At 42.8% G+C, this 144179-nt stretch overlaps 1 protein-coding gene across 1 annotated transcript; it reads right to left on the bottom strand.

The window, feature by feature from the left end:
• Positions 1 to 69556: 69556 nt before the first annotated feature.
• On the bottom strand, positions 69557 to 143553 carry LOC140191402 (myosin light chain kinase, smooth muscle-like). Its single transcript, XM_072248795.1, has 17 exons — positions 143070 to 143553; positions 118119 to 118235; positions 117125 to 117277; positions 115674 to 115877; positions 111923 to 111961; positions 109676 to 109800; positions 107913 to 108066; positions 105484 to 105783; positions 98351 to 98450; positions 97148 to 97351; positions 92297 to 92514; positions 88326 to 88449; positions 84999 to 85151; positions 83348 to 83468; positions 80201 to 80297; positions 77837 to 77974; positions 69557 to 73572 (listed from the first exon to the last, which is right to left on the bottom strand). The coding sequence occupies exons 1-17, from the start codon at positions 143212 to 143214 to the stop codon at positions 73346 to 73348; spliced, it is 2619 nt and encodes an 872-aa protein (XP_072104896.1). The 5' UTR covers positions 143215 to 143553; the 3' UTR covers positions 69557 to 73345.
• Between the last annotated feature and the right edge of the window lie 626 nt (positions 143554 to 144179).

Below are 144179 nucleotides of genomic sequence, written 5' to 3'. Positions count from 1 at the left end.
GCAATTCAAATGCGGTAAAGTATGACTCAGCATGTTATCGACATATAAATAGTGGTATTATACTGCTGCTCTTCTTTTGACTCAGTTTTCAATAGTTTGAAAAGTAACATTAACAACAATCTACAGTATATTCATATGGCATTGTTAACATAGTAACCACAATCAACTGTTAACAACAGTAACCACAATCAATGCCAACTATTGGTTTATTCAACATACACCACCCTGGCTGGCCTGATTGTCCTACAAAAAGTATTGGATACAGCCCAGTCCATCATGGGTAAACCCTCCCCACTATTGAGCACATCTATAAGGAAACCTGTTGCAGGAAAGCAGCATCCATCATCAGGGACCTCCACCACGCAGGCCATGCTCTCTTCTCACTGCTGCCATCAGGAAGAAGGTACAGGAGCCTCAAGACCCACTCCACCAGGTTCAGGAACAGTTATTACTGCTCAACCAACAAGCTCTTGAACCAGAGGGGATAACTTCACTCACCCTATCATTGAAATGTTCCCACAACCTATGGACTCACTTTCAAGGACTCTTCTTCACATGTTCTCAATATTTATTGCTTATTTATTATTATTACTTTCTTTTTGTGTCAGAACAGTTTGTTCTCTTTGCATACCGGTTGAAAGCCAAGTTGGTTTGGTCTTTCATTGACTCCATTAGGGTTATTATTCTATTCTGGATTTACTGAGTATGCCCACTGACTCTCATGGTTGTGTATGGTGACATCTGTACTTTGATAATAAAGTTACTTTGAACTTTGAAATATCACCTGTTTATTGTTATTGGATCTAAATGCTAGAACTTCTTACAGTTTTGAGGGAATAACCCCTCAGTTCAATCAGGGATGAGCAATAACTCTCCTTACCTGGAATGCTCATATCTCTCAAATGAATAAAATAAAAATGGCTGGAGGCATTTACTAAAACACTTTGAATGTTCTCATCCAGAAAGCAGAGTGAATTTGTTTGGCCTGTAATAGTCACATATTTTTAAAAAACTGATTAAATTGAGGTGAATCAGAGCAATAGCAATTGCGTGATGTTGAGTGTGTTCTAAAAGGTGATAGATAGAAGTAAAGACTGAAAGGTCTTAATTCATTAACGTACATGTTCCTTTGTTGATTGTAATCAAACTTAGAAGGAATAGAAAACCATCACAAACAAGAACACTGCTGTCTTTATTCTCCTTAACATTTCTCTCTGCCATGATAGTGAGAGGAGAGAACTAGTAGCTGCAGGGCTAAGCCTTCGAGACCAAGTTTGATCCCAGTCTCAGCTGAGTCAGCTGTTCATGTATTCCTCAGATTTATGTCTTTCTTTCAATTCAACCAGATAGTGCTGGAATAGAAAAAGCTATTTAAGCACCAGCCAAAAACAAGAGAAAATCTGCAGATGCTGGAAATCCAAGCAACACACACAAAATACTGGAGGAATTCAGTAGAGCAGACCAGACAGCATCTATGGAAAAGAGTACAGTCAATGTTTCAAGCTGAGACCCTTTGGCAGAACTGGAAAAAAAAAAGAGATGAGGAGTAGAGTTAAAAGGTGGGTAAGGGAGAGAGAAGCACAAGGTGACAAGCTGGCAGCAAAGACATGTTCCCAGGAAGGATACATGGCTGAGGTAGCAGGTCTGGGTAAGCATGTGGTCAAAGAGTTGGAAGGCTGCAGAGATCACAGGGGGAGCAGAGAGAGAGAGGGTTTCATTGAATTCCTGTCAAAGGGAAGATTTAAACCTCTTCAGGCTAGGCATCCCTCAAAGAGACACCACAAGATGCTGGAGCATCTCTGCAGCCTTCTGACTCCTCAAAACCTCTGTAGCCCTCTGACTCTTCAGCTACGTGCTTACCCAGATCCACCACCACAGCCATGTATTCTTCCTGGGAAGATGTAGTCACCATGTTCCTCTCTCCCTGCTGCCCACTTCTTAAATCTACTCATTTTTTTCCTCCAGTCCTGCTGAAAGGTCTTGGCCCGAAATGTCGACTGTACTCTTTTCCATAGATGCTGCCTGGCCTGCCGAGTTCCTCTAACATTGTGTGTGTGTGTGTTGCTTGCATTTAAGCATTGGGTCAGATTGAAAAGGTTGGGGTGTCAGGGCTGGAGGCAAGGCCTGGTTTCAGCTCACTGCTCCATGAGGTTTACTCGTCTTTGCATTTAACTGAGCTCGTGGCCTGCAACAGATGGGCTGAGTCAGCTGCACTGCCTTCGTGGCTGCAGCCTCACTTTCGTGAACTTCAGTTCTGAATGGTATTTGTTTACTTCTATTGCTTGCACAATGTTTTTTTTCCCCCTCTACACGTTTGGTGTTTGACAGTCTTTTGTTTTAATGGGCGTCTTTGTTTTTTGGCTGCCTGTAAGGAGACAAATCTCAAGGTTGTATAAAGTATACACACTTTGACAATAAATGTACTTTGAACTTTGAAAATGCAAAGCAGCTGAAATAAGTATGAATCAGGTCTCTGGTTGTTAGTCCAGTAAGTTTATTGGTGTGCCACTGCTATACTCTAATGCCCAGAGCAATGTAACACAGCCAAACTCAAATAATCCACTAGGGTTTCAGAAAACCTGATGGTTCAGTTGATGACCATGCTCTCCACAGTATATTGGGCCTGGTGTTCCCCTAGTGCCCCTAACATCGGGACTCTTTCCTGTGTTCTCCACAATACACCAGGACCAAAGCTACTTACATCGTGGCCTGGAGTTCAATGCTCTAATCTTGCAGGGACCCTGCTCCCGTTCTGTTTCCCCAAGAGAGAAAGTGTGAGGAAATGCAGGAGAAATCTGGATTGATGGAATCACCCTGAGACCCAGCATGGGCACAATTGGCCTCATTCTAATAAGAAAAAATGGCTGTCGCTTTTCAAATAATACTTCAATAAAAAGATTCTACTATGTGCCAAGGTTCTCTCTAATGTATTTCATTGTGCAGAAGTTTATAACTACCTTATTTACACATTGCAGAAAACCAGCCATTACAAGTTCCTGAGTTCACTAAATTTATATTTTGTATCCAAGAGATTTATTACAAATTAAACTTCAGCATGACTAAATGTAAGCAATTTCTTAATTATGGCAGCTGTTATTTGAACCAATGTCTTTTCACAGTCTTCACCTTAAAGTCTGAATTCAATTGGATATTCAATCAGAAGGAACTTTGCTTCCTGTAACTCCTTTGCTAATAATAGGAACCACACAGCATGTTCCAGGACACCTGTGTTAGAGTAAGATGAGAGTAAAGTTTCAGAATCATATGTACTATACAAGTTCAACTTTGTGTAGGTTTAGGCTTTGCACTTTTGTAAATTAATGATCCAGTCACTTAACTTATCATCCTAATTCTCATTAGAACCCAACCCAATGATCATTTCAAGCTCCACGTTCTTTCTCAACTTCCAGAGTGCATAAAATCTACTTTAAATTGATTAACTTATCATTTACTTTTGTATTTAAAAAAAAAATGCTAGGTTTTAAATCAACACTTAAAACCACACAGCTGATTTGATATTAATTTCTAGATCTTCTTTTGACAGGAAAAATCCCCAGAACTGTAACTGGTTACTCATTCTGAACAGCAAGTCACAAAGGACTGTAGTATGATTTTCAAAAGCCAGTTGTGCATGATTAACAAACTTGTCCGTAGAATAAAAACCTGAACTATCAAAATAATCAGAGGTATTGGAGAAAAAGATAAGGGATCTTTGGTCTGCTTCACTGCTTCAGACCCTTGTGTAGATATTGGGCTGGTTACTTATGTACATATAACCTCTAGAAGCATACGTGAGTTGAGAGAACTATCACCAATAGAGTCAGTAAAATGCTTACTAATCCCAAATCAGAAATATCATTGTAATTAATGTGATCAGCAGACTTAAAATTCTTTGTAAAATTAAATGCTTCTTAATCATATTCTATAGAATCATAATGTAGATGTTGGAGCCCAAGGAAGCCAGGTATAGAATGATAGCCACAGACAGATGCTTAACAATTAATGTAGTCAAGGTTGCCAACCACATTAAATCAATTCTGATGGGTTTTCAATAGACATATCTGTGTGATTACTTGGACCATTGCCAATGGAGATAACTACTGTGACTGTTGGTTGTGGGGAATGGTTCAAATTGTATTCAGGAGGAAGCCCACTCTGTGCTTGGGTTATGAGATGTGGGATTTGATTGGGTAACATTGAGCACAGATGAACTACTATAGTAAAGTCATTTATCTGTTGTATTCAACCTGCTTCTTTTAAATCCAGAGTGGATACACTTGATTTCTGTTCCAAAACTTTTGAAGTTTATCCTCCGACATGAACTTGTATCTAAAAGTTAAACTCTGTCTGTGAACAAAACTAAATTTGCATTATGTTATGGCTCTGAAGAGCATATAAGTAATTGAAACTTATGTATTCCACCAACAAGTGTGTGATGCAACCAGTATTGCACTTTGAGTTCTTTCTAATGAGGTACTTAACACCCATTTCAAAATTAATCTATTCCACTGGAAGCTATGGGTGGACTATATTTCTTGAGCAGCCTGGGAAACTTCTAAAATAAGGCTTCAAATGTACGTTTGTTTATTCAGAATGAACAGGAATCTTTCTCCTGAGCACACAAAACATCTGTAAGCTTTTGAGAATTTCCTAGTAGCTACCCTTTTAAATTCCTATTCCTGTTCTGACATGTTGGTCCATAGCCTTCTCTTCGACCACGATAAATGGAGGGGCAACACCTCATATTGCGTCCAGATAGCCTCCAATCTGATGACATGAACATCAATTTCTCCATCTGACAGTTCTTTTCTCTTTTTCCCCTCCCCTCCCTCTTCTTACTCCGGCCTCACCTCTTCTCCTCACCTCCCTATCACTTCCCCTGGTGCCCCTCCTTTTTCATTGTTTTGCATGGTCCACTCTCCTCTCCTATCAGATTCCTTCCTCTCCAGCCCTTTCTTTTCTACCTACCTGGCTTCACCTATCATCTTCTAGCAATCTTACTTCCCTTCCCCCCCACCCCCCACCTTTTTATTCTGGTGTCTTTTCCCTTCCTTTCCAGTCCTGAAGATGGATCACAGGCTGAAATGTCAACAGTTTATTCATTTTCATAGATGCTGCCTGACCTGCTGAGTTCTTCCAGTATTTTGTGTGTACAACTATAAGCTTTATCACTTCAGCTCAGCACATCCTCACCACTTATGGATGTTTACCTAACACATTCCACAGACTCGAGACCAAATTTACTTCATAGGTTTCTCAGTTCCTTTACACCATTGATGACAGAATCTACTGGTTAGTTACTTGGACAAATGAGATTGTCAGAGTGGAGACCATCTTAACCCATATGGTAACAGCTCAGATTCTGGAGGATTTGTGAATTCATATATCAGCTGCAGCATCAGGCATTGTTTATTTTATTCATTCATTGAGATACAGTACAGAATAGGCCCTTCCCACCCTTTGAGCTGTGCCATGCTGCAACCCCAATTTAATCCCAGCCTAACCACAGAACAATTTACAATGACCAATTAACCTACCAACCAGTACGTCTTTGGACTGAGGGAGGAAACCCGAGCACCCAGAGAAACCCTGCGTGGTCACAGGGAGAACGTACAAACTTCTTACAGGCAGCAGTGGGAATTGAAGCTGGGCCACCTGTACTGTAAAGTGTTGTGCTAACCATTACGCTATTGTGTCACCCCAGGACATCTTTGTAGGGCATCTTTTATTATAGTCTAATAGTACTTACATTTCCAAATTAAACAGAAGCCTGGTGATAGTGGACACTTGAAACTTTCTAAGTTTCAGTGCCAGCAGCAGGCTTGCCCGGGTCACCAACTGCAAAGTAAGGTTTTGTCCAGCCCTCTTGCTCTGATTCATCTTCACAAAGCACACTGTGACTTCAGTGAAAGAACAGGGTTCTGATAAACTTGGATTTCTCTCACAAAAAGTAATAGTTCAGGAGTACAAAAGATGTCCAAAACAAAGTTATTCAGAACGTTGCTGGACTGGATCACAGAAGTGAGGAAGTGCTGCTTGTGTTCCAGACCGCATTTGCACTGCTGCCTTCCGCTTTAGGCACTAACCCTCAAGGAGGATGTACTGGGTTTGGAGTGGTGGGTACACAGATTAAGTAATTCCATTAGCAGGACAGGTCACATCGATGTGTATCCTGGCATCTTCAAGAAGCTAATTTTCTCCAAGGTAATTAATTAAGGCCAGATGCCACATTTGCTGATGAAGGAATGCAAAACAAGAGCACATCAGCTGAAACTCACAGTTAGGTCAGTTAGAAGTGAAATCAGGAAGTAATTTTAAAGTTAATGAATTTCTGGAACCATCTCTCTCCCCTCCCCCCCCCAAAAAAAAAAAACCAGATGCTTTGATCATCTGAAACTTTCAACAGTGACCTCACTAGATTTTTCTCAGGTAGAGGCATTAAGAAATGTGGAGCAAAGGTCAGATGGCTTCAATCTTTCTGAATCATAGAAAAGCAGTGAGGGGCTGAATGGCTCTCTCCTCTACAGAGGCTGAGACTTGACAAAGTAATTTCATGACTGACCCCACAACAAAACCAACAAGTAAAATGTCATATTCGTCTGCTACATAATATCAACCCACAGATCTCTGTCTATCCATTTATGGTACACTGGAAGATCTCCAGAGTGAATTCAGGAGAGTGCTCAGTACTGTACCAGGATTATAAATATTGGTGATCAGCAATGTTTAACAATTGCACATTTTTGTGTACATGTATAAAAAATGTTCCATAGGTGGGCACATGGCCAAGTGGTTAAGGCATTGGACTAGCAACCTGAAGGACCTTGAGCAAGGAACCTAATCACACATTGCTCTACAACACTGGTACCAAGCTGTATGGGTCCTAATGCCCTTCCCTTGGACAACATCAGTGTCATGGAGAGGGGAGACTTGCAGCATGGGCAACTGCTGGTCTTCCATACAACCTTGCCCAGGCCTGTGCCCTGGAGAGTGAAGACTTTCCAGGCGCAGATCCATGGTCTCACAAAACTAACGGATGCCTTTATTTATCCATAGGTGAGGAGGTGCTGTAAAGCTAGATTAGCCATTTAACATTAATTTATTGAATTTAGATTATGAATTTAATGACCTTCTTAATTAATTCTTGAAGATTCAGTTGTTCAGGAAGATCAGTTTTTCTGTGATTATTTTTCCCTGGTAAGCACTCATAATCTATTAATGGGTGACAAAACACTTCAGCTCAAAACGACTTGTGCTGATCGTATAGTTTTATCCCCAGTCCATCTTGATGCTGTCATCTGGATATTCAGTATCACTGCCACTCTTTGTCAAGGTTTTTCCCCCCAGTGAGCAGTGGTCATGACATACTCTGTCATCTTCAGTTTGAGACGGAGAAACTTTGGTTTGAATCTAATCTCTTCAAATTAAATAAAGGCATTTACAAAGATTTGAAAACAGATTTGGTCATTATGGTCTGGGAAAATAGATTCAAAAGTAGATGAGCAATGCTGGGTACTTCATAATTCCCAAAAATGATATATTCTGTTGAGAAATGGAAAAGCAAAGGATGATCCCTCTATGCTTAATTACTGAAGTTGAGGCTGGTGTAAAATTGAATGGAAAGGCACATAACATTGCAATGGTTAGTGGTAGGCCAGAGGACTGGAAATATTTTAGAAACCTGTGAAGGGTGTCCAATATGTTAAAGGGGGCAGAGTCAGAGCAGAAATATAAAAACAAATAAAAAGATCTTCTCCATGTATATTATAAAGGAGGAAGGGAGCTAGCATATATTGTTAACAACAGGAATTCTGCAGACGCAGGAAATTCAAGCAACACACATCAAAGTTGCTGGTGAACGCAGCAGGCCAGGCAGCATCTCTAGGAAGAGGTACAGTCGACGTTTCAGGCACAGACCCTTCGTCAGGAATAACTGAAGGAAGAGTTGATAAGAGATTTGAAAGTGGGAGGGGTAGGGGGAGATCCAAAATGATAGAAGACAGGAGGGGGAGGGATGGAGCCAAGAGCTGGACAGGTGATTGGCAAAAGGGATATGAGAGGATCATGGGACAGGAGGCCCAGGGAGAAAGACAAGAGGGGGTGGGGGGGGGGGGGGGGGGGGGAGAAACCAGAGGATGGGGAAGGGGTATAGTCAGAGGGACAGAGGGAGAAAAAGGAGAGTGAGAGAAAGTGTATATAAATAACGGATGGGGTACGAGGGGGAGGTGGGGCATTAGCAGAAGTTAGAGAAGTTGATGTTCATGCCATCAGGTTGGAGGCTACCCAGACGGAATACTAGGTGTTGTTCCTCCAACCTGCGTGTGGCTTCATCTTTACAGTAGAGGAGGCCGTGGATAGACATGTCAGAATGGGAATGGGATGTGAAATTAAAATGTGTGGCCACTGGGAGATCCTGCTTTCTCTGGCAGACAGAGCGTAGGTGTTCAGCAAAGTGGTCTCCCAGTCTGCGTCGGATCTCGCCAATATATAGAAGGCGACATCGGGAGCACCGGACGCAGTATATCACCCCAGCCGACTCACAGGTGAAGTGTTGCCTCACCTGGAAGGACTGTCTGGGGCCCTGAATGGTGGTAAGGGAGGAAGTGTAAGGGCATGTGTAGCACTTGTTCTGCTTACAAGGATAAGCGCCAGGAGAGAGATCAGTGGGGAGGGGGAACGAATGGACAAGGGAGTCGCATAGGGAGCGATCCCTGCGGAAAGCAGAGGGGGGGGGGGAGGGAAAGATGTGCTTAGTGGTGGGATCCCATTGGAGGTGGCAGAAGTTACAGAATAATATGTTGGACCTGGAGGCTGGTGGGGTGGTAGGTGAGGACCAGGGGAACCCTATTCCTAGTGGGGTGGCGGGAGGATGGAGTGAGAGCAGATGTGCGTGAAATGGGGGAGATGCGTTTGAGAGCAGAGTTGATGGTGGAGGAAGGGAAGCCCCTTTCTTTAAAAAAAGGACATCTCCCTCGCCCTGGAATGAAAAGCCTCATCCTGAGAGCAGATGCGGTGGAGACGGAGGAATTGTGAGAAGGGGATGGCGTTTTTGCAAGAGACAGGGTGAGAAGAGGAATAGTCCAGATAGCTGTGAGAGTCAGTAGGCTTATAGTAGACATCAGTGGATAGGCTGTCTCCAGAGACAGAGACAGAAAGATCTAGAAAGGGGAAGGAGGTGTCGGAAATGGACCAGGTAAACTTGAGGGCAGGGTGAAAGTTGGAGGCAAAGTTAATAAAGTCAACGAACTTAGCATGCGCGCAGGAAGCAGCGCCAATGCAGTCATCGATGTAGTGAAGGAAAAGTGGGGGACAGATACCAGAATAGGCACAGAACATAGATTGTTCCACAAAGCCAACAAAAAGGCAGGCATAGCTAGGACCCATACAGGTGCCCATAGCTACACCTTTAGTTTGGAGGAAGTGGAAGGAGCCAAAGGAGAAATTATTAAGAGTAAGGACTAATTCCGCTAGACGGAGCAGAGTGGTGGTAGAGGGGAACTGATTAGGTCTGGAATCCAAAAAGAAGCAGAGAGCTTTGAGACCTTCCTGATGGGGGATGGACATCCATGCTGAAAATAAAGCAGTGGGGGCCAGTGAACTTAAAATCATCGAAAAGTTTAAGAGCGTGAGAAGTGTCACGAACATAGGTAGGAAGGGATTGAACGGGGGGGGGGGGAGAAAAAGAAGTGTCGAGGTATGCAGAAACGAGTTCGGTGGGGCAGGAGCAAGCTGAGACAATAGGTCTGCCAGGACAGGCAGGTTTGTGGATCTTGGGTAGGAGGTAGAAACGGGAAGTGTGAGGTGTGGGAACTATAAGGTTGATAGCAGTGGATGGGAGATCCCCTGAGTGGATAAAGTCGGTGATGGTGTGGGAGACAATGGCCTGATGCTCCTTAGTGGGGTCACGATCGAGGGGTAAATAAGAGGTATCCGCAAGTTGTTGCTGTGCCTCGGCAAGGTAGAGGTCAGTATGCCAGACTACAACAGCACCCCTCTTATCAGCGGGTTCAATAATAAGGTTAGGATTAGTGCGGAGCAAGTGGAGAGCAGAGCGTTCCGAAGGAGTGAGGTTGGAATGGGAACAAGGTGCAGTGAAGTCGAGATGGTTGATGTCCCATCAGCAGTTAGCGATAAAGAGATCCAGAGCAGGCAGAAGACCAGAGCGGGGTGTCCATGAAGAAGAGTTGAAGACAGGAGAAGGGGGTCATCAGTGGGGGTGGAAGAGTCCTTGCCGAAGTAGTAGGCTCGGAGACGGAGACAGCAGAAGAGTTCCTCATCATGGTGAACACAGAACTCGCTGAGGTGTGGGCGAAGGGGGACAGAGGTGAGGCCCTTACTGAGGACAGAGTGCTCTGCCTCCGACAGTTGAAGGTCGGAGGGGATGGTAAAGACCCGGCACGGATGAGAGCTGGGATCAGGGGGGGGGGGGGGGGGGGGAGAAAGGGGGAGGCTGGGGGTGAGAGGAAGATGGAGCCTCTGAGGACCCAGGAGCTGACGATGGGATCTGAAGGAGATGGAATTGCAGAGTATTGGTGGGGGAAGGGGAAAACGGGAGTCACAATAGCAGCACATAAAGACCCGGCCTGGAGTTCAAGGCTGGCGTCGCAGTTGGTGGTTGCGCAATCACTGTGAAGGTGTCCATGGTCGTTGCTGGAGTCCGGGTTTTGAATATGCCGAGGTGTTGGAGCCGGTGAGATCAATGGCAGGAGCCGCAATCTGAAGTTCATGCCTGCTAGTTTCATGGCCAGCAGGCTCTGGAGTCCGTAGATGTAGGATCTTGTGATCTTGCTGTTAAGTGCCATTGAGTTGGCGTCGACTCGTGGCGACCCCATGGATAGTTGCCCTAAGTGAGTTTTGATCCTCGCAAAGGCAGCTCATTGTAGGTAACTTTGCATTCATTGCTGTCCCTATTGTGTTCATCCATCTGATTGGCAGCCTTCCTCTCTTCCATTGTCCTTCCACCTTGCCAAGCATGATATCCTTGTCCAGGGAGCTGTTTCTTCACATAATGTGCCCCAAGTACCATAGTTGGATTCTTATCGTTTGAGCCTCCAGTGAGAGACTTGGTTTGATCTCACTGAGGACTGGTTCATTTGTTCCGTGAGAGGTCAACAAGATGTGTGGTGTTTTTCTCTAGCATCACAGTTCAAAGGCATCGATATCCTTCCTATCCTTCTTTACCATCCAATTTTCACATCCATATAATGTCATTGAGAACACCGCTGCTTGCACAAGTCCTATCTTTGTATGTAGAAATAGATACCTGCTCCTGAGGATCTTCTCTAAATCCTTCATGGCTGCTCTGCAAAGGGCAATACTTTTTTGTAATTCTTGACTGCTTACTGCTTCGGTGTTAATCATTGATCCAAGTAAGTTGAAACTATCAACCACTTCAATTTCCTCTGAAATCAGTTGTGCTGCCAGTAGTCAGAATCTTCCTCTTCTTCAAGCTAAGGTGTAGACCCATCTTGAGGCTATGTTCCTTGATGTTGGTTAGCATTTGCTTCAGGTATTCTTCGTTTTCAGCCAGTATTGTCGTGTCATCAGCATAATGAAGGTTCTTAATGATTCTGCCACTCATTTTCACCCCTCTATTCTCCTCATATACTGTTTCTCTGAAGATTTTTTCAGCTTACAAATTAAACAGGTGAGGGAGAGGATACAGCCTTGTCATACCCCTTACATAAATATTGATCATAAAATAGAAATGGGGAAATTCATAACAGGAAATAGCAGGGACTTTGAATTCAATGCAAAATATTTGTACATAGTAGAATTCATTAAAACCATCCAGTAATAGAAAAATCGAGGAGTAAAAGGAATGAAGAAAAGTTAAATAATTGTGGTGTCCAGAGAAGAAGGATCAGGCAAGAACTGACAATGCCCTTTGACGTAATATCCTACATCAGTGGCAGTTAAGCCAGAGGTGTATTACCTGTGAGGTACCAAGTTTGTTGGACTGAACATCTGCATATGAAGCACTCCTATTAAAGAAAGGAGGGAGACCAAAAGTAAGACACTATAGGCCAATTTGTTCAACATGCCTCATTGCTGAACTCCATTATTAAAGTACTGGCAAAACTGGACACATCATATAAATGTAATTGCAAAGAAAGCATGACAGTGCCTCCACTTCCTCAGGAGTCTGCAGAGATCTGACATATCATTGAAAACCTTGACAAACTTCTATAAGTATGTAGTAGAAAGTGCACTGACTGGCTGCATTATGGCCTGGAATGGGATCACCAATGCCTTTGAGTGGAAAATCCTACAAAAGGTAGTGGATTTGGCCCAGTACATCATGGGTAAAACCCTCCCAACCATTGAGCACATCTACATGAAACGTTGCCGTACAAAAGCAGCATCCATCGTCAAAGATCCTCACCACCCAGGCCATGTTCTTTTCTCACTGCTGCCATTATGTAGAAGGTACAGGTGCCTCAGGACTCTCACTAAGTTCAAGAACAGTTACTACCCCTCAACCATCAGGCTCTATTTCTGGTGTTCCCACGACCAATGGTCTCACTTTAAGGACTCTATCTTGTTATTTCATGTTCTCACTATCTATTGCTATTTACTTATATTTGCAAGACAGAAGGTCCCGATGGAGTACCTAGTAAGGCTCTGAAAACCTGTGCCAACCAACTAGCAGGAGTATTCAAGGACATTTTCAACCTCTCTGCTACGGGCAGAAGTTCTCACTTCCTTCAAAAAAGCAACGATTATACCAGTGCCAAAGAAGAATAATGTGGGCTGCCTTAATGACTATCGCCCGGTAACACACCCGGTAACACTCACATCGACAGTGATGAAATGCTTTGAGAGCCTGGCTATGGCTAGACTGAACTCTTACCTTAGCAAGGACCTGGACCCATTGCAATTTGCCTATCACCACAATAGGTCAATGGCAGATGCAATCTCAATGGCTCTGCACATGGCTTTAGACCACCTGGACAACACAAACTGCTATGTCAGCATGCTGTTCATCGACTATAGTTCAGCATTTAATAACATCATTCCCACAATCCTGATTGAGAAATTACAGAACCTGGGCCTCTGTACCTCCCTCTGCAATTGGATCCTTGACTTCCTAACCGGAAGACCACAGTCTGTGCAGATTGGTGATAACATCTCCTCCTCACTGATGATCAACACTGGCACACCTCAGGAGTGTGCTTAGCCCACTGCTCTACTCTGTATACACATGACTGTATGGCTAGGCATAACTCAAATAAAATCTACAAATTTGCTGATGATACAACCATTGTTGTAGAATCTCTGGTGGTGACGAGAGGGTGTACAGGAGTGAGATATGCCAACTAGTGGAGTAGTGTCACAGCAACAACCTGGCACTCAACATCAGTAAGACGAAAGAGCTGATTGTGGACTTCAGGAAGGGTAAGATGAAGGAACACATACCAATCCTCAAAGGGATCAGAAGTGGAGAGGGTGAGCAGCTTCAAGTTCCTGGGTGTCAAGATTTCTGAGGATCTATCCTGGTCCAAACATATAGATGTAGTTATAAAGAAGGCAAGACAGCAGCTATATTTCATTAGGAGCTTGAAGAGATTTGGCATGTCAACAAATACACTCAAGAACTTCTACGGTTGTACTGTGGAGAGCATTCTGACAGGCTGCATCACTGTCTGGTATGGAGTGGCTACTGCACAGGACCGAAAGAAGCTGCAGAAGATTGTAAATCTAGTCAGCTCCATCTTGGGTACTAGCCTACAAAGTACCCAGGACATCTTCAGGGAGCGGTGTCTCAGAAAGGCAGCATCCATTATTAAGGACCTCCAGCACCTAGGTCATGCCCTTTTCTCACTGTTACCATCAGGCAGGAGATACAGAAACCTGAAGGCACACACTCAGTGATTCAGGAACAGCTTCTTCCCCTCTGCCATCTGATTCCTGAATGGACATTGAAGCTTTGGACACTACCTCACTTTTTTTTTTTATGGGAAGGATGTAATAGAGAAATGGTGGTCATTTAAAGGTGAAATTTTGAGGGTACAGAATCTTTATGTTCCTGTTAGGTTGAAAGGTTAAGAGTTTGAGAGAGCCATCATTTTCAAGGGATATTGGAAACTTGGTTCCGAAAAAGAGAGAGATCTACAATAAATATAGGCAGCATGGAGTAAATGAGGTGCTCGAAGAACAAAGAATGTAAAAAGAATCTTAAAGAAATTAGAAAAGCTGAAAAGATATGAGGTTGCTTTGGCAAGGTGAAAATAAATCCCAAGGGTTTCTACAGTTATATTAATAGCAAAAGGATAGTGAGGGATAAAATTGGTCCCTTAGAGAATCAGAGTGGATGGCTATGTGTGGAGCCAAAAGAGATGGGGGAGATTCTGAACAATTTCTTTTCTTTGGTATTCATGAAGGAGAAGGATATTGAATTGTGTAAGGCAAGGGAAACAGGTAGGGAAGTTATGGAAACTAAGATGATTAAAGAGGAAGTACTGGTGCTTTTAAGGAATATAAAAGTGGATAAGTCTCTGGGTCCTGACAGGATATTCCCTAGGACCTTGAGGGAAGTTAGTGTGGAAATAGCAGGGGCTCTGACAGAAATATTTCACATGTCATTAGAAACAGGGTTGGTGCTGAGGATTGGCATATTGCTCATGTTGTTCCATTGTTTAAAAAGGGTTCTAAGAGTAAACCTAGCAATTATCAGCCTGTGAGTTTGACATCAGCAGTGGGTATATTGATGGAAAGTATTCTTAGAGATGGTATATATAATTACCTGGATAGACAGGGTCTGATTAGGAACAGTCAACATGGATTTGTGCGTGGAAGGTCATGTTTGAAAAATCTTATTGAATTTTTTGAAGAGGTTACTAGGAAAGTTGACAAGGGTAAAGCAGTGGATGTTGTCTATATGGACTTCAGTAAGGCCGTTGACAAGGTTCCACATGGAAGGTTAGTTAGGAAGGTTCAATCATTAGGTATTAATATTGAAGAAGTAAAATGGATTCAGCAGTGGCTGGATGGGAGACACCAGAGAGTAGTGGTGGATAACTGTTTGTCAGATTGGAGGCCAGTGACTAGTGGTGTGCCTCAGGGATCTGTACTGGGTCCAATGTTATTTGTCATATACATTAATGATCTGGATGATGGGGTGGTAAATTGGATGAGTAAGTATGCAGATGATACTAAGATAGGTGGAGTTGTAGATAATGAAGTAGGTTTTCAAAGCTTGCAGAGAGATTTAGGCCAGATAGAAGACTGGGCTGAAAGATGGCAGATGGAGTTTAATGCTGATAAATGTGAGGTGATACATTTTGGTAGGACTAATCAAAATAGGACATACATGGTAAATGGTAGGGCATTGAAGAATACAGAAGAACAGAGGGATCTAGGAATAATGGTGCATAGTTCCCTGAAGGTGGAATCTCATGTGGATAGGGTGGTGAAGAAAGCTTTTGGTATGCTGGCCTTTATTAATCAGAGCATTGAATATAGGAGTTGGGATGTAATGTTGAAATTGTATTGCATTGGTGAGGCCAAATTTGGAGTATTGTGTACAGTTCTGGTCACCGAATTATAGGAAAGATGTCAACAAAATAGAGAGTGTACAGAGAAGATTTACTAGAGTGTTACCTGGGCTTCATCACCCAAGTTACAGAGAAAGGTTGAACAAGTTGGGTCTTTATTCTTTGGAGCGTAGAAGGTTGAGGGGGGACTTGATAGAGGTATTTAAAATTGAGGGGGATAGATAGAGTTGATGTGGATAGGCTTTTTCCATTGAGAGTATGGGAGATTCAAATAAGAGGACATGAGTTGAGAGTTAAAGGGCAAAAGTTTAGGGGTAACATGAGGGGGAACTTCTTTACTCAGAGAGTGGTAGCTGTGTGGAATGAGCTTCCAGCAGATAACTATATGGACAGGAAAGGAATGGAGGGTTATGGGCTGAGTGCGGGTCGATGGGACTAGGTGAGAGTAAGCATTCGGCACGGACTAGAAAGGCCGAGATGGCCTATTTCCGTGCTGTAATAGTTATATATGTAATTGATTTACTTGTTTATTTATTTTATTTATTATTTTTTTCTCTGCTATATTATGTATTGCATTGAACTGCTTCTGCTAAGTTAACTAATTTCACATCACATGCTGGTGATAATAAGCCTGATTCTGATTCATCTGCACATTTTTTTTTGTCTTCTATGCTCTTGCTCTTTCATTAATCCTGTTTACAGTGAGTATTCTATAGATTTACTGAGTATGCCCACAGAAAAGGAATCTCAGGGTTGTATGTGGCAACATGTATTTACTCTGATAATAAATTCTACTTTGAACTTTGAAAATTAACAAATTCATTAAACAATCAAGTAGATTCAATGGGTTCCATGGAAGAGAAATAATTGACAAATTTCTCATAGTTCCTTGAGGATGAATGAAGTAGAGTGGTCAGATGTAAGATATTTGCATTACAGAAACATTAGTTAAAGTGCCATATGAAAGGATCTGCAAAAGGTAAGAAAGAGTCTATGTCATTGGAAGTAATTTAGTTGTGTGAATATGAGACTGGTTTACCAAATAAACAGAGTTGGAATAAATGATTCATTTTCAGGACGGCAAGCTGTAAACAGATCTGCACTGGGGCTCAACTATTAATGATTTTGACGTAGGAGTTGAATGTACTACAACTGTAAGTGCTAGAAATACAAAAATAGGCAGAAAATCAAGTTTTCAGGAAGTTCAAAAGTGTCTGTCAAGGGATATAGATTAGTTAAAAGAGTGGGCAAAATGTTGGCATACGGGGTAGAGTGAGGAAATATGATCTGTGACGAGTCCTAGGTGAGGATGGCAAGGACTCAAGTGCTGGAGAATCGGGACATGATTTCAAGACTGAGATGAGAACAGGGTTCTTGACTAGATGCTAGATGAGAACCTGAGTCTAGACAACGATCAAAACAAGACAGAAATCCTAAACGCAATTGCAGACTGAACTAAAGTTGAGCTGACAATTGAACACTGAACCTGAATTCAGATGCTCTTTAAATATCTAAATCTTGGCGCCGACACATTGACGCCAATCAGCGGAATAATCCACAATCCTTAAAGGGACCGCACCAGCTATCCATGCTCTGGTGAATTGGAGCATCTAAGCTCCGAGAGACTGGCCCAGTCATGTGCCTACCATAACAATGATCATTCACTCTGGTGGAAAGACCATTACTGCCAAATATTGTTTAAATGGAGAGAGGCTACAAAACACTCTGCTCTTCAGAGAGAACATGATAACCAGAAGCTTCTGTGACTGAATCAATTTTAACCTCCAACACTGTCCATGTAGAGTTTGCACATTCTCCCTGTAACTGCATGAGCTTCCCCTGGGTACTCCACATCCCAGAGACATGTAGACTAATTAGCCACTGTTAAGTTTTCCCAGTGTATGGATGGGTGGTGGAATATAATTAGAATAAAATGGGATTAGAGTTAATGGGTAATGGGCAAATGAGCTATTTAACCATTTGTGTCATATGTGTCATAGAGGGGGGGCACTGGTGAGCAGACCTAAATGCAAGACACAGACACTGAAGTACTAGGAACAGGACAGGATTAGAGACTAGAGTTAGGGACATGACTGGATACAGACTAGGAGCTGAGACAAGAACACAGCCTTTGGCTAGGAAAGCAGGGCCAGGACAAGGAACTGGGAACTAGGAGCCTGGGCTTGGACTCCAAGCCAGAGACTGAACAAAGACCCAGAACCTGGGTCTTGACTCAGGCTCAGACTCCAGAACTCAGCAAAGACATGACATGGTCTTGGGAGACAGGAACCTCAGAATACAAAACCAGAAGCCTTTACTTGGTCTTAGGGAGGTCAGAGCCTTAGTCTAGAGCCTTGGATTTGAGAGACAGGAACATGGAACACAGAGCCAGGACCCCTCCTTGGGAACAGAACATAGGGCCAGGACTCATACCCAGAATGCTGAGCACAACAAGACAGTTCCCAACACTAGGTGGCAGCAAACAGCCAGACCTACCTAGCAAAGGCACAGACACAGAGACAGTTCCAACTCAACAACAGACAGTTTCTTACCTTGACATAGCAAGGCTCCAGTCTCACTCCAGTGGTTGAACTTGACCTGGTTGCAGGGCAAGGCTCCAGAAGGAAACAGAAGGGAAGGGAAGGGAACAGTCCAACCTCAGGGTAATAGCAAAGCCAGCCTGGCTTACCCAACAGCAGCAAGGACAGGATACTGACAAGACAAACCAGCTACCACATTCAACGCCAGGGCCACTTATATTCCCAGCCCCAAGATGAGCATCAGGTGCCTATGATTAAGCCCAACTGAAACAAGGGACAGCCGGAAGACCCGGAGTCCGGTGTCCACGGACCGGACCGTGAACTGGAACGTGGACTTCACAGATCGGACCATGGCAGTATGACTTTATAGCTCCACTTATCATGATAAATAGAATGTTACAAAGAAGACAGAGTGAAAAATGTCAGGAGGTCTTACTGTGCAGACACTTGGTGAAACCTCGTGTGGATTACTGAGAACTATTTTTGTCTCCTTACTTGGATTCATACCATTGGAGGCCATCTTTTCATCCAACATCTGACAGACAACTTCAGCATTGCAATTCATTTGTTCTCCACCTTCTCATAAGACCAAGGTTAATTCATTGTTCAGACAGTTCAAATAATGGCTAGCGGCACCGGGAATTTTTCACTGCAGTTAGCAAGAAGAATTTTTGTAAAAACCTCACTAGCTATTAGCACTGGGATGCAGGACGACTGCCTAAGGCAGGGGTTCCCAACCTTTTTTAAGCCATAGACCCCTACCATTAACTGAGGGGTCCATGGACTCAGGTTGCAAGCCAATGGCATAAAGGAAGTTTAATTGAGCAATTCTATCATAGTTCCACCTTTTGGCAACATCTCTGAGCCCTTACTGGTGATCTGGGCCAGTTTTCCTTCCCCAGTGCTCAAGACTACACAGCCTTTCCTGTAGTCAACAGTTTCCACCCCCTCTCTGCCAGTCACATTGGTTGCAAGAATGGTCTTTGTTTACTTGGCTTCCTTCATGTTGGATATTCCCTATTCTCTTCCAACAAGCATGTCCGCATCAACGGAACACACAAAGTGGCCTGACCTATTCACACCTGAATTTGCCAAGGAAAATGATTGTCATTTCTCATTATCAGAACAAATCAACAGTGTACTTTTCTACCACCACTTCACCTCTTTTATGTCATGGTTCAATGTTGCATACATTGAGGCATACATTTTCAAGGTTTACTCACTTGAAACTCCTAATGAAGACTCACACATAAGTGGCTTAGAAATGAGGGCTCACTACATTATTACTTAAACCATTCCTAAGCAAGTTAAGGTCATCTAATGGATCTTGGTGTGTGGTTCTCTGCTAAACACTGCCCTTACTTGAGTCAGTGCAAGATCTCAACAGTTTTTCCATGTTGCTTCTGATCTTATAATTCAAACATTCTCTCATGGATAACACATTTTCTGTAGAATTTTAGCTTTCTGCACAATTAACACTTTTTGTTTGCACCATCATACTCACTGTCACTGGTCACCTCTTACTTGCTCTAAAACACAAGCACAAATGAATCAAGTTCAGGGGAACTTTAACATACTTTGGTAAGAATTCAAACCATTTGATTTCAGATTACCATTAGTCAGATTAGAGATCTGCTAATGTGCATGATAAGGGTCGACCATCCATTGCACATATTTACTTCTGAAAACCTTAGCTGTCGATATTTTCTAATGTCAAAGAGCCATCGAGAAGTACAGCACAGAAACAGGCTCTGTGTCCCATCTACTCCATGCCAAACCATTTAAACAGCCTACTCCAGTCAGCCTATAGCCTTCTATACCCCTACCAACCACATACCTATCGAAACTTCTCCTAAGTGTTGAAGTTGTGCTTGCATGCACCACTTGCGCTGGTAGCTGATTCCACACTCTCACAAACCTCCGAGTGAAGAAATTTCCCCTCATGTTCCCCTTAAACTCTTCACCTATCACCCTCTGACCCATGACCACAGGTTGTCGTCCCAACCAACCTCAGTGCCTGTTTGCATTTATCCTAACTATACCCCTCATAATTCTGTATACCTCTATCAAGTCCCTCCTCGATCTTCTACGTTGAAATTGAATGAGCACAACAAAACTCAGAATAGTCTTGGAATTATAAATTGATGGGAGATTGAAACAAGAGGAGGGCTTTGAATTCTGATGAGTAATTGTGAAGCAGCTCAATCTGAAATTGCAAATCAGAAATGTAAAAAAAAAGAAAAACTGTGAAATACTGGAATTTCTCAACACAATGTATGGAAAGAAATAATCCATCATTTGATTTTTAATCTATGCCTGGATGTAAACTTGGTGTTGGAAATGAGAATCAGACAGCTGGTCCATTGTGTTACAGACCTTTCCAACAGGGGAGGGGTGCTGAATATGTTTTGGATTATTAAAACTTGGAAAGATGAACATTCTTCTCATTTTAAAAAATATGTGTTTCATTACTACTGCTGATAATCAGCTGACAATAACTGGTAAGTGCAGTAAATCCAGACTAACAAGATGGAATGGAACACATTAATGGTCTAACTAAAGTATTTTACGTGGGAAATGCAGAGCAGAATCAGGGTTTGGAAATCACCTGATAAACTTTCACTGAAGATTACATGAAGATTAATGTTTACAGAATTAATGGCACATTAGCTAATTGGGTTGAAAATGATCCTAAGAACAGGAAACAGATGATGATATTAAATGGAGAAAGTTGTGCTTTCAGCAGATTTCTGCAGGGGTTCTTCCAAAGCTCAGTGGTCCGTTAATGATTCAGAGAAAAGCAAGTTTTAAAGTTACTTTCTAAAGTAAATACATGTTCGGCATAGCATTGTGGGCCAAAGGGCCTGTATTGTGTTGCAGGTTTTCTATGTTTCTATATCTTATAATATCAGAAGATAAATGGCCGCTTGCAAATCTGAAGAAACTGTGGTATGCGAGAAGCTCTGAGAAGGTTTGCTAACGGAATAAATGGAAAACAAGTCAGCAGGAGGGTACTGACAGCAGAAAGAGTCTGGGCTGAGAGCACTGCTAAACAGAAATGATGGTTGCCTGAATTTCTTTAAGGGAATGGTAGGTTGGCTTGGCTATCCTCCTTCTGCTCTCCTCACCATTTTATTCTGGCATCTTCCCCCTTCCTTTCCAGTCCTGAAGAGGGGTCTCGGCCTGAAACGTTGACTGTTTGTTCATTTCCATGGATGCTGCCTGACGTGCTGAGTTCCTCCAGCATTTTGTATGCGTGGCCAAGCTGTGATTTTGGAGTATAATGTGACCTCCCTGGTCCAACCTTCCTCAATGTGATGTGCCTCATAGAAACTGCTGTCTGTAGTCCAGCATATTAATACCTGTCACTGATGGTTCTTGATTATTTCTGAGCAAGTTGTTTTTTGAATAGAATTCCAGACCAAAATCTGTGGCTCAACAACTTCTTTCTGCTTCTAATCTCTGAGGAGTCATATACTGTGCTTTCTTTAGCATGATGATATTATAGTTTGGGGCGTTGGACTTCGGAGTTCAGTTCCAACGATGTCTTCAAGAAGTTTGTACGTCCACCCCGTGACCGCGTGGGTTTCCTTCGGGTGCTCTGGCTTCCTCCCACAGTCCAAAGATAGACCAGACGGTAGACTAATTGGTCATTGTGAAATGTCCTATGATTAGACTAGGGTTAAGTCGAGGGTTGCTGGGCAATGCAGCTCAGAGGGCTGGAAGAGCCTGTTCCACACTGTATCTCAATGAATAAGTAAGAAATGAACAATGTAGTGAGGTACAGAGCACCAAAAGTATAAAGTAGTATGCGTAACAACTAAAAAGATTGTTGTTTATTTATTCATATAGTAGACATAATTATGTGGTTTTATATAGTGTTAGAGACACTGAGTGAAAACAGGCCCTTGAGCACACTAAGTCCATGGCAACCATCAAGCCCCCATTCACACGAATCACATTTTATTTTCCCCACATTCCATCAGCTCCTGTCATATTCTACCACTCCATAACACACTGGGGTCAATTTACAGTGGGAAATTTTATCTACCAACCTGAATGTCTTCAGATGTGGGTGGAAACAGGAGCTCACAGAGCAAACGTGTGTTCAGGGAGAACATGCAAACTCCACACAGACAGCACCAGATGTCAGGTTTGAACTGGGATCGCAGGAGCAACTCTACTGACTGTATTGTTGTGCCACACTTCAGATGCAATCACCTAAATCTTGAAGCCAAATGTGTGTGTGTCATATTATTTCTGAGTCATTGTTACTTGCGTGATGGTGTACCTAGTAGGTGTTGAATTTCTCTTATTGTGATTGTCACAGAAAAGAGTAGAGAGTGGGTGACAATACCAGCGATGTTCATTGAACTGATATGTCCAGCATTAATTTCTGCAAGTTCATTAGCAACTTGCCTTATGACCTTAAGGTTTTGATTCCCTGATAAGTTTCCACAGTGAAGGGATATAGTTTGTGCTTCTTCAGAGTTTCTCTTACAGAACTATAGCCATAAAAATTTAAGTAAAGAGCAAGACATGTATCTTGTGAATCTTGTAAGACTCACAACATTCTGGGAGAAATAAAAAACACTTAATTTCTGTCTTAAATGGGTGCCCTTAATTTTTAAAGAAGGACAAAATTGAAAATTAATTACAAAATGTCTTCTTTAATTGCTTGTGGCTTCCATGTGACAGAGTGATTCTGAAACTGTGCAGTAGGTTCACAAGAGGAAAACAGGAAGGAGAATTGAGAAAGCAGGAGTGAGAAGTTTGTTGTACTTTTAGTGGAAAATCTATGGATTTTTTCTCTTTGCTCAGATGCAGCCCCAGGCTGAAGGGAACATCACATTTATCCAGAATATGCTAGAAAGCCCATCCGCAACATGGACTTCCAACAGCAATCTCCTATCAGAGGGTTTCATCATAATATTTCAACAACAGCAAGCACCTGCACACATGCCGAGCTTTTAATTAGGTAAACATCCCAGGACATTTATTGAGCTGTAACTAGAAAGATAGATGCTAAGGCAAAGTGGGAGACATAATTTGCTGAAACAAATGTGGAGAAATGATGTGAGCTGAAAGATACAAACCTAGAAATGAGCCGTGTTAAATGTACCATAAGGATAAGGTTCTCCATTCTGCTCTGCTTCATTTTTCCTGCATCATTAGCCAGGGATGAATCAACAGTTAATTTTCCTCCACAGCTGCCTGACCTACTGTGTTCCTCCAGCATTTTGTTTGTGTGGATCAGGGATAAATTTTCCAGAGAATAATGTTAAAGGAGATGCAAGAACAGCAAGAGTTAGAAGATTTCTATACCAAAGTCCCTGAATTTAACAGACTGAATTGAGAAGCATAAAAATCCAAAACTAAACACAAATACTGGAAATGAGAAACACTAACAGAAAATGGTGGATCAGGCAGCATCTGTACAAAGAGAAATGGAGTCAATGTCTCAGGTTCAAGATCCTCCTTCAAGCCCTTTGACCTGAAACGTTGGCCCTGTTTCTCTTTCTGCGTATGCTGCCTGACCTGATGATGTTTCCAGCATTTTATGTTTTAAAGTTAAGAATTTAAAAATAATAATGTGGAAATCTAGCTTGTGTTAAAAGAGGAATTGATACAAAGACAAGGAAGTTATGCTGAAATTTTTTCTAACATTGGCTTGGTTGTAGGTAGAGCTCAGATCTGGACACCACACTGTAATGATGGTTTTAAACCTGCAAAGGGCATGGTAGAATGAGAAGATTGCATGACTCCTAGCCTTTACCCTGTCTCTAATATTTTGTCACTATTAATCAGGAAACAGAAGGGAAAGCAAAGAGACTGTGGCATTTTTAAAATTGGCCGTGAATTTTTTTCTCTTTGGATTAATCATGGGATTTTCTGCGGCTTAACCTTTGATTCCAGGAAACTGCAGGCAAATCCTGAAGGATCCTTAACTGTCCTCCCAACCTTCAGAAAAGAATTGTCATTGTTTCCTGACACCTAGTGTAAACACTTTCAAACCAAAATCAAGGTTGCTTCTGATTTTACTAAAATTAAGTGAGACACTTCTGGCTGAAATCAGTAAATATGGAAGGGGTAGGGTCTCCTGAAATCTGCACACATATCACTGAAATTGAGAAGTTATTGATTATTTAGAGAGATGATCTCAGGACGTGAGTCACACTTCATGTCTGAGGAGAAAAGGGTATCAGTTCTTCTTTTCCCACTGCAGCTCCTCTGCCATTACAAGCAATGTTAAGTACAAAGATGCCATTTGCCTCAGGAAGTTTTACTCCATCCCTATATGGAAGGATGCTACTGACTAGAAAATGGTGTTCAGAATTTCTGGCCCTGCATTCTCTCTAAAATAATTAGCCAACCGCTTTTAGAAACTGAAACAAATCCCACTGTACAGAGGAGGGGACTGAAGTGTTAATGTCCTGAGTAGTAATCTGAATTCACTTCCCCTTTATTCCTTTCCTCATCAGGCCACATTTTACTGTGATGTCATCACCAGAGATTCTATCAGTGCCGCAACACACCAAATTACACCATTCTGTTTTACAATTTCTGAACCAAGACTACCATTAACCACTCTGCTAGGCATCTCACTTCATGCCTGCACACTTACTTTTCATGACTCAATTTCATTTTTTCTTTGGTCATGTTATAGTTAAAATTTCCTGCATTTGCTAGGAATTCCTGGGGATAACAATTGTGGTCATGGAAGGGATACAGCCTTGGTTAAACACCACATTTAAAAGACAGCATTTCTGATAGTGCACATCTCCCATGATGTTGCATTTAAGTTTAATGTAGGTTTGCAAAGATGCCTCTAGCTGAACTGTAGCCAAAACAAATATGCTTGCAGATATCTGCCCTCTAGTTAAATCCTTTTTATAGGTTTTGTACCTATCCATCTTATATGATCTTGCTAGACAATCCCAAGACACCTTATTCTTGGCTTCAGTGTAAACTCTCCTCCAACACTTTCTGTAATTTTGGCTGTTAACAATAATTGTTAATTCAAGGCTATTGCACCTTTCAGAAGTTTATTGTCCAACCAACTGCTCACTGGGCTGCAAAATGCTTACAGAAAGTTCCGGAGAGACCATTGCGTGGAGCTGTTAAATAAAGAGGAATTTGGACTCATGCTCCTGTGCACTTTTCTACACACTCTGCAAGTGGACTTTGTTGGATGTCAGGAATCCACAGGGAACATATAACTCACACCTTCTTCAAACGCAGGATTTCTGGAATGAACATGTTGACACTGGAATGCAGCCAATATTAATCTGTGAATAGAGACTTGGCTCTGCCAACAAATTGCCTCAAATTGGCAAATGCTTTTGATTTTGAAGTACCATCAGATTTAACATATTCTCTGGGAACCCTGTCATAATCACATAATTTCAAACTAAATACTACAGGACCATCCAAGTTGGCCAGTCTTTCATTGACTTTTTTTATGGTTATTATTCTATAGATTTATTGAGTATGCTGGCAAGACAATGGATCTCAGGGATGTATATGGTGATGTATATGTACTTGGATAATAAATTTATGTTGAATTTTGAACTTTGTACAATCAACAGATAATTCAGTAACCAATTCCCCTTAATTTGAAAGTTTTATTTATTTTTTATTTAGAGGTTCAGCACAGAATAGGCCCTTCCAGCCCTTCGAGCTGCACTGACCAGCAACTCTTTACAATCCCCGATTTAACCCTACCCTAATCAAGGGACACTTTACAATGACTAATTAGCCTACTAACCGGTACACCTTTGGAGTGTGGGAGGAAACGGGAGCAGCCGGGGAAAACCCATGCATTCCACAGGGAGGATCTACAGACTCTTTACAGAGGACACTGGGATTGAACTCCAAACTATGATGCCCTGAGCTGTAATAGCATTGCACTAAACACTATGGTATCATGGCGCCATCTGAAAATCTTGGAAAGTCTGAAAACTTTCCGTTACGGATCTCTTGTTATAATTCAGCTGAAGTTATCCTCCCACTGCTCACTAGGGAAGCCAGATTACTGTTATTGATAGGATTTTGAAAGGATGTACTGGGATTTGTTATAACTCCTGCAATCAGTTATGCCTACCTTTCCATCTGTTAATGTTTATCCAAACACTTAAACAGTTCCATAAATATGAAGTGAGAAGAAGTTTATTTTTATAGGCTAGAAGTTTGGTTCCTAAATATTTTCTCATCATTAATTAATGTTAATGAGTTTACTGCAATGATAACAGAATGCTGGAAATACTCAGCAGGTTTCCCTCAAGTACTCTGGTTTCTTCCATCTTCCCAAAGATGTCTTGGTTGTTGGGTTAATGAAAATAGGAGGTTCATTGACTACAATAAAGTAGTCCTAGTGTAGGTGAATGGTAGAAGATTAAGTGGGGAGTTGTTAACAATTATAACAGAAAGATTAATGTGAATTTATATGTTGTTATTTGTAATATATTGTAGCTCATTAGTCTTCCCTCTCACTGTGGCAGGAGTGATATCTCTCTCTCCCCCTCGTTAGTGAGAGAGAGCAAGCCTGTTGAGATGTCAAGGTGTTGGGATGGACAGTAGTTTTTGATGGACGCTAGATCAAGGTCTGTGGGGGGTTTTGCTATTGCTTGCATGGTGGGTGGCTGGAAGTCGATGCTTTTGCTGGAGCAAGTGGGGGGGGGAGAGAGGAGAGTCGATGCTCTTGCCGCTGCTTGTGTGTGGGAGAGGAGGGGGTGCTTTGGTGGTCTAATGTTTTCTGTCATTCATTCTTTGGGGTTTTCTTCTGTTTTGTGGACGTCTGTAAAGAGTAAGGATTTCAGGTTGTACATTGTCTGCATTCTCTGATAGAACGATTGAAAATAGCAGTGAGTATGGACGGAGGTAATTCTCTGACAGCCAGCATAGGATGATGTCATCAAAGGCATGAGCTCAGGCAGTATGTGGAGCGTTAATATCTCCTCTTAATGACCTTTTATGAGAACAGTAAATGTGAGCTTATATGTTGTTATTTGTAATGTGTAATTCCCCCCATTAATCTTCTACCATTCACCTACACCCGGACTACTTTATTGTAGGCAATGAACCTCCCATTTTCATTAACCCAACAACCAAATGTGTTATTTTTCATTCTGATACTGCTGGTTGAGATATGATGGTCCAAGTGTCCATGTGAATTCTCATGATTACCCTAGGGGCAAAGTTCCCTGTCACTGGATCTAAATCTGGAATAGCCCAGCTAAGATCATTGTTGCAAAATTTCTTGAAAGTTAAAAAAAGCTTCAATGCATAATGCTGAAACACAAGAGATTCTGCAGATAATGGAAATCTTGAGCAACACATACAAAATGATGGCAAAATTCAGCAAGTCATGGAAATAAATAGTCAAAGTTTTGGGCCAAGACCCCTCATCAGGAATAATGCTTGACGTCCATGTATTATGGAATATCTTTAAGACTAAATAATGGTCTGGAAATGTGAGTTCAAATCCCACATTTCTAGCTGGTGACATTAAATTAAAGTGAATAACTACAGCTTGGTGGTGTGATGGATGGTCATATGAACAGCTGGTGCATATCACAAGTCCTGGTTATGCGACCATTGATACCAGGCAGACAATCTCTGAAGAGTATTGATAATGACTGGGGCCACCTGTCTTGTAAAGACAGAAGAAGACAATGGCAAACCACTTTCGATGAACTACAACTGGATTAAAAGGCTCGTGGCAATACTGGCTCTCGTAAGTCTGCAGTGTTATTGCACAAACCCATCTGGCTCACTCTGTCTGGGCTACATGTGGCACACTGTTAGTGGAAATGCCTCACAGATTTAGGGACCCAAGATTCAATCCTGATCTTGAGTGCTGCCAGTACATGCCTGTGATGACTTCTGCCCAGTGTTCTAGTTTCCTCTCACTCTTAATAAAATGCTGGTGAGTTAATTGACATCTCTGAATTATCTCTTGGTGTAGCTTTAAGTGACCAAATGAATGAAAGAGGATTTGATGGACTGCATAGGGAAACTAAATGAGCGGACATGGAATTGCTCTATGTTGTGCCAGCATGCATAGTTGAATAGCCTCCCTTTTTATTAGACCATAAGAAGACATAGAAGCAGAGTTAGGCCACTCAGCCCATTGAGTCTGCTCCACCATTCCACCACTCTCATGAGCCCTGCAGGCCTCTGAGGTGTGACGTAAAGCGTTGGGCTTCTAGGTTTCTTGAGCACCAGTATTTACTAATTTTTGTCTTAATAAGAGTTGTTAAGCCCTTGTGGTTTCTGTTTAATCTTGTCAGGTTAATTGTGACTAGCACAGGTTTCCTACATTCTATGGTTATTTATGATCTATGATAATTTAACGCTCATTGCGGGATCCTTGTGTGGAGAATGATTTGTCTCACAGTGTCACTTGGTCGAGCCACCACTGTTCTGTTGGTATTCCTATGTATAGCCTTTTGTTTCCATCTCTATGTGGGAGTCTGCCGTTCCTCCACACCTGGGTTCATTCCTGCCAGTGATCACCATGACAATCATGGCTAATTTATTATCTCTCTCAACCCCATTCTCCTGCCTCTCCCTGAAACCTTTGACATCCTGACAAACCAAAAACCTATCAACCTCCACTTTAAATATAGTCAATGACTTGGCCTCCACAGCTGCCTGTGGCCATGAATTCCACAGATTCACTACCCTCTAGCTGAAGAAATTCCTTCTCATCTTTGTTCTAAATGAACGTTCCTTCGCCCACCAGATACCTCCTGTTCCTTCTGCAGCAGAATCTGTCCTGACCAAATTGGTTACGTCAGGACACATAAAACCAGAGTAGAAGACATGAGACTTAAGTTCAGCTGTCCATACATTGTGTGGTGGCCCAATAAGGAAAACCGCAAGCAGAAGTAAGCGATGATGAAAAACAATATGTTTTACACTTAATCTTCCTCTGAAGCAGCCCAGAAAAACAAGGATGAATTGGAAATAGACATTAAATACCTTCTCAGTGATGTCACATCCTGAGGACATCTGGAATGTTTGAATAGTTTAGAAGATTTCTTGCTCATTTACTGTTTTCTTCAGTGGGATATCACACAATGTATAGAGAGCTGAACTTAAGTCTCGTGTCTTCCACTCCAGTTTTATGGGTTCTGAGGTAGCCGATTTGGTTCAGGCCAGAATTTGTTGCAGAGGAAATAGGAGATGTCTGTTGGGGTGGGTAGGTGAATAGTTTGTGAGCTGGTGCACTCCTGTTGATTACACAGGGCTTCTGTGTTTTGCTGGGAGATGGTTCTGAATATTATTCCGACTGCTCCTCCAGCACTTAAAGTGATTATGGGCCAGAGAATGCCAGGAGTCAGTGAGGATGTTGCACGTCAATGAGGTTTGGAACACATTTTTGAATCTTTCCCTCTGTTCACCTGGCAATCGCTGTTGTGATAGAGCTTAGAATGCAGTGTTGGTTTTGGTAGTTTGTTGTCAGGTGTGCACATAACAGGGCCTATCCAATGATTGACCATAATTAGGGCCTCAGTTCTGGGATGTTAACCTGGGGGAAGACACTGATGTTCCTTTGTTTATCATTCCAGTGATTCTGGAGGATTTTGTGGAAATAGTATTGGTGAGATTTTTTCCCCAGTATCTTGAGGTGCTTGCTATAGGTAATCTGGGTCTTGGAGCCATACAGGGATCACGGCTACCCAATTAACCATGAGCTTTGTGCCAGGAGTGAGGTGTTGACCCTTTTCCTCCAGAGGTCCAAGTCAAGTTATGGAGATGATCACTGTCAGTCAGTTGCCTCACGTCACTTCAGTTATGTTCCAAATTGGTATGACTTCTACTAGATGGATATCCTCTTTTTCTGTTTCTACAGTTTACAGTTTTGAAAAGAGTAGTTGGAGATGAATTTGCAGCTCTATTTTAAACAGATAGATCAGGTTCAATAGGTGGACTGGCATTTTCCTCCGTCAGAAGCTTTACCGAGCAACGCAAGTCAACAAAACTATGAAAAGATCAAAGCAGTTGTTGGTTACTCATCTTTAAGGGGTTTACCTGACCCCTAAGTCCTTTGACAAGTATCAGATCAGCAGTGTAATGGAATAATCAGCACTAATTTAGAAAGGGTTAGCCACAATACTGAAGAAGTTCAGCACCATGTGGAAGGAAGGAGCCTTGTGAACAGACTCTCTTGTCAGTGATAAACATCTTGATTTGCGATATTCTGGATGTATTGTAGCTACACTCATCTCGCAGACTGCAATCTCAAATTCTGCTGCACGATTCATCTGAACATTATCCGGGCTTGGACATGTGTTATTATAGAAAGCAAAACTAAACCATCTGCAGATGACTTAAATCTGAAGTAAATGCAGAAACTCCTGGAAATATTAAGACACACAATATGAAAGGAAAGGGACAAGCACTGTTAGTATTTCAGATCAATGACCCTTCATCAGAACTTAGAAAAAGTTCAAAGTCAAACATGTTTAAAGTTGCTGGGTGCGGAGAGTGGAGAGAACAAAGGGAACGTCTGTGATAGGATGGAGTCCAAGAGACTGAGTGACACAGTGGCACAGACTAAGAAGTTTGTTATTTGCAGCTGATCTGTCCAGAAGAGATATAAACAAACAGAAATAGATAAATGAGAACAGGAAAGAGAGACAGTAAAAGCAGTGATGTGGTTGTGAGATGCAGAACAAAAGAGTTGCTAAAAATTCTGAAATGTATATTGCTGATACAGTATTATGATATTTGTGGAAATAATGTTATGAGTTAATGACCTTTCATCGAGACTGGTTAGTTCTTAAACACTTTCGAAAGGTTGGTGATCTGAAATTCTTGACTTCATTGTTGAGTCTTGAGGACAGCAAATGTGCCCAGTCAGACGATGGGATGCTGCTCCTCAAGATTCTATTGGGCTTCATTGGAACGTTACAAGAACAAATTTATGGAGGTCAGAATGGTAATGGGAGTAGGAGAGAGAATTACAGTAATGGACAGTTGGTAGCTTGGAGTTCTCCTTCTGGACAGAACAGAGACGCTCAAACAGTCACACAACTAGAATTCTCCAATACAGAAGAGGTCACATCATGAACATTGAGTACAATGCCTAAATTGGAAGGAATAAGTGAGAGGGTGATGGTGAAGGTGGCACAGTGCACTAGGGAGATGCAGAAGGACTTTGGAAGGGCCAGATGTATTTAGTGGCAGCATCATGTTGAAGGTGGTGGAAATTATGGAGGATGTTCAATTGAATATGGAGGCTGCTGATGAGGCAGAGAGCAAGGAATAGGGCAGGGGTGAGTGAGCAGAAATAGATAGATAGATGGATAGATATACTTTATTGATCCGGAGGGACATTGGGTTTCGTTACAGCCGCACCAACCAAGAATAGAGCATAAATATAGCAATACAAAAACCACAAACAATCAAACAACAAAATGCAAACTATGCCAGATGGAAAATAAGTCCAGGACCAGTCTATTGGCTCAAGGTGTCTGACCCTCCACGGGAGGATCTGCAAGTTCGATGGTCACAGGCAGGAACAACCCAGTGTTGTATCTCGGTGGAATGTGGCTGAAGTCCAACAGTAAAAAGTTCAATATCTGGTCTACAAACACGTTCCTCAATCGTAATATGACCCGGATTGCACCATCTGTTGTTAACCAGAACAGTAAGCACCCAACTCCTTTACGCTCACCACTCTCAGTGCACCTCCAGTCAGCCAGAATGGTCCAGAAGCCGTCCATGGAGAAGTTTTGATAGGGTATGTCCTCGTGCAGCCCCGTTCCAGTGAAACACATAACATCGCACTCTCGAAATATGGGAGAAACAGATGAAATTGAGCAGAGAAATAGGAGAATTGAATGGAGGCCTTTCAACGGAGAGGAAGGAGGGTGCAGTGAAGATAGCAGTGCTAGTCTGTGGGCTCTCAAAGGGTATCAGTGGCTTGTCTATCCCCTGCTGAAGTCAAGAAAATGAAGTGGAGAATGAGAGACAGACCAAGGGAATGTGAGAACAAGGTGGAAATTTCCAGCAAAGGGGATGAAACATATTGTTTTCTGTAGGAGCAGGAAGTACCATCAATACCATCAACAATGTACTGGAAGAAGAGGCCAGTGAAGGTGCTTGAATAAACTGAAGCAAAGACTGCTCCACAGAGCCAAAATACAACAAGTGTATCGTAGCCCCTTCCAGGCTCCACTGCTTTTCCTTTGGAAAAAATGAGGGAAGTAAAAGAAAGAGGTATTCAATGTGAGAATAAGTTCATTCACACAAAGGATGGTGATGATGAGAGGGGACTGTAGGTCTCTATTCAAGAAAGAACACCAACACCCTCTTCACATGGCACCTTCCCATGCAGCCACAAATGATGCCACACTTGACCTTTTATGCCTTCTATTTCAACCATTATCTCCAGACACAAACCCTGCAATTCACCAAACTAACTCGCTTGTACACAATCACTATAAGAACTGCAGTGGCTAAGAACTGATTAGAACAGGCAACCTTTATAATGTTCCCATCTCATGTCCCAAAAACAGATTGTGATTTTGAGGAAGATTACTCAGATCAGAATCAGAATCAGAATCAGAATCGGGTTTATTATCACCGGCATTTGATGTGAAATTTGTTAACTTAGCAGCAGCAGTTCAATGCAATACATAATATAGAAGAGAGAAAAAAAATAAGAATAATAGATAAACAAGTAAATCAATTACAGTATACATATATTGAATAGATTAAAAATCATGCAAAAACAGAAATACTATATTTAAAAGAAGTGAGGTAGTGTTCACGGGTTCAATGTCCATTTAGGAATCGGATGGCAGAGGGGAAGAAGCTGTTCCTGAATCACTGAGTGTGTGCCTTCAGGCTTCTGTACCTCCTACCTGATGGTAACAGTGAGAAAAGGGCATGCCCTGGGTGCTGGAGGTCCTTAATAATGGACGCTGCCTTTCTGAGACACCGCTCCCTGAAGATGTCCTGGATACTTTGTAGGCTAGTGCCCAAGATGGAGCTGACTAGATTTACAACTTTCTGCAGCTTCTTTCGGTCCTGTGCAGTAGCCCCTCCATACCAGACAGTGATGCAGCCTGTCAGAATGCTCTCCAGAGTACAACTATAGAAGTTTTTGAGTGTATTTGTTGACATGCCAAATCTCTTCAAACTGTGCATTTGTTTAGGATGCAGATTGTAACACAAAGGGCCTATACCCATGTTTAGGTATCAGTTCTTGGAATATAATGTGACTAAATTAACTCCAGGTATGCTTGGAAATGGATTTGAAAACTCCCCCACTGATCAAGAAGCTAAGCTGGGATAAATTTCATTTCTACTCTTTCATTAAGTCTGGAGCTGACAAGCATGCAGTAAGGAGAAATTTTGGACCGTTAACTCTAATGTCTCTTCAGTAAAGTAGGTTTGAATTCCGATTGATGTGGTCTGACAGGTAATGAGCAGTTGGTACAGCATTATTGTTGGGTGACTTTCTCTTTCGGGCAGAAGTCAATGAGAAGTGACATGAAATCATGTTACCATAAACCCTCCACTGATACTGGGACATCAGGTCATCTTGCAGATATTTCACATTGCAGAAGCTGAATACAGGACTAATTAGGCTTCAACTTTCCCATCAGTCAACAAGGAAAAATCCTATGTGCCCAGACTCTGAAAAAGTTTATCAGTTAGGCTTCTTTGACTCAGATTCCCACTTGCTTGGGGATGGAGATGTTGTGGATAGAGTGGAGGGCTGTCAGAAGTTACAATGGGACAGTGATAGGATGCAAAACTGGGCTGAGAAGTGGCAGATGAACTCAGATAAGTGTGAGGTGGTTCATTTTGGAAGGTAAAATATGATGGCGGAATATAGTATTAATGGTAAGACTCTTGACAGTGTGGAGGATCAGAGGGATCTTGGCATCTGAGTCCATAGGACACTCAACACTCAAGGTTGACTGTGTGGTTAAGAAATTATACGGTGTATTGGCCTTCATCAACCATGGGATTGAGCTTAAGAGCCGAGAGGTAATGTTACAGCTACATAGGACCCTGGTCAGACCCCACTTGGAGTACTGTGCTCAGTTCTAGTCACCTCACTACAGGAAGGACATGGAAACCATAAAAAGGGTGCAGAGGAGATTTACAAGGATGTTGCCTGGATTGGGGAGCATGCCTTATGAGAATAGTTTGTGTGAACTTGGCCTTTTCTCCTTGGAGCGACAGAGGATGAGAGGTGACCTGATAGAGGTGTATAAGATGATGAGAGGCATTGATCATGTGGATAGTCAGAGGCTTTTTTCCCAGGGCTGAAATGGCTAACATGAAAGGGCAGTTTTAAGGTGCTTGGAAGTAAGTACAGAGGAGATGTCAGGGGTAAATTTTTTTAAACGCAGAGAGTGGTGAGTGCGTGGAATGGGCTGTCGGCGACTGTGGTGGAGGCAGATACAACAGGGTCTTTTAAGAGACTCCTGGATAGGTACATGGAGCTTAGAAAAATAGAGGGCTATGGGTAATTTCTAAAGTAAGTACATGTTCGGCACAGCATTGTGGGCCGAAGGGCCTGTATTGTGCTGTAGGTTTTCTATGTTTCTACGTTTCTATACTACATCTGGCAGGAAACCAATGGCAGCATCATGTTGGATAATATTACAGTCAGGTCCCAACATCATCCTCAGGCTCAACATAGCTGCAGAAGGAAGAAGTCACAGAAGCACACAATCCCAAACAAATAGGAGCAGTAGTAGGTCAGCTGGCCCCTCAGCCTGCCCTACTGGTCAATAAAATCATGACCAATCAGTTCCAGGCCTCAACTCCCTTCTCACTCTGTCAATTTCCTGGAGCCCTCAGTTCTCCAAGTTTTCAAAATGTTTTCAGAACATAAGACATAGGAGCAGAATTAGGCCATTCAGCCCATTGAATCTGCTCCTCAAATCGTGGCTGATTTATAAATCCCTCTCAATCCCATTTTCCTGCCTTCTCCCCATAACCTTTGACATCATTACTAATCAAGAACCTATCAACCTCTACTCTAAATTTACCCAATGACTTAGCCTCTACAGCCATCTGTGGTAATGAACTCCATGGATTCACCACCCTCTGGCTAAAGAAATTCCTCCTCGTCTCTGTTCTGAAAGGGTGTGCTTCTGCTCCAAGACTGTACTTTCTGGTCACAGAGCCCCCACTAGAAGAAGCATCTTCTTCACATCCACTCTATCTAGACCTTTCAATATTTGATCAGTTTCAATGAGACACCCTCCACCCCATTCTTCTAAACTCCAGTGAGTACAGGCCCAGAGCCATCAACCGCTCCTCATACATTAACACTTCCATTCTTGGGGTCGTCCTCATGAACATCCTCTCGACTCTCTTGAACGCCAGCACATCCTTCCTTCTAAAAACTAGACTGATAGCAAGGTCTGCTGACAGCAGTGATTTACATGACAACGACATTTTTTACTCAGTAGCTTCAATGGCAAAGGTTGCTAGAAATAGATTTCAAGAAAATGCTAAAAATTTATTTGGCAGAGTAAGATAACACTCACAAAGTTATTAAAAGCATCTATATTGGGCACAAAGTGCTGCAGGCAAACTAGAGCAGGTCCAATATTGACATACTCATAATTGTAAAAACATAGCAATATATTCAGATATGTAGCAATTAGATGAGTTTTAAAATAGAAATAGAATATAATCATTTGCTGCATGTAGTATATTGGAGTAATAGACTCAGAGAGATGCAGTACAAAATCAGGCCTTTCAGCCCATCCAGTCTGTGCTACTCAGTAGCCACCCATTTACACATCCTATATTAATTCCATTCTTACTCTCCCTGCACCCATCAACCCACCTCTCATCCCTTCCACCCCTGAGATTCTACGATCACTTACATATACAGGATATTATACATTGGCCAAGTAAGCCAGTTACCTACATATTTTCAACATTTGAGATTTGTCTATTTTAATGCAAGGAGTATTATGAACAAAGCAGATGAGCTTACAGCGTGGATCAGTACTTGGAGCTATGATGTTGTGGCCATTACAGAGACTTGGACAGCTCAGGGGCAGGAATGGTTTCTTTGAGTGCCAGGCTTTAGATGTTTCAGAAAGGACAGGGAGGGAGGCAAAAGAGTTGGGGGCGTGGCACTGTTGATCAGATATAGTGTCACGGCTGCAGAAAAGGAGGAAGACATGGAGGGATTGTCTACGGAGTCTCTGTGGGTGAAAGTTAGGAAGAGGAAGGGGTCAATAACTCTACTGGGTGTTTTTTATAGACCTACTAATAGTAACAGAGACATCGAGGAGCAGATAGGGAGACAGATTCTGGAAAGGTGTAAAAGGGTTGTCGTGGTGGGAGATTTTAATTTCCCAAATATCGACTGGCATCTCCCTAGAGCAAGGGGCAAGGGGTTTATATGGGGCGGAGTTTGTTAGGTGTGTTCAGGAAGGTTTCTTGACACAGTATGTAGATAAGCCTACAAGAGGTGAGGCTGTACTTGATTGGGTATTGGGAAATGAACCTGGTCAGGTGTCAGATCTCTCAGTGAAAGAGCATTTTGGAGATAGTGATCATAATTCTATCTCCTTTACCATAGCATTGGAGAGGGATAGGAACAGACAAGATAAGAAAGCGTTTAATTGGAGTAAGGGGAAATATGAGGCTATCAGGCAGGAACTTGGAAGCATAATTGGGAACAAATGTTCTCAGGGAAATGTACGGCAGAAATGTGGCAAATGTTCAGGGGATATTTGCGCGGCGTTCTGTATAGGTATGTTCCAGTGAGAGAGGGAAAAGATGGTAGGGTACAGGAAACATGGTGTACAAAGGCTGTTGTAAATCTAGTCAAGAAGAAAAGACGAGCTTACGAAAGGTTCAAAAAACTTTGTGTGTTACGTGGGTGAGTTACATGTACTGTGTTGTGCACCTTGGTCTGCAGGGACATTGTTTTGTTTGGCAGTATACATGTGTACAATTGAATGACAATAGACTGAACTTGAACTAGAACAGATACTTGCTTGAGCAGCTTGGAGCACTTCCCAGCATTCTGACCTAGTTTGTCCATGATCATCTCCTCAGTATGTCCACAGAAGTGAAACTACACAATCCTCTTAAATTTGCCTGAAGCTTTCTGCAAACAATAAATACCATAAGACTTCCTTTGTTTGACTGCTCAGATTTCTCCTATTTCAGTTTGGATGGAACGTCTTGAAAGTTAGTTTTGCCTTGTTTGTGGGGAGCACATGCATTCAATGTTGCTTGAATGAGATAGGACACTTATAGAACTTAGAACATTACAGTACAGACCATTTGGCCCACAATGTTGGGCAGATGTATCTGCCTCCATCCCTCATTTCAACTCATACAACTGACTGCAATTAGCTCCTTTCCATTTCCTATCATTCCTCACAGTCTCTCTACACATTGCATTTGCCTTTCCATCAACTGACTCATCCTCTGACCTATCACTCTAGTTCCCATCCCCCATTTTCATTCAAGAAGACCAGAAAGTCATCAGCACTGTCTGCGTGGTGAGAATCACTGTCAAAGATCCAAGTTGACTCAGTAGGAATCGGTTCCCTGCATACCATTTCTCCGATACTCCTAAATAGCTGATTGGCTTACACATTACAACATAGAGCATGTTACTCCCTATTCAGCCATTCTCCCTCCTTCCTTCTCATAAAATATACTAAATCTTGAGAACACGCACCACTTCAAATCAAAGTTTTTATCCTGCTGGTATAATACTCTTGAACAGAACTCTTGCGCAATAAAGACAAACCCTTGATATCTCTATCCATCTTGTCATAGCCCTTGCACCTTATTGTCTATTACTGTAACTGTATTTTGCTTTTTGTTATTGCTTTTTCCTTTGCACTAATTTGATACAGTATATGAATTGAAACATTGAACCATTGCTGGAACATTGTGTAAACTACCATGCAAAGACTTTTCCTCTTCCTCTTCTTACATGCTGCAACCTTCACCACTTTAGTGGAGTTAAGGGCAGGCTGTTTAGATTCCTGATCCATGGTACACCTGGGTCCTGTTAAGTGTGAGCACACAGGGTAAGTGACAAACCTAGGTCAGAATGGGGTGGGACTGTGAGGAGAGCAGATAGGGAGGGGATCCTTCACTTCCATGCCCTCTTTCACCACCATTCCACCCTCAAGTGTCTCTCTACTAGAGATGAGCTAATCAGACTTTACTGCACAATGTTTATTGGCTAAGACAAGCATCTGTCCACAGGTTCCAGGAGTCGTTCATGGTGTGCAGGTCCCAGGTGAGCCATTGCACGCTGGTGTGTTTAATATTAAAGCCTGTAGCTTCTGTGGAGTCAGGACATCACATTACAGCTGTACAAGATGTTCGTGAGACTACACCTGGATTATTGCATTCATTACTGGTAATTGTAGTATTGGAAGGATGTGACAGGATGCAGAAAAGTTTTACGAGGCCAAGAGGGCCTGATTTAAAAGGACAGACTACATAAATTGGGATTGTTTTTCCTGCAGTGAAGGAGGCAGAGATAAACTTGTAGATGTTTATAAAATCATGGATAAGATGGATTGAACCAACTTTTTCCCAGGGGAGTCCAAGACCAGAGGCCATGGGTTTAAGCTGAGAAGGGAGAGATTTAAAGGGAACCTGAGAGGCAAGGTTTTCACAAACTGCCAGAGGAAGTAGTGGACAAGGGTACAAATACAATGTTTTAAAGATGTTAGACAGATACATGGGAAGAAAAAGTCTAGAGGGCTATTGGCCAAATGCAGGCAAATGGGACTATCACAGCAAGGCACCTTAGTCCGCATGGGCAAGGTGGACTGATGGGCCTTTTTCTATACTCTGTGACTATGATAAAAGCATCACAAAGGCATTCAATCATACAGCATAGAAACAGGACCTTCTGCTGACCAACAAGCACCCATCTAAACGAATTCCATTTAACAGCATTTGCTCAATAGTCCTGGCAAATCAAATGGTCATCTTAAATGTGGTGGGAGTGCCTGTCTTCACCACCTTCTCTGGCAATATATTCCATATTACAAACATCTGCAGTGTAGAAAAAAATATTGTAAATGTATATGTTTGATCAATCGCCATCCACAATAGAAGTGTTAAAATCAATCGAAACTTCAAGCTGACAACCGATGATATTTTGAAGTTAGTAAGACAATTGTCCCTTAGTTGTCGGGTGTATTTCACATCCTTCCGTTATTCTTACCTTGTCTGTCTCTGGTACCCCCTGTTGTGTAAAGGGGCGCTATGTTTTAGGAAGACCTTTCTAGGAAAGTCTCACTTACAGAGGCCTCACTCGTCTGTCTTGAGTACACAATGCCGCAGTCACCCCAGTCTCATCTGTTGTAAGCAGAGATGTCTTCGGAGGTCTCACTTGATTACAAGCTGCCCCAGGCCATGCTTGCTTGGACAATGTCTTTAACCTTTGCCTTACCAGAAGTCAGCTTTTTCTAATTCACTGCACAATGGAACACTTGACAACACATCACATTTCCCTGTCTGTTGCTCCATAATATTGTGAGAACCCTGCAATGCAGCATGTGGGCCCAGCTAAGCAGGCCTTGAACAGAAAATACATAAGGTTCCCACAGATACCCATGACATTCTTATCTGTCCTGTCCTGTTAGAGTTAGAAAGTAACCATTCAGCCAATATTTGAATGGACCCATCAAAGTGAGAGTATCAGAGCTAGCGAGTGGTAAGGATTAGCCCTGTGGTGGTACAACCTTTGAGGAAGAATTGATGTTGCTCCACAAACTAGTGATAAAGCCCTCTGGGAGATTAGAGGCATCAATTAGACCAGCCAAGGAAAGCATACCAAGGTTCCCATAATGCCTTTGATCATTTTTCAATTGATATTCACTTCATGTCTGCAGGAATGTGGGAATGTAGGTAATATGAGGCACATATGATGGAATTCCATTACCAGGTGACTGTGACACCCTCATCTCTGGCTCTGTCATGGCAACCATGAGGGGAATTAGTCATGTGACATGTTTCTAAAAGCCTTAAGGCAACTATTGTCCTCAACCACAATTATACATTCTATAGAACTTAAAAACTACCTTCCATACAACACTTTGCTCTTTACTACTACATTCCATATTGCAGCCTTGCACATCAGGAAGATTAGACCAGGGTCCAGGATGTTTCTGATTGTGACCACAATATCCTGAAGTGGGAAGGAGAACAGCCAGAGGTTGTGGTACATATTGGTACCAATAACATAGGTAGGAAAACAGACTACAGAGAGTTAGGAAGGAAGTTGAGAAGCAGGGCCTCAAAGGTAGTAATCTTGGGATTACTGCTTATGCCAAGTGACAGTGAGTCTCTGAAGAGAATGAGGTGGAGGATAAATGCGTGGCTGAGAAATTGGAGCTGGGGGAAGGGTTTCAGATTTCTGGATCATTGGGACCTCTTTTGGGGCAGGAGTGACCTGTACAAAAAGGACGGGTTGCACTTGAATCCCAGGGGGACCAATATCCTGGCGGGGAAGTTTGATAAGGCTATTGGGGAGAGTTTAAATAAGGATTTCTGGGGGGTGGGAACCGAACTGAAGAGATGGAGGAAGAGGCGGTTGGCTCGCAGATAGAGAAAGCTTGGAGACAGTGCGAGAGAGAGGATAAGCAGGTGATAGAGAAGGGACGCGCTCAGACCGATGGTTTGAGATGTGTCTATCTTAATGCAAGAAAAGAAGAGCTTATAGGGATGACTTACAGCAGACTGAAAAGCTTGATATTGTAGATATTAAGGAAGAGATAAAAAGAATAAAGATGGCGCCGGTAACCGACGACTTTGCGTGTGCTCTCCCAAGCAAACTGCCCTCTCCACTATCCTATACCCGAGAAAAACTTCTAAACCTCCAATCTAGCAAAATCAAGATCAACAACACCCTGGTGAAGCTACTGACCCAGCTGGAGACCACCGCGCCAGAACTGCTTCTTAAGCTCCGGACCGCACCTGGACCCGACCAGCGAGACCCACCATGTTCCTGGAGACCCGCGGTCTGCTACCGTGTCGGAGCACTTGGAGACATGGCCCATTCTGACCAGCAGCTCTCCGGCGCAGACGACCACACAGAAGTGACAGCGGAGACCTCAAGGTGCCCCAGACGTTTCCCCAGAGCGACCACCGTAAAGCCCCGTTGGTGGCCATCCACAGCTGCCGGAAGTGAGGCCTCCGCCGCCGACCTCGGAAATTGAGCCCAAGGCTTGGCTGGAGCAAATGCCTCCACAAACGTGACTCGGCTTACGGATATGTTTCAGCCAGGAGCCCGGCCATCCGGGATTAAGTGTCAGCTTCGGGGCCTGACTCAATCGACAGCCTGGGCCCCCAGCAGCTGGAAGTGGCAGCGGAGCCTCCCCCATCACTCGGCCCGACCCAAAGCCCCCAACGACGTGACCCGCAAATCGATCCCCACGGGATGCGTCCACCGACCTCAAAGAGCTGACAACAACACACTGCATCGATGGAAACCTGGAAAGACGCACTATTTACCGAGGAAGTGTGGGAAAAGAGCTAGGCTGCTGGTCAGATTGAAGCTGAGGGGCTTCAGGGTCCCGTGCCCACCATCCTAGTCGTAGTCATAGTCATAGTCATAGTCATAGTCATACTTTATTGATCCCGGGGGAAATTGGTTTTCGTTATAATTGCACCATAAATAATAAATAGTAATAAAATCATAAATAGTTAAATAGTACACAACAGCAAACATGATAGCACTGGCCACCACATACTCGTAGAACATCCTCAGCATCGTCTGACAGATGTTAAAGGACCTCAGTCTCCTCAGGAAATAGAGACGGTTCTGACCCTTCTTGTAGACAGCCTCAGTGTTCTTTGACCAGTCCAGTTTATTGTCAATTCGTATCCCTAGGTATTTGTAATCCTCCACCATGTCCACACTGACCCCCTGGATGGAAACAGGGGTCACCGGTACCTTAGCTCTCCTCGGGTCTACCACCAGCTCCTTAGTCTTTTCCACATTAAGCTGCAGATAATTCTGCTCACACCATGTGACAAAGTTTCCTACCATAGCCCTGTACTCAGCCTCATCTACCTTGCTGATGCATCCAACTATGGCAGAATCATCAGAAAACTTCTGAAGATGACAAGACTCTGTGCAGTAGTTGAAGTCCGAGGTGTAAATGGTGAAGAGAAAGGGAGACAAGACAGCTAGCTACTAGCTAATGTGCAAGCCATAGAGAACAAGGTGGATGATCTTAAAGGGAGACTCACCTACTGCAGGGAGATGCAGAACTGCTGTGTATTCTGTTTCACCGAGACCTGGCTCTCCCCTGCCACCCCCGACTGTGCCATCCGACGAGAGGGATTTTCGATCCATTGGATGGACTGCACGGCGTCTTCGGGTAAGACGAGGGGAGGTGGTGTCTGCCTACTGATCAACACTGCATGCTGCTCGGACACAGTGGCACTGACAAGCTCCTGCAGCCCGGACCTGGAACACCCGTCGGTGAAGTATCATCCCTACTATCTGCCACGGGAATTCACCTCGGTCATACTGACAGCAGTCTACCTTCCCCCCCCAGGCGGACGTGGAGTGTGCTTTGAACATACTGTATGCCAACATCAGTGAACTTGAGACCAAGTATCCGGAGATTTTGCTCATTACAGCCGGGGACTTTAGCCAGGCCAACCTCAGAAAGGCACTGCCAAAGTTATACCAACATGTCTCCTGCCCCACTAGAGGCCCGAATATACTTGACCACTGCTACACAGCAGTCAAGGATGCCTACCGTTCCGTCCCATGACCTCACTTCGGAAAATTGGACCATCAGGCCGTACTCCTCCTCCCGGCTTACAAACAGAAACTGAAGCGGGAGGTCACGGTGTCAAAAGTAGTGTCGCGTTGGACAGAGGAAATGGATGGGGTCCTCCGTGACTGCTTTGAATCGGTGGAATGGTTAGTATTCAAGGACTTGGCAGCTAACCTCGATGAGTATGCCTCAGCTGTCATGGACTTTATTTGGAAATGCACGGAGGACTGTGTGTCTCGCAAGATGATCCGGGTATTCCCTAACCGGAAACCTTGGGTGAATTATGAGGTCAAATCCCTTTTAAAGGCTAGAGCTGTGGCTTTTAGGTCCGGGGATACCAGTCGCTACAGGGAATCCAGGCGTGAACTCCGGAAAGCCATTAAGGGTGCCAAGAGGCAATATCGAGCCAAGTTGGAAGCCCAGGCTAACCAGAGGGATGCCAGTAGACTATGGCAGGGTCTAAGTGAGATCACTGGGCGCAAAGAAAAGGCTGGGAATATCAATAACTGTGGCGCTTCTCTTCCTGACGAATCTAACTTATTCTATGCAAGATTCAAACAGAAGAGGAGCGTCCCACTCTCTCCGGATGAACCGGACCTGGTGGCATCGAGATTCATCGTCACCGAGGAGGACGTTAGAAGGGCCTTCCTGAAGATAAATCCAAGGAAGGCGATGGGCCCAGATGGCATCCCAGGACGGGTTCTCCGGCCTGTGCAAGCGAGCTGGCCGGAGTGTTTGCTGACATCTTCAACCGCTCCTTGCTTCAGTCTAAGATCCCCTCGTGTTTTAAGAAGGCAACGATAATCCCAGTGCCGAAGAAGAGCAAGGTGGCATGCCTGAATGACTATCGACCTGTGGCTCTGACATCAATTGCTATGAAGTGCTTCGAGAGATTGGTTATGGCACACATCAACCACAGCCTACTGGTCAACCTCGACGCTTTGCAATTCGCCTACCAGAGCAACAGGTCAACAGCAGATGCCATCTCCCTGGCCCTACATTCCTCCTCAGAACACCTGGAGAATAAAGACGCATACGTAAGGCTCCTTTTCATTGACTACAGCTCTGCCTTTAATACCATCATTCCAAATAAACTGATTCCTAAGCTCCGGAACCTGGGCCTTAGCACTCAGATCTGCAGCTGGATCTTCAACTTCCTCACAGGCAGGACCCAGGCTGTAAGAATAGGGGACAAGCTCTCCTCTACAATCACTCTGAGCACCGGTGCCCCACAAGGCTGTGTACTCAGCCCCCTGCTGTACTCACTGTACACCCATGATTGTGTAGCCAAGTTTCCATCAAACTCAATATACAAGTTTGCTGATCACACCACAACTGTAGGCCGTATCTCGGGTAATGATGAGTTTGAGTACAGAGAGGAAATTAAGAACCTGGTAGCATGGTGCGAAGACAATAACCTATCTCTCAACGTCAGCAAGACGAAGGAATTTGTTGTTGACTTCAGAAGGAGTAGCGGACCGCACGACCCAATTTACATCGGTGGTGTGCAAGTGGAACAGGTCAAAAGCTTTAAGTTCCTCGGGGTCAATATCACAAATGACCTGACTTGGTCCAACAAAGCAGAGTTCACTGCCAAGAAGGCCCACCAGTGCCTTAACTTCCTGAGAAAACTAAAGAAATTTGGCCTGTCCCCTAAAACCCTCACTAATTTTTATAGATGCACTGTAGAAAGCATTCTTCTAGGGTGCATCACAACCTGGTATGGAAGTTGTCCTGTCCAAGACCGAAAGAAGCTGCAGAAGATCGTGAACACGGCGCAGCACATCACACAAACCAATCTTCCGTCCGTGGACTCACTTTACACCGCACGCTGTCGGAGCAGTGCTGCCAGGATAATCAAGGACACGACCCACCCAGCCAACACACTCTTCGTCCCTCCTCCCTCCGGGAGAAGGCTCAGGAGCTTGAAGGCTCGTATGGCCAGATTTGGGAACAGCTTCTTTCCAACTGTGATAAGACTGCTGAATGGATCCTGACCCGGATCTGGGCCGTACCCTCCAAATATCCGGACCTGCCTCTCGGTTTTTTTGCAGTACCTTACTTTCCATTTTTCTATTTTCTATTTATGATTTATAATTTAAATTTTTAATAATTACTGAGTTTTACTATTTTTAATATTCTTAATATTTAATATTTGTAATCCAGAGAGCGGGAAGCGCAGAATCAAATATCGCTGTGATGATTGTACGTTCTAGTATTAATTGTTTGGCGACAATAAAGTATAAAGTATAAAGAATGTGCTGGAGCTTCTGGAAAGCATCAAGTTGGATAAGTCACCGGGACCAGATGAGATGTACCCCAGGCTACTGTGGGAGGCAAGGGAAGAGATTACTGAGCCTCTGGCAATGATCTTTGCATCATCAATGGGGACGGGAGAGGTTCCAGAGGATTGGAGGGTTGCAGATGTTGTTCCCTTATTCAAGAAAGGGAGTAGAGATAACCCAGGAAATTATAGACCAGTGAGTCTTACTTCATTGGTTGTTAAGTTGATGGAGAAGATCCTGAGAGGCAGGATTTATGAACATTTGGAGAAGCATAATATGATTAGGAATAGTCAGCATGGCTTTGTCAAAGGCAGGTCGTGCCTTACGAGCCTGATTGAGTTTTTTGATGATGTAACAAAACACACTGATGAAGGTAGAGCAGCAGACGTAGTGTATATGGATTTCAGCAAGGCACTTGATAAGGTACCCCATGCAAGGCTTATTGAGAAAGTAAGGAGACCTGGGATCCAAGGGAACATTGCTTTGTGGATCCAGAACTGGTTTGCCCACAGAAGGCAAAGAGTGATTGTAGACGGGTCATATTCTGCATGGAGGTCAGTGACCAGTGGTGTGCCTCAGGGATCGGTTCTGGGACCCCTTCTCTTTGTGATTTTTATAAATTACCTGGATGAGGAAGTGGAGGGATGGATTAGTAAATTTGCTGATGACACAAATGTTAGGGTGCTGCGGATAGAGTGGAGGGCTATCACAGGTTACAGCGGTACATTGATAAGTTGTTTCATTTAACCAGTACTGCTTTTCATGGAATATTTTTTATGATATAAACTGCTTACAATCAGTGAACATTAATAAATGTTTGTTCGGCATTTCACGTAAAATGAGTGCCTAACCGCGGTGCCCAAATCTCTGTGGGATTGCTCCAATTAAACTGTTCATTGAATTTACAAACAAACGATAACCAGATAAACTTGCAACAATTTTTACTTTGACATCAGAAATACTATTATCTTCCCAGCTGAAAAAAGAAAGATACAATCTATATTCTTAAATTTTCAAACTGTCCTCTGCCAATAGTTTCTTGAACTTGTTTGGGTTTTCCAGACAGGGGTCAGTACCTTTAAACATAGTACAGGTTATAGATGGAGAAAGACCATTCCCACAACTCCCTGTACATTCCCCCCATGACTATGTGGATCTCCTTCAGGTGCTCCAGTTTCTAAGATGTACTGGTTAGTCGGCTGATCGGTTACATGGGTGTGATTCATCAGTGCAGCCTGTTACTGTGCTGCATCCCTAAATTTTAAAAAAATCACTGGATCCAGTTGAGCTCAATTTCCCAGCACCATGTGGGAAATCTGGGTGGAACTCTCTAAAGGTTTAACAAAGCAGTGCATAATAGACTTCAGCAGAAATGAAGCAGAAGTACAACATAGGTACACTATTCATTGCTACCATCAGAGAGGAGATACAGAAGCCTGAAGGCACACTTTCAATTGATTCAGGAATAGCTTCTTGCCCCCTGTCATCCAATTTCTGAATGGACATAGAACCCACCTCACTACTATTTTATTTCTATTTTTGTAATACTTACTTAATTTAGTATTTCAAAAACATAAAACCGTTTTCACTGGGCCTCTCTGGAGATGCAGCTCGTTAGCCCCTCACGAAGAGCCACTGGACTCAGTGGTGTGAAAACCACCTTTCTCAAAGTCCACACGTCTAGGGTCGATATGACCTGGGTCCCAGCAAACCCGTGAGGTTGGGATGTCTCGCCCACCCGAACCCTGACCTGTGTGAATACTGTGTAACTTACTGCTCCCATGCAATCGCCCAGCAGCAAGAAATAACACACCGTACACTGCATACAATTATAAAGAAAGTATGTTTATGAATGTTAGCTTAACCAAACAGATATTAAAGAAAAGAAGGAAAAAAAAACAAAGGGGCCCATCGTAATTAAACAGTCAAATGTGCACAGGTGGAGCTTAAACCTTCCAAAAGCTGTTATGTCCAGTGTACTCACGGCACCATCTCATAATCACCGATCACCAGTAGAATCTCCCTTCTTGGGTTCTATCGGATCGCACATTCCCGGCAGCTCGAATCCTATGGCCAGTTTTCTCGAGATCCCTCTTTCTCCATCTCCCACCAAAAAAAGACCTTGGCCCACTTCAGTGTCCATCACAAAACCACTCCCCCAGCATTATCTAGAACATTCTCCCAGTTCTACCATCCTCATTGGATGACACAACATTCCTAAGCATCCCTTATCTTTAACTACCAGCAGAACACACTGCTTCCACAGTGTTCCGACTAGTTTTCTTACTTTTTTCTTCTTACTTTTTTAACTTACGTTATTTTTTGTATTTTTTTTTCTCACGGTAACACGTTGAAGCTGCACCCTCTCTAACATGCTGGTGGAGAGTGTTTTATTTGGGTTTTTAGCGCTGGAAATAGTTACATTCCGACGCGTCTCATTAGCGGGACAGAAGCATGGTCGCATTGTGTATTCCAGGGAACAGCTGATTGAGCTTATGGCGGCCGGTTTAGCGAGCAGAGCGGCAGACACCCCTGCTGAAATCTGGAGGAAAACACATGGAGGATGCAGGGGGGGATCACAAAGTCGAGACAACAGGGACTTATGGAGAAGAGGAGTTCGGTGGGTAATAAAATGGACGAGTTCAAGGTGCTAGCCAGGGGTCAGAGAACATTTCGGGAGTGCAGTGTTATGTGTTTTACTGGGGAGGCACAAGGACATACCCCATCAAAACTTTTCCATGGAGGGCTTCCAGACCGTTCGGGCTGACCGGAAGTGCACTGAGAGCAGTAAGCATAAAGGAGTTGGGTGCTTACTGTTCTGGTTAACAACAGATGGTGCAATCCGGGTCATATTACGATCAAAGAATGTGTTTGTAGACCAGATATTGAACTTTTTGCTGTTGGACTCTGGCCATATTCCACTGAGATACAACACTGGGCAGCACGGGAGGTCGTTCCTGCCTGTGGCCATCGAACTTTGCAACTTCTCCCGTGGAGGGTCAGACACCCTGAGCCAATAGGCTGGTCCTGGACTTACTTCCATCTGGCATAGTTTGCATTTTGTTGTTTGATTGTTTGTGGTTTTTGTATTGCTATATTTATGCTCTATTCTTGGTTGGTGTGGCTGTAACGAAACCAAATTTTCCTCGGGATCAATAAAGTATATCTATCTATCTATCTACAGAAAACTATTACATGAAATATCCTACAATATTAGCAGTAAAATCTTTACCAAGGTGTTACACACTTCCACCACCAAAAATAGTCATGTCCTCATGACTTTGAAATTTATCAACTGATCATTAATAACATAGTTTCAAAGGAATTTCATGATGTCAGGGCCTCCCACCCATTTGTAAATGCTAGTGACATATTTCACTAAGGGGATAGACGCAACACTCTGTTCCCTGGTGCGTCATAGGCCAGCCTATCTGGGGGATTCCTGATTCTTTGAGACCTCCTTATCCCATCATCCACTTTTTCAGTTTCAGACACTTCTTGGGATCTTTCCTGTCTATGTGGAGAGGCACCCCCTGTCCATTACTAGTGCCTTCTGGCAACTCAGGTCCCTGTCATTTGACTGAGCTCAGCTTCATCCCCAGTTACCTTGGAGCCCGGTTTCCCTTCATTGTCCAGCTGCAAACCTGCCTGTCCACTGCTAGTCCGCCCCCCCCCCCCGACTACATCCACATCAGCGTGGGGAGATTTGGAAATCTCCTCATCAATTATTGGGAAGTTTGCATAAGGTAACGTACCACACCCCTCATTTTCACATCCTCTGAGTCCGTACAGCATTCGGTGGTTATGTCCCCTTCAGGTCTCTCCACTGGTTGTTGTTCTGTTCTCTCACTTCATGGCAGAGTCCTCCTTCTAGTTGTAGGGTCCATGTCAGGATCTGAGTCAACACTTACCTCTTGTCCCAGAGGTAGAAGGTGGTTCCAACGGATAATTTTGACAGGCCCATTCCCGTCTTCTGGCTTCACCCGGAAAACTGGCTCTCCACTACACAAGGCGTAACCACCCAGCAGTCAGCCAACATATGCTTCCCTGGTAGCCCCAAATTCCTTATCAGGACTCTGTCTCCAGCCATCAGTTGGGAGAACCTAATCATATCTCCTCTTATTTCCTTGATTCTGCTTGGTAGCAGAGACCTCTGCTAGTTCATAAGCCTTTTGTATTTTCCTCTTCATGTCAGACACATCCTTTAGATAGGACTTCTGTGGCAAATCTTCCCCACCAGTCCCAAATCACAGGCCAACAGGCAATCTCGCTTTGTGCCTCAATATCAAATAATACGGTGAGTACCCAGCACTTTTGTTCTGTGTACAGTTGTAGCAGTGGACCAGATGCCCAATATACTGACTCCATTTGTTCTTCTTACTGATCTCCAGGGTTTAGAGCAATGTCCAGTTGAACCTCTCAGGCTGGGGATCACCCCAAGGGTGATAAGGCATTGTCCTCGACTTCGACTCCGACACCAAGCATGCTCAGTAACTCATGTTACATGCTCAAGGAGATCTGTGTTTTTTTTTGTGACAATGATGTAATGGTCTTTTGGAGGTCACTTGATGTGATTTTCCTGCCAATGTGAGGTCACGTGATGACATGTGCACCGTGACTATATAAGGGTCGACCCAGGTGACACAGTTAGGTTTTTAGTTTGTAGATTTCCAGGTAGAACATGCTGTATCTCCGTTTCTGTTGTGCGTTTGTTTTTGTGATGCAGTTTCATTTTTAAAATGGAGTGTGCGTTCTGTTGCAAGATACCATATTATTGGACTGGAAATTTTTGCTAGATGTGTTGATTTACTCAATTCCAACAGTAGAAGGGAGAGTGAAGAATTTATCGAAGTGCAGGATCAAAGGATTGAGAGGAGTCGGCATCATTTGGCAGCTTGATAAAGGATCGACCTTATTGAGTCTTCGTTGGAAGAGTAGCGACCTGCATCGAGGATAACTCTTGCCAAAAAGAGCAAGGAGTTCATGCAACCGTTTGCTCTCTCTCTAAAAGAATTTAAGGTCAGTTGATTTAGACTGTTTATTTTCAGTATCGTGAATCCTGTGGACAGAACCAGCAGGAAAGCTGCGTCTGTGAAGAAATCCTTCTCCGGAGAAGTCTCTCCCAATTGAACGTATAGATCTGTTGGACTTTCGAATTTATCGCTTTAAGAACTATATTTGACTTTATCGCTCTAAGAACTGTTTTCGCAATTAACTCTTCAAGAAACCAGTGCCGAGTGACGATTTGTTGAACGGCTGCATACCAGTTAACTTCCGGTTAAAGTTTTTGTTTGTTTTTTTCCTTATCGTTTATCCGTGTTTAATAAATGTTTGGTTGTTTTCATATAACCTGTCTCGATTGATATTCATTGTTGTCGTTTATGTGACCCTCATGCATGAGCCTACTCTCAAAATCCTTTCCAATCATAGTGTATCCATCTGGGAAGGTCATAATGAACACTATATATATATATACATACATACATACATACATATACACATATATATATATATATATATATATACACACATACATACATACACACACATATATACATATATATATATACACATATACATATACACACACACACACACACGCACATACATATACACATACAAACGTATATATATATATATATATATTTACTGTAATTCATGTTTTTCTCCATTATTATACTGCTGCGTAAACAACAAATTTCACAACATACGCTGGTGATATTAAATCTGATTCTGATTCTGATGGGCTTGCAGATATGATATGCAACAGTGGTGAACCATTGTTTCTCAAACTGGAGGATGGGGCACAGTGATCTGTGATAAATTAATGACTCGGGTTGTGTATGCAGCAGAGTATGTACCTTTGGATTGGTGTTACACAGACTAAACATGGACTCAAGGGATGAAATCTCCTCCTTCTGTGGCATAATTTACTTCTGTACTTTTAACACCGATAAGTTAAAATCTTCACCCTTACTGTCTTTGTCACACAGATGGGAGTGTGTGAAGAATGCAGGTCACCATGAACTGCTATCATCAGAATATACAGCACGGTATGCAGGGGCCACTACACAGCTGCAGAAAGTAGAAACTCAGTCAGCGCCATCATCTTTACATCTGTCTTCACTGTGGAAGACACCAGCAGTGTGCCAGTGGTCCATGAGTGTCAGGAGCTGGAGTGAGTGACATTTCCTTACAAAGGAAAAAGTCCTCAGCAAACTCAAGGGTCTTAAGGTGGATAAGTCACCTGGACCAGGTGGACTACATCCCAGAGTCCTGAGAGAGGTTGCTGAAGAGATAGTAGATGCATTGGTTGTGATCTTTCAAGAATCACTTGATTGTGGCATGGTCCCAGAGGATTGGAAGATTGCAAAGGTCACTCCATTCTTTAAGAAGGTGAAAGAAAGGAAGTTATAGGCCAGTTATCCTAACCTCAGTGGTTGGGAAAGTGTTGGAGTCTACTGTTTAGGATGAGCTTTCAGGGTACTTGGAGACTAATGATAAAATAAGTCAAAGCCAGCATGGTTTCTGTGAAGGGAAATCTTGCCTGAGAAATCTGTTAGAGTTCTTCAAGAAAGTAACAAGCAGGGTGGACAAAGGAAAGATAGTTGACGTCATTAACTTGGATTTTCAGAAGGCCTTTGATAAGGTGCCACACACGAGGCTGCAAAAAAGGATAAAGTCTCATGGCGTTACAGGAAAGATACTGGCATGGATAGCAGAATGGCTGACAGGCAAAAGGGCGCAAGTGGGAATAAAGTTGGCTACCAGTGACTAGTGGTGTTCCTCAAGTGTCAGTACTGGGAACTGCTGCTTTTCACACTGTTTGCCAATGATTTGGATAGTGGAATCAATGGCTTTGTGACAAAGTTTGCAGATACTACAAATATAGGTGGAGGGGTAGGTGATGCTGAGGAAGTAATGCGATTGCAACAGGACTTAGACAGATTGGAAGAATGGGTAAAAAAGTGGCAGATGGAATACAGTGTTGGGAAATGTATGATGATGCATTTTGGTAAAAGGAACAATAGTATATTATCTAAATAGGGAGAAGGTTCAAACATCAGAGGTGCAGAGGGACTTAGGAGTCCTTGTGCGAGACTCCCCCCAGAAGGTTATTTTCCAAGTTGAGTCTATGGTAAAGAAGGCAAATGCAATGTTGGCATTTATTTCAAGGGGAATAGAATATAAAATCAAGGAGATAATGCTGAGCTTTTACAAGACACTAATCAGGCCGCACATGGAGTATTGTCAATCGTTTTGGGCTCCATATCTCAGAAAGGATGTGTTGTCATTGGAGAGAGTCCAGAGGAGGTTCACGAGGATGATTCCAAGAATGAAAGGGTTAACATATGAGGAGCGTTTGACAGCTTTAGGCCTGTACTCACTGGAATTTAGAAGAATGCAGGGTGATCTCATTGAAACCTAGCGAATGTTGAAATCACTAGTTAAGGTGGATGTGGAAAGAATGTTTCCTATGGTGGAGGTATCCAGAACTAGAGGGCACAGCCTCAAAATTGAGGAGCGACCTTTTCGAATAAAGGTAAGGAGGAAATTTTTAGCCAGAAAGTAGTGAATCTGTGGAATGCTCAGCCACAGACTGTGATGGATGCCATTTCATACTTAAGGCAGAAGTTGATCGTTTCCTAAATGGCAGAGCAGACCCAATGGGCTGAATGGCCTAATTCTGCTCCTATGTCTTATGGTCTAATGGTTATGATCATGGGCACTAGCCTCCCAACATCAAGGGCACCTTTAAAAGGTGCTGCTTCATAAAGGTGGCACCTTCACTCCTATTACACCAATTTCCTTGAGTGAAGACACACACCCAACACTTTAGGAACAACTTCTTTCCCTCCATCATCGAATTTCTGAATGGACAATGAGCCTATGAACACTACCTCACTATTTTTTTCCCTCTCCTTTTGCAATACTTATATTAGCACATAGGAGAGAGATTGGGGGTCTGACGAGTGGTGCCACAACAACAACCTCTCACTCAATGTCAACAAGACCAAGGAGCTGATTATTGACTGCAGGAGGGGGAAACCAGATGTCCATGAGGTTGTCCTCATCAGGGGATCAGAGGTGGAGAGGGTCAGAAACATTAAATTCTTCAGTGTTATCATTTCAGAGGATCTGTCCTGGGCCCAGCATCAAAGTGCCATTGTGAAGAAAGTACAGCAGTGCCTCTACTTCCTTCGGAGTTTGAGGAGATTCAGCATGACATCTAAAATTTTGACAAACTTCTATAGATGTGTAGTGGAGAGTATATAGACTGGCTGCATCATGGCCCGGTATGGAAACACCAATGTCCTTGAATGGTAAATCCTACAAAAAGTAATGGATACAGCCTAGTCCATCACGGGTAAAGTCCTCCTGACCATTGAGCACATCTAAACAAAGCGTTGTCACAAGAAAGCAGCATCCATCATCAGGGACCCCCACCACTCAGGACATGCTCTCTTCTCACTGCTGCCATCAGGAAGAAGGTACAGGAGCCTCAGTACCCACAGCACCAGGTTCAGGAACAGTTATTACCCCTCAACTACCAGGCTTCAGAACCAGAGGGGAAAACTTCATTCAACTTCACTTGATTCATCACTGAACTACCCCCACTACCCAAGGACTCCCTTTCATGGACTCTTCATCTCATGTTCTTGATATTTATTGCTTATTAATTTATTATTATTATGATTTTTTTTATCTTTCTTCTTGTATTTGCACTGTTTGTTGTCTTTTGTACATTGTTTATCCGTCCAACAAACACCTGATGTGTGGAGAGAGAGAGAAAAAAGGATAAATTATGCAATCAATAAAAGCAAGCAAGGGCGTTGAGGACCACAGACATGAAGTATGGAGCAGCCGGAACAGGGCCAGAGCCTCAAACTTAGTTCAGCACACAGCAGAGCAAATGTTATGGAGAAGCAAGCAAAACTGGCCTGGCCCTTGTCTCCAGTCCTGACACCCCGCCTTTTCAATCCATCTGGCCCGACGTTTAAATCATCAAAGCATTGGGCCATTCTTCACTCAAGGACCCGCACCCTGACACATCGATACACTCTGGGTCTGATCCCTGCCACATCGTTTTGGCCCAAATTGGCCCAGTCCTTAGATTGATCAAACCTCACTCTCAGTTCAGGTGGACGGGCTCCAAAACTCCTCCGCTTCACTCGTTCCAACTCCATCTCAGACTCCTTAGACATGCCTTAACCTTCCAGTCAGCATCACCTTAGGTTGCCTCTTCGTTGTTTGTGCAAAAGTGTTAATAATGAAGTATTTACCTGTAATTCTTTGTTTTGCAAATGCCAATAAGTTGTTGCCTGCCTTCAGCAGCACCACTTACACCATGATTTTATTATGGTTATTGGACTTACTGCATATGCCCGCAAGAAAATGAATCTCGGGGTTGTATGTGGTGACATATCCGAACTTCGATAATAAATTTACTTTGAATTTGAAACTATTAATTATATATATATATATACATACATACATACACATATACACACACATACATACGTATATTATTTCTTACAGTAATCTATAGTTTTCTTTATAATGTCTTGCACAGTACTGCTGCCGTGAAACAACAAATCTCATGACATATGCCAGTGATATTAAACCTGATTCTGATACAGATATTGTTAGTAATGCCCAAAGCCCAAGAAGATTTCTCTTTAAATTACTCTTATCATTCATTCAAAAGATATTCAGTGCAAAGAAGATGTTATCACTTTGGTGTGTATGGCATATTGTTAAAAAGTGCTCAGGTGATAGATGAGGTTCTCTCACAGGATGTTGTTAGCTATGAACTCTTCGGTGGGATCCACATGCAAACTCCACACTCTGAGTGGTGCGGCCAGAGACTCTCTGCCACTTCCACAACTCAAAGAAACTGGCAGGTAGATTCACAACACTGAGCTTTTCTGTCTGAGGCCATGGTGGTGGTGTTTTTAAACAGTATATCACAGTTTCCAGACTTTCTCCATAGCTTTGAACCCCCATGACAATAAAAGGTCATTCTTTGAAAAAACAGAAATGTGATAACAGAATTGTTTTGAAGTAATGGAAAAAAAAGTGTGGCTTGATCACAAGACAGGAAGTGGCTTACTGACAAAGCAGTATGTTTTTAATAGGACAATGTCACAAAAGTTCTCCTTCTCTCTTAACATCTGTTGTTAGAGTTGTGAATGTTACTCAGCACGGGTACCTGGTCTGCCTGGCCACAGTGAATGAGGGATGACACAGGACTGAAAGGTTTCTACCAGAAACGGGCCTAAAGGAACAAGGAGAGTGTGTGCGTGAATGTGCATGTTCAACTCTGTATGTGTGCGTGCAAGTCTGTATGGCTGCATGCACACACATGTGTGTGTGACTAAGTGTATGTATGTATGAGTGTGCATGCCTGTGTGGTTGTATGTATGTGTGTGTTTGGATGTGTATCTGTGTGTGTGTGTGTGAATGTGTGTGTGAGGGTTTGAGGAAGAGTATGCATATATAGCACATCTGATGCAGCCTCATAAATCAGATCATCAATTATAATAATCCTCAGTGACAGCCAACCACAAAACCTATCTCTAGAATGAAGGATAACCTCAAGTAGTTTGAAGAAACATTTTGGGCATTGGAACCGTTTCCAAAAACATTCTGAACTGTTAATGGGCATCAGTGATGTTGAAAGCTTGCATTCTAAAGATGTAAAATCACTTGGAGACGCAAGTCACTTCCCAAACGCGGAGACGCCAATCACCCCCACAAACACAGAAGCAGAGCTCACTACACAGATACAAGGAGTTGGAGGTCATTCCCCGCGCGCGCACAGAGTCGGAGGTCACTCCCCACACACAGAGTCAGTGTCACAATGGGGACACTGGTGAGCGGACCCAAATGCAAGACACAGACACTGAAGTACAAGGAACAGGACTTGACTAGAGTAGGGACGTGACAGGATACAGACAAGGAGCAGGGACAAGAATGCAGACTTGGGCTAGGACATGGACCAGACAGGGAACCCAGACTAGAAACCATGAACAAGGAGCCTGTGCTTGGACTCTGAGCCAGATACTGGGCAAGGACCCAGAACCTGGGGTTTGCCGCAGGCTCAGACCCCAGAACTAGGCAAGGACATGGCATGGCTACAGGACAGAATGTGGCTGGGGTCTAGAAGCTGGAGCTCGGAGACAGACTGGGAACTGTACATCAACATCGAGCCGGGACTTATCCTTCGAAAAGCCGGGACTCATCTTTAACACGGCACTAACATGAGACTGGACAGTACATAGACATAGAGCCGGGACTTATCCTTAGACAAGCTGGGACTCAACTTCTTCTCCACACCAAGGTAGGACAGGTCCATCCATCGGGTAACGGCAGAACAGCCGATTTACCGAACAGGAGCAAAGACAAGACAAGACAGATCCCCCCACAGGGCAACGGCAGAACAGCCTGACTGACACCACAGAGGTGAGGACAAGAAGAGACAAACACTGAAGAACAACAGACAGTTCCATCTCTGCATCAGGGTTGCTCCGAGTTGCAGTTACAGCCAGTAACCACAACTGGCTACAGAAACAGCCAGATCTCTACCTAGCTCGGAGCGGCTGACAGCCACTCAGCCGACCCGGGAAACGGCCAAATCCATGCCGCAAAGACACCTCCGACTACCGACGGCAAGGCTCCATGAGAGGATGGTTCTCCAACACGGCCTAAAGATGGCAAGTGGCTGCTCCAGCCTTCCTCCAGCAGGTTGCTCCCAGGAAATCTTGACAAAACAAACCAGCAGCTCACACTCAACCCCAAGGCTACTTATATTCCAAGCCCCAAGATGGGAATCAAGTGCCTATGACTAACCCAACCAAAACAAGGGACAGCTGGAAGACCCAGAGTCCTAAGTCCGTGGACCGGACCGTGAACTGGAATGTGGACGTCACGGACCGGACCATGAGCGTCAGAGGTCATTCCCCACAGACACAAAGTCAGAGGATACTACCCACACTCACAGTGTCAGAGGTCACACCCAATACAGAGTCAAAGGTCACTCCCCATACACACACACAGTCACAGGTCACTCCCCATACACACAGAGTCAGAGGTCAGTCCCGACACACAGTGTCAGAAGTCACTCACCATACAGAGTCAAAGGTCACTCACCATACACACACAGTCAGAGGTCACTCCCCATACACATAGGCAGAGGTCACTCCCCATACACACAGACTCAAAGGTCACTCTCCACACACACAGTCAGAGGTCACTCCCACACACACACACACACACACACACACACACACACACACACACACACACAAAGGTCACTGTGCATACACAGAGATTACTGGTGTCTCCACTCACACACATCAGACTCTGATCATTTCTAATGCACGCAGACACTAATCACTCACCATACACATCCTTTGCCCCCCCCACCCACTCAATACACACACATGCAGGCCACTTCCCATGTACAAATAACACACATCAAAGTTGCTGGTGAACGCAGCAGGCCAGGCAGCATCTGTAGGAAGAGGTGCAGTCGACGTTTCAGGTCCTGACGAAGGGTCTCGGCCTGAAACGTCCACTGCACCTCTTCCTACAGATGCTGCCTGGCCTGCTGTGTTCACCAGCAACTTTGATGTGTGTTGCTTGAATTTCCAGCATCTGCAGAATTCCTGTTGTTCCCATGTACAAATCTCTGGTTGCCCCTCCCTTCCCTCTGATGTGCGCTGTAATCCTGTGGGAATCTGTCAGCCCCCTCCCTGCCCCCAGCACTAACAGTCACTGGCCAGCTTTACTGTGTTGCCATTCGTCATAACTTCACAAGGAGAATTCTGGCCCCATCGGACTTGCACGGAGCGTTTTGTCACATGAAATCTGGCTCTCCTCTGTCAGCGGGCTATCAGTGGCACTTGCCTGCCACCTGGTGGAATATAGTGGCATTAACCTGATCGTCGCTCAGAATCCGAAGCTATTTCACAGCAAGAAGCCTATCTCCTCAGTAACATTGGGAAGGATCACCCTGGTAAATCTGCAGCAGTTCCAAGGGGGATCTAAATGTACATTTCCCCCTCACTGCCCTTACCATCCTTCTGGATGATGACGATTCTTGTCATCTCCACCCTCAGTGGCTAATGCCTTCCTGTGAGCTAGTGAACCCCTGGTTCGAGACACCACAGCCAAGGCAAATACCCTTTCTGCATCTACCAAGTTGGTTAATAACAATTTTGGATGTTTCAATAAGATCTCCTCTGATTCTTTTAAACTCAAGAAAGAAGAGGTCCAACCCGCTTCACCTCTCCTATGAATTAATTTATTTTATTTATTGTGATACAATGCGGAACGGGCCCTTCTGGTCCTTTGAGCCTCGCTGCCCAGCAATAGACAATAGACAATGGACAATAGGTACAGGAGTAGGCCATTTGGCCCTTTGAGCCAGAACTGCCATTCACTGTGATCATGGCTGATCATCCACAATCAGTATCCAGTTCCTTCCTTATCCCCATAACCTTTGATTCCGCTATCTTTAAGAGCTCTATCCATCTCTTTCTTGAAAGCATCCAGAGATTTGGCCTCCACTGCCTTCTGGGGCAGAGCATTCCATATATCCACCACTCTCTGGGTGAAAAAGTTTTTCCTCAACTCCGTTCTAAATGGCCTACCCCTTATTCTTAAACTGTGGCCTCTGGTTCTGGACTCACCTGTCAGCGGGAGCATGCTTCCTGCCTGCAGCGTGTCCAATCCCTTAATAATCTTATATGTTTCAATAAGATCCCCTCTCATCCTTCTAAATTCCAGAGTATACAAGCCCAGTCGCTCCAATCTTTCAATATATGACAGTCCCGCCATCCCGGGAATTAACCTCGTGAACCTACGCTGCACTCCCTCAACAGCAAGAATGTCCTTCCTCAAATTTGGAGACCAAAACTGCACACAGTACTCTAGGTAGAGACACTCCTCTATTCTGAGGCTATGTCCTCTGCTCTTAAACTCTTCCATCAGAGGAAACATCCTTATCACATCCACTCTATGAAGGCCTTTTACCATTCAATAGGTTTCAATCAGGTCACCCCTCATTCTTCTGAATTCTAGTGAATACAGGCCCAAAGCCATCAAGTAAGTTCATATGACAAGCCATTCAATCCTGGAATCATTTTCATGAACCTCCTTTGAACCCTCTCCAGTTTCAGCACATCCTTTCTAAGTTAAGGGACCCAAACCTGCTCACATTACTCAGAAGTAACAGTGGCCGTGACTCTGACACAGAGTCCGGCCCTGTGGCTCAGAAGGGTAGGGAAAGGAAGAGGATAGCAGCGGTGATAGGGGACTCTATAGTTAGGGGGTCAGACAGGCGATTCTGTGGATGCAGGAAAGAAACACAGATGGTAGTTTACCTCCCAGGTGCCAGGATCCGGGCTGTTTCTGATCGCATCCATGATATCCTGAAGTGGGAAGGTGAACAGCCAGAAGTCGTGGTACATATTGGTAGCAACAACATAGGTAAAAAAAGGGAGGAGGTCCTGAAAACAGACTACAGGGAGTTAGGAAGGAAGCTAGGAAGCAGGAACTCAAGTGCAGTCATCTCCGGATTGCTGCCTGTGCCATGCGACAGTGAGGATAGGAATAGAACGAGGTGGCGGATAAATGCGTGGCTGAAGAATTGGACCAGGGTGCAGGGATTCAGATTTTTGGATCTTTGGGACCTCTTCTGAGGCAGGTGTGACCTGTACAAAAGGGACAGGTTGCACTTGAATCCGAGGGTGACAAATATTCTTATGGGCAGATTTACTAGAGCTGTTGGGAGTGGTTTAAACTAATATGGCAGGTGGATGGGATCCAGGATGATAGAGCTGAGGATGAGCCAGCAGGTTTACAAGCAGATGATGGGCATAACGTGAATGTAAGGAAGGACAAGCCAACGACTAGGTACAAATGCAGACAGAGTAAAGAGTAAAATTGTACCACAGAGGCAAAATTCAAAAGGGCGAAGAATGCAGGACTGAAGGTGTTTACTTAAATGTGTGTAGCATTCGGAATAAGGTGGACGAACTCGTGGTGCAATTACGGACTGGCTGGTATGATGTTGTGGGCATCACTGAGTTGTGGCTGAAAGAACGCCATAGTTGGGAGCTTAACATCAATATACTTTGTATCGAAAGGACAGACAGGAAGGCACAGGCGGTGGTGTGGCTCTGTTGGTAAGAGATGGAATTACATCTCTAGAAAGAAGTGATACAGGGTCAGAGAATGTTGAATCGTTATGGATGGAGTTAAGAAAATACAATGGTGAAAAAAACCATTATGGGAATCATATATAGGCCTCCAAATAGTAGCCAAGATGTGGGGTTGTGATTGTAAAGGGAGCTGGAAAAGCCAAGTAACAAGGGTAATAACACAATTGTTACAGGGGACTTCAATATGCAAGGGAACTGGGAAAATCAGGTTGGTGTCAGATCACAAGAGAGGGTATTTGTTGAATGTCGATAAGATGGCTTTTTAGAGCAGTTTGTACTTGGGCCTACTAGGGGAAAGGCTGTCTTAGACTGGGTGTTGTGTAATAATCCAGATTTTATTAGGGAGCTTAAGGTCAAGGAACCCTTAGAAGACAGTGATCATAATATGATTGAATTCATACTGCAATTTGAGAGGGACAAGCATAAGTCAGATGTATCTGTATCGCAATGGAATAAAGGGAATTACAGAGGCATGAGAGGGGAGCTTGCCCATCTGGATTGGAGGGGAATACTGGTGGGGATGATGACAGAACAGAGGTGGCTGAAGTTTCTGAGAATAGTTCACAAGGCGCAGGGTAGATTTCTCCCACAGAAGAAGCTGTTCTCAAATGGCAGGGGTAGGCAACCATGACTGGCAAGGGAAGTTAAGGACTGCATAAAAGCCAAGGAAAGGGCATATAAGGTAGCAAAAGTGAGTGGGGAGTTGGATGATTGAGAAGCTTTTGAAATCCAACAAAAGGCAATTTAAAAAGCCATAAGGGAAAAGATGAACTATGAGGGAAGACTAGCCAATAATATAAAGCAGGATACCAAAAGTTTTTCAGTTATATAAAGAGTAAAAGGCAGGTGAGAGTTTACGCAACACACATCAAAATTGCTGGTGAACGCAGCAGGCCAGGCAGCATCTCTAGGAAGAGGTACAGTCGACGTTTCAGGCCGAGACCCTTCGTCAGGACTAACTGAAAGAAGAGCTAGTAAGAGATTTGAATGTGGGAGGGGGAGGGGGAGATCCAAAATGATAGGAGAAGACAGGAGGGGGAGGGATGGAGCCAAGAGCTAGACAGGTGATTGGCAAAAGGGATATGAGAGGATCATGGAACAGGAGGCCCAGGGAGAAAGAAAAGGGGGAGGGGGGAAAACCCAGAGGATGAGCAAGGGGTATAGTCAGAGGGACAGAGGGAGAAAAAGGAGAGAGAAAAAGAATGTGTGTATATAAATAAATAAATAACGGATGGGGTACGAGGGGGAGGTGGGGCATTAGCGGAAGTTTGAGAAGTCAATGTTCATGCCATCAGGTTGGAGGCTACCCAGACAGAATATAAGGTGTTGTTCCTCCAACCTGAGTGTGGCTTCATCTTTACAGTAGAGGAGACCTCCAACCTGACACACATTCTTTCTCTCTCTCTCCTTTTTCTTCTGTCCCTCTGACTATACCCCTTGCCCATCCTCTGGGTTTTTCCCCCCTTCCTCCTTTTCCTTCTCCCTGGGCCTCCTGTCCCATGATCCTCTCATATCCCTTTTGCCAATCACCTGTCCAGCTCTTGGCTCCATCCCTCCCCCTCCTGTCTTCTCCTATCATTTTGGATCTCCCCCTCCCCCTCCCACTTTCAAATCTCTTACTAACTCTTCCTTCAGTTAGTCCTGACAAAGGGTCTCGGCCTGAAACGTCGACTGTACCTCTTCCTAGAGATGCTACCTGGCCTGCTGTGTTCACCAGCAACTTTGATGTGTGTTGCTTGAATTTCCAGCATCTGCAGAATTCCTCGTGTTTGAGGTGAGAGTTGATATTGGACCACTGGAAAATGATGCTGGTGAGGTAGCAATGAGGGACAAAGAAATGGCAGATGAACGTAATGAGTACTTTGCATCAGCCTTCACTATAGAAGACACTAGCAGTGTGCCAGAAGTCCGTGAGCTTCAGGGAGCAGGAGTGAGTACTATTGCTATTACAAAGGAAAAAGTGCTAGGCAAACTGAAAGGTCTTAAGAGGGATAAGTTACCTGGACCAGGTGGACTACATCCCAGAGCCCAGAGAGAAGTTGCTAAAGAGATAATGGATGCATTGGTTATGATCTTTCAAGAATCACTTGATTCTAGCATGACCCCAGAGGACTGGGAGATTGCAAATGTCACTCCACTCTTTAAGAAGGGAGGAAGGCAAAAGAAAGGAAATTATAGGCCAGTTAGCCTAACCTCAGTGTTTGGGAAAGTGTTGGAGTCTATTATTAAGGATGAGGTTTCAGGGTACTTGGAGACTAATGATGAAATAAATCAAAGTCAGCATGGTTTCTGTAAAGGGAAATCTTGCCTGACAAATCTGTTAGAGTTCTTCGAGGAAGTAACAAGCATGGTGAACGAAAGGGAAGTGGATGTCATTTACTTGGATTTTTAGAAGGCATTTGATAAGGTGCCACACATGAGGCTGCTTAACAAGATAAAATCCTATGGCGTTACAGGAAAGATACAGGCATGGATAGAGGAATGGCTGACAGGCAGGAGGCAACGAGCGGGAATAAAGGGTCCTTTTGTGGTTGGCTGCCAGTGTTGTTCCTCAGGGGTCAGTATTAGGACCACTACTTTTCACATTGTTTGTCAGTGATCTAGATAATAGAATTGATGACTTTGTGCAAAATTTGCTGATGATACAAAGTTCGGTGGAGGGGTAGGTAGTGCTGAGGAAATAATGCGATTGCAGCAGGATTTAGACATATTGGAAGAATGGGCAAAAAAGTTGCAGATGGAACACAGTGTTGGGAAATGTATGACAATGCATTTTGGTGAAAGGAACAATAGTGCGGACTATTACCTAATTGGGGAGAAAGTTCAAACATCAGAGGTGCAGAGGGACTTTGAAGTCCTCGTACAAGACTCCCAGAAAGCTAATTTACAAGTTGAGTCTGTGGTAAAGAAGGCAAATGCAATGTTGGCATTTATTTAAAGGGGAATAGAATATAAAAGCAAAGAGATAATGCTGAGCCTTTATTAGACACGAGTCAGGCTGCACTTGGAGTATTGTCAACAGTTTTGGGCCCCATATCTCAGAAAGAATGTGTTGTCATTGGAGAGAGGCCAGAGGAGGTTCACGAGGAATTCCGGGAATGAAGGGGTTAACATATGAGGGGTATTTGGTAGCTTTGGGCCTATACTCACTGGAATTTAGAAATATGTGGGGGGATCTCATTGAAATCTACCAAATGTTTTTTAAAATTGTTTTAGCATGTCGCACCAGACAGTCAGCCATTCTTGTCTGGCGTGTGGTGTCAGGATTGGTCTCCTTTCGGATAAACCGGGTCACGATATGAACTTTCCTGATTTGACCCTTTTTTTTTACAAGGCCAAGCGGCTAGCTTGACACTCAACTCGGCACGGATGGAAAGCGTGCTTGGGAGGTGGCCCGACTTGGATTCGAACTCGGGAGCCTTCGCTTCTGAGTCCGGCGCTGATGCCATTGCGCCACCAACCGGCCGACTACATGTTGAAAGGACCAGATAGGGTGGATGTGGAGAGGATGTTTCCTATGGTGGGGTATCCAGAACTAGAGGGCACAGTCTCAAAATTGAGGGGCGCCCCTTTAAAACAGAGGAAAGGAGGAATTGTTTTAGCCAGGGAGTAGCTGGGGTCACCCGTCTTGTAAAGATACTGCCCAGACGAAGGCATTGGCAGACCACTTCTGTAGGAAAATCATGGTTATGAGACCTTCATTGCTGATGTAATATGGCGCGGCACATAATGATGATGATGACATAAGTTACATCAAAGTTTTCTGCAGTTTGCACTTTCTTGGCTCCACAAAAAAAATTCTAATTCTTTGCTGAGCTAAGATCCCTTCCTACAATTCTTTACCTCAGCCTCGGAAAATTACCTCCTCCACTTTGCCTTCTCTTCTAAAAATTGAGTTCCCTGGAATTTTTATTTCCCAAACTTGATAACTTTGTAACCATGCCTCCTTAATACCTAGTATTTTGTACTTGTTTATTTCACTTTGTGCTCTTATTTCATCTGGTTCCTTCTGAAAGCTATGTCTAGTCAGAGAAAATGCCTTCTATTTTTATCTTTTTACCATGTTCAGGAAGCCTTTGTGTTTAACTGGACCACACCTTCCTCCTCACTTGGTCTCATCTATCACCTGCCAGCCTGTACTGCTTTCCCTGCCTCCACCTTCTTATTCTGGCCGCTGCCCTCTTCTTTTCCAGTCCTGAAGAAGGCTCTCAGCCAAAACGTCGCCTGTTTATTCCACTCCACTGGTGCTGTCTGATCTGCTGAGTTGCTCCAGCATTGTGCGTGTTGCTCAAGATTTCCAGCATGTGTAGAATCTCACATCCTACACATGTACACAACAGTGTATACCTTGTCTCTGAACAGTCTTTAGCTATTACTACCCACTTTGCCGCCTTCCCTACTGCTTTGTGCTTTTCTATTACCCGTATCTCAACCCGAAACGCTGACTTTCATTTTCCTCTGCTGCTGCTGCCTGACCCATTGAATTCCTCAGCATTTTGTGTGCTGCTTAAGATTTTCAGCACCTGCAGGATCTCGTGTCGCTTGTTAGTACTTGCTGTGAGTTACTTGTTACTTGTTACATACACCTGTTAGGGTGCATTCTCCAGTTACCTTATAAGGTAACCGTAGCCTTCAGCCAGGAGCAGATGTCATCAGGTGGTTCCCAACCTTCACTGAGTGTTTCGACCCTGAACCACGACACTCTCCAGTTGGTGAGCCAGCAGTGGTGGCCAAATCACTGCCCGTCTGCTCCTGGCTTCCAGCTACCCTCCTCTCGCCTACTCCAAATCCACCTCTTCCCCCATCCTACAAGCTGCTTGTTTTTTGCTCCTATCGTCCAGGCCCAGATCTGACAACAACAGCCATGCTGATTTGGCTGGGAAACCTCTGCAGCCGATCTCCACAGGGAACAACCATGCCTGCCACCCCTTGTCTTTACACTCCTGCACTAAGGGCTGGTACTTCAAGGCCTTTCTCTCGTGGGCCTCTTCCCATCCCTCCTCCCATGGCACAGTCAGCTCAACCAGAATTATTTTCCTGTCTTCTGTTGACCACAGTATAATGTCCGGGCGTAGGATTGTGTGCACCACATCCAGGAACTGCAACCTCCTTCCCACATCGACCCTCATCTCCCAGGACCTGGCCGTTAGCAGCAGATTGGGCTTTGGTTGTTTGGTTACGAAAGGCCTGGCTCCCTCTTTGATGAAAGTGATGGCCTTCCTCAAATCTGTGCCAGCCGTCCTCTTCTTGCATCTCTCTCATTCTAGTGTGTCAGCAAGAGCCAGAAGCACCTTATCATGGCGTCACCTATACCATCCTTGAGTTAGAGCTGTTTTACACCCGGACAGTATATGAGCCAGTGTCCCCTTTTGGCCACAGAGCTTACAGTTCAGGTCCTCTCTCATCCCACATGTGTACAGATGTCATGGTGAAGGAAGGGTGTCATACATGGATCGCAAGAGGAAGGAAATACGGAAGGGCTCCAGTCTCCATAACTCTGCCCATGAGATCTTGTATTTGGGCAGATCCCATTTTGTCCAGGCACCCTGGGACCCTTGTTCCACTGCCTTTGAAATCCGCTTCTCTTCCTCACGGATCCGTACTTTTGCCTGTATCATGTCTCGCCTGTTCCTTATGCTTGCGTTTCCCCACTGTTGGAAGTGAACCGATGATATCTCACAGCTTCAGAGAACACACTGCCTGCTCCACAGCTGTGTTGGCTGCCCACTTGCGCCCAGATCTGGTTGTAATGCCTGCTTGCTTTACCAAGACGTCATTGGAATCTCTCAAGCTTAATAAGGCTCTGCATTTTGCCACCTTGAATTCCTCCACAACAGATGACAGGGGAAGCTGCAGTTGCCCAGATTGAACGTAGAGGCCCACTGAAGAGAAGCTTGGGGGAAATCCCAACCATCTCCACAGGTGCTTGTTGGTTTTCCTCTCGATACCCTCTACGGTAGTCATGGGAAACTCATAAAGTGTGAAGAGCCCGAGAAGCCTGGACAGAATGCTGTATTGGTACAGCCGGGTCTTGAATTTACCGGGAAGTCTGGATTTGTCGATCTTCTTCAGCCATTCCTCTGTCTGCTTCACAGCATTGGTGACATTGGCCCCATCTGTCAGTGACACATTGAACCACTTCCCCAAGCATTTTATCAGGTTATCTTCGATGGAAGGGATGACCTCACCCTGAATCTGGAGGCTAAACTTGCTAGTAACTTTGCCCTTTCTGATCACCATACACCTGGACTCCTTGGCCTTAAAGGACATCCTCACCCAAATGGCTACATTACCCAGGATTTCCAATACCCATCTTGCTTGGACATGTGACACAGTTGTTATAGTGATATCGTCCATGAATCCTCGTAGAGCCGGCTGAACAATGCCTGACTCCAGCATCGGGCCGCGGGTTACATCTTCTGCTGCTGATAATAGGAGGTTCATTCCCATAATAAATAGGATGGGGGAGATGGTGCACCCTGTTGGAAACCTCTTCTGGAGGTCCTGCTAACTAGTTGTGAAATGGGCTGATGTACATCTGAGTTTGAATCCTCCTAGGTATCTGGTGATCATGTCTCGAATAGCCACTGGGATGTAGTAGTGGTCAAGTCCTTCTAGGATGAGGTCATGTGGAATAGACCTGTAGGCATTCGTGAGGTCTAACCAGACAGCTGTTAGGTCGCCTTTTTTCTGCTTGGCCTCACGGATCAAATGGCTAATTATTGAGGTGTGTTCCAGACACCCCAAAAAGCCTGGAATACCGCCTTTCTGGATGGATGTGTTGATATAACGGTTCTGTGTCATGTAAGAAGTCAGCCTTCTTGCGAGCACAGAAAAGAAAATCTTACATTCCACATCCAGGAGAGACATTGTCCTAAACTGGGCAATTGTGGAAGGATTCTCTTCCTTTGGAATAAAGCATCCCTCTGCCAATTTCCAACTTGATGGAATAGTACCTTTGGCCCAGATCTTTCTCATGACCCTCCACAGCCTCCGAAGAAGTTTTGGGCATTTCTTATACACCTTATAAGGTATGCCGCTTGGACTTGGGGCAGATGATGCTTTAGTCACTGTACTTTCCAAATCACAACACTGGTTAATTCCGGATTGCACTTTTTTGTGATCAAATCCTTTATTTTCTTTTATATTGGCCAAAATGTCATTCAGTAACAAGCATTTAAAATAATCTGCGTGATTGTCTTCTTTTGCATATCTATTCATTAATTGCAGGAAAAAACATGAGCATTAAAAGGCTCGGATTAACTGTTTCCTTCAATTAAAGGTTATGCATTAAATGCAGGTTGCTGTTGTTGATTTGATGCAAATGCTGCATTCAGTCCATCAATCAATGTTGCTCACAAAACAATATCAATACTTTGCCAACTTTCTATGACTTTCCATGTTCCCATCAATTCAATCACCCATCTACACTAGTATATTTACATTGGCCAATCAACTCAAAGCCTTTCAGATGTGGGAAAAAACCATGTTGTCAGGCCTGCACAGGCAGGCACCTCCCAGTCTCCACCCAGCAAACAGGAGTCACTTGTCACTCATTTTCAACTCATCACCTGCAGCCTATTTAAACCCAGCTCTTATCCGCAGTCCTTTTTCTCTCATTGAATCAACCAGAGTATCCATTCTCTCAAAATATTCAGCATCCAAAATCAGTGCAACTGTGAGGTAGCTGTGGCACTATTGCTGCCCCCATTCTGATAACTCAACAAGAGCATCCAGTGAAGGCACACATTAGTTATAATGTTTTTCCCTAGGATTTATTATTCCCACTGATAAGAGTCCGCTGAATGTAGCTTAGGGGCAATATTGTGGGCTGCCTCACAACCATTTACTCAGCAGAGCTGCTGAAATAGTTTCCCTTAGCTTCCATCACTTCACATTTAATAACTTTTCAAAGATTTAGCTGACAACATTTCTAAGGCTGGCTTCATGGTGAAATTTACATCAGTATTTGGTTGCGAGAATAAAGACTGCAGGCCAAATTCCTCCGGCCCTTCCCAACTATTCCAAAGAGAAATGCTTACCATTGACTCAGAGAGACACAGCATGAAAACAGGCCTTTCTGGTCACCAAGTCTGTGCTAACTATTAACCATCCATTTACAGTAATCCTCATTTTTATTCTCCCCATGCAGTCAGCAACCTTCCTCAGGCTCTATCACCCACGCACATGCTAGGAGCCATTTTAGGTTGCTAATTAATCGACGTTGTGGTGAGAGAAAAGCAGAACATCCAGAAGAAACCCATGGTCACAGAGAGAGCAGATAAACCCCACACAGACTGCACCACAAGCTGGAATTGAACCCAGGTCTCTTGCACTCTGAAGCAGTGGTTTTACCAGTTGTACTACAGTCTAGAACCTGGACCCAGGAGTGAAAGAATGAAGATATATTTCCAAACCAGGGTGATGCATAAATTCCAGGGAAACATACAATGGTGGTTTACCAATGAGTCTGACGCCCTGGTATTTTCAGGTGGTCATTTGAGAGGTCCCATTGATCACCCCCAGAAAATAACTGAAGTGTGATTTGCAACCACTGGAGGGAGAGAGTGTTTTGGGCGCAAATCAACTAGGCTGCTTTTCCCTTGATTGTGTTGAGTTTCTTGAGTGCAGGGGCAGGGAGAATGCATTTTAAGGTGCACCATGATAAATGAAGGGAAGTGTTTGAGGAGCCAATTTCATTTTAGGTTCTGGCCAATGGTGAGAATGCTGTCAGTGCAAAATTAGATGGTCAATAAAATTATTATTTCCAAAAGAAATTGAGAAGCAGCTTCTTGGCCACTGGGAGAGGTGGTTGAGGAGAATCCTGGGTGATAAATTCCCCTGTGGCAGGAAGCAGAGACACCCACAATTAAATGATTTCTTTCCTGGGGTGTTCAATTTAAAAATTCTGGAGGATCCTTGGCATGTCCTCCCCTGCTTAGCTTTGGAAGAGGAAGCTACAAGCATATCTGAAGTTCCTCTTCTTCCAATTTTAGAATGTGAGCAGGGATGCCATCTTCTTTTGAGACCCTATTGCTTGTCAGTTGAATTTTTCAGCTAATATCAGTCTAAACTGGTGACAAGACTGGAGCAGATGGTATGCTACAGCATTAAGTCAAGAACACTCAGGAATTCAGGAGGGCGAATTCTTCCACAGCACTGAACTTTACAACAAAACTTGACCCCAAATACCAGAGAAAAAATGACAACACAGATTGGTTCTGATGTTGGCTAAAGCCATTTGATAACTACTTAACTTTACTTATAAAAGTCTTCATAAAATTTGACTTTATTGCTGAATTCTGACATAACGCTGAATACAAATTGCCCCAAGAACCTTTCTTTACCTTACAATGCACAGATATCATAACATGAGCTCCAGAATGTTGATTATGCAAAAATATACTATGTTAGTAGATATTATGATGCCTGACTAAAATCCTCTCAAAAAACAATTGTTTTACAGGTTGAGCACCCCTTATCCAAAATGCTTGGATTTTGGGATTTTGGAATATATAATGAGATAGCTTGGGATCGCCATCATTTCCGACTCTGGATTTCTGTGCTACAGGTAAGCAGTCTTTGTCTTGCACTTGTTCATCACACATATGTACTGATACAGTGTTCAGGGTGTTAGAATTTTCATCACTGATGATCTTGGCAAACTTATCAATAAATTTCTCTGCTACTCTGTGATTAGCAGACACTTTATCACTACAAATCTTTAAAAATTTAATGCCGTGCTTTTTCTTAAATTTCTGCAACCAGCCTGTGGAATCTTCAATTTTCAGTTCGTCGTGGTAACCTTTGCTTGTTTCTTGATCAGCAGACCATTAATCGGCATATGTTCACTCTGACATTGATGAAACCACTCTTTCAATACATGATTGATATCTTCATTGTTTGCTCTATGCAGCATTTTTCTTTTTTTGTTCATTACATCTGGGAGATCATTTCTCAGAACTGTCCATGGTGTGCAGAGATCTGCACATCGCCTGGGAACCTTTCCAACGCCTGGTGAAATTTTCTATTTGTGACATCATATCAGCAACTCAAAAAAATTTGGATTCCAGAGGTTTTCAGATTTTGGGGGCAGGGGGTTACTCAACCTGCATCAAGATTTTACAAGCTGAAAGCATGCAAGTTCTTAACCAAAGCTGCATAGAATATGGTATCAATTTATGTTTAATCATGCAAGGTTTAAGGGTAACTTTATGGCATTGGCGGAAGATCACAATTTTGTTATTTGAGTTTTAATGCAAGACTGTTAAATTAGAAAGGATAGGTTTCATTAAAATGTGCAGGGTTCTTAAAAAACTGCAGATATTAGTGGGAGGTTAGAGAATTAGGAAGCTTTTAAAAACCAACAGAAGGCAACTAAAAATTCATTAAGAAATTAAAGATGGAATATAAAAATAAGCTAGCTAATAATATTAAAGAGGATACCAAAAGTTTCTTCAGATACATAAAGTGTAAAAGGGAGGCAATGGTGAATATCGGACTGCTGGAAAATGATGCTGGAGATGTAGTAGTGGGGGATAAGGAAATGGTGGATGAACTAAATAAGTATTTTGTATCAGCCTTCACTGTGGAAGATACCGGCAATATGCTGGAGGTTCCAGGTGTCAGGGGTCATGAAGTGTGTGAAGTTACGATCACTAGGGAGAAGGTTATTGGGAAACTGAAAGGTCTGAAGGTAGCTTCGTCACCTGGACCAAATGGTGTACACCTCAGGGTCCTGAAAGAGGTGGCTTAAGAGATTGTGGAGGCATAAATAACAATCTTTCAAGAATCACAAGATATTGGAATTGTACTGGAAGACTGGAAAATTGCAAATGTCACTCCACACTTCAAGAAGGGAGAGAGACAGAAGATAGGAAATTATAGGGCAAAGAAGTGACAGATGGAATATGGTGTTGGGAAGTATATGGTTATGCACTTTGGTAGCAGAAATGAAAGGGTTGACTATTTTCTAAATGGAGAGAAAATACAAAAAACTTAATTGCCAGGGGACTTGGAAGTCCTTGTGTAGGATTTCCTAAGGGTTAATTTGCGGGTTGAGTCTGTGGTGAGGTAGGCAAATGTGATGTTAGCATTCATTTCAAGAGGACTAGAATATAAAAGCAAGGATGTAATGCTGAGACTTTATAAAGCACTGGTGAGGCCTCACTTGGAGCATTGAGAGCAGTTTTGGGCCCCTTATCTTAGAAAGGATGTGCTGAAACTGGAGAGGGTTCAAAGGAGGTTCACGAAAACGATTCCAGGTTTGAACGGCCTGTCATATGAAGAGATTTTGATGGCTCCGGGCCTGTATTCACTGAAATTCAGAAGAATGAGGGGTGACCTAATTGAAACCTATTGAATGGTAAAAGGCCTTGATAGAGTGGATGTGGAGAGGATGTTTCCTACGAGTGGAAATGAGGAGAAATTTCTTTAGTCAGGGAGTAGTGAATCTGTGGAATTCTTTGCAACAGGCAGTTATGGAGGCCAAGCCTTTATGTATATTTAAGGCAGAGGTTGATAAGTTCTTGATTAGTCACGGCATGAAGGGATACGGAGAGAAGGCAGGAGACTGGGTCTGAGAGAATAATTGGATCAGCCATGATGAAATTGCATTGCAGACTCAATGGGCCAAATGGCCTAATTCTGCTCCCATTTCTTATGGTCTGATATGCTATGGAAAATCTGGGGCATCAGGATACAGATTTTTTAGAAATAGTGATATTCAATTTAGTAAGAGTAAAATGGAATTCAATGTTGAAAGGGAGCTGCATTGGATGGTTACATTGTGGATAAGGAACCAGAAGCTGATTCAAAGAAATAATGGTACACGAGTAGACCCTTCAATTCTCCAAAAGCATATGAGGCTTTTTTCAGCAACCGTTACAAAAGGGAAACCTCTTTACTGCAGTTTTAAAGATACTGGGCATGTTGCAGACTGCAATGTACTGTACATATGAAGTCTTCAGCTTATGTGAGCTATTTACTGGTGTCAGTGGTTAAAGATAAAGGCCAAGCTCTAACTGTTCAGAAACGGGATGATTATCTCAAATTCTCATCTGCTATGGGGCTGCTGCAGGAAGTGACAGAGCCCAGCAGAGCCGATAACTTGTTGAGATTCTGGTGATGAGATCAATCGGCATAAACTGGTGTGGTATTTGAGTAAGGTTTATCCTCATGATTTCTTCACAGTCCTCTTTCACGTTTTGCCTCTAATTTAAGCCATTTCTCTTCACCTTTCTGGGATACAGATCTTCAGGCTGGAAGCCAGGTGCAGAGAGTGCCTGCACTAGGATAGACACTGCACACCTGCTTGCTTTTGCACTCTGCTCACCTGGGCTAAAATCAGGGGCTAAACTAAACAGGATACACATCCGGTTTAAAGCAGTTAAAAAATTAAAAACATAAAGAAAACATTTAAAATGTCTTTTTTCAAAAGATGCATTAGTGCCTCTGTGTTGTCCAGAGGTGGACCACAGAAGCAGTTGTATTCACTTCTACCATTTTATTCAATAACTGTTTAAAATATTTTTGTGCCTAACTTTTGGAATCATGCCATCAAATGCTTAACCTTCAGCTTCTGTAAATCAAAGCTAAGAGGTGACACAGCAAGAATGTGGCTGCAAGGAACGAGTGAAATGGCTTGAAAGCCTGAAAAGTTAATCCTGTCTGCATTTAATGAGCTCTAATCATAGCTGAGAAACAGCTTATAAAGGCAGCCCTCACACTGCAGTGCCTGCTCTTTCAACACAAACTAAGAACTGAGAAAGCTGAAAGTCTGATTTTCAATCCCTGAAATTTTCATGCTTTGCTGTGGTCTGTACATTGAGGGTCACACCCACCTAACAGTGTCTCCATAACAACCTCTCACCTAAGAGTAATGGTGGGCGTTAAAAGTCAACTAGTTGCCTTCTGTCACCGATAACTGCTGTGTGCATTATGATACTGAGGACTGAGCTCTGTGTAGCAGACATGTAGTACAATTGTTCATCCCTTAATGTCATTTTTCTATCTGCGGTGGACCAGCTCCAGGGGATAAACAATCAATCTGGCTGAACAAGTCTTCTCACCCAATGCATTCATTGCTTTGCATGTGTAATTCCCAGAGTCTTTCTGAGTGACATTCGTGATGATCAGTGAGCAGGTTCCATCCTCTTGATAGTCTATCTGATAATGTGAAGACTCAGTGAGTGGATCTCCATTTTTGTACCAAATCACCTCAGGGTCAGGGTAACCTGAATCAGAACAGAAATGGGCAGAAGATGACTTTCAAAGAACCTTTCCCCAGAACTTAATCCAAATGTTGGCGTCTAGTTTAAAGTTCAATCTATGATCACATTGCAAAATATTTCTGAATTCCCCCCCACCCTTTACCTCCCTCCCTAAACCTAGCAGATGCATAAATAAAATCAAAAAAACTCCAGATGATGGAAATCTGAAGCAAAAACAAAAACAGCAAAAAACATCAAGTAAGGTAACACCCGCGGGGAGAGAAATCTAAAATGTTAAATCTGCATACATGATTAACAAATTGGTTCACTGCCAATTCCATCCAGATGAAGTGATATTATGTAACACAACAGAAAGGAAAAAAGTATTTTAGGTGTACAAAATGCTCAAGTCATAATGAAACATCCCAGAGAATTGCACCAACTGACGACTTATGAAACCCACTAACTTATGTGAAAAAAGGAGCTGCCATTTTGTGTAAAGTCCCTCTAAATAATGAGAGTTTTCACTTATAATCATGGAAGATAATTATCCGGGCAAGCTTTCTGTCATTCTGTGGAACATGCAACAATCATAAAAATATAAATAAAAATATCAATGCATTTTTTTTGGTTTAAAGCATTAATCCTTTAATCTGCTCTTTACTGGAATCTAATAGAGTGAAGCTGTTTGTTACTATAGAAAAAATGAAATGACTACCAATTTAAAAAAAACATTAAATCATCAGCTTTATTTGGGCAGACTATAGTGAAAAGCTCAGAACTAAGAAGAGGAAAACCTGAAACACATGGGAGGATTTTCAACTTGCCAGCCAGAATTTCCTAATTACTGGAAACAAACGGAAGGACATTCAGCAGAGTTGGAAATCAGTGACAATTCACCAGTACTAGCTCTAAACCTAGTTAGCACATTAAAATTCTACCTCTATATAATAAAACAAAAAGAGCTCAGCCACAATATCCAATTTGGTTGCAAAAAGGTCTAAACTCGATTCTAGCAATAGCTGGATAGATACAGAAAGTGACGGAGTCAACCAAGGGTCAGAATTGTGCCTTCTCAAGACAAAAGAACAAGAAATAGGCACTGAAGGTGTACGGAGGGAGGTACATATTTCAGATGCATCTCATGGTACCATTTTGAAGAGCAAGGCAGTTCCTCTTGGTGTCCTGTTCCTGTAGGACTTTCTGGTAATTGTCACACTATCATTTGTGGGTACACACTTTGAACAATTTGCTTGCAATCTTTACTATATCACAACATTAATTGCACATCACTTTCAGCATTTTCCCAATAGGGGAAGCTATGGTAGAGGAAGACTGAGGACGTTGGGGATTGGGGCGATGAGCCTGAAGGAGAAAGGGGAAGAAGTTAGAAGATTGAAGGAAGGGAGAGGGTAGTGATAAGGAGAACGTATGAGGTCAGAAAGACAACCAAGGAGGACATCATCATGGAGCACCAATCACAGATCGAGCAGTCTCTACAGGTGTGATTGGGGCAATTTTTCCAGATGTGGAGCCAACACAGGTGCATATCTTAAGGAATGGTATGATGCACTGGGTCTGTGACTGTACTCCCAGGGAAGGATAGGCCCTTTAATTGACAGGAGTAGGTTTAACCTTCCAGAGCTCTACCTCCTCCGAGTCCACACCATTCATCAGTCAATGTGCAAATTGTAACAATCATGTTGCAGGCAGTGCTTGAGAACCAAGAGCTGAGATTGTGAGGGTCTTATATATTTCTTCATCTCTGGACTCCTAACTTTCCAACTGATTCAGCAGATCCAGTTGTGTCACTTACACAGAGGATGAAATTTATGGATACACACCAAGTATGCACACATGTACCACCCAGATGCCTTGAAGTGAAGCACCTTTCCTCTAAGTAGTACTACTGCCAACCCATAATTTTGATTTTGCATGGATAGATTTCAATTATCTTTAAGTGCAAGTGTTTAAACAGTCTTAAGAATTACAACGCAATTGAAAGGGGTAAGTTTCAATATAAATTCCTTAACAGTGTATCAAAGTGGTGTAAAGCACTTGCAATATCTCGATATGAATAGTGGTGTGCCACAGGGATCAGTGCTGGGTCCATTGTTATTTGTCATCAATATCAATGATCTGGATGATAATGTGGTAAATTGGATCAGCAAATTTGCTGATGATACAAAGATTGGAGGTGTAGTAGACAGTGAGGAAGGTTTTCAGAGCCTGCAGAGGGACTTCGACCAGCTGGAAAAATGGGCTGAAAAATGGCAGATGGAGTTTAATACAGACAAGTGTGAGGTATTGCACATTGGAAGGACAAACCAAGGTAGAACATACAGGATTAATGGTAAGGCACTGAGGAGTGCAGTAGAACTGAGGGATCTGGGAATACAGATACAAAATTCCCTAAAAGTGGCGTCACAGGTAGATAGGGTCGTAAAGAGAGCTTTTGGTACTGTGACGAAAGAGGGTTACAAAGAGTACACATAGATTAAGATGTTAACTCTCCTGTGCTGGCACCAGTGGGATCAACAGTTGATCTGCCACCTGTCTTCAGGAGAAAGAGAGATAAGGAAGACAATGGAGCAGCATTTGGAAATGTTAATGAAGAGACGGGAGAGTTTAACGGAAGGAGACACGGTCTGAGAGCTGTCAAGATCGGCTCCTTTTTGAACCCTGAACTGTTTGAAGTGTGATGGACAGGCGGTACCCCAGCAGAGGGAGAAAAAAGGTCAGGTTCGCTAAGGCGACACACACGACACCACGAGGTAACGAGACCCTGGAAGCAGTGCGCCTCCCACAAGTCGGTGGGAAGTTTTGGAGGGCTGGTCGCGGGACCAAGCCATAGACGCACAGGGTGGAAAGGTACGATTGGCGGGAACCTGGTGTGTGTCCGCCCTTGCCTGGGTGCCAGGTTCACTGCAGAGGAACGATCGTATCTGAAATGGAGGGGTCATAGTCGGTGACCTCAGAAGACATTACAAAGGGCTCGCCCGAAAGCTGACTGTGAGGAATACCGACTGTTTGGAATCCGATCTGAATATTCATTTTCTTTCTTTCTCTCTCTCTCTCTCTCTCTCTCTCTCTCTCTCTCTCTCTCTCTCTCTCTCTCTCTCTCTCTCTTTCTTTCTTTCTTTCCCACAGCAGTGATTACTGTGAACTGAACTGAACTCAATTGAACTGAACTTTGCGTCACTTTGAAACTGGTCATTTACCCCTAGACGACAATAGAGCTTGTTTGATCCTATTATCCTAGTTCTGTGTACATGTGTGTTTATCATTGCTGAACTGTTGCATTTATTATCCTTTTGATTAGAGTACTGTGCTGCTTATTTCTTTAATAAAACTTTCTTAGTTCCAGTAATCCAGACTCCAACTGAGTGATCCATTTCTGCTGGTTTGGCAACCCAGTTACGGGGTACGTAACAGTACATTGGTCTTTATTAATCAAAATATTGAGTATAAGAGCTGGAATGTTATGATGAGGTTGTATAAGGCATTGGTGAGGCCGAATCTGGAGTATTGTGTTCAGTTTTGGTCACCAAATTACAGGATGGATATTAATAAGGTTGAAAGAGTGCAGAGAAGGTTTACAAGGATGTTGCCGGGACTTGAGAAACTCAGTTACAGAGAAAGATTGAATAGGTTAGGACTTTATTCCCTGGAGCATAGAAGAATGAGGGGAGATTTGATAGAGGTATATAAAATTATGATGGGTATAGATAGAGTGAATGCAAGCAGGCTTTTTCCACTGAGGCAAGGGGAGAAAAAAACCAGAGGACATGGGTTAAGGGTGAGGGGGGAAAAGTTTAAAGGGAACATTAGGGGAGGCTTCTTCACACAGAGAGTGGTGGGAGTATGGAATGAACTGCCAGACGAGGTGGTAAATGCGTGTTCTTTTTTAACATTTAAGAATAAATTGGGCAGGAACATGGATGGGAGGTGTATGGAGGGATATGGTCCATGTGCAGGTCAGTGGGACTAGGCAGAAAATGGTTCGGCACAGCCTAGAAGGGCCAAAAGGCCTGTTTCTGTGCTGTAGTTTCTATGGTTTCTATGGTTTTCTATCACAAAAGGTCCATATAGATACAAGTCCCTTCTTTGTACAACTGCAACATATGAACTATCTCCAAACTTGAAAAGAAGCACAAATAAGCCACTGAAGACTCATCCGACAAAAACAGGTAGTATCTGCAAATATCATTTGTCGTGGATAGCAACACAACAATACCAAGGCTCTTCTCTCTAGTTAAGAACAACTGATAGCTCAAGAAGCGCTCACCTTCAATGTGACATTGTAAACAGGATGCACTGCCTTCAAGCTCTTCCGAATCCTTCAGGGTTTTGCTGAACAATGGTTTCCTCTGAATTTGCTCATCCATGAGAGACAACACCTTCTCATGTTGAGTTGGACTCAACACTGAAAAACAAAAACAAAAGATAGTGAAGGAAGGATGTTAAGTGACATCCAGTATACAATCACAGCCAATAATTACCCTTCCTTGATCCAGGGAGTGGGTGGACTCCTTTTTATTTTCACTGTCTCCAAGTACATCAGTCTTGGGTGGTGACAATAAGTAGCAAGGTTAAAGGAACCCACCTAAAGGAAAGTAGGCTCCTTGGACCTTGATAATGGCCTAGGAGATTCTTACATAGATCCTACCCTAATCCCAATTTCCATTTCCAGTGCTTTGACTATTTAAGTACCCATCCAAATACCCCTTAAAAATAGTAACTGTATCTAATTCCACAATCTTCTCTGGCAGTGAGCTTCAGATACTAACCATTGTCTGTGTAAAATACATAGCACTCAGAACTCCTTTTAAACTCTTTCGTCTCACCTTAAGGCTATGCCCACTTGTTTTTCATACCCCAACCATAGGAAAGAGATTGTGACTACTTTATTTTTGCCTTTCATATCTCTGTCAGGTCACTTCCCAGCTGCCTCCTCTCTAGTGAAAATAAGTCTCACCTATCCAAACTCTCCCCCATAACTGAAGTCTGGTATGGAAACACCAATGCTCTTGAGTAGAAAATCCTACAAAAGGTAGTGAATACAGCTCAGTCCATCACAGGTAGAGCTCTCCCCACCAATGAGCACATCCACAAGGAGTGTTGTTGCAGGAAAGCAGCATCCATCTTCAAGGACCCCCACCACCCAGATCATGCCCTCTCCTTGCCACTGCCATCTGGAAGTAGGTACAGAAGCCTCAGGACTCCCACCACCAGGTTCAGGAACAACTATTACCCCACAGCCAGCAGGTTCCTGAACCAAAGGGGATAACTTCACTCAACTTCACTTGCCCCTATGACTGAAATGTCCCCACAACCAATGGACTCACTTTCAAGGACTCTTCATCTCATGTTCTTGATATTTATTATCTATTTATTTATTATTATTTTTCTTTCTTTTTGTATTTGCACAGTTTGCTGTCTTCTGCAGGTTGGTTGAATGCCCCAGTTGGTGCAGTCTTTCATTCATCCTATTATGGTTATTATCCTATAGATTCATTGAGTATGCCCACAAGAAAATGAATCTTAGGGTTATATATGGTGACATATATGTACTTTGATAATAAATTTGCTGTGAATTTTCAAGTCTGCTAATACAGGTAACATGCTGGTGAATCTCCTCTCCATTTTCTCCAGCACAATCACATCCTTCCTATCACATGACAACTGAAACTGCATACACTTGGGCATTCCACAGATAGAATTTTTCACAAACAAGGTGTTTGACACCACTGTACGTGCCCAGTAACATTTTCTGCATTAATGCTTCACACTTAAGTGTTAACAATAACAAAGGGGACAGTGAAGAATTGTTTTTGTGGCTATTATGGTCAGATTTGAAAGTGCTCCCTAGTCTTGAGTTAAATTTGGAGATACACAAGAACATACAAAATAGTAGCAGGGATAGACAATATTTTGGGTAACTTAAAAGCAGTTTAAAGTCAAAGTCGTCAATAAGATAAATGTCCTCATGAAGGAACTAATCTAAAGAGTGGACTCACTGGGGGCAGGGAACATCTGACTGTTTATCTTTTATCCTGGAAACCAGTTGGGAGTGATTGCAAAGAAATTTGTGGATGGATTCCCCTCAGGTCCCTCCAAGACAACCAAAACTTTGTCATAGTTTGGAAGCTTGCATACCAATGACCCAGAGAACTATGCTGGCTGGAGTCAGGGCTTTATGGTTTGGCTCTTGGTAGGGTCACCCATGCCAAATAGATCAGAGGCCAGAGCATGAGTAGTCCACCGGTCCTCCACATTCAGGGGTTCAGCTCAGGGCTAACAACCCCGACTGGTAAAACAAAATTGTTATGGAAACAGCAGTGAGGAATCCTTCTACATCTGAGTGTGATGGTATTCCTGAGTCTCCATCCGGGACTGGCATGACTAACAGTAGTGAAAACCAAGCTACTGGCATGATGAAGGAAACTCCATTGCCACCAGAGATGGAGGATCTTCATTACTGCCCTGAACGCCAACGGAGTAACAGGCAGTAAGTAAGGAAGTATTCCCCACAGGTCGTTGTGAGGTTAGATCATTGCTCAAAGGAAAACAGAAAATAAACAAGGATAAAGAACAAAGTGGTAGCTGCCCTACAGAACGATCAACTTTGAACTGAAACTCATTGGATTACCATTTTTGTCTGGAGAATCAGCCACAGATTCTGCATCATCATGCTTGTTTAATGGGAAAGCCAGTCTTTTGAGAGCAAGTAGTACCTTGCCTGCTTTCTGAAATGATAAAGAAATGCATAACACTTTAAACTTCTCTACAAATAAAAGCACCCTCTTTCTCTAAAAGTAGCTACAAGAGGACAACAAAATCATGGCACAAAATATATTGAATGGTGCAGTCACAAACAGGAGAAAATTTGCAGATGTTTGAAATTCAAACAACACACACACAATGCTGGAGGAACTCAGCAAGCCAGGCAGCATCTATAGAAAAGAGTACAGTCGACGATTCAGGCTGAGACCCTTCATCAGGACTGGAGAGAGAAAATGAGATGTCAGAGTAAGAAGATGGGGGGTTGGGAGGAAGGTAGTATGTAATAGGTGAAACTGGGAGGGGGAGGGGTGAAGTAAAATTCTGGGAAGTTGATTGGTGAAAGAGATAAAGGGCTGGAGAAGGAGAAACTGATAGGAGAGGGCAGAAGGCCATGGAAGAAAGGGAAGGGGGAGGACCATCGGAGGGAGGTTATGGGGAGGTAAGGAGATAAGGTAAGAGAGGGAAAAGGGGATGGAGAATTGTGAATCCTTGGTGGGGGGGAATATTACCATGAAATCAATGATCATGCCATCAGGTTGGAGGCTACCCAGACGGAATATTAGGTGTTGTTCCTCCAACCTGAGTGGGGCCTCATCACAACAGTGGAGGAGGCCATAGATTGACATATTGGAATGGCATAGAAAGTGGAATTAAAATTCCACTAGGAGATCCCGCTTTTTTCTGGCAGAGGGAGCATAGGTTTTTGGCAAAGTGGTCTCCCAATCTATGTCAGGTCTCATCGATATACAGAAGACCACATCAGGAGCATCGGTTACAGTAGATGACCCCAACAGACTCACAGGTGAAGTGTCGCCTCAGCTAGAAGGAGTGTTTGGGGCCCTGAATGTTAATGAGGGAGGAGGTGTAGGAGTAGATGCAGCACTTGTTTCACTTGCAAGGATAAGTGCCAATGGTGGGAATGAATGGACAAGGGAGTCACTAAGGGAGCAATCCCTGTGGAAAGCAGAAAGTGGGGGGAGGGAAGGAAGTGCTTGGTGGTGGGATCCCGTTGGAGGTGGTGGAAGTTACGGAGAATTATATGCTGGACATGGAAGCTGTTGGGTGGTAGGTAAAGACATGAGGAACCCTGTCTCTAGTGGAATGGCAGGAGGCTGGGGTGAGGCTTCTTAGTTCTGGAATGAAAATCCTCATTCTGAGAGCAGATGTGCTGGAGACAGAGGAGTTGAGAGAAGGGAATGGCTTTGTTATATGTAACAGGGTGGGAAGATGTATAAAGTCCAGGTAGCTGTGAGAGTCAGTGGGTTTATAAAAGACATCAGGAGATAGGCTGTCCCCAGAGGTAGAGACAGAGCGATCAAGAAAGGGGAGGGAGGTGTCGGAAATGGACGAGGTATGTCTGAGGGCAGGGTGGAAGTTGGAGGCAAAGTTGATGAAGTTGATGAGCTCCACATGGGTGCAGGAAGCAGCACCAATGCAGTTGTCGATGTAGCATAGAAAAAGTGGGGGATGGACACCAGTGTAGGCTTAGAACATAGACTGTTCCACGTGGCCAACAAAAACATAGGCATAGCTGGGACCCATGCGAGTGCCCATGGCTACACCTCTTGTTTGAAGGAAGTGGGAGTAGCCAAAGGAGAAATTATTGAGAGGGAGGACCAGTTCTGCCAGATGGAAGAGAGTGGTGGTGGAGGGGAACTGGTTGGGTCTGGTGTCCAAAAAGAAACAGGGGGCTTTGAGGCCTTCCTGGTGGGAGATGGAGGTGTATAGGGACTGGACATCCATATTGAATATAAGATGATGGGGGCCAGGAAACTTGAAATCATTGAAAAGGTCCAGAGCATGTGAAGTGTCACGGATGTAGGTAGGAATGGACTGAACCATGGGGGGTGGGGAGGGGGAAATAAAACTGAGTCAAAGTATGCTTCTGCGTCCAGCACTTAATTCCCCATAACTTCCACCATCTCCTATGGGATCCCAAACCTTGTTCAATGGGACAGGAGCAAGCTGAGACAATGGGTCTACCTGGACAAGCAGGTTTGTGGATCTTGGGTAGGAGGTAGAAACAGGAGGTGCGGGGTGAGAGAACTATGACGTTGGTAGCAGTGGATGGGAGAGAGTTCATAAGGTCAATGATGGTGTCGGAGACAATGGCCCGGTGCTCCTTAGTGGGGTCCTGAGGAAGTGATTGCCTTTCAAAGAGTCCCTTCGTGTTTACCCCATAACTATGCAAATAGTTCCACTTTATGTTAGAATTAATTTACCTTTATAACATTAGTTTTGAATCTGCTTCCTCTGTCCTAGGCATTGAATTTTAATTGTAAAACCAGTTTAAAAAAAAGCATTCTTTCCATTGTCCTATCTGCTTATTTTGCCAATTATCTTAAATGTATGCTTTTTGCTTATGGTTTGTTGCAAGGGAATAAAAAACTTCCTTCATTCCGCTCAATCAAAGTCCCTTTTAATTCTGAACACTTTCATTAAATTAAAGAAGAAACCCAGAATGAGGCAGTGCATAATCCCAGATAATCAGGAAAGTAGCTGATGTATTAGAAAATGATCTTCAGGTAGAATCCAAAAGTCTTTAGGCATAAGAGAATGCTATCAGGGACTTGGATTTCAATAAGAGTTCTGCTGTAAGCTCTTTTGGAAGCAGCCAGATAAAGTGGTTATTGATTCCTTTACTTAGACCTTGGCATTATCCTTAAAAGGCAAAGTCAGTAGATCAGATTGATCCTTGGAGAAATTTCGGGCCATGTTTGTAATTTATATTTCAACATCTGTTTTTTTTTCCCTAACCTGTCCCACATTTCTTGCCAGCCTTCATATCAAATAGATTTCCCAAAACCTATTCAACAGAAACATATCCCAAAGGTTGACAACGTGGCACACCACACAGTGCTGTTGTTTCACAGCTCCAGGTTTGATCCTGACTTTGGTCACTTGAAAGGTCTGCTTCTTTAACCTTACCACAGGCCCATTTCTTTGGACCTATGTCTTATTTTCAATTGGAAGGGGAGCAAAGCAGCCTCCAAGTTACTGCTGAGGTCCTTACCTGCCATTTCTGCCTGGCTAGGAACCGTTTCATCCTCTCCTTTGACAGCATCTTGGCTGAACCTTTCTCCATGATCTGAAGCCATGGATGGTTTAGGCACTCTGCACTGGTTAAACGTTTTCTAGATACAGAATAATGATCACAAAGTTAAATATACCAGGCACTTGCCAAATAAAACAGAGCTGTTAGCCAACTTGTAATAATGTTAAAGATACAGGAGACCAAATTGCTTTAGTTTACCTGAATCTCTTTGATAAGGTGTTTATTCTCCAGAGGCAACAACAAGGGTTAGATCAGGACAATCACTTTGATTGTGATAATCAACACCAATGCACCTCAGGGGTGTGTGCTTAGCCCATTGCTCTAGTCTATCTACACCCATGACTGTGGCTAGCCACAGCTCAAACACCATCTATAAATTTGCTGACAGCACTTCTATTGTTGGCAGAATTTCAGATGGTGATGAAAAGGTGTATAGGAGCGAGATAGGTCATCTAGTTGAGTGGTGTCACAACAACAACCTCACACTCCATGTCAGTAAGACCAAAGAGCTAATTGTGGACTTCAGAAAGGGTAAGACAAAGGAGCACACACTAGTTCTCATCAAGGGATCAAAGGTGGAAAGAACGAGCAGTTTCCAGTTCCTGGATGTCAGTGTCTCTGAGGATCTATCCTGGGCCCAACATATCAATGCAGTTATAGAGAAGGCGTGATGATAGCTTTATTTCAGTAGGAGTTTGAGGAGATTTGGTATGTCACCAAAACGCTCGCAAATTCCTACAGATGTACGGTGGAGAGCATCCTAACTGGCCACATTACCACCTGGTATGGGGGGCAATGCACAGGATCGAAATAAACTGCAGAAAGTTGTAAACTTTGACAGCTCCATCATGGGCACTAGCCTCTCCAGCAACCAGGACATCTTCAAGGTGCAATTCCTTAAAAAGGTGGCATCCATCGTTAAGGATCCCCATCACCCAGGACATGCCCTCTTCTCATTGTTACCATCAGGAATGAGGTACAGGAGCATTCCAGGAACAGTTTCTTTCCCTCTGCCATCGGATTTCTAAATGGATGTTGACCCATAAACACTACCTCACTACTTTTTTTTCTCTTTTTGCACTACTTATTTAAGTTTATTTAAGTTAACTTTTATATATATATATATTTCCAGTTTTTATTGTTATGTATTGCAATGTACTGCTGTTGCATAACAACAAATTTCATGACATATTCCAGTGGTGTTAAACCTGGTTCTAATTCTGTGAACATGCAAAACAAAATAGGGCCTAGGTAGTTTCAAATCAATTCAGAAATCATTGTCTTCAGAGTGATAGATTCAATGACAGAATCTCCTCTCATGTCTGAATCAAATTCAGAGGCTGCATATGGGCACATTAACTCACACCTCAGTACTCCTTTTCCCTGAGATGGAGGTACAGGAGGCAATACGTACTTGAAGATCAGTGAACCCATGGCACAGCAGTTCTGCCCTAACTAACATGTCTGTGGTGTAATTTCAACTGTAAAATTCTCAGAGTTATACAGGAGGTTGCCAGAGAAATGACAAAATACCTACCCATAGTATCGGATATGGGAAGCTGCAGATCTAGAGAAGAGTTACAAAGGAACATTTGAGAAGCTTTTTTACCTCATATCCTTTTGTAACAAACAAGTGATAAAATTCTTTGCATTTTCAGAGATCTCAGCAAATGCGTCCTTATCAAATTCCCAAGAAGCAGCAGTAACATTACTCAAGGTCTCGGCGTCATTGTCACCTTGGAATGGAGACAAGCCACTCAGCCTGCAATTGAACAGGGTTCACTGTCAAATTCTGATATCCAAAGGCAGTTTACAAATCATGAAGTTCTTTAAATCTGTAATCATTGCTGCAGAGTGAAAAATACATCACTCTGTAAACAGCATGTGGCAGGGCAGAAACTCTCTGCTCGTGAGATGGGCAATCGAATTGGAATTGGGTTTAGGATTGTCACATGTCTTGCAATGTATGTATACACATCAATTAATTACAGTGCATTGAGGTAGCACTAGTTAATGCAATAACAGAATGGAGAATTAAGTAAAACAATTACAGAGAAAATGCAGTTGAAGAGTATTGTGTGCAGTTCTAGTCGCCTCATGTGGTAGCTTCATGTGAATGTGGAGGCTTCAGAGAGAGTGCAGAGGAGATTTACTAGGACGTTGTCTGGAAGAGAGAGCATGTCTTGTGAGGATATATTGAATGAGCTCGGGCTTTTCTCTTTGGAGTGAAGGAGGATGAGAGGTGACTTGATAGAGTTGCATGAGGTGTGTAGAATGGACAACCAGAGACTTTTTTCCCAGAGTAATAATGGCTAATACACAAGGCATAACTTCATGGTGTTTGGAGGAAAGTATAGAGGGGGATGTCAGAGGGAGGATTTTTTTTTACACAGAGAATGGTAGATACATGGAATGCCCTACCAGGGATAGTGATAGAGGCAGATATATTCAGCACATTTAAGAAACTCTTAGATAGATGCATGGATGAAAGAAAAATAAAGGACTATGTGAAAGGTTAGATTAATCTTGGAGTAGGTTAAAATGTCTGCATAACATTGTGGGCTGAAGGGCCTGTACTGTGCTCGACTGTTCTATGTTCTATATTCTAGGTAGATAATAAGGTACAAGATCATAATGAGGTAGATGGAGAGGTGTCTGCATATTGGGCTCTGTATCTAAAACTTGCCTTCCAGTGACATTAATGGAGGCAAATTTCCAGCTTAAACTACAACGCCTGGTAGCTACTTTATTTCACTTTGACCCCATTAACAGAAGCAGATTTCAAGGAGAACTTGAGAACTAAGAAAAGATTGAATAGGACTTTATTCCTTGGAATGGAGAAGATTGAGGAGAGATTTGATGGAGGTATACAAAATTATGAGGGGTATAGAGAGGGTAAATGCAAGCAGGCTTTTTCCACTGAGGTTGAACAGGACTACAAATAAAGGTCATGGGTTAAGGGTGAAAGGAGAAAAGTTCAGGTGGAATATGAGGGGAAACCTCTTCACTCAGAGGGTCGTGAGAGTGTGAAACAAGTTGTCAGCACAAATGGTGCATGGGAGCTCAATTTCAATGTTTAAGAGTAGTTTAGATAGGTACACGAATAGTAGGGATATGGAGAGCTATGGTCCCGGTGCAGGTTGATGTGAATAGGCAGTTTAAATGGTTTCGGCATGGACTAAATGGGACGAAGGGCTTGTTTCTGCACTGTGCTTTTCTATGACTCTAACTTGTTTTCAACGGTTTTAGACACAGACACATGGAGATACAGGATGGAAACAGGCTCTTCAGTTCTCCGAATTCATATCAACCATTAAGGAATATTGACACAAATCCTACCCTAAACCTATTTTATTTTTCCACAATCTCATCATCACATCTCTCAACAGATCCCAGATTCTATCACTCACATAAACACAATGGGCAACTTAAAACGGCAAATAAAGGGAAGAAGGGAAAAGAAAGAAAATTATAGGCCATTTAGCCTAACTTCAGTGGGTGGGAAAGTGTTGGGAGTCCATATTAAGGATAAGGTTTCGAGGTACTTGGAGACTAATCATAAAATAAGTCAAAGTCATCATGGTTTCTGTAAAGGGAAATCTTGCCTGAAAAATCTGTTAGGGTTCTTCAAGGAAGTAACAAGCGGGGTGGACAAAGGAAAGGCTGTGGATGTCATTTACTTGGATTTTCAGGAGGCATTTGATAAGGTGCCACACATGAGGCTGCTTAACAAGATAAAGTCCTATGGCATTAAAGGAAAGATACTGGCATGGATAGAGGAATGGCTGACAGACAGGAGGCAGTGAGTGGGAATAAAAGGGCCTTTTCTGTTTGGCTGCCAGTGACTAGAGGTGTTCCTCAGGGGCCAGTATTGGGACCACTACTTTTCACATTGTTTGTCAATGAATTAGATAATGGAATTGATGGCTTTGTGGCAAAGTTCGCGGATGATACAAAGTTTGCAGGTTATACGAGTGCTGAGGAAGCAATGCGATTGCAGCAGGACTTAGACAAATTGGAAGAATGGGCAAAAAAGTGGCAGATGAAATACAGCGTTGGGAAATGTATGATAATGCATTTTGGTAAAAGGAACAATAGTGCAGACTATTATCTAAATGGGGAGAAGGTTCAAACATCAGAGGTGCAGAGGGACTTGGGAGTACTCGTGCAGGACTCCCAAAAGGTTAATTTACAGGTTGAGTCTGTGGTAAAGAAGGAAAATACAATGTTGGCATTTATTTCAAGGAGAATAGCAAGCAGATAATTCTGAGCCTTTTTAAAACACTAGTCAGGCTACACTTGGAGTATTGTCAACAGTTTTGGGCCCCATATCTCAGAAAGGATGTGTTGTCATTGGAGAGAGTGCAGAGGAGGTTCACAAGGATGATTCTGGGAATGAAAGGGTTAACATATGAGGAGTGTTTGGCAGCTTTGGGCCTGTACTCACTGGAATTTAGAAGAATGCAAGGGGATCTCACTGAAACCTACCAAATGTTGAAAGGACTTGATAGGATCGATGTGGAGAAGATGTTTCCTATGGTGGAGGTATCCAGAACTAGAGGGTACAGCCTCAAAATTGAGGAGAGACCCTTTAGAACAGAGGTAGGAGGATTTTTTTTAGCCAGAGGGCAGTAAATTTGTGGAACACTCTGACACAGTCTGTGGTGGAGGCCAATTCTGTGGGTATATTTAAGGCGGAAGTTGTCAGTTTTCTGATCGGTCAGGGCATCAAAGGATATGGCGAGAAGGCGGGTGTATGGGGTTGAGTGGATCCAGAATCATCCATGATGGAATGGCAGAACAGCCATGATGGGCTGAATAGCCTAATTCTGCTCCTATGTCTCATGGTCTTATGGAACCTCCCGACCTGTTTGCCCTGGGTATGTGTGACTCTGAATGATTTGATCTTCTTTCTACAATAGCCATGTTCACTTACAGGATATAACAGATGACACCAATGCTCCAAATATCTGTGGGAAATCCTACTGGATCATAACCGATGACCTCTGGTGCCACAAACTCTGGTGTCCCAAACAGGACTTTCATCGAGTCACTTAAATCTGCAGAGAAGGGGAGCAAAAGTAAGTAGTGTTAGGGTAATCTGCAGTACCACACAATACCAGTATATGGAGCTGGATCACTGTCCAAGAAACTAAGCAGCAATGGCCTTGAACTCAGAACAGCACAAGTTACATATTAATTATGAGATAAAGGCCTAGGTTTTGTTCTTGTCATCTCAGTCCAAAGCTGAAATCGATCAAAACAGTATGGAGAAATATGTAAAAAAATACATTGCTCTCCAAATCACCAGCATTCATGTTGTCCTGGATTAATTCACCTGCATGGATCGAGATCAACTCTACGTAATTGCTAACATAACAGATAAGGAAAATCTCATAAAGTTGCACTGACTATCCTGGGAACACAAGAGTTTACATATCAAAACCAAAAAAAAATTTAAGACAAAATTCAATAATACAAACTTACACAACTATGAAATGGTTCAGTAAAGATGAAAAAAAAATTTACAATGGTTTTAATTTTTTAAAATTTTATTTAGAGATACAGCATGGAGTAGGCCATACTGACCCAACGAATCACAATGCCCAGCAACCCACTTATTTAACCCCAGCCTAATCACAGATCAATTTACAATGAGCAATTAACCTACTAACCAGTACGTCTTTGGTAGGTGGGAGGAAACCTACATGCTCACAGCAAGGACATACAGCATCGGAATTGAACTCCAAACTCTGATGCCCCAAGCTGTCATAGCATCGCGCCAACTGGAATGCTACTGTGGCAATTATTTTAATTGCTGATGGAGCAATGGACACACTTATCAAGGATGGCACCAGAGATTCTGTGGTAGCGTTGGCAGTGCTGAAGTTGCACTGGGGTGGTTCTTCAGCAATTTTTTTTCAATTGTGGGCTGCCACAGAAGATTTGACAGTGAACAGAGTCTTTCCATTAATGTGACATGATTCCTCAAATGTCTGGAAGGGAAATCCAGCCTTTGTGATCATATCAATGGATTATTATTCATACTGCTGCTGGTATACATGTTTATGGAGTTGAGATGCCAGTAAAGTACAGCATTGGGGCTGGGTTTTGAGGGCCCCTATTGGGAGGGAAGTGGAAGGAGGGAAGGATAGGGCACTCATTGTTATTGCTGAAACTTAAATAACTCAGCCCCAATGTCACGTGGCTGCATGAGAAGGTCAGATGGACGTTCTGTGGTGACTCGCCTCCTGACACTACAAACCCTTTCCAACATTTACCATAAGACCATAAGACAAAGGAGCAGAAGTCGGCCATTCAGCCCATGAAGTCTGCTCCACCATTTTATCATGAGCTGATCCATTCTCCCATTTAGTCCCACTGCCCCGCCTTCTCACCAAAACCTTTGATGCCCTGGCTACTCAGATACCTATCAATCTCTGCCTTAAATACACCCAATGACTTGGCCTCCACTGCTGCCCGTGGCAACAAATTCCATAGATTCACCACTCTCTGGCTAAAAAAATTTCTTCACATCTCTGTTCTGAATGGGTGCCCTTCAATCCTTAAGTCATGCCCTCTCGTACTAGACTCCCCCATCATGGGAAACAACTTTGCCATATCCACTCTGTCCATGCCTTTCAACATTCAAAATGTTTCTAGGAGGTCCCCCCTCATTCTTCTAAACTCCAAGGAGTACAGTCCAAGAGCAGACAAACATTCCTCATATGTTAACCCTCTCATTCCCAGAATCATTCTAGTGAATCTTCTCTGTACCCTCTCCAACGTCAGCACATCCTTTCTTAAATAAAGAGACCAAAACTGCCCACAGTACTCCAAGTGAGGTCTCACCAGCGCCTTTAGAGCCTCAACAAGTAAGTAGAGTAAGAGTTCAGCACAGACTAGAAGGGCCGAGATGGCCTGTTTCCGTGCTGTAATTGTTATATGGTAGCATCACATCCCTGCTCCTATACTCTATTCCTCTAGAAATGAATGCCAACATTGCATTCGCCTTCTTCACCACCGGCTCAACCTGGAGGGTAACCTTAAGGGTATCCTAGATGAGGGCTCCCAAGTCCCGTTGCATCTCAGAACTTTGAATTCTCTCCCCATTTAAATAATAGTCTGCCCGTTTATTTCTTCTGCCAGCATAACCATACACTTTCCAACATAGTTACATACCACAAGTCAAGCGAATCCTCTCTATTTGCCTGAATAAGTGTATCTCAATACTCAAGAAGCTCCATTTTTAACACAGCAATACTTCCCCTGGTAGTTCACAGGAAGATTCACAAACAAAAATTAATAATGAGACACAAGATTAGAAAAAGTTGACTAAATACATAATGAACATAAAGTGGCCGATCAACTATTTCTAGAAAACAGAAAGCAATGGTAACACTCAGCAGGTCTGACAGCTTCCAGGGCAGGGAAAAACAAGAGTTGGTGTTTCAGATCAAAATATTAATCCTGATGCTAATCACCACCCGTAAGCAGTTCTAGACTGTTTAAGGAGATGCCCACGATTGTTGGTGGAACTTCCCGGAGTCCAGCACTGGAATGTGAACCACAAACACAAATGTAACTTTTCTGAGTCCATCAGCATCAACAAATTGTTCTAACCTTAACAAAACATGGGATGGGCTGGACTGAGCCCTCTAGGGACAATTGAAAACACCGAACAGCCAAGCCATAGGTTTAAAAGGGCTTGTTATCTCAAGGATTTTCTATGTTTCTAAATGCTAGTGGTCGAAAGATATATAAAAAATCAATAAAATGTTTTTAATGAAAGTTTTTTTTAATTAAGAACAATTAATTAAACTCTACTTACTGGAATTAATAAATTATCTAAGGTTCTCTCTTGCAGTTATTGTTCTTTGAAAGTATCACACCAAGTTCACTCTGATGCAGTTTCAATGGACTGTTTCGGTGATGAAGTTCAACATTCACTCTCCACCACTGCAATACACATGGTACCTTCTGCAGATACTAATGATGATCTCACCATGGTCAGAATTCATTTCAACTACTTCAGAACTTACCACTCTACTGACAAGAGAGTGAGCAATTTCAGGTTCCTGGGTGTCAACATCTCTGAGGATCTATCCTGGGCCGAACGATTCAATGCAGGTACTAAGAAGGCATGGCAACAGCTATATTTCATGAGGGGTTTGAGGGAATTTGGTATGTCACCAAAGACACTTGCAAATTTCTACAGATGTACCATGGAGAGCATTCCAACTGGCTGCATCACTGTCTGGTATGGGGGGACTACTGCACAGGATCAAAATAAGCTGCAGAATTTGTGAACTCAGTCAGCTCCATCATGATTATTATCCTCTGTGGCATCGAGGACACCTTCAAGGAGCAGTGCCTCAAAAAGTTGACATCAATCATTAAGGACCCCCAACACCTAGGACTTGCCCTCTTCTCATTGCTACCAGGGAGGAGATACAGGAGCCTGAAGGCACTCGCTCAGTGATTCAGGAACAGCTTCTTCCCTCTGCCATCTGATTTCTGAATGGACTTGAATGATGGACACTACCTTACTACTTATTTAATTAGCTATTATATATATTTACTGTAATTCATTTTAATATTATTATGTATTGCATTGTACTGCTCTCACAAAAAGAACAAATTTCATGACATTTTCTGGTGATATTCAACCTAATTCTGATTTGGATTCAAACATCTTTAGGCACTGATAACTCTAAAGTTCCCAATTTAGCTTCAGTGGCTGTACACAGACATTCCCCAGGTAGTCAGTTGGGATGAACATACTCCCTCAGATCCACAGACAAGAAGGGCTCCTAGAGGTGAAGAAGAAGTCAGGATTGAGCCTTAATCTCAGTTGCTGTGTGGCAGTGACTCTGCTCACTACACCACATCAGATGGTTTACTCACCAAGTTTTCGGGCCAGTCCAAAGTCAATGATTTTGATACGCGTGCTGTCCTTGCTGACGCACACTACGTTCTCTGGCTTCAGATCCAGGTGCATAATATTTTGCTGATGCATGAAGTGTACCCCTTGTAGGATCTGGCGGACGTACGAGACACATGTTGGCTCCGTGAGCTCAAAATCCTCATCTACGATTCGCTCAAAGAGCTCCCCTCCAGAGACACTGTGTAAGACAAGTCACATCAGAACACTGCAACCATTTGCTTTTCAAATGTGCTTCAGAGCCTGGGCTGACGCTGCTTTCTGGAATAGTCTTTATAAAATTCATCTAGTGAATCTATTTAACCTCAATGACAACAGTGCCAGAGTCTGCAGACAAACCCTCCTAACTTTCTGTCATTCTATTTCTCCCAACCTGAGCAAGCATATCGAAACTCGATAAGACAGTCACAGTACATTTTGTCCCAGCGATTCCCAACCCCGTCATATCCACACATCCCTTCACCACTCTGATGTTTCTCTCTGCTGAAGATGTGTTCAGTGCAGAAGCCTAGTGGCAGGAGGGCCTTGCTTGCTCAGCACTGGGAGTTCGTTCATTATCTGCCCACCTTTGGTTCTGTAGTCAGCTGTTTTGTTCCGCATTCGAAGGATTTGAGTTAGAACCCTGGGTGCATGCAGTATTTTCCCAGGGAGCAAAGCTCCAGTGTCTTGCTGTGGATGAAGTCCAGCCTGTCAGACATACTACAACCAGTCTTATATAAGCTCCCATGATGACAGAGGGAGAGAGCTGAGGTCGGAGGTGAAGTAGTAGCTTGGGGCAGATGATGATCTGAGGGGGATTAAGCAGATGACTGTGAAGGATTCCTGGGGGTGAATCTGGAGAGGTACAGGGACAGGCCAGATTTAGCAAGTGAACTAAATTGGGTCTTCGTCTTCTGCATAATGAGAAGTAATATGTGTTGACTATGATGGATGCTTATTCCGAGGTACTGGTGGCAGTGCCCTACAGCCATGCTGATCAGCAACATACAATTAAGGGTTTGCAATATTTATCCTCCATGTGTAGAATCCCCTGTGAAATACAGTTGGACAAAGGCAGGAGCCAAGGTCTAAGACTGGGCCGTAGATCCCAGGATACTGTGGGTATTCCACATTCCCTGTTATCCTTAGGCTGCAGGATTGATTGAGCAGATGAATGGGCTGCTGAAACAGCAGATTAAATTGTTAATACTGACATGCACCCTGCACAGCTGGTCGGGTGTCCTACAGCAGGCAGTGGGCAACCTGAACTCCAGACCTGCAGGTCAGGAAGGACGCCAATGTCCCGATATTTGGCAGAGGAGGTGGAATTGGAATAGGAGTTGGGTAAGGTATAGGTAGAACAACCAAATGGGCTGCCGGAGAGGGAAGAGATTGTAGCATGGGTTCCGGGCAATGCATGGTGCTTCTAGGAGAACAAGGAATGGTGTGAACTAAAAGGGAGTGATGGTGTGTTTCTCTTCATTGCAGAAATGGCCGTGATATTGTTACTTCTCCTCGCCACAACAGTGACAGTGATCTTGACTCATCATCATCATCAGGTGCCGTGCCCAGTTTGAGCTTTGACTGCCATGGCCCACACACTCCTGTTTCAGGTCAACTGGATCAATTCATTGGTATTCATTTCCAGTTCTCTGGCTGCTGTCTCCATCATCATTTGTCTTTGTCTTCCTCTTGCTTTCTTCCCTTCAATCTATCCCATAATTACCCTGCGTTCTAACTCCTCTTTCCTAATCACATGTCCAATGAAGTTATGTTACCTTTTCATGATCTCATACATTATTTCTCTTTTTGTGTTTGCTCTGTTCATGACATCCTCATTAGATATTTGTTTCATCCTTGATATTCTTTGCATCCTCCTCAAAAACCACATCTCTGCTGCTTCAATTTGTTTCTTCATGATACTAGATATTATCCAACATTCTGAGCCACATAACATAACTGGATAAACGTAACATTTCAGTACTCTGAGGCGGGTTGTCATGCCTAGTTTAGTATTGGTCAGTATACTCTTCATTCTCGTAAAGGTATCTTTTGCCATCCCTATTCTTCTTTTGATGTCCAAGTCGCACCTGCCATCTGATGTCACCCAGCTTCCTAAGTAGCAAAAGTTCTGTACCTGTTTTAAGTCTTCCCCATTCATTCTCAGCCTGCAGATAGGATTCCCCTTCTTTTTGGATATCACCATACATTGTCTTTTTGCAATTGATAGATAGACCCATTTTTGCACTTTCTTCAACAACTATATCAATTAAGTTTTGTAGTTCTTCCTCCGTACTTGCAATTAACACAGTGTCATCCACATATCTGAAATTATTGATATTTTCTTGACTAATAGCTTTGTCAGAATGTTGTACAAATATGCTTATGGTCTGAACATATCAAAGTGTTGGGTGTGTTCCCAAATTCTAATGCAGTTTAGGCATAGAAGCACCGATCTCTGCCCCTCTGAATGGCATAGAAAATGTAGCATGGAATGAACCGGTCATGAACTTGTCAGCTGTGACTGTAAAAGAAGCTCTGTTTAAGAGATGGTATGTACTGGTATATGATCAGAGTAAGACCAAAGTACCAACGTTGAAGGTAATACTGCAATTTGGGAATAATTGCCATTGCCTTCATGATGGGCAGGTACCGATGGGGAATAGCTCGTGTACCTCAATGCACCTTAATGGTGCAGGGCAGTATGGCACTACTCCAGTGGGAATACGAGGAATTCTGCAGATGCTGGAAATTCAAGCAACACACATCAAAGTTTCTGGTGAACGCAGCAGGCCAGGCAGCATCTCTAGGAAGAGGTACAGTCGACGTTTCAGGCCGAGACCCTTTGTCAGGACATTCCAGTGGGAATACACTGTTTTGGGGCAGGTTTGTTTCCCCCCCATTGAACAGTACCTACTGGGTGTGCAGCTCCCTGGCCTACCCTTGGCTCCTCATGGGCTGGTTTAGCTGCTGCCATCTGGAGTGTGTTGTGCCGTATGTGCATCACATTGATTTTGGATGACAGCTTTCAACCTCCTCCCTTGATAACTGGGCAGTTATACAGCCATGTGGAGAGGGGGTTGAAAGCTGTCATCCAATACCAATGATACCCCCTTTCTGACATTTTGACTTGTAGTTGGGTGGCTGGCCAGATCATCAATGTCTGACACAAACAAAGCAGACACTGATGCAGCTTTGGCTGAGATGGTAGCCATGAGGACAGAGACCCTACAGAATGTATTGGCAAAGGAAGGAGGTGCCTGCACCATAATAGGCCAGCAATGTTGTACATACATCCCTCATGAGTCAGAGGATACAACAGGTTTGGCTGACCATATCCATTACACATAAAATATGTAATATAGGATTATAGTTCCATAACTATTATACCCTGGGAGGGAGTTGGTGGTCATTTGAAATGCCAAGAGGCTGGTAGGGCAACCATAGTGTGCTGCCATTTTGATTTTATGCTCAGTAGTTTTGCAATTTGTTTGTAATACAGTGATGCGTCCATGCAGGTTGTATTGAAGCCTACGGGTTCGAAGTAACGGGGCAGTGATAACCGAGGGGTGGAATGTACTGTAAAGGCTTCATCTTTGTGCTTGCCAAATGTCTTCACCACCATGGCCTTGGGTGTACGTGATTATGTGACTAGCTGGAGAAGTTTTGTTTATGACTGTAGGAATACAACATGAGGATGATGGGGATACAATACAACTGTGAGAACACAGAAGTCACCGGAACACAGGAGTGAGACCCGTGGAGTGTGACGACAAGTGATGGTTGGTTTGGTGTTTTGAACTGGCCCACTGACTGCAGCACTTTATATCAGTAGAGTGGGTATAAAGTAGAGTGGTTGGGAACTCAGTAGATTTTGGGGCTTTGCCGCGGATCAGATAGAATAGGAGATGTGCTGCAGCGTGAGGGACTGGCACACGCCTAGATACATGTTTTAATGCTTGCTAATCTGTCCTAGTAAACAAAAATTTGTAGTTATAATGAGACCATTTGAGTTTGTGTCTTTCTGCCTTACCGAGCTGCCTTTTTGGCATAATGTAACATGACTGTGAATGGTGCAGAGAGAGAGATTAGAACGGCCACATGGGTGTTCAATGAGAGGCGAGTTTGGAGCAACACAAATTTAAAAATGAACCAGTGACCCTGATGAGGAAATGCCGGTCAGCTCACCCAGCAGTAAGTAGTTGTTCTGTGCTCAAGGGCTTTGGCAGTCTCACGTGCACAGCGGAATGATTTTCAAGTGATATCAATGAGTTGTCCCATTCTAATTGACATCACTGAACATGGCTGGGTGCCTCCAGGCACTTCCATATCATAAGTAGAGAGAAATGGAATTGAATGTCCAGGATTGTCTCCATTACACATCAGCTTTCAATAAAATTGAATTATTACACAGCAAGGAGAACTTTTTGGCCTTGGGATTTTAGCAACAATCTGGTACAAACTCACAAATGACTAAATTTATTGAACAGTGGCAGGATCTGAGCAAAATTAAATCTTGATCTGTTGGTCCATCTGCATCACATCCATAAAACCTATAAAAACAACAAAATAAACACTAGAGGCTCTATTGTTTATTTTGTTGGGCCCCAGCTACTGAATCATATTGGTAAGATGGAATGCCTCCTAATACCCCTGCTCAGAAGCACTGAATTCACTCTATACACCAAATTCAATGGAATGTAGTTCAGAAGACTGTTTGTCCAAAATATATTCCAGAAACGTTACCACTGAGATAAGAACTACCACACCTCATTCTTTATATATCATAGCAGCCTCTCATAAATTAGATTTCTTACATACATTATCTTACTTACTATTCCATCACCATGACAATCTCCGTCCGACTCTCAAAGGCATCAAGACACTGCACCAACTTTGGGTGGTGTAGACAGTTCATGATCTCTATCTCATCACGAGCACTTTTCTTGTCTTTAAGACTGCGGGCTTTGTAAAACTTGCCTGCTCGGATCTTTCCACTGGATTTTTGCAACAACTTGTACACCTTACCAAACGCTCCTCTGGGGGGGAAAAAAACTACTTGGTTAGAAAAGTACTTGGTAAGAGACCACTTGAAAGAATTTTGAGTCAGTCTGACATTTTGATCAGCTCAGATGTTGTCAATTCATATGCACCCAATACAACTTCAGTTGATGGTTGGGTGTTGTTTTGTGCTCTGCCAGTGCTACTACCTTGTTATCTGCAGATCACTGGGCAAGCAGGCGGGCAAGATCAAATAGTCTCTTATGGGTTAACATTGTTGTTTTGCCCATTATCTTTACTACTAAGCAGGCACCTCATTCATCTCTGATTGGCCCTGTCAATTAATATACCATTGGAGATACAAGTGACAATTCCAGATGATGAGGGAATTCAGTGGTACTTCAAACTGAATGTGGTAGCACTTACACATTATGTGCTTTCTCTTTGATAAAAGAGAAAGAATATTTCCTCTGACTAAATTTCTTTAGTCTCTGAAATTTACAGTAGAAACAGGCCCTGAGTTCACACCCACGATCAAACCATCCATCTACATTAATTCCATTTTTACTCTCCTCTTGTTCTCAACTCCCTTCCCAGAGTATTTAATAAGCAAATTTCTTTATTAACCACAAAAAATCCTTGATAATAGAGAACCAGCTTTTCTTACTATGAGATTTTGTTCAATAAAATCTCACGACCAAATAAAAGATGTTTGTTCTTTAGTATCCTGCTGAAAAAGACTTACTATTCATCTCCAAACAGATCCAATTCACTGGCATGTCAGAATTAACAGGGTATCTCAGACTAAATAAACACCACACCATCGTGTAAATTAGAAAATTCAAAAATCTTGAAACAGAAGCTTGTGTGGCAATTTTAAACACAAATATAATGCATCTGTGCTACTTCTTGGTACAAATACTTAACTTGGAAAAATGGACATTATATGCATTTAATTCCAGAGATCCCAGAAGCGAAAAGTTGCAGTGTCTGTGCCACTTTAGTAAGACAGATGGGCTCACAACGTTTGTACTTACACGCCAAGACATTCCTGCTGTACATACAGATCAGTTAGCTTCTGAGAGGTATTAATTATCACATGAACTGCTACCTCTTCCTCCTCCTCCTCTTCTTTTTCTACAAAAAAAAAAGACAACTGTGTAAGATCTCATTGTAACATATCAAATACTGAAAGGCCTACATTGACTGGATGTGGAAGTGATGCTTCCTATAGTGGGGGAGTCTAGGACTGGAGAGCACAGCCTCACAAGAAAAGACGTCCCTTTAAAACGGAGATGAGGAGGAATTTCTTTAGCCAGAGACTGGTGAATCTGTGGAATTCTTTGCCACAGATGGCTGTGGAAGCCAAATTATTGGGAATATTTAAAGCAGAGTTTGATGGGTTCACGTTTAGTCAGGGCATCAAAGATTACAATGAGAAAGCAGGAGAATGGGGTTGAGAGGGATAATAAATCAGCCATGATGGAATGGCGGAACTGACTGGCCTATTTCTGCTCCTATGTTTTATGGTCAGTAAGAGGGGATGATAATTCCCACACCCATAGTAGATGTAACGGCTACTTGCAAACAAACCAAAATCGCTGCGAGACTGAGTATGGGAGTTAATACTGTATGAAGTGCTTCCAAATAATTGAGCTCCAACTTGAAAAAGAACAGTCGATCCTTTATTACGAAACCAGAAAAGACGAACAATTTTATAGCAATAAAACTAAGGAGTTGTTTGTTATGTCTCCCTGCTCATTGGAAAATGGAGTCACCTCTTTCGCCCTTATTAGTCATAGTCATAGTCATACTTTATTGATCCCGGGGGAAATTGGTTTTCGTTACAGTTACACCATAGATAATAAATAGTAATAAAACCATAAATAGTTAAATAGTAATATGTAAATTATGCCAGTAAATTATGAAATAAGTCCAGGACCAGCCTATTGGCTCAGGGTGTCTGACCCTCCGAGGGAGGAGTTGTAAAGTTTGATGGCCACAGGCAGTAATGACTTCCTATGACGCTCAGTACTGCATCTCGGTGGAATGAGTCTCTGGCTGAATGTACTCCAGTACATTATGTAGTGGATGGGAGACATTGTCCAAGATGGCATGCAACTTGGACAGCATCCTCTTTTCAGACACCACCATCAGAGAGTCCAGTTCCATCCCCACAACATCACTGGCCTTACGAATGAATTATTAGGAGAGAGAGAGCCAGCAGCATGTCAAATTATCGAGTGAACAAGGTAGTTTTTGGGGTAACTGCAAGTCTGTGTCTTTGCTATTGCTTTGCTCACGCTTGAGCAGATAGCAGGTATGTTTTATTTTTGCTGGCGGGGGAGGGGGATTGTTGCTTGCTGCCACTTATGCGCGGGAGGGAGGGGAGCTGTGGTGGGGGGGACTTTGAGGTTCTAATATTTAACTGTCAGTCATTCTTTGAGGCACTCCTCTGTTCTCGTGGATGGTTGCGAAGAAAAAGCATTTCAGGATGTATATTGTATACATTTTTCTGACATTAAATTGTACCTTTGAACCTTTGAAACTAAATTAGCGATATAGCAAAATAAGAGTAATTGGCATTCAAATTAGAGTAATTAAGCATAATAACAAAATCAGCAAAATTAAGCACTAATTACTCTTGTTACATGGCCCACTGCACCAGATATACTGTGAATGGGCCATTGTTCTGTCCTCTTTGTTCAGGCTGTCACACCTTCTCAAAGATTGGTCATTACATTGGCAGGTAAGACAGTAACTGTGGAAATAGAAACAATATTTCAGGCATCATCAGAACTCTACCCAAATTAGTGACTGTTTCTCCTTTCACAGATGCTGTCTGACCTGCTAAGATTTTCCAACCATATCTGCTTTTATTTCAGATTTCCAGCATCAACAGTTTTCACTTACAGTCACTATATTGATCTGCTTAGGATATCATGTGGATTGTTCTCTACAGACAACCTTTGATATTACAACCAGTGCTAACTTTGAAATTCATTTCATGTCCTTGGTTACAAATAGCTCAGATTCTAACGTTCAATTGTAAGTGAGGAACTGGATCAAGTTTAGAATATTAGGCATATTTATAATCGGGCCAGCAAGAACATTCATTCAAAAATCTACTAATTGCCCAATTCCCAATTGCCCTGACAACAAGCAGTGATTCCTGGGAATTCTTTCTTCATCTCAGAGAGAAGAGAAGCAATGGAGAGATTCAAGCTCAGTGCCATCCTGCATCAATCCATCAGTACCTTCATTCTTCATTCATTCTAAGGCAGATAGCTCATTTATAGAATGCCCTAAAGAACATCTCATGAAGTTCCAATGCCATATTTAGCTGCAACTCTGGTGTCGTGGGTGAGTCAAAGGTGGTGTTGGGTCAGCATTGGGGAGATTGGGGATCTGGCTGAGTGGTGCCACAACAACAACCTCTCACTCAATGTCAGCAAGACCAAGGAGCTGATTATTAATTTCTGGAGAGGGAAACTGGAGGTCCATGAGCCAGTCATCATTAGGGAATCAGAGGTGGAGAGGGTCAGCAACTTTAAATTCCTCGGTGTTATCATTTCAGAGGACCTTTCCTGGGCCCAGCGTGTAAATGCAACTATGAAGAAAGTAGAGCAGTGTCTCCACTTCCTTAGAAATTTGCATAGATTCAGCACGACATCTAAAACTTCGGCAAACTTCAATAGATGTGTGGTGGAGAGTATACTGACTGGCTGCATCACAGCCTGGTGTGGAAACACCGACGCCCTTGTCTGGAAAATCCAACAAAAAGTAGTGGATACAGCCCAGTCCATCATGGGTAAAGTCCTCCCTCCATTGAGCACATCTACACGGAGCGCTGTCCTGTCCTGAACATGCATCATCAGGGGCCCCCATCACCCAGGACATGCTCTCTTCACACTTCTCACACCATCAGGTTCAGGAACAGTTCTTACCCCTCAAACATCAGACTCTTGAACCAGAGGGGATAACTTCACTCAACCCATCACTGAACTGTTCCCACAAACTATGGACTCACTTTCAAGGAGATTTCATCTCATGTTCTCGATAGTTATTGCTTGCTTGCTTGCTTATTTATTTATTTATGTATGTATGTATGTATGTATGTTTTGTATTTGCACATTGTTGTCTTCTGCACACTGGTTGAAGTTGGGTGTGGTCTTTCATTGACTCTATTATGGTTTTTGGATTTATTGAGTATACCTGCAAGAAAATGAATCTCTGTATTGTGTATGGTGACAGACATGTATTTTCAGAATCAGAATCAGGTTTACTATCACTGACATATGTCTTGAAATTTGTTCATTTTACAGCAGCAGTACAATGAAACACATGATAAATAAATAGAGGGAAAACGGTTACATTAAGCATATATGTGTCTATTAAATAGTTAAATTAAAATAAGCAGTGCAAAAATAGCAGGAAAAAAGTAGTGAATTAGTGTTCATGGGTTCAATGATCATTTAAAAATCGGATGGCAGAGGGGAAGAAGCTGTTTCTAAATTGCTGAGTGTCTGCCTCTAGGCTTCTATACCTCCTGCCTGATGGTAACAGTGAGAAAAGGGCGTGTCCTATGTGGCGGGGAGGGGGGGGGTGGTCCTCAATGATGGACGCCACTTTCCTAAGGCACTGCTCCTTGCAGATGTCTTGGATACTATGGAGGCTAGTTCCCAAGATGGTTTTCAAAGCCTTATAAGGTACTCCATCAGGGCCAGACACCTTGCAAGGGTCCACCCTCTTCAAAGACAGTCTGACGTTGGCATCGGAGACCGAGGTCACAAGGTCACTGGATGCTGCAGGGACCCTCATAACTGTGGTTTTATTCTCCCTTCCAAAGCAAGCATAAAAAGCATTGACCTCGTCTGGTAGTGAAGCATTGCTGCCATTCATGATGTTGGGTTTTGTTTTGTAGGAAGTAACGTCTGCAAACTCTGCCAGAGTTGACATGCATCTGATGTTGCCTCCAACCTCACTCAGAATTGTTTCTTCACTCTTGAAATGGCCCTCCGCAAGTCCTAACCCCTGCCTATTCCCTCCCTGCTTCCTCTCCCCCACCCCTTGATCTTTCCCCTTACTGGTTTTTCACCAGGCACCTACCAGCCTTCTCCTTCCCACCCTCCCCCCCACCTTCTTTATAGGGCTTCTGCCCCCTCCCTCTTCAGTCCTGACGAAGGGTCTCGGCCCGAAACGTTGACTGTTCGTTTCCACAAATGCTGCCCGATCTGCTGAGTTCCTCCAGCGTGCTGTGCGTGTACCTCCTGGTTCACCCATGGCTTTTGGTTTGGGAATGTACAAATGTACAACAAGTACATTGATAATAAATTTACTTTGAATTTTGATCTTTGAGCTGGAATGTGTGACAGCAGAGCTAATGACCAAACTGAAACAGGAAAATATCTCACGACTGAAGCTTAATAAAGGAAAAAAAACATGTCAGAATCATCAATGGCACAGCTTGATTAACAATCCTCAATTCTCACAATAATCTTCAAGGGATCTTCAAGAAATCTGCTCTAATTGACAGATGAAAACTGAAGCCTCACACTAACATTAAGGGTAGAGTTGGCACAAGAATTATGAGTAGCCATTAGTAACCTGAAGCCCACTTTCTTTGCTGTCATTGAGAATGGTAGTGCTTAGTGTCCAACAAGGTCACCATTGCAAATCACCATGGATGAACCAGGAGATTCGTAGTCTACTGAGGGCTAGACCTGTGGCATTTCTGTATAGTGATTCAGCACTATACAGGAAATCCAGGTATGAACTATGTAAGGGTATTTTAAGAGTGAGAAAACAATTCCAGTTGAAGTTAGAGGCCTTGGATCACCTGGATAATAGTAATACATACATCAGGCTGCTTTTTATTGATTACAGCCCAGCATTCAACACAATCCTATCCTCAGTTGTAATTAACAAGCGCCAAAACCTGGGGCTCTGTACCTCCCTCTGCAGCTGGATCTTTGATTTCCTCACGAGGAGACCACAGTCAGTGCAGATTAGAAATAACATCTCCTCGTTGACAATCAATAACGGCGCTGCTCAAAGATGTGTGCTTAGCCCACTGCTTGACTCTCTCTAGACCCATAACAATGGTGCTAGGCGCAGCTCAAACGCCACCTATAAATTTGCCAATGGCAGAATTTCAGATAGTGACGAGGAGATGTACAGGAGTGAGATGGATACAGGTTGAGTGATGTCGTAGCAGCAACCTTGTACTCAACATCAGTAAGACCAAGGAATCGATTATGGACTTCAGGAAGGGTAAGTCAAGGGAACTCAAACCAGTCCTCATCAAGGGATCAGCAGTGAAAAGGGTGAGCAGTTTCAAGTTCCTGGGTGTCAACATCTCTGAGGACCTATCCTGGGTCCAATATACTGATGCAATTGCAAACAAATAACAACAGTGGCTATATTTCATTAGGAATTTGAGGAAATTTGGAATGTCACCAAACACTCTCACAAATGTCTACAGGTGTACCATGGAGAACATTCTAACTGGTTGCATCACCATCTCCTATGGGTAGGGTGGGTGGTTTCCATTGCACAAGATCTGAAAAAGCTATACAAAGTTGTAAACTCAGCCAGCTCCATCATGAGCACCAGCCTCCCCCGTATCGAGAATGCTCTCAAAAGGAGATGCCTCAAGAAGACAGCATCCATCATTAAGGAACTCCCATCACCCAGGATATACCCTCTTCTCATTGCTGCCATCAAGGAGGCAGTACAGGAGCCTGAAGACGTACATTCAATGTTTCAGGAACAGCTTCTTCCCCTCCACCATCAGATTTCTGAATGGACAATGAACCAACCCATGAACACTAACTCACTATGCTTTTTCAGTCCAATCACAAACAAGAGAAAATCTGTAGATGCTGGAAATCCAGAGCAACACACACAAAATACTGGAGCAACTCAGTAGACTAGGCAGCATCTATGGAGAAGAGCACAGTCGACGTTTTGGGCCGAGACTTTTCAGCAAGTCTGGAGGAGTCTCGGCCCGAAACATTGACTGTTTACTCTTTTCCATAGATGCTGCCTGGCCTGCTGAGTTCCTCCAGCATTTTGTGTGTGTTGCCTATATTTTGTTAGCTCTCTTTTTGCACTATGTTCTGAATTTATATATATATATATATATATATATATATATATAGCATATTGTAATTTATAGTGTTTATTATTATGTATTGCATTATACTGCTGCCGCAAAACAACAAATTTCACAACATATGTCGGTGATATTAAAGCTGATTCTGATTCAGTTTTCAAAGGCAACTATGGATAGGTAATGAAATGGTGGCTCAGTCTCTGAAGCCCAGTCTTGAATGAATAAAAATGTAAAAGATTTACCATTATAACTGTAGAAGACATGTATCTATTTCTGTCTGTTTGTATTGTATTTTGTGTGTTTTTTAAAAATTATTGGTTATGGTATTTTGTCACGTGAGTTTGGGCATTGTAGAAATAACAGTATAGTCACGTATTCACCCTTTATGCTGTTTGCTTAGTTAGAGAGTAGGATATTTTTTGTTGATCGCTAATTTTGCCTTCACTACACTAATTTCGTTAGTATTTATCGCTATTTTTGATCATTCATCTTTGCTAGTTTCAAATTTACTTTTCTTGACTTGGAACTCAGTAATTTGGAAGTACGTCACGCAGTGTTCATTCCCTCACTCAGTGTCTCAGTGCGTTTGGTTTGTTTTACAAGAAGCTGCTACAATAACCATGGAAGATTGAATGAGATTAGCACATTAGCATTCTGGTGAGATCTGAATAAGGTCTGTACTATCTAGAACAAAGTTAAATCAATTTACGAATTTCATCCTCGTATATTTTCACAATTCCTTGCAAATGCCCAAGTGATTGGCTTGAAACACAGCAATGGCACAAGCCCTTGGAAGTGTAATTCTGATGGTCAAGACCAGGAAACTGACCAGGAGAAAATTTGAAACTTCACGTATTTATTTTACTAAATATCACGAAGTGTCACCTGAAGTGCACTTGAACATTTTTACAGCTGATAGTACAAAGCTAGGTGCTAGCAATGGCTATGAAGAAGATTCAGATAAAGATGAAGACAATATCCCAAAATTAAGCAGTATTAATTTGTAATTTAATATTTTAATCCACGCAGAACTTGCAGGGTCCATTTCCTTACCTTCAGTGGTAATCTTGATGGGCTTGGATTCTTCACCTACTTCACTAATGCCATATGAGTTTACTGCATAAACACGGAAGATGTACTCTCCACCGGGTTTCAGTTTGTCCACATGATACGATGTGTCACAACAGGAATCGGTCAGTGTTTTCCATTCCTTATCACCAGATTGCTTCACCTCAATAACATAGTTCTTGATAGCACTGCCACCATCATAACATGGGCCTGACCAGGACAGGTTGAGGGTACTCTTGCAGAGATCAGAGACACAAGGCCTACCCACTGGAGGCTCTGGCCTGTCTAAGATAAATTAGAAACTAGTTTTAATCTATTTGCCAATTATTCCATTGTCATTTACCTACCATATGACCTAGATGTATGAACTCCAATTGAACTTCAGTAATACAGCATACTTCCTGCCACAATGAGGTGAAGTTCCCAGATGAGTCATTGATTACATATTGAAACAAGAGGTTCGAGATTAGCTGGAAAGAGATGAGACAGCTTCTGGAATCTGGAGCAACACACAAAACACTGGAGGAACTCCGCAGGTCAGGTAGCGTCTAGGAAGGGCAACAGCGAGTCGACATTTTGAGTTAAGAATCTTCATCTGAACTCTGACTAATTATTTCTCTCCTGATCCACTGAGTTCCTCCAGCACTTTGTGTGTTACATTAGAAATTAGTTTGTGTATTGCTGACTAATTTGCCCGGTCAACATCAATCCCTCCTGAATCTCAATCTGCTATTTTCCAATCCAACCTGCATACTTAATGTGATTACAATCACATTATAGGAAAAGACATCAACATCTCTTTTGGAGCATAAAGGGGAAATTACAAATTATCCAGTAATGACAATCATCAAATGTTCTGAGGAAATCTTGGTATTCACAGCACTGTGCCATCAGATCCAGGACAAGTCACTGACTTAACTTCAATAACCTCTCAGCTCATGGTACAAAACCCTCCCCCCCACTCCCCCAATCCACCAATCTCTTCTCATCCCGCCATACCTCCAACCAAAGGCAAAGGCCTCAACCACCTCCAACCTCAGACCTCCTCACGATTCTATGACCCCTTGAAGACCTGACCAATCCAGAAAACCCATGGTGTCTCCAGCCTCAATGAGCAACTAATGTCCAAAGTCATCCAGCAGTCCCAACCCTTCCTGTAGCAGCTGCCCATATGGTCACAGTCTCCAGCTCCCAGTGCCATCTGGACAACAAATACCAATCCCAATCCATCCACCATCTACTATCCACAACCTCAAGCAATCTAGTTTGTGACACAAAGGTTGGGGGTGTTGTGGATAGTGTGGAGGGCTGTCAGAGGTTACAGCAGGACATCGATAGGATGCAAAACTGGGCTGAGAAGTGGCAGATAGAGTTCAACCCAGATAAGTGTGAGGTGGTTCATTTTGGTAGGTCAAATATGATGGCAGAATATAGTATTAATGGTAAGACTTTTGGCAGCGTGGAAGATCAGAGGGATCTTGGGGTCCGAGTCCATAGGACACTCAAAGCTGCTGCGCAGGTTGACTCTGTGGTTAAGAAGATATACGGTGCATTGGCCTTCAGCAACCGTGCGATTGAGTTCAAGAGCCGAGAGGTAATGTTGCATCTATATAGGACCCTGGTCAGACCCCACTTGGAATACTGTGCTCAGTTCTGGTCACCTCACTACAGGAAGGACGTGGAAACTATAGAAAGGGTGCAGAGGAGATTTACAAGGATGTTGCCTGGATTGGGGAGCATGCCTTATGAGAATAGGTTTTTCCTTGGAGCGATGGAAGATGAGAAGTGACCTGGCAGAGGTGTATAAGATGATGAGAGGCATTGATCATGTGGATAGTCAGAGGCTTTTTCCCAGAGCTGAAATGGCTAGCATGAGAGGACACAGTTTTAAGGTGCTTCGAAGCAGGTACAGAGGAGATGTCAGGGGTAAATTTTTTTACGCAGAGAGTGGTGAGTGCGTGGAATGGGCTGCCGGCGATGGTGGTGGAGGCAGATACGATAGGGTCTCTTAAGAGACTCCTGGATAGGTACATGGAGCTTAGAAAAATAGAGGGCTATGGGTAACCCTAGGTAATTTCACGTTCGGCACAGCTTTGTGGGCCAAAGGGCCTGTATTGTGCTGCTAGTTTTCTATGGTTCTATGTTCCAATCATTTGTGTCCGAGTAGGCTCTTAGGTTCTATTTGGGTTTGTGGTAACTAGTGTTATGTTGCTGCTACAAGCATCAAGAGCACTCCCTAGAGTGGCCGGTTTCTCTTGCATATCTCACATTCTTGGGTAATGACAAGCTTTCAAGTAGCAGAGCTTCAAGGTGGGTGGATATCCAGGAGCTCAAACTATCTGCAGTATGTCCTGTTAAGGCTTTCTTTGCTCAAACCTTTAAATTCCTGAGTAGCGCATTTGATGTCCACCTACCTACAACAGCCAAATGGATCTGATGTTGTACATTTCCATTCTGGTCTTTCACCACAAGTGTGTAAAGTCCAGCGTCACTCACTTCCACAACTCTTATCACGAGCTTTGTCCCAGCTTCGGTTTTGTCCACAGAGATTCGAGAGCTATTCACAATCTAATGGAAACAAATGAGAAGAATCGATGGTGCCGCTCCCAATTTCAGACCATATTGATGTTATACCAACTTCCAAATCATTCCAACATTATACATGAATGTTTTTTTTTAAAGCAGATAAAAATACAGAATTAAACAGGGTCGAGCATTTCTGTTTTAATCTTCACCAAGCAATCATCTACAGTATAATACCAATTGTACTTTACTTGCCCCCACATTCCCATCAGCTCCCCACAAGGGCATTTTCCACGGCCAATTAACCCACCAAACCACATGGCTTTGGGATGTGGGAGGAAAGCAGAGCACATGAAGGGAAGTCATACAGGCTGAGGGAAAATATGCATTCTCTACATAGACAGTACGTGAAGCCAGGACTGAACCAAGGTTACTGGAGCTGAGAGGCACCAGCTATACTGGCTGAGCCATCGTGCCTTTCCTGAAAAACGGCACTCCGTTTGTGGAATCCGTGTGAAATCCAGCGAGTGCACTGTGAGAACTTCAGTCCAATAAGTCTTGGACATCAGACCAGCAGCACACGAGGGTCTCCTAGACTTAGCCAAGTTTTAACTGTGTGACAGTTCCAATTCATTGGTGTAAATCAGATTAGGGTCTCCAGTGAAAACATCCTGTCTTATCGCTTTCACATACCCCCAGGACACACTTTGTAACAAGCTACCACCAGCACCCTTTAATGTGCAGAAGGATATATAGGATAAACCAAGAACTAATGGCCAGGTGGTATGAAACTTTGCTTCTAGATACCTTTTGAGAAGGAGAGAATAAACAGCCAATGCAAGAGTTAGAATTTTAAGTTCTTGGAAAAATGGTGCCACAATAAGTCTTCACCTCAATACAGATTTGAAGGTACATTAGATGAAACAGTTGGATGACAGATAGGCAGCTTGACATTAACGATGAGAGCAGAAATGTGGTGCAGTCAGAGAGGTTTCAGTGCAATGAGAGAAGTGGGGTGAGTCAACAAAGTTGAATGGGAAATGATAAAGGTTGTAAATGAAATCGAAAACAAAATTTTATTTGCAATGGATTACAGTTGTCTAAAAACTCCCCACATTGGGATCAATGACCTTTGTGTGAAAAGACTCTGAAGGAGAAAGTTTACATAAAAACATAAATATTGGAGTATGCTCCTCTCTAAAGTAAATCAGATGTTGTTAATGGTACATGAAATGACAATATCTCTACTCTGGTCTTCTGCATTTCTGCATTCACCAAGGCAGCATGGTAGCATAGCAGTTAATGCAATGCTTTACGGCGCCAGTGACCGGAAGATCAGTGTTCAATTGTTGCCGCTGTCTGTAAGGAGCTTGTATGTTCTCTCTGTGACCACATGGGTTTCCTCCAGGTGCTCTGGTTTCCACCCACATTCCAAAAAGCATTACTGGTTTCAGTTAGTAAGTTGTGGGCATGCAATGTTTGTGCCGGAAGCTTGGCGACACTTGCAGGCTGTCCTCAGCATATCCTCAGACTGTGTTGGTCGTCGATGCAAATAATGCATTTCACTGCATGTTTCAGTGTACAGGTGACAAATAAAGTTAATCTTTAACCTTTAATTTGCTAACAGAATCACGAAGCCTCACTTTCTACGCACCTGGGTTTTTCCTTTCAGCCATGTTGCAGCAATGGGAGGGGTTCCTACAATCCCAACGGTCAGCTCAGCTCGCTGCCCTGCCTTCACCTCCACATGAGTCTGAGGCGCCAACAATCGAGGTGGCCCTAAGGAAGATCAAATGTCAAACTTAACCATTACAACCACTCAAATATTTCAAGCAAATAAGAATTTTTTGTTTTGAAACATCTAATAACATTGTGTGATACAGCTGCAAGCATGCCATCTCCCTTAAAAGTTACTTTATTATTTAGTGAGGTACAATGCAGAATAGACCCTTCCAGCCCTTCGAGCCATGCTGCCCAACAACCCCTAATTTAACCCTAGCCTAATCACCGGACAATTTACAATGACCAATTAACCTACTAACCTATAGGTCTTTGGACTGTGGCGCCCTGATCTCATCCTTAATTAAGAGCACCACCCCACCTCCTTTGCCTTCCTGCCTATCTTTCCGTATTACCTGATACCCTTGGATACTTAATTCCCAGCCATCTCCACCTTGCAACCAGGTTTCTGTAATGGCCACTAAATCATATGCCTTGGTACTGACCTGTGCCGCAAATTCACTAACCTTGTTTCTAATACTACGGGCATTTAGATAAAGTGCCCTTATACTCATTGTCCTTTTAGAATCTAGTGACCTATGCGATTTTTGTTTTTTACTTTTATGCACTCTACTCTTACGTTTTTTTTCACTAACTCTAGCTTTGGACTCTGCATCACTGCCCTCTTCTTTTCTGTGTGGGTTCCCATCCCCCTGCCATATTAGTTTAAAACCTCCCCAACAGCACTAGCAAACAATCTCCCTGGGACATTGATCCCGGCCCTGCCCAGATGTAGACCGTCCGGATGGTACTGGTCCCACCTCCCCCAGAAACGGTTCCAATGCCCCAAGAATCTGAAGCCCTCCCTCCTGCACCACCACTCAAGCCACATATTCATTCTAGCTGTTCTGCTATTCCAACTCTGGCTAGCACTTGGCACCGGTAATAATCCTGAGATGATTACCTTTGAGGTCCTACTCTTTAATTTATCTCCTAGCCCCCTAAATTCAGATGTAGGACCTCATCCCGCTTTCTTCCTATATCGTTAGTACCTACATGCACCACGACAGTTCTTGTAAGGCTACTAGAAATTCCCGCATTCTTTCAGGGCAGCATGCTGGCACAGCAGTTGGTGCTGCTGTCTGACCATGTCATGGGCCCAGGTTCAATCCTGATCTCCAGTGCTCTCTGTGGGGAGTTTGCACATCCTGAGTGCCCAGATTTCCCACAAGCGCTTCCTGCTTCCTGCCACATCCTATAGATCCGCTGATAAGTTAATTGTCTATTCTGAATTACCTCCATGAGGGCAAGTTACAAAAGAATCAAAGGGAAGTTGGTGGGCAATTAAGAGGGAATAAGTTGCAGTTAAGTATGATTGTTTGCAAAACTCTGCTGAGAGCCACCCTGAATGTCCAAATGGCCTCCTTCTGTGTAATTGAGAGATTCAAAGGATGGAGAAATGGAAATATTTGAGATATTTCTGGAATTGTTAGGATAGGTAATTGGATGGAAAAACCAGGTAGTTCAAAGGATCCTTGAAGACTATTCTATTAAACAGGATCTGGAATTCACTGTGTTGTTAAAAAAAACCCTGAAACTTAAAAGTAAACTAAGAGGGAGAAAACAAAACTTCAAATTAAACATAGCACATTGGCTGTAGGAAATGTATCACAGATATATATGATGTTGTCTACATGGTTCATTTATAGATTACAGATTATTATCATAGATAATTTCAAACCTCGATGTTGAGATATAATAAACTTGCTGATCTAAGGAGTGAAGGGATGTGTTCCATGCAAGAATGCAGCTGGGAGTGTCCCTAACCCCACTGCCAGTCAGGCTTGATCCAATGGAAATTGGGGAAGTCTGAGTGCTGGTGGTTGACAAATATTAACCTATTGCAACATAATTTTGAAACATTTCCTTATGTTCCAGTGAGAGATTGAGAAGCCTGTAATTTTAAAGCAAATCAAGTGTGCAAGAGCCAGAGTGCCCATATGTTTTGAGTAATGTTGAATGTTAAGCTGCTTCACTCCACCTACCAGCTCAGGAGCAGGCTGAGCCAACTCCGCAACTCCCTACATTTATCCATTTGGCCCTTCTGGGCTAGCAGTGCAGCTAGACTCCAATGACAAACACAACTACCATCTCTAACTGAGCTGTAAACAAGAAGGATCACCTGATTTTGAAGATGGCTTCTTCTTCAAAGGGGATAAATCTGTAAAAAGAAAATGAAGGGTTAAAGAGGTGAATGAAGGATGCATACTGATAAATGATTGTGAAAAAATACCAATGCAACCCTCAGGTACTCATGCTTTGTGCAAGCAAATCATTCTGTGCGCACCTAAGCAGATACTGGTGGCTCAACCCCTGTTATGGAATCTGACTCTTGAACGTATTTTTGTAAAACAGCTGGAGTTATATCTTTCAAACTCTGAAGAGGTGCCCTTTCATTTCTTCCAGGGGTATAAATATTCAATCTGTTCTCTCCTTCCCTTATGTCCAGTGTTTGCAGCGTTTAGTGGACGTATGATTTGCCTTGTGTCTGGGTTCACAGTTCCCGACTGCATAGCAACAGCACCAGAACACATTATTGATTTGAAACTGTAGGTCACCATGTTTGATTGAATTCTGCTTCAGCACAAGGTCACAGGTCTCTTTTAGTAAACTCCCCACTATCATCTTAACTGCTATGTTTCAGTCTGCATGCAAATTTTACTGGCTGTTCTTTGCCTGTTCCATGAAAATCAATGGGGTGCCACAGCAGCATAGCAGTTAGCATGATGCTATTACAGCTGGGGGCATTGGAGTTCAGAGTTCAATTCTGATGTCATCTGCATAGAGACTGTACATACTCCCCATGGAAGGCATGGGTTTCCTCCGGGTACTCCAGTTTCCTTCCTCAATCCAAAGATGTACCGCTTTTCAGATCTTTTACACCAACTACAATCCATCCTGAGATATGAACCTTCCTGTCACATCACCATTAGTACATCCCGCACTCATAACCGACTGGGGAAACATACCGTAGTCATGGGAACCTGCTTTGTGGTTCAAATGTGCCGTGGTGATTGTGGAGCAGATGTTGTTGCCAATCTGTAGTGGGATCTGCAAGTGAGGAAGTTAAGGATCCAGTTGTACAAGGAGGCATTGAGGCCAAGCTCTTGGAACTTAGTGAGGGGTCTTGAGGGGATGATTGTGTTAAATGCTGAGTGTATGCATCTTTGTTGTCCAGGTGTTCCAGAGCTGAGTGAAGTGCCAATGAGATGGCACCTGCTTTTGACCTGGTATGGAAAAACCAATGCCTTTGAATGGAAACTCTTACAAAATGTAGTGAATATGGCCCAGTCCATCCTCACCATTGAGCATATCTACATGAAACACTGTTGCAGGAAAGCAGCATCCATCATCAGGGACCCCCACCATCCAGGACATGCCCTTTTCTTGCTGCTACCATCAGGAAGAAGGTACAGGAGCCTCAGGGCTCTCACCACCAGGTTCAGGAACAAGTATTACCCCTCAGCCATCAGGCTGTTGAACCAACGGGGATAACTTCACTTGCCCCATCATTAAAATGTTCCTACAACCAATGGACTCTTCATCTCATGTTCTCAATATTTATTGCTTATTTATTATTGTTATTTATTTCTTTTTGTATTTGCACAGTTTGTTGTCTTTTGCACACCAACGCTCAAGTTGGTGTGGTCTTTTATTGATTCTGTTATGGTTATTATTCTATGAATTTGTTGAGAATGCCCAGAAGAAAATGACATATATGTACTTTGATACTACACTCCCTTTGAACTTTGACCTTGCCATGATAGTAGGCAAATTGGAGCAGCTCCAATTCACTCCTTGGGCAGGAGTTGATATGCTTCATGACCAACCTCTTGAAGCTCCTCATCACAGTGGATGTAAGTGCCACTGAACAATAGTCATTAAGGCAGGTTACCACGTTCTTCTTGGGAGCTGGCATGATTGAAGCCTGCTTGAATCAGCTGGAGTAGGTAAATATTTTGCTGAGAACCTGTGCTCTGTCTGCAGCTAGTATCTTGAGTTTCCAGTTGTATGTCACTTCAACTCCCCTTCCCATTCTCACCTTTACCAGTCTGTCTTTGACATTCTTCACCTCCACCATGAGGCTAAAGGCAAAGTAGAATAACAACACCTCACACTCCAATTGAGTAGCCTACATCCCAATGGTATGAATATTGAATTCTCCAGTTTCAGGTAACCCACAGCCACTGTGCTGCTTTCCTAGAGCTGTCAGTCTGACGAGGTTTGCTCTCCATTTACACTCCTTTCTTATTTCCTACTGCTCAGCACTGCACGTGCCTATCTACCTGGGTTTCTTCTCCTCTGGCTTACCCTCCCTATCCTCTCCCTTACCTGATTCCAAGTGCCCATACTTCTCTTTTTCTTATCCATTTCTACTTATCACCCAGCAACCCCTGTCTCTAAACAACCCCTCCTGTCTCCCTCTACGCATCACCTACGAGCCTGCCTCTGTCCTCCCTCCTAACACTTTTACCAGCTACCTTCCCTCAGTACTCTGAGTCCCAATGCAGAATCTTGGCCTGAAACATCTTTTTCTCTGCGGATACTGCTTCACCTGCTGAGTTCCTCAAGCAATTTGTTTTCTTGCTCCAGATTACAGCATCAGCTGTCTTGACTTAAAATGAAAATCTAGCTTTCTTTGTCTGACAGGATGGCATATTGTAGGTCTTTTTACTTTAGGAATTTGACATTATTCAGAAGGACAGACACCAAAACATAAACACGAAGAAGTCTGCAGATGCTGGAAGTCCAGAGCAACACATGCAAAGTCTGGAGGAACTCAACAGGTTAGGCAGCATCTATGAAAATGAATGGTCTTGGCCAAAAATCAACTGCTTATTTATTTCCATAGATGCTGCCTGACCAGCTGGGTTCCTCCAATATCTTGTGAGTGTTGCTTGCTACTGACACCAAAATATTTGAAATTAGCAACACAAACTAGTATCTCTAAGCTTCAAGATGATTTTGCCTTCAGGGGGCCTTGAGTTGTTGATATGGAGATTGCAGACTGGTTGGTTTGAACATAAACCAGCAATTTTATCTGGTGATGTGGAAGAACAACCCAATGTTTGGACTCCCTGGTGCACATGCAAAGCAAGTACTAACAGGCATTTGCAAGACTGATTAGCATCTATAGATTTGCACAGCAACCAAGAAAGAATTTCACAAACCAGTGACTCTTCCAGGAAAGAGTCCTGGCTGGGATCAAAATACCTTTGAATTTGAGAGATTTCCCTAGTGCAGCAATGTGAAAGATCAACTAGGAAAAACCACAAAGCTGGGAAGTTTAGTGTGACCATTACCAGAGCTGCCATGGGCATACCAGTCCAGACACCCATCCTCCCGGTGAGATTCTCTTTGTGACCAGAGGACAATACTGCTGTAAGTGAGTTAACCCTTTAAAAAGTGCAGTTTTGGGGAAAACCTGATAATACTGTGAACAAATTAACACTCAGTTTTCAGTTTAGTAAGGTTGAACACTATAATGGAGTCAAAGTTTGGATAAGACACTATCTTGAAGTCATTTACAGAGGGGGAATGGGTAGGTTCTCACCAATAAAAAGGTGCCAACAAAAATCTTACTGTAAAGTTGGAGTTGAATTCCCTCCCAAAATCTAATAGACAGAGAAATCTGACCAAAGATCCTCTTCTCAGAAGTAAGCCCACTCTCAACTGCACGGCACCCATTCAGCAAAGGCATTCTTTGGCTAAAGTGCCCGCATTTATACAAAGCATACAAAATGAATATAACATTGGAAAGTAATTAAATAATTCAAGGAGAGAAAAAGTGAAGAGGTATATCTGGCTGGTTTTAATTGTGGGTGCATTCAAATGCACAGCTGAACTAAAGTAGATCAAATGTTAATCATTACCTTTAGGAAAGCTTCTGTTCCTAGTACTTTGATTCACATCATCTGGACACAAAAGACCGGTTGAAAATTGAGTTGGTTCACCCTGGGACTGCAAACTGTAACCTTTTGTTCCGTGTTCTGAACAGGTCTCACCAAGTCCTCCATCACCGTCTGTACTTCTCATCTGTTTGGGCAAATGTTTTGAACGCTGAAGAGTTTCAAAATCTATTAAGCAGAGGACATATCTTAGTTATCATCTCAATCTGTTCTTACAACCCTAAGCAAAGAGAATATACTAGGCTTTCCCTATCTAAAGCCACTACACCACCCCCTTTATGAATGGTTATTAACAGTTTTGAGCCCCTTATCTCAGAAAGGATGTATTGTCATTGGAGAGTGTCCAGAGGAGGTTCACGAGATTGATTTTGGGAATGAAGGGGTTAACATATGAGAAGTACTTGGAATTTAGAAGAATATGGGGAGGGAGAGATCTCATTGAAATCTACCAAATGTTGAAAGACTACATAAGGTGGAAGTGGAGAGGATGTTTCCTCTGGTAGGGGTATCCAGAACTAGACAACACAGCCTCAAAATTGAAGGGCAACCTTTTAGAACAGAGGTAAGGAGGATTTTTTTTTTTTTAGCCAAAGAGTGGAATTCTCTGCCACAGACTGTGGTGGGGGTCGTCCATGGGTATATTTAAGGCGGAAGTTGATAGATTCCTGATTGGTCCGGGCATCAAGGGATATGGTAAGAGGGCAGGTGTATGGGTTTGATGGAATCCAGGATCAGCTATGAGGAAATGGCAGAGCAGACTTGATGGGCTGAATGGCCTAATTCTGCTCCTATGTCTTATGGTATTATGGTCTCATTATTGTATGCTGTTCTGGTTTACTGTAGATTACTGTCTGCATTGATGAACTGGCTATGCATTTATGAGGATCACACATACGGCGATTAGAGGATTGCTGAGGTTTTTTTTGTGCTCCATCTGTTCAGAAAGAGAAACTGAATGAAATAAGGCAGCAGCAAATCAGTATCAAATGAGTGACAAAGACAAATGATCAAAATAGTGGTAAAAACTAATGAAACTAGTGTACTGGTGAAATTAGCAGTTTTAGTGAAATGAGCGATATTAGTAGTCAACAAAAAATATCCAAGTCCTTACTAAGTTTCTATTTAACTAAAAGTAACAACTCAAAGGGCAAATACATGAATATACTCATTTACTTCTACCACACCCAAACCCACGTGACAAATTATTGTAACCCATAATAAAACTGTGCAATACAAAATACAATACAGACAGACAGATACTAGATGCATGTCTCCTGCAGGCACTAGAGGTGGTCCAGGAGAGGTTAAGCACAATGAGAATTTATTATTGATGCCGTAGAAGGCCAGTCAAAGGTGTGATGAATAAAAATGGCTTCAGATGACACACAATAAGCACATCCACATCCTTCAATCACCTTGAATCGTCACTGTTGCACTGCTTGAAGCTCTTCCCAAGGCATTTTCGGCAACACACATGTACGTGCCTGCATCTTCGGGCAAACAGTCCTCAATCACCCACTGGGCAACACCGTCATTGAACGAAGCTCGGCCAAACTTTGCAGCTTCACCTGAAACAAACCAGGAGGCCATCAGAAATAATGTCTATTGGAGCATCATGTAACATGCAGTTCACTGACCATACTATTTAAAATTAATATAGCTTATCAATGTTCAAATATGAGAAGAATTGGGAATTTACTGCTTACTATGTTTGTAGGTAAGCAACAGTGTGGGGCTGTTCTCGAATTGAGTGACTGCATTTGCAATGCCACCAAATCTGTGACTGGTATTTGCGACCTTAATGTGACATTAGCTCCATTCCTTTCCCCATTCCATTCCTTTGGAGGTATTCAGCAGGTTAGACCATATTTTCTGATTTTACATTGGTATTCGAGCTTATTCCACCTCAATGCACTGTGTAATGATTTGATCTATATCTTGGTACATGTGACGATAATAAAGCAACACCAAACCAAACTATACTGACCTACTAAGGCCCACAGTGATGCAAGGCTGCTGCTCACCAATGTCTTAACAAGAGTAGGATAGGCCAATAAATATTATCCTTCACAGCGATACCCACATCTCAAAATATTAACTAAAGAAAACTGGGTCATTATTCCTTAGGCAAAATAGGAGAGGGCAGTCATAGAAGGAGTGAGGGAATTCAACCATTAACAAAGAAGTTATGGGTTATCAGCCAATCACCAAATTCAGGCACTTAATATGCAAACATTCTGATTGAAGCCATTTCATGGGTTCAGCATTCAAACTGAGGCTGTCCCTTTACATTAACTAATGACCCTTGTGACTCCTGGTCATTACAACCTTGAATGCTTATAGCCAGTCTCTAAAATCAGCACTGCAATTGAGTTTTTCAACACTTATTTTACCAGGGGTCAACCTCACCATTTAGAAACCAGGAGATGGTAATTGGACTCTTTCCAGCAACTGTGCCCCATAGTACAATGGTGCTGCTTTCATCCGCAGTGACGTCTGTCAGGAGCTTTGTGAAAACAGGACGCTCTGCAAGCACATAAGGGTCAGTCAGTAAAAATACACAAAACCAGTCATACAAAACTAAAATGGAACTTTGCACCAGGGTTCCTGGAACTGACTGAAATCATCAGTGAGGCTTATTGATGTTGTTAGATTTTTCCTTTTAGAACCCAAAAGATAGTAGTAGTGGAGAGCGGAAACTTCAACCCGTCAATACGGAGGACACTTGTCCCATGATGAAGGGTAACTTTTAATTTTATTTAGAGATACAGCGAAGGAACTGACCTATCCGACCCACCGAGCCATGCTGCCAGCAACCCACCCATTTAACCCTAGCCTAATCACAGGGCAATTCACAACGACCAATTAACCTACGAACTGGTACGTCTTTGAACTGTGGGAGGAAACTCACGCATTCCACAGGGAGACCATTCAAACTCCTTACAGAGGATGGTGGGATTGAACTCTGAACTCTGGTGCTCCAAGCTGTAATAGTGTGAGGGTAACCTACCATGACGCCCAACTTTTGAATTACTGCTGCCAATAATTTCATTGAAAGGCATTTTTATACACACAATGTACATAAGTTAATGTTTATAAACATTATAATGTTTATCATTATAAGAATTTCAAATGTATACATGAAGTGACTGAACTGAAGAATCAGAAACAATTGAAGTTTAATTGTGGACAAAATGATTGGGTGAGGATAGTCATGTGCCAAAAGATAAGAGAGCATGTGGCAGTGTGAAATCAGTTGCCAACACTGGCTGGATTTATTCTTAGGAGGTTTGATTTTGTGGCATTCAATCACATGACATAGTCACATTTTGCTAACCTTACATCACCTGAACTCCTTATTCTCCCCATATCTTACAAAAATCTATCATCACAGAAACACTCCCAAAACAACCAAGTAATGCACGAGATATGTAATGCACAGGTGCTTACAGACAGAGGCTGCACACTGTCTAATTGGTCAATAGCAGGAAATTAAGTAAACACTTCATGCCTGTCTTTATTTTCTTCCAAAAACCTGGCAGAAATATTAGAGAATCTGGGCTCTTGTGAAAGTGGGGAACTGAAGGAACTATTTATTAATCAAAAAATATTACAAGAGAAGCTAGTCTTATCCCAAGGCCAATAAATCCTTGGGATTTGCAGAACTTGAAGGCCAATAAATATATCCCAGAGTTGTGAAAGAGGTTCAAAGTAAATTTATTTTGAAGGTACATATATGTCACCATATGCAACCATTTTCTTGTGGGTATAAACAGAAAATACAAGAGCCATAATAGAATCAATGAAAGACTGCACCCAACAGGATGGTCAAACAGCCAATGTGTCAAGAGAACAAACTGAAAGGAAAAAAAGCAATAACAATAATAATAAATAAGCAATAACTATTGAGAACATGAGATGAAGAGTCCTTGAAAGTGAGTCGATAGGTTGTGGGAACAGATCAGTGATGGGGCAAGTGAAGTTGATTGAAGTTATCTTGAAACCACTGGTTCAAAAGCCAGTGATAAAGACAGCGAATCCTCTGGTTACCATCTTCTGAAGTTATGAAGATTCTGGAACCGCTCCTGTGGGTTACAGGGAAGGAAATGAGAGCCCACCATTTAAGAATGGAAGGGGAGAGACAACAATGAATTTATGACACATTATCACATTATCAATAGCAACAGAACTAAGGAGATGATAATGGTACTAGGCAGAGACAACATGGACTTCTGAAAGGAAAAATTATGTCTGACTAATAAGCCACAGTATTTTTTTAGGCAGTGACAGGTAGAACAGACAAGGGAAACCAATGGATGAGATTTGTTTGGATTTTCATAAGGCATTCAATAAAGTCCCACACAAGAAGCTGATGAACATTAGGTTATCAGGCAGGGACAAAGACTGAGTATAATAGATGGCTCTTGGATGGGCAGGCTTTGAACAGTGGTGTAATATAGGGACACACACAAAATACTGGAGGAACTCCGCAAGTCAGGCAAATCTATGGAAAAGAGTACAGTTTATGTTTCAGCCTGACATCCTTCAGCAGGACTGGAGAAAAGGGGAAGCTGCTGAAGGGTCTCGGCCCAAAATGTCGGCTCTACTTTTTTCCTAGGTGCTGCCTAGCCTGCTGAGTTCCTCCAGAATTTTGTGTGTGTTACCTTATTTCCATGTTTGCTGACAACGAACTCTACATTGAGTGAAATTATGAGCACAAAGGCTGATGTAAAGAGGCTGAGTGTACAGATGGGGTAGAATCGGAATACAAGTGGTGCTACCCACATACTGTATCATAGGAAAGATGAAGTACATAGAACATCAAACAGTATAGCACAGGACAGATCATTCAGCTCACAATGTTGTGCCAAGCCAATTAATTTAGTGACCAAATAACCAACTAAACTAAATAACCAACTCTTCTGCCTACACAATGTCAATATTCTTCTATTTTCCTCAAATACATTGCCTATCTAAATGTCTCTTCAAAGTCTCTAATGTTTCTGCCTCTACCACCACCCCAGGCAATGCTTCACAGGCACCCACCGCTCTCTATCTGATAAAATTTGCCCCTCACATCTCCCTTGAAATTACCCCCTCTTACCTTAATGCATGCTAACTGCTATTAGACATTTCAACCCTGGGAAAAAGATACCGTCTGTCTACTCTATCTATACCTCTCATAATCTTATAAACCTCTCTCAGATCTCCCCAAACCTCTGCCGCTCCAGAGAAAACAATCCACATTTGTCCACTCTCTCATTAGAGCATATCAAGTCAAGTCAAGTCAGGTCAAGTCACTTTTTATTGTCATTTCGACCATAACTGCTGGTACAGTACACAGTAAAAACGAGACAACATTTTTCAGGACCATGGTGCTACATGAAACAATACAAAAACAACACTGATCTACGTAAAACAACACAAAAACTACACTAGACTACAGACCTACCCAGGACTGCATAAAGTACACAGAACAGTGCAGGCATTACAATGAATAATAAACAAGACAATGGGAACAGTGGAGGGCAGTAGGTTGGTAGTCCGATGGCTTGGTGGAAAAACTGTTACATAAATAAACAGCTGAATGGCGGCATCGGGGATCACGTCCGTTTCTGTACTCCCGCCGAGTATTTCATTGGAGTCGGATGTAGTCCGATTTAATGTCCATTGGAGAGCAGAATGGACGGGACAGCCGACTGGCTAGGACTTGCTTTTTTCCTGGCACGGACTCCTGCCTGCTCGCCTCGCTTCCGCTTCCTCGCACACTGCTTACAACGTCCCCATCTCTGGCCACTGGCATCAGGCGACTCCGAGGACTGTGGGCCTGATTCTCTCAGCAAGCCGAGGTCACGCAATTTAACCAGCAGATCTTCATGAAGGTTTGTTTCTGGGCGATCTCTGTATTGTAGCAGTATCTGGCGATGGTAGATAGTTGTTCTGTTATCCATTGCCCTAAACCCTAATTGTGCCTTAAAATTAAATTAAAAAACTAAATTAAAGTAGCACCAGATCTGAAAGGCCGCTGCTGCCATGCTGCATGGCCTGCTGGATCAGAGATCCCTTCTAATCCAGGTAGCATTGTGGTAAGCATCATTGGCACCCTCTCCAAAGTCCCAACACACTTCCAGTGGGGTGACAGAACTGGATGCAATACTCCAAATGCAGCCTAATTAGAGTTTTATAAAGCTGCAACATCTGCTCATTCACCCCCATTCAGGGCCCCAGGCAGTCCTTCCAGGTGAGACAACACTTCACCTGTGAATCTGCTGGGGTCATCTATTGTGTCTGGTGCTCCTGACGCAGCCTCCTCTACATTGGTGAGACTCGTGGTAAAATTGGGGGGGCCGTTTTGTTGAACGCCTCTGCACCATCCGCCACAAGCAGGACCTCCTGGTGGCCAAACACTTGAATTCCCATTCATATAGGGAAGTGTTGGTCCATGGCCTCCTCTTATGTCAAGATTAGGCCACCCTCAGAGTGGAGGAGCACCTCCTTCCAGTTAAAAAAAATTCTCCCCCTTTCCTCTATTCCTCACTCTGACCTTTTACCTCTTTTCATCTGCCTAGTACTTCCTTCTGAGACCCCTCCTCCTATCCTTTCTTGTATGGTCCACTCTCCTCTCCCATCAGATTCCTTCCTCTCCAGCCCTGGACCTTTCCACCCACCTGGCTTCACCTACCTCCTTCTAGCTAGTCTCCTTCCCCTCCCCCCAGCCTTTTCATTCTGGCATCTCCCCCTTTCCTTCTCAGTCCTGAAGAAGGGTCTCAGCCCAAAACGTCAACTCTTTATTCATTCCCATTGATGCAGCCTGACCTACTGAGTTCCTCCAGCAGTTTGTGTGTGGGGGAACTCCAGCATCTGCAGACTTTCTTCCATTTATGGTTTCTATCATAACTTACTGACTTTTGAACTCAAAGCCTCAACTAATAAAGGCCTGTTCACCATCCTAACAATCTGTGTAGTCACTTTCAAGGAGCTATGAACTTGGACCCCAAGATCCCTCGGCCCATCCACACTGTTCAGTGTCTCGTCCTGAACAGTGTACTATTTCTTTATATTTGACCTACCAAAATACAACACTTCACATTTGGTTGGGTTAAGCTTTATCTTCCATTTCTCCGTCCACATCTGCAACTGACCTACATCCTGTTCTATTCCTTGTCAGACATCCATGGTATCCACAACACCATTGATCTTCATATCATCTGCAAACTTACCAACCCACCCATCTACATTTTCATCCCGGTTATTTACACACATCGCAAACAGCAGAGGCCCCAGTACAGATCCCTGCAGAACACCGCTAATCACAGACCTCCACAGACCTCTACTCTCTGTCTTCTATGCACAAGCTAGTTCTGAATCCAAACAGCCAATTCAAAGTATTTATAAAATTCTGAGTGATTTGATCATGATGATGCTGAAAGAGACCAAGCCTGCTTGTGCACATACCAAAGCACTGTGATTAGTAATATGAATGGTATATTGATTTTAATTAGAAGATTTGAATACAAGAGTAAGGAAGTCTTATTTTAATTATATATGTCCTTAGTGAGACTGCACCTGGTGTCTGATGTTGATTTTGTCTCCTTACTTAACAAGGTTCCTGCTATAGTGAGAGTGCTATGAGGAACCCGGCTGGTTCCTGAGATGGGAGTTCTGCTGAAGGAGGACTGATTGGGTAGAGTGGAACTGCATTCTCTGAAGTTAATATGTCTGAGACAAGATGTCATTGGACCATCCAAACCACTTGACAGGAATGGGCCATTTAGGACAGAGAGGGGAGAAAATTCTTCAGAGTTGGCCGAATACTTAGAATTCTCTACTACAGAGGGCTCTGGAGGCTCAGAATTCATAACATAGATTGATAAATTTTTACGCATTGAGGGCAAAAGATATGCAAATAGTGCAAGAAAATGGCAGTGAGTTAGAAAAGCAGCTATCAACTTAACAAACGGTGGAGCAGGCTGGAACGGCCGAATGGCCTGCTCCTTCTTGCGACATGTAAACACGTTCAAGGTACAACATCTGGAGAATGTGGTGAGGATAGGGGGTGGGAGATGGACTTTTCTCAGCCTTTGCAGAAAGTAGAGACACTGCTGGGCTTTCTTTGCTATGGAGCTGCTGTTGAGGGACCAGGTGAGATTCTCCGCCAGGTGAACACCAAGAAATTTGGTGCTCTTAATGATCTTTACGGAGGAGTCGTCGATGTTCAGCGGAGAGTGGCCGTTCTGTGTCCTCCTGAAATCAACAATCGTCTCTTTTGTTTTGTTCACGTTCAGAGACAGGTTGTTGGCTCTGCGCCAGTCCGTTAGCCGCTGCACCTCCTCTCTGTATGCTGACTCATCGTTCTTGCTGATGAGACCCACCACGGCCGTGTCGTCGGTGAACTTGATGATGTGGTTCGAGCTGTGTGTTGCAGCACAGTCGTGGGTCAGCAGAGTGAACAGCAGTGGACTGAGCACACAGCCCTGGGGGACCCCGTGCTCAGTGTGATGGTATTGGAGATGCTGCTTCCAATCTGGACTGACTGAGGTCTCCTAGTCAGGAAGTCTAGGATCCAGTTGCAGAGGGAGGTGTTCAGGCCCAGTAGGCTCAGCTTTCCAATCAGTTTCTGAGGAATGATTGTGTTGAATGCTGAACTGAAGTCTATTAACAGCATTCAAACGGATGTGTCTTTTTTGTCCCGGTGGGTTAGGGCCAGGTGGAGGGTGATGGCAATGGCATCGTCTGTTGAACAGTTGGGACAGTACGCGAACTGCAAGGGGTCCAGTGAGGGGGGCAGCAGGTTCTTGATGTGCCTCATGACGAGCCTCTCAAAACACTTCATGATGATGGATGTGAGTGTGACGGGATGGTAGTCGTTGAGGCAGGACACTGAAGACTTCTTCGGCACGGGGACGATGGTGGCGGTCTTGAAGCACGTTGGAACAACAGCGCTGCTCAGGGAGATGTTGAAGATATCAGCAGGAACATCTGCCAGCTGGTCTGCACATCCTCTAAGCACTCTGCCAGGAATATTGTCTGGTCCAGCAGCCTTCCGTGGGTTGACCCTGCACTGGGTTCTCCTCACATCGGCCACGGTAAGACACAGCACCTGGTCATTTGGAGGAGGGGTGGTCTTCCTCGCCACAACGTCATTTTCCACCTCAAAACAAGCGTATAAGTTATTCAACGCATCTGGGAGGGAGGCATCACCAGCACAGGCAGGTGGTGTTGTCTTGTAGTTGGTGATGTCCTGAATGCCCTTCCACATGCGCCGCGTGTCGCCGCTGTCCTGGAAGTGGCTGTGGATTCGCTGGGCGTGTGCACGCTTTGCCTCTCTGATGGCCCGGGACAGTTTGGCCCTCGCTGTTGTTTCATTCCAAACGCAGTATCATATTTAACACATCAATTTACAATCAACTTTTAAACAAATCATTCACCCAGAAACGGAGACACGATGGAAGGCACACAATAATAACATTTTAGTTAACTTCCTATGCTTTATGTGCAACTATAGAAAAGTAAAAAATTTGGAATTAAAAGTCTATCCTTGCAGATGGGACTTTATGAACATCCTAGATATAATGACAGGTTTCAAGAGGTCAAGTATGTGATTGCAGCAGAGGTGCAGATTTGTTACTTGTACAGGGAGAAATGATGGGTTATGTTAGCACATCTCTTCTGGACTCTTCACTTGTTTCCATACTTCCCCGTTACTTTTATATATATATTACAAATTGACTGGTGCCTACAAAGATGCACTATGGCAGGAGTTCCCAACCTGGCGTCCAGGGACCCCTTGCTTAATGGTATTGGTCCATGCCGGTGCAGTGAAAGCCTGCTTCAGTCTGAATGGAGGCCATGCACACTCACAGGGTGAGATGGAGTACCATGACAAACTGCTGCACAACTGCAGTCCCTTTTGTTTTGTTTTTAAATTCCATTATTCAATGAAAAAGGGGTGGTTAGCGCACCTAAAAATGGCACAGTGCAATCCAGATTCTGGCCAATGTTATTTCGGGCACACACGCCAAACATCAAAACAGATGCTGGTTAACTTACTCAGATTTTCCATATTTTTTCTTTTTAAATTTACTGTTAATTGAAGATCAGAACCAGCAAACAGATAATTTTACTACTTAATAGAAGGTTAAACATATTACGTTTTAATCCCAAATATTTGATCGATTTATCACACAGACCCTTCAACTGAAAAAAGAATCACATATTCATTCTCACACAAATGACCTTCATACCTCACATTAATTGCCAAAATACCAGGCACCTTCCAAATCTTTATGTTGTGTGTAAATAAACCTTCATCTTTTCAAACATCATTGAATTAAATTTAGATATTGAAAGGGTAAATTTAACAAAGAAACAACTATAATTTTCTTGGTAGGTTGGTTTGCTTGGGAAGTATAGTATGCCCCCCAAGTGAACAATAAGTCACCACAAAATATTATAACAACCATTTTGGTTCCTCATCTATTACTGTGAACTTTAATAGCATGCAAGGCCTTGGACACTACCAGACAAACATTGCAAACAAACCTTTGCAATAAGAGTCTTAGGATAGGCCAAGCCAGGTCTGGGAGTACAGGAAGGTGGTAGAGTTTGGAAATTTGGAAGGTGATGGCGGCACAATGGGAAATCTGGTGGAGCTAGTGCCTCATGGCACTGAAGGCTCCAGTTCAATTTTGACCTCAGCTCCTGTCTCTGTGGAGTTTGCACAATCTCTTTATAACTGCATGGTTTTCACCCTGATGTTCCAGTTTCCTCCCACACCCCAAAGGTGTGCAGGCCAGTCCATTAATTGGCCATTGTGAATTGCCCTTGATGTGTAGGTAACTGGTAGAACCTAGCAGAAAATTGATGGAATGTTGAAAGAATAAATAAAAATGGAATCAATGTAGGATTAGTACAAATGTTAATTGATGGTGGGCACAGACTCAGTGGGAAAAAGGGTCTGTTACTGTGTTGTATGACTCTGTGGTGAGAGTCTATGAGACAGGCCACAGTGAGCAGGCCTGAGGCTGACACAATTAATCCCACTCTGACGGAAATTACATCTCTTCCACCAGAGCCACTCAGACTGTAAAGTGGCTGGTCAAATTTACAGAACAGCTCAAAAAAACCTAGATGTCATCTCCACATTAATTACAGTATGTAGCTTTGAAATAAGCAGCGACATGCAGTCTAATTTCAAGGATTTTATTTGCAACTAGTTCAATGTTCTCAAACCCTCAGGCACAGAATATGCAGTAAACAAATGCACGTCACTGGTGATAAACACTCCACATCGTACTTGCAGGGTCACACTTGGCTTTGACTTGGGAAAAGTGGGAAAAGTGAGTCATGCTAAGAGAATTTGCTACAGCAGTTTTCACACAACAATATGTTAGATTTCTGTGTTCATTGATGAATATGTGAAGCTTTTTATTTCTCTCCCCAGAGCTGGCATCATTTTCTGCTGTTTCTCCAACACTCATTCAAGTACCATATCATCACACTTTGCCTTCTCAGTCCTGCTTCAGTCAATTTCTCATCCTCAGTCCCCATCTCTGAGCAGAGTTTAATGCTATCATTGTGAACTCCCTAACCTATACCTATGACCGTTCTGTGAAACATCTCGTGCACGTACTATCTCAGGGATCTGATCCCAGAATTGATTATTAGGGAACCACATGAACGGGCATGGAATGGAGGGATACAAACTTTGTGCATTCAGATGAGATTGGTTTACAGAGACACAAGAGATTCTGCAGATGCAGGAAATCTTGAGCAACGCACGCAAAATGTTGGAGGAACTCAGTAGGTCAGGCAGCATCTGTGGAGGGAAATGAGCAGTCGATGTTTCAGCCTATTGACTTTTTATTTTCATCATATAGTTGCTGTTATGTTTTGTAACTCCAAACCTAACCGAAAGGAAAACACGGGGAGTCCGGGAATAAACATGTGTACTTTGTTACTACTTTAGTGAGGTGCGCACATATGACATGGTGGCATAATGATGTCTGACAACAAAGAATGCTGAATGAAACAATAAATTCTGCATAAACTCTTCTCAGGCTTCCAGCTGGGGACAGGTGGCAATTTTAACAGACGTTTTGATGACAAACTCTGCCATCTTCAGCAGGGATGATGCCTGGGTATGTCTAGTCCGGTGGTACATATACCCCCGTCCTCCATCCCTCCTGATTGGTTAGTCCTCACCTAATTAGATTTCCACTGTCCCATCTTGATTAAAATCGTATTCCAGTTCTTACCTAGAGTCATCAAAGTTGCTGGTGAACGCAGCAGGCCAGGCAGCAACTTTGATGTGTGTTGCCTGAATTTCCAGCACCTGCAGAATTCCTGTTGTCTTACCTAGAGTGAGGCCTTTGTCTTTGCTTAATTCCCTTCAGTCCATTGAGCTCATGCACACCATCAACCACCCATTTGCACTAATTCTATAATAATCCCACTTTATTTTATCTCCATGGGATCACACCCTGTTGTGGGCCGAAGGGCTTGTTCCTGTGCTGTACTGTTCTATGTTCCTTCAACCCTACTAACTCAACTTGGGGTGTCGGAGTTCAGACTTCAGCTCCGGTGGCCTCTGTAAGAAAGTTTCTAAGTTCTTTCCATGTGCACAGGGGATTCCTCCAGGTGCTCTGGTTTCCTCCCACAGTCCAAAGATGTACCGGTTAGTAGGTTAATTGATCATTGTAAATTGTCCTAGGCTAGAGATTAAATAGGTGAGTTGCTGGGCAGCATGGCTTAGTGGGCCTGGGACGTGTTCTGCACTGTTTCTCTAAATAAAATTTTAAAAAAATAAAACCTCACCTCCTACAGGTCATGATCTAAGCTTTTCAGTAACACTTCTACAAAATGATTTGTGAAGTTTTGTTACATTAAAGCAACTATAAATGGATTTTATTGTACTTGTAAGAACACTTTTCCTTTTGCAAAATTTTTGTTGTTAGAGCAATCATAATGAAGTAAGAACAAAACTCAAAGGCATGAGTAAGTAGATAAAACTATGAATAAATTTGGTAAAAAAAGAATGACTGGAAACAGAGCTGCATCTCTTCTGCTTGAAAGGTGTGAACAACGAGGTGAACCACTCCAATAATTACTCACAAGCTCATCAGTAATAAGCAGTAGAAACTGAAAGACTTTTCACAAAGTATGCCCAAGGTTTAAGCATACTTAACCAGATTCCTTTTTTAAGCTAACTTCTAACAAATATGTGAAGACAAAGTTGGTACAACTCTCCACCTTTCACTCAGTCAACTAGTCTACTCTACAAGGGGTACTGATGGAAAACATGTAATAATTTGTAAAGCAACTCATATACAGTGCTGGAGGAAGAAGGGTCTCAGTCTGAAACGTCAACTGTTTATTCATTCTCATAGATGCTGCCTGACGTGCTGAGTTCCCTCAACATTTTGTGTGTGTTGCTTTGGATTTCCCACACCTGCACAATTTGTCGTGTTTATAATAAATTGTTTCATGGTTGTACCTTGTTTGATTACTACACCCTCTTATAATATTTATAAGTGCCAAAACAAAAAAGCAGCAGAAGGTTGAAGACAGTTTGAATACAATAAAGAAAGAAAATTGTTTGAAAAGAATTACAATTGGACAATTTGAGAAAATCAAATTAAAATTTTGCTGAGCTGAACATAGGGGAGAAAGAGAAAGAAAGATCCCAGAACATCTCATGCAAACCAACAAAGTCCCCAGTGGCCAATTCTACATTCAGAACATTAAAGTTGTTTTCAATTCTCACACACCAATGCAACTGATTTCAACTTTGCTACTTTCATATACTTAGAAGGTGATGTCAACACTAATTTTACAAGGGACGATGATTCACATGTACAACAAGCTTGATCCCTCTGCATCTGCCTCATTAGTGATCTTTCTTCATTTCAGTAATAGTCTGCCATTAAATTCCTCTAAACAAAGTTTTCTCACAATTTCGCAAACACAAGGAAATTTTTCTCACAATTTCCCCATATTAAACTCTCTGGAATTCTCTGCTCTCAAGGGAGGTCACTCAATATGTTTAAGGTGGAGATAGATATTTGAAAGATTGGGAAATTGAGGGATTTGGAGAACTGATACAGAAGACAAGTTGAGGCTGGTATAGATCAAGCATGTTGGTAGATTCTCAAGTGGTGATGAGAGGGGTTACAGGAGTGAGATATGACAACTAGTGGAGTGGTGCCGCAGCAACAACCTGGTACTTAACGTCAGAAAGTCGGAAGAGCTGATTGTGGACTCCAGGAAGGGTAAGACGAAGGAACACATACCGTTCCTCATAGAGGGATCAGAAGTGGAGAGAGTGAACAGTTTCAAGTTCCTGGGTGTCAAGACCTCTGAGGATCTAACCTGGTCCCAACATATTGATGTAGTTATAAAGAAGGCAAGACAGTGGCTATACTTTATTAGGAGTTTGAGGAGATTTGGCATGTCAACAAATACACTCAAAAACTTCTATAGTTGTACCGTGGAGAGCATTCTGACAGACTGCATCACTGTCTGGTATGGGGGGAGCTGTACAGGACCAAAAGAAGCTGTAAAAGTTTGTAAATCTAGTCGGCTCCATCTTGGGTACTAGCCTACAAAGTACCCAGGACATCTTCAGGGAGCGATGTCTCAGAAAGGCAGCGTCCATTATTAAGGACCTCCAGCACCCAGGACATGCCCTTTTCTCACTGTTACCATCAGGTAGGAGGTACAGAAGCCTGAAGGCACACACTCAGTGCTTCAGGAACAGCTTCTTCCCCTCTGCCATCCGATTCCTAAATGGACATTGAATCTCTGGACACTACCTCACTTTTTAAAAATCTATTCAATATACATAATTGATATACTTGTTTATTTATTATTATGATTATTTAATTTATTATTACTTCTCTGCTAGATTATGTATTGCATTGAACTGCTGCTGCTGTTAACAAATTTCACGTCACATGCCAGTGATAATAAACCCGATTCTGATTCTGATCCATGATCATATTCAATGAACGACCAAGTGTGAGTGGCCTGCTCCTCCACTGTGTTTTTGTGTACCTGCCAAGTATTTGCCCGCTCTCTCCTTTCGCAGTCAAGGCTATCAAGATGGAGGTACAGGAGCCTCAGGTCTCACACTACCAGGTTCAGGAACAGTCGTTACCATTCAACCATCAGGCTTTTGATCGAGAGTGGATAACTTCACTCAACCTAATACTAAACTGTTTCCTTAACTCACTTTCAAGGACTTACATTCATATTGATTGCTTATTTGTAGTCACCTTGTGTACAGACACTCCGGTGCCTAGTGTCGCTTTATGGACATACAATCTATATACATAAGCTATCTTATATATTGATATTTATTATGCTATTTATTATTGTGTTCTTTATCTTATTGTGTTTTGTTTTTGTGCTGCATCGGATCCGGAGTAACAATTATTTAATTCTCTTTTACACTTATGTACTGGAGATGACATTAAACAATCTTGAACCTTATGATTATTATTTTGTTGGTTTGTTTCTTCTTTTTGTATTTGCAGTTTGTTGTCTTTTGTGCATTGACTGTTTGTCCATCTTGCGTGTGACTTTCGTTGATTCTAATATGTTTCTTTGTATTTAATGAGAATGCCCACAAGAAAATGAATCTCAGGGTAGTATACAGTGACATAAATGTACTTAGATAATAAATTTACTTTGAACTTTGAATTGACTCAATCTTTATGCATTCATCTGCAGAGTTCCATTATTTCTACTGCCTTCCCACCTATTTTTACATCACTTAGTTCTTCATTAATCCCTGCTGAAGAATGCCTTTTTGATTCCTGATGACACATTGGAAGCTGCAACTATACTTGCCTCTTTGAAATATGGTTCAAAATTATGGACAGAGAATAATGGCAGTAAAGAAAATAAAGGCATTTTTTTCTCTTTAGAAAGAAAAATGGAAGGCTACATAAGAGAGAAGGGTTGTACTGATATTGGAGAAGATTACAGGATCAGCACAACATCGTGGGCCATAGGGCCGTAAGCACAGTAGTGTTCTATGTTCTATGCTCTGTTACTATCTCTAACCTACCTTGATAATTAACTTACTGTGGTGAACATTACTACAGGATACTACAGTGTCACTGCACTTAGTTCAGTTAGTGCGGCTATTTCACAGCTCTGAGACTCTGGGTTTGATCCTGTAGCTGTCTTTGTGAAATTTGTATATTCTCTCTATGACTATATTGGTTGCCTTTGACTGCTCTGGCTTCCTCCCACATCTGAGTGATTTGTTAGTTGGTAGGTGAAGTGGCCACTTTGTGATGGGTGCCTGAAGAACTTGGGGATGGGGTGAGGTGGTGTTTTAATGGATGTGTAACAGAGAAAAGCTTATACTTTATACTTCATACTTTATACTTTATAGGAGAACGAGATTGCTTTAAGAGCTGGCATAGACTTGTAGAGCTGAATAGCCTCTTTTATGGGAGAAATATGAGAACTTGAAAGCCTAATTAATAACCTATTTATCCAATAAACTAAATTTCCTTTTACAACACAGAATTACCGTAAACAGAAGTGATCTCAATTGAAGTTCCAATAAATAATCTAGACAGCAAATTACAAACTATTTATACAATATTAGTAGCTTGCATGTCCACAAAAAGCCAACAAAATTAATAGAGTTTGAAGGACAGACCTTATTTTTGTCATCTTTTAAATTACGGTGGATGTTCATCAGTATATTGCTGCTCAATTTCCTTCAACAACAATTACCCTGAAAATTATTTCTTTGCTTTCTCATTGATTCACACTGATATCAGGATTGCAAATTTTAACCTGATTGCTTGGAAGATGCACTGACCTGTTGCAAAAGTCACATTGCACACATTTTGCAAACTGCTCAAAACGTCTTTTGTTTTCACAGAGAGCCTGCAGTTTCAGGAACCTCTGCGGAATTTGGACTCTCAGCTGGTAGAGTTTGACTTTAATGACATTCCCTTTCTGCATCTGTTATAAGCCTCTGAACAAAGTCCAATTTTAAGAAGAAGGCAGTTTACAAGCAATCTGCTCCAAAGCCTCAACTTCCTGCCGGAAGGACTGGTCACTTCTGCGAATCTTGCCCTCACACTATCCGGTACATGGGACAAATGAAGGAGGAAGTACTTAAATTCTAGTCTGAACTTCCTTCTGAAGCTATGAATAAAATTTATTTCAAGTGTGCAATGTGGGAAAGTGGTTATATTATTGTATATTTAATCTTTGCGGTGTGCCCACCACTCAGTTGGCTGGTCAGACTTGCAACCCAGCTTGTTGTGCAGTAATGGCTCATTGCTTCCCTAATTGGCCTATGCTCCCACTGTTTCCCCAGCATCACATTACCGTTCAACTATTTATCCATTTGAAAATGTTTCACCATTTTTTAGGCAACACATTCAGAAAGCAACCTCGTGTTGCTTCTGTATTTAACCTGTATTCAGGTTAGCCAGGATCCACAAATGGAAAAGTAAAGTTAACGTAACAGAAAATGTTAACTATCGCTCTCCCCAAAGATGCTGCCTGAGCTGCTAAGTATTTCCACTACATTGCTTCATTTTAAATTTCCTGTATTTGCATTATTCTCATTATGTATCCATAATCTGAACACATCTATCAGATCTGTCATCTTTGCTCCAGGTAGATGTGTAGCGGAGAGCATATTGACTGGCTGCATCACAGCCTGGTATGGAAACACCAATGTCATTGAATGGAAATTCCTACAAGAAGTGGTGGACATGGCCCAGTCCATCACACATAAAGCCCTCCTCACCATGGAGCACATCTACATGAAACACTGTTGCAGGAAAGTGGCATTCGCCATCAAGGACCCCAACCACCCAGGACATGCTTTCTTCTCACTGCTGCCATCAGGAAGAAGGTACCCACACCACCAGGTTCAGGAACAGTTACTATCCCTCACACATCAGGCTCTTGAACCAAAGGGGATAACTTCACTCAACTCATAATTGAAATTTTCCTACAGCCAAAGGATTCACTTTCAAGGGCTCCTCATCTCATGTTCTCGCTATTTATTCCTTATAGTTATTATTCTTTCTTTCTTTTTGTATTTGCAAAGTTTGTTGTTTTCTACAATCTGGTTCAACGCCCTAGTTGGGCGGTCTTTCGTTGATTCTGTTATGGTTATTATTCTATAGATTTATCGAGTATGCCCTCAAGAAAATGAATCTCAGACAAGAGAAAGTCTGCAGATGCTGGAAATTCAAAGCAACACACACAAAGTGCTAGAGGAACTCAGCAGGCCAGGCAGCAGCCATGGAAAAGAGTACCGTCAACATTTCGGGCCAAGAATCTCAGGGTTTTATATGGTGACACACATGTACTTGGAAAATAAATTTACTTTGAACTTTGAACATTCTTCATGAAGTTGGAGAGTGTCATGATATATTCTGAAACTACAGTCCTGAAATGAAATAAAGAAGTGACTCTGTGATCAGTTCAGAATGCAAAAAAAAGAGGACCAAGGGATTAAGAGGAAAATAGAATATTAAAATAATCATTTTATCAATAATAATTACAAACAATTCTTTAGATGTACAAGGAGAAAAATATTGACAAAGACAAATTGAGATCTCTTACAGTCAGAAATATAATTTATAATAGGGAACAAAAATTGCACCCTAATTGAATGCATACTCTGGGTCTAGCTTCACAAAGGAGGAACTCAAATAAATAAACTCTCATACATTTTAAGGAATCTAGAGTCTAGTGAGAGAGAGGTAATAAAGGAAGTCAATATCAGTAATGAAATGGTGTTTGTTAAATTAATGAATTTTCAGGTTAATAAATCCCCACAGCCTTGCATCTCAGAATATATCAGAAAGTGATCCTAAAACCAATAGCAGAATATTGGAAAACAGTGACACGATCATTCAAAATCATCATGAAATTATGATTTATATTATACTGGGCAAATTTACTGGAATTTTGATGATATGACTAAGTAGGCTCAGAGAACAAACAGATGTGGTTTAAGTGATTAACGTGCAGAATTAAAACGTATGGGGTTGGTGCTAATGTACACAAAATCATGGTTATCCACATATTTCGTATCTACGTATCTGTGCAGGGTTCACCATCTATTACAGAAATGCTGGTAAACACGATGATCCACCAGATCCCTCTTCTGTGGTGTCTGTTGACTCCTGTTTGCTGTGAGATGGAGTGTTTATGACAAACTGAAACAATGAAGCTGAACCTTGCGTGGAGATTTACTGTACTGTCATGGATAGAGTACAAGGTTCAGTGCCTGCATTCTAGCTATTTACAATGATTTCGTCGAGCAAGTTAACTGTAATATTCTAACTCTGTAGAAGTGTGAGCTGTGAGGAGGGTGCAATCATTTGGACTGGTTGAGTGAATGAACAAATGGATAGCAGATAATGTGGACAAAGTAATCATCTTTGATGGTCAAAATAGGATGATGATTATGATCTGAGCAGCCAGAGATTAGGGGTAAGTACAGTGGCAGTTGGCAGTCCTCGTGCACCAGCCAATAGAATTAAACATGCAGGTGAGGCAGGCATATTGTTTATCAGCCTTCACAGCAAAAGGAATTGAGTATAAGAGCAAAGATTCTTGATCGGTCAGGGCATGAAGGGATACAGGGAGAAGGCATGAGATTGGAGCTGAGGAAAATTGATAATAAATTTACTTTGAACTTTGAATCAAACCTAGCTTCTTAATTTCCTCCACATAACCAAAGTCCTTCATCCCTGTGACCACTGCAGTAAGTCCTTTCTGCAATTTTTCAAGCACTTTGACATCCTTCCTGAAAATATGGTGGCTAAACTAACCATGCACCTCCAACTCAGACATGTTATAGCTTGACAATACTCTAGATCTATCAATAAAGACAAGAAACCTGTACACCATTCAGTAAGCTGTTGAATTTATTTTCCTGCTGTCAAACATTTCTAGTTTCCCCACCCCTGCTATTTAATACTCAATAAAACTCTCTCATTTTATTATACTGCCGATCTATATTTCCCAACCCAGATGTTTATAAAGAAGTATGAAGTAATACACCTCCTGCCAGGTCTGACTGTTTTCTGTACCCTGACGACTACTAGTCGCCTTGCTAATTACTTCTGCCTGCAAATTCTACAATGCATTGATACATGTAGCAACCAATTTCTGTATCTGTGTCTACGCCCACCTGGACAAGCCAGCGAGCCCTGTGAAGGTCATGTTTTCTGACTTCTCCAGTGCGTTCAACACCATCCACCCTGCTCTGCTGGGGGAGAAGCTGACAGTGATGCAGGTGGATGCTTTCCTGGTGTCATGGATTCTTGATTACCTGACTGGCAGACCACAGTACGTGTGCTTGCAACACTGTGTGTCCGACAGGGGATCAGCAGCACTGGGTCTCCCTTTCTCTTCACCACTTACACCTCGGACTTCAACTACTGCACAGAGTCTTGTCATCTTCAGAAGTTTTCTGATGACTCTGCCATAGTTGGATGCATCAGCAAGGGAGATGAGGCTGAGTACAGGGCTATGGTAGGAAATTTTGTCACATGGTGTGAGCAGAATTATCTGCAGCTTAATGTGAAAAAGACTAAGGAGCTGGTAGTAGACCTGAGGAGAGCTAAGGTACCAGTGACCCCTGTTTCCATCCAGGGGGTCAGTGTGGACATGGTGGAGGATTACAAATACCTGGGGATATGAATTGACAATAAACTGGACTGGTCAAAGAACACTGAGGCTGTCTACAAGAAGGGTCAGAGCCGTCTCTATTTCCTGAGGAGACTGAGGTCCTTTAACATCTGCCGGACGATGCCGAGGATGTTCTACGAGTCTGTGGTGGCCAGTGCTATCATGTTTGCTGTTGTGTGCTGGGGCAGCAGGCACCAACAGAATCAACAAACTCATTCGTAAGGCCAGTGATGTTGTGGGGATGGAACTGGACTCTCTCACAGTGGTGTCTGAAAAGAGGATGCTGACTAAGTTGCAAACCATCGTGGACAATGTCTCCCATCCACTACATAATGTACTGGGTGGGCACAGGAGTACATTCAGCCAGAGACTCATTCCACCGAGATGCAACACAGAGCGTCATAGGAAGTCATTCCTGCCTGTGGCCATCAAACTTTACAACTCCTCCCTTGGAGGGTCAGACACCCTCAGCCAATAGGTTGGTTCTGGACTTACTTCCTGGCATAATTTACATATTACTCTTTAACTATTTATGGTTCTATTACTATTTATTATTTATGGTGCAACTGTAACGAAAACCAATTTCCCCCAGGATCAATAAAGTATGACTAATGACTAACAACTAATATGCCCGCAACTTAAAATTACTGAGGGAAAGGGGTACTGGAGCTAGATATGCAGGTGAGTGTCTAGGGAAATAGGATAGCTGTGGGTGAGTGGGAGCAGAGATAGTAGGATGGGAGGAATTTATCAGAGCTGGTGTGCAGAGCCAGAAAACGCCACGTGTAGGGGTTTAACTGATGACTTGGGAATGTTTCACACTTAACGATAAGTCTCCTAGGTTGGTGCCGAGAGATTAAAAGTACATACTCCTGGCAGTGCTTGACAAAAGACACTATTCCTCCCTTCTACTATCCACCCCTAGATACATGGAACATAGTACACTTCCCATGCAATGCCCCAAAATGTGTGTTACACAGCATATCTCATCATATCATGTCAAAAGCACGACAGAATGGTTAAGTGCCCAATCAAATTTCAATCGTGTGTATACAGAGAGTAGAGCAGTGGGCTAAGCACAGACCCCTGAGGTGCGCCAGTATTGATTGTCTCAGATTGTATATGGTAACATATACTTTGATAATAAATTTACTTTGAACTTTGAGGCCAAATTTACCAAATGGCACGTAACTTTGTCTAGCATTGTTTCTCCTTCAGGTTGCATGAAACCGGCACTAAACGATAGTTTACTGAATTCGCAACTATGCTCTCCAATACAATGAGGGGTAACAATTGCAGTCTGTTTGAGCGAGATTATGGATTGACTGTAACCTGTGGATCTGAATTCCAGCAAGAAATGAGAAAATTGGAAATGGGAATGTAAGACCTCAACATCCACTTACTCACCTTTATTCCATAACCCATGGTATTCTTCTCAATGAGAAGCTATCAATCTCAGGCTTCAAGCTGCAGTTCAAAGATCAATTAAGTCACCATAAAAACTTAATGATTTAGTTTATCTTTACTTGTGGGTCAAAAATCCACATGTAGTTTAATTCACCTTTTACAACCTCAGTAATAACTTAAGTCTTCTGCAATTAATAAGCTACATTCAAATTGGTCTTGATGCAGCTTTCCAACCTACAGAGACAGCAGCTATATTTCATCAGGAGTTTGAGGATATTTGGCATGTCACCAAAGACACTCACAAATTTCTACAGGTGTATCGTGGAGAGCATTCTGGCTGGCTGCATCACCATCTGTACGGGGGCGGTGGCGGTTCGGGTGTGACTACTGCACGGGATCGAAATAAGCAGCAGAGAGTTGTAAACTTAGTCAACTCCACCGTGGGCACTAGCCTCTGTCATATCCAGGACATTTTCAAAGAGTGAAGCCTCAAAAAGGTGGTGTCCATCATTAAGGATCCCCACCATACAGGACATGCCCTCTTCTCATTGCTACCATCAGGGAGAAGGTCGAGGAGCCTGAAGACATGCACTGAATGATTCAGAAACAGCTTCTTCCCCTCTGCAATCCAATGTCTGAATGGATATTGAACCCATGAACACTACCTCACTAGTTTTTTATTTTTATTTTTGCACAACTTATTTAATTTAAGTTTTACTGTATACATATACTTACAGTAATTTGCAGTTTTATTTTCTTTACTATTAGGTATTGTGTTGTACTGTTGCGGCAAAGTTAACAAATTTCATGTCATATGCTGGTGATATTAAATCTGATTCTGATCCTGACCTAAAACATCAACAATTCCTTTGCTCCCATAGATGATGTTTGACTCACTGGGATAGAACCATAGAACACTACAGCACCAGGCCATTTGGCCCTTCTAGTCTGTGCCGAAACTTTATTCCGCTAGTCCCATTAACCTGTACCCAGTCCATAACCCTCCAGACCTCTCCCATCCATGTAGCCATCCAATTTGTTTTTAAAACTTAAGAGTGAGCCCGCATTTACCACGTCAGATGGCAGCTCGTTCCACACTCCCACCACTCTCTGAGTGAAGAAGTTCCCCCTAATGTTCCCCCTAAACCTTTCCCCTTTCACCCTAAAGCCATGTCCTCTCATGTTTATCTCTCCTAAACTAAGTGGAAAGAGCCTACTCGCATTTACTCTGTCTACACCCCTCATTATTTTGTAAGCCTCTATCAAACCTCCCCTCATTCTTCTACGCTCCAAGGAATAAAGTCCTAACCTGTTCAATCTTTCCCTGTAACTCAGCTCCTGAAGACCCGGCAACATCCTAGTAAATCTTCTCTGCACACTTTCAATCTTACTGATATCCTTCCTATAGTTAGGTGACCAGAACCGCACACAATATTCCAAATTTGGCCTCACCAATGTCGTATACAACCTCACCATAACATCCCAACTCCTATACTCAATACTTTGATTTATGAATGCCAGGATGCCAAAAGCCTTCTTTACAACCCTGCCCACCTGTGACGCCGCTTTCAGGGAATTACGTATCTGAACTCGCAGATCCCTTTGTTCCTCCGCACTCCTCAGTGCCCTACCATTTACTGTGTATGTCCTACTTTGATTTGTCCTTCCAAAATGCAAGACCTCACACTTGCCTGCAGATCCAGCAGATCATTTACTGGGAATTGTATGTTACACAGCTAAAGGTTCAAACAATATCATTATCCTTTTCTTACAGCTTGCATATCATAACTGTCCTCTAATTACACTTTATCTTGGCAGGAGTTTATTTGTATTTTGGTTTAAACTAACACATTAGTTCAAAGGGTAAAACAGATTAAGGATAAGCCAAAAGCCTGGCTCTGAATTCTGTTGTCTGTTTGTTTTCAAAAGAAATTTCTCAGAATCTTAATGATGAAGTAAGCAAATAAATGGAATAAAGCAAAATTCTTATTTTATTAACCAGATGTTTCCATGTCTCCTCCGTGAGGACCACAGCCTTGTCGTGGTTTGGAGGTTTGCGTGCCTCAATGACCCGGAGAGCTATGCTGGCTGGAGTCAGGGCTTTGGCTCTAGGTAGCATCACCCATACCAAACAGGTGGTCCACCCGTTCTCCAGGTTTGGGGGTTCAACTCAGGGCTAACAACATTGACAAGTAAAGCAAAATTGTTTCGAAAACAGTAATGAAGAATCCTTCGACGTCTGAGTGTAATTGTATTCCTGAGTCTCCACCCAGGACTTGCATGACTGACAGTAGTGAAAACCGAGAGGAAGCTACTGACATGATGAAGGAAGCCTTGAACACCACCAGAGATGGAGGATCTTCATTGCCGCCCTAAATGCCAGTGGCATAACAGGCAGGTGCAGTTTCCATTGATGGGATTTTTATTTGAGTTTTAGCTAATCCTACTAAATAACTGGACTGTTTAGCACTAAACTGAATAGATGCAATACTACCATTCAACAATGTACAAATGGGTAGTTTATGTGTAATTCTAATGCACTCCAATTCTTCCAAAACTTTCCTTATATAATTAGCTTATATCTGCATCTCAGTGATGGCAACCTTGCTGCCAAATCAAAAGATTGTAGGGTTAAGATTTCAGCTCTCAGTCCAGGCCAAGAGCCCAGCCCAGCCCAGCACAGAGATGTGATGCCTTACAATATTGTTGTTAAACTACAAATCCTCCCATGTGGATACAAAATCCTACATGATGATAGCTCAATGAGCTGTGAGTTCTTCACTGTGGCTACACAATATTTATCCCTAAATGGAAATATGAAAAAGTTAAGTGTTTATTAGTATACAACACAAGCTATCACATCTCTCTCAAGAAACGTTTCAGGAAATATTTCATTGGCTGCAGAGTGCTTTGATACGTCCGAAGAATAGAAAAGGCAGTGTATAAACACTGGGCTCTCTTCTATGCATTTGAGGGTACGTTTATCACATTGTCATTCATCATTCAAAACAGGGTACAACCAATTCAGAACAGTAATTAGTGACAGACAATAACTGCTGGTCTTAGCAGTTATGTTCACATCCCAACCCTGAAACCCCAAGTTCAGGTCAACAATGTATCAATTATAGAAAGATCCTCTAATTATAGAGAAATCCAAATAAAATAAAAACATTTAGTAAAAATGTTGTAAGTTTGAGGTAAAACCAGAAAATGATCATTCCCAACTTACTGAGATCAGCAGAGATTTTTCTTTTAACTTCTGTTTTACTGTTTTCAAATTTAAGAAAATATTTTTTGTCAGAAACAGCAATGCATCTTTCCTCGTCAGACAGCACAGAAATAGAGGCTTCATCCCAATTTCTCCATACCAAGTAAGGTGCCTACCCGAGCAAGCCCAGTGCATACCTTTGGATTTAATTCCTCCAAACCTTAGCTATCCCAGCATTTGTCAAGATGACTTTTACACCTCTAACACCTACTCTGGTATACTCACCATCCACTTCCCTCTAAAATTGAAATACTTCTCCCCCACCTTAAACCTATGACCTTTAGTTTAAGACTCCCTACCCTGGGAAGAGTACTGTATCTAGCTTATCTATCTCTCTCTCTCTCTCTCTCTCTCTTTCTCTGGCTATCCATTCCATAGGATGACGATAGTTCCTTTCAGTCAGTTAGTGGGGCTTGATATGTACCCCACTCCTCAGAAAGGAACAGTGTGTGCATGAGTGGATTTAAAGTGAGTAAAGAATTGCACAGGTCCAGACCCACCCTCTCGACATCCCCTCCCGGATCCAGCAGTGGGGTCCAAGACGGTTGGGGGAATCTCTGTTGCAGTGAATGGCCAGACCAAGCTTCGATGCAAGGGATGCCCTTTCCACGCTTCACAGCACGTGTTTGCTAGATGGCCATTGACCCTACGAGAGGGTTCATCCGCCCTTTGACAGGTCTTGTTTTTCATCCTGCAGGGTGTCTAGCCACCCTCCTCATCAGGCAAGCCTGGTGGGGGAGCCGGTTTAGTCGCCAACCACCCGACCATGTGACAGGTAGTACTGGGTTACATGGTACCAGAAGCACTCAGACGAGTGACCTGAACTGACTAGCTTATCTATACCCCTCATGATTTTATAAATCTTTGTAAGGTCATCCCTTAGTCTCTTTCACGCTAGGGAAAACAGTCCCAGCCTGTCCAATCTCTTCTTGTTGCTCAACATTCCTGGCAACATTCCTCTTAATCTTTTCTAATTTAATTTCATCCTTTTTTCTTTTTTTATTTTGTATTTGCAAAGTTTGTTGTCTTTTGCATATTGGTTGTTGGTCAGTCCTGTTGGGTGTGGTCTTTCATTGATTCTATTGTGTTTTGGATTTTCTGTGTATGTCCTCAAGAAAATGAATGAAATGGGTTGTATATGGCGACATATATTTACTTTAAACATTGAACTACAAGTCGACCCTCTCTGAAATACTGTGCACATTCTGCTTTATAACAGAAAAATAAGAACAATGCATTTGATTTTTTTAATAACATCTGTAAAAAAACAAATTTTAAAAAATTGTCAATTCAAAAATGCAACTTTAGATAGTGACCAATATACTGTGTGTAAACGTATATTCATATATAAATTAAAATACATACTTGTTCCTTTTAACAATCTCTGGAATGTACTCAATTCAAAATACAAATTAAGTTGTAACATTTCCATGTTCCAGTTATCTAGCATTCATTCTTTATGCGCTGTGTCATATGACGTGGGCGATCATGGTCTTTTGACCATGATTGTTCTTGTCAATTTTTTCTACAGGATGTTTTCTACCTCTTCTGGGCAGTGTCTCTACAAGATGGTGACCCCAGCCATTATCAATACTCTTCAGAGATTGTCTGCCTGGCGTCAGTGGTCACATAACCAGGACTTATGATATGCACCAGCTGCTCGTACGACCATCCACCACCTGCTCCCCTGGCTTCATATGACCCTGATCGGGGGGCTAAGCAGGTGCTACACCTTGCCCAAGGGTGACCTGCTGGCTAGCAGAGGGAAGGAGCACCTTACACCTCCTTTGGGAGAGACCATCTCCACCTCACCACCCTTGCATCGACTAATTCAAATCACAGCGAATTTCAGGATTAAAACATAGGAACATGTGTGAAATTGAACCAAGTTAAACTTTTGTTGTGGAGGTTATTGCACACAGATGTGTATTATGATCTCCACAGCAGCTCCTGCACCAGACAGAGAGACAGACACACACACACACACTCACCTGCCGAGGCTTTCTCAGAGACCTGTCGCTGAGTTCCAGTTTCAGGCTTTGCTGGCGATGTAACCCTGCCGGCTGTATCCCGCCTGTTGTCCGGCGGCTGAGAAGGTTTCTGCAGTCTGACGTGAAGAGTAGAAACGTAATTCATTGCTCGCTCTTTCTCTGTCTGTCTAGTTCACAATCATCTTTTTTCGCTATCTAGTTCAATCTCTTTTAAGATATGTTTCAAACACTGTCTTGTCAGAACTCATCCCCACAAATGAAGCCGATCAACATTTTACTATTCCGCCTCCACTACGGGAAACGCATTGGCTCTCTGTATCCGTTCTTGTGCATTTACAAGTGCCGAAACTCGGCTTTTATTCGCAGTTCTGGCCAGGCTCCAGGAGAGTCCTCACGATCTTGAAAAGGCAGACGTGTGATTGCACAGTGAACAACACATCCGACCGGGAAACTCCTCAAACATGGATCTCTGTCAAAATCTAATGTATGCGTGACCCATGCTTTTAAAAACAAAGGTCAGAACAGTTTCTGCCAGTAATCCGATTAAATAGCGATTTGTGAGCAATAAAAACCTTTCAACGCTGTAACAAGCTACTGGTTGTGTTCAAACTGACCATTCTGTCCGAGTGGCTGATTTGTACATCAGCAGCTCATCGGGAACAAGCCTAGCGCACAGTCCAAGTGTACTCGTGAGGCCCCAATAACTGAAATGCAGGAAAGAAACTTATAAATGCAGAACAATGCAAAAATACCCAATGATGGGACATACTTTTCATTCGGATATTTATTTGTTACTCCTCACATGATTCATCGCCATTTGGACAATTAACACCGATGCAGGCCCCCACAAAACCGAACTTGTCCCGCTCCCAAAGGTGATAGCACCACCACCCAGTAAGCATTGAGCACCCCATTGATGAGATCATTTGTCACTCATGATCCTAATGTGGTGGGGAGAGCAGAAGGTTCTCCAAGGTTCTTCATTACACTCCCCTAGCTTCTGTCTGCCGCAGAGATGGTGGATCTGGTTCTCCAACATGTAGTTAACCTCCACGACTTCCCTCCTTACATTATGTCAGACTGGAGCCCACAATTCGTCTCCTGCTTCTG

This window comes from Mobula birostris, chromosome X, assembly GCF_030028105.1.
Source record: "Mobula birostris isolate sMobBir1 chromosome X, sMobBir1.hap1, whole genome shotgun sequence".
NCBI classification, from domain to species: Eukaryota; Metazoa; Chordata; class Chondrichthyes; order Myliobatiformes; family Myliobatidae; genus Mobula; species Mobula birostris.
Note: the sequence above shows the minus strand (reverse complement) of the source record. Positions and strands in the feature narration are given on the sequence as shown.

Excerpts from the sequence above, each read along its gene's own strand:
- LOC140191402 (XM_072248795.1), bottom strand. The coding sequence starts at position 143,214 with ATGAATTACGTTTCTACTCTTCACGTCAGACTGCAGAAACCTTCTCAG. Across the intron at positions 92,515-97,147 it reads ATTGTCATGGTGATGGAATA|TGTCTCTGGAGGGGAGCTCT; the intron begins GTAAGTAAGATA and ends TGTCTTACACAG. Across the intron at positions 83,469-84,998 it reads TTGTTACAAAAGGATATGAG|AAAACGTTTAACCAGTGCAG; the intron begins GTAAAAAAGCTT and ends TTCTGTATCTAG.